At 29.0% G+C, this 118,727-nt stretch overlaps 1 protein-coding gene across 1 annotated transcript; it reads right to left on the bottom strand.

Annotated features, from left to right (window-relative positions):
* Nucleotides 1–39,332: 39,332 nt before the first annotated feature.
* LOC139096138 (homeobox protein homothorax-like) lies at nucleotides 39,333–116,421 on the bottom strand. Its single transcript, XM_070647788.1, has 7 exons — nucleotides 116,388–116,421; nucleotides 95,590–95,688; nucleotides 73,587–73,735; nucleotides 66,901–66,977; nucleotides 50,704–50,762; nucleotides 46,000–46,170; nucleotides 39,333–45,932 (listed from the first exon to the last, which is right to left on the bottom strand). Exons 1-6 carry the CDS (start codon nucleotides 116,404–116,406, stop codon nucleotides 46,019–46,021), a joined length of 555 nt encoding a protein of 184 aa, XP_070503889.1. The 5' UTR covers nucleotides 116,407–116,421; the 3' UTR covers nucleotides 39,333–45,932; nucleotides 46,000–46,018.
* Between the last annotated feature and the right edge of the window lie 2,306 nt (nucleotides 116,422–118,727).

Genomic DNA, 118,727 nt, shown 5'->3' with positions numbered 1-118,727 from the left:
GCAGTTTAAAGTAGTTTACAAAAGGCAGAAATAATAATAATATTTTTTTGAAATACACAACAGGAGATCGACATATTTATTAATATAAAAAAAAATTCTCTTAGTTCTGTTTTGATTTTGTTCCGTTCCTTTCTGTGACCATAAAAATTTCTTTGTGAATTAAGAAAAATTTCCTTATACATAAAAACAAAAAGAAAGAAGAAATTATCATATAAATCGAAATACAAACTAAAAGGTTATTAATTAAATTTCACAGTCATTATTACAGTCAGTCATTACACATGGCACGCAATTCATTCATCACTGGACTCTGAACTTGTACAAATTATTGCATCACACCATGAACAATGACGACGAATCGCTGCGATGAATTAATAAATGTCAATTTTCATCTCAGATGTTAGTAATATGTCACCTTGCTTCTTATTTTTACTGCCAATGTCCATCCGCGCTGACTGACTAACCAGTTTATCATTTTTTTTTCTTATTTTCTTAAATAGATTTATTTGATTTGCCCTTTATTGTGCGAAATCAAAATTGCATTTAAAAACATCGATGCTGTCTGTTTCTTGTTTTGTTAAGCAGAAGATGAGATGAAGGAAGCACAAAATGCAGAAAAAAGGTATATTTTTTTGCGTTCCTTAAATCACCAAAAATGAAATTTTCTTTTGTGATCTTGTGAACATGATAAGGAAAAATTGGTAAATTGTTTTTGGCCACCTGGATATGTGTATATGTCGTTCTCTGTCGTTCATTCTAAATAAAAAAAGTACACTAAATATGAGATGATGGAAGAAGAAGTCTTACTGCTGCTGCTATTGCTGATGATGATAAAAAATTAAAGGTAAAGATTCAATGAACGTTGAAACATTTGATTTTATGTTAAAGTCAAATTCGGGAATTGCATGAGACGGCTTTTTTAAAAAGGCCAAAAATCGCTTGTTTCTTTTTGTGGCCTTTTTTTCTCCTCCTTATGTGCTGCATATATCTCCTATATAATTCTCATTCAACATTCTTAAACATTTTTGATACTTTTCAGAATCTTCTTTAAATGATATTTTTAGCTGATTTTTCGTCGAATGCAATCAACATTATTTCAGCACTTTAGTTACAAAACACTACTTCAGTGGTGGGCAATCTGTGTGCCGCGGCATATAGTGTGCGGTTTTGGTCGTGTCTTACCACCATGTTGTGAATTGCCACAGAAATGGTTGCCTACCGATGTACCGGTGATTAGCTTTACTGAAATTTTAATCCAACATTGACAAAAACAATTCAGACCAATGGCATTTAAATTCAATATTTAATGCTCAAAAATGCACTTTAAATGAGCACAATCACAAAGTGATCATTATACTAGTTCCTTCTTTAAAATAAAAGAAAGAAGCAAAGAAAGAGAAAAAGAATTCAATTTTTTAAGACATTTTTGCAGACACAGGATATCATCATGATCATACCTTATCCATATGAGGCAATTTATTTTATGAGATTAATAATTATCAGAATTTGAATGAGAAAGAATTTTTTTTCGTCCTCGTGCATCTCTTTTTTGAGTTAATTTTTTTTTGTGTATTTATACTTATATTGAATGAAAATTAAGGAGCAAATAAAGATCAAATTTGTTTAAAAAATGCATTCGCAGTCATTTTAATTAACTTCCACGTGTATGCATGTTTCACCTAAATTGGAATCAGTGTGATTTATTGCATTAAGAAATGCCCAAAAATATCCACTAAAATGTTTCAACAAATTATAAAAATCTCTTTTCGATTTCATTCGAATTTTAATTTAAATTAAAAGATTGGGACTTGAAATTTCTGATAAATTGATTCCAATATTTCATCAGTTTGGAATAAGACATTTTTGTCTGCGGCATATAAGTTATAAATTTGGGGATTCCTCTTATACACAAGAATTTATTTGAAAAAGAAATGAATTTTGTTAAAAATTTACAAAATTTATGAAGAGTTTAAAAAACCTCGTATTCATTAACAAATGATGGTCAACATTACTGATCAAAGTAGTAAGTAGTTCTTTAGCTTGTTTAAAGATACATTAAACATTCATAAGTTTTATGTTCAATTGGAATTTTAAGTGAAAATTGAGATGTTGGCTTAAATGTGCAAATATTTCATTAATCACTTAAAATTCTACAATTCCTTTTGCAATTGTTGTCAATGTAGTTTAATTAAAACGATTTCCTCATGAATTTTTGATTAGGATTTATTTATCTGAATTCAAAAAGAGACTGAACATTTTATATGAAAAGGGGTTTCCAACTATGTTTAATCAATATTATTCAAATCTCAAATGAACGTTATAACAATTTTTTTAATTTACTATAATACTGTAAAATTGCATACAATAATTACCACTTATTGTGGGAATGTAAGTTAGATACATGTCTAAATAAGGCCCATTTAATAAGTAGATTATTTGAAAACTTCAGTCATGACTATTGGGCAGGCACTTCAGTTAAAACTTTTTACTCCATTTATTAAATGATTCTTGACTAATTTTGAACATCATAAATTAACACTTCAGAAACATTTGATGGGAAAATTTATTGCTTTCTAATTTTTGTTTACTCTTTTAGATTCGACATGTTTTCTAATTAGGTTTTCTTAAATATTTTTTAATTAATTACAAAAGATTGATAAAACAAAAGTGTTTAATGAAAAAAAGAAGAAGGCGATCATGATTTGACATTGTGAGAAAATTTTGGTTCAGTTTTACAATTCTACGAACGTTAATTGACTCTAATATGTGATATGCAATGTCTATTAAAATGTCTTACATTCAAACCGTTTAATCCTTAAGTCAATTAAAGTTTTTTTCGTAAAATTTCATCAAGTATCTCAAAAAAATACAATGGTACTCTCCTGCCTTAATATATGTCCCAAAACCATAAAAATATAATATGATAAACGAGTCAAATGCTGACTTAATTACATAATATAGCGGTGTGAATATGCTCATAAATCTTAAAATCCTTAAATTATTCATAACATTAAAATAAAATAAAAAATCGAGAGCATAAACTCATAACCATATATGTCCGCCCAAAAATTATTACCCGTAATTAACTCAAAAAGTTTGGGGTTTAATATCTTTTTAGAACTCGATCACGATGATTTTGCGCATTTATAAAGATTGGTTTTAAGTGATCATTATCGGATATATCAAAGTAATGAAATTATAAGTAATGAAAAATGTGTTTTTAAAAAAAATTCCCAAATATCACAATTTGCTTAATCGATCATAAATTCGACCCCAGACACACGTGGCTCTATCTTGTATCTTCTGTTCTGATTTGCCTGAGTCAACATGTATGGGTGCCAGATTTTAGATCGATTAATCGACATGTGATATTCGGGATTGTCTATAAAAATGTATTGAAATAGAAAATTGTTAAAATTTAGATTAGAATATGACCAAATCAAAAATCAAACTTAATTTTTTAATTTATAAAAATTCAAAATTGCAAAATGATATTTTGACAATTGAAATTAATTTTTCAGATAAATGTTTTAGTCATTTAGCCGTCAAGCTGGCTACCAAGCCAGAAATAAGATAGTATCATTAAGAATATTTAATAAATGTTATGTCACAATACCAATCTACTACTCATTATTATTAAAATTGAGAAATTATATTTAAACATCTACGTTTATTCCCTGAGCTTTCAAAAATCATTTCTCTCCAATTATACAGATTATTTCACACAAAACTTGATTGTACTACATAGCACGAAAATTTCAGACAATAGAAATAAAAACTTTTTAATTGTAGTTGTGAATGTGAAAATTATTGACATCTAATGTATTTTTGTATTGTATCATTGAATATTAAAATAGTGTGAATAATTAGAAATTTAATTCTTTAAGTGCCTAATTTAGATTCAATATCGGTGCTGCCACAATAACATTTAAAATTATTGATTCCATAAAGAAGCATAGAGACAACAATACAAGTGATTGAAAAATTAAATTATCGCATTTTGAGTGATTTTTATAAGAATTAGATGTGAAAGATATCCTTTATAATAAAGAAACTTTTTTACATAAAAAGAATAAAAGAAGCGATAAATCCATTAGTTTCAATTTGTTAGAAATATTTCAATAATAAGTGAAGGTATGAACGGCATGATGCAGTAGTTCAATATGAGAATTAGGCGCATACTAAGCTTAATACTAGAAATTCAAAATCATCTTGATTCTGATAATTTATGAAGACCTGGGAGGTATTTTTCATCAGATCTATTCAATCCATAACTATGTAAGAGTGGTTGGTAGCTGATAACAGTTGGACAAGTAATGACTTTTCAGATTACTGCTCTCAAACCTAAATCTTTAGTTTAGACTGCAATTTGAACCCATCACTATATGTAAAGAGAAACCTAAATGCTTTAAATGTGTTCGTTTAAAATTAGGTTCATATTCCCATCATGCTTGACAGGAACTAGACTAGTACATCATCAACTATTTCCTAATCAATTAATTGTTCCAAAGTGCACATAAAACTTCTTCATTTCGAATCAAAAATGCTCCAAAAATCTAAAGAGCAGAGAAGAAGTAAGTAGAAGAAGATGAATAGAATATAATTTAAATTTTAAATAATTTTCATGTCGATAAATCAATTATGAATGACAAGATTGTTTGATAGCTTAAATATGTTTTTAAAAAAAATTGTGAAAAGCTTCAAATTGATTCCTTTATTGCCCTTCAAAAAGCGACGTGTATACTCATTCGCTTCTCACTCACTTCTCAGTCGATATTTTTTCTTATAAAGTAAAGATCGCGTCATTATTATTTCATTTTATCTCGCTCAAGGAATCTTCAATCACATTTTGAAGGCGAATGAAATATAATAATAAGTTAAAATACCTTCAGATTACTTACGTATATGCATCTACTTTGTGCTGTTAGGTACAGTGAATAACATACGGTAAAGAATGAGAAGAATGAAAAGATAAAGGTTATAGCAGATAAATACTAAATCAAAGAACGACCTACAATTAATTACAGAAAAACGAATCTGAACCTTCATATTTTATGCACAAAATGAGCAGTTTGAAGAGAATCAGAACCTTTTCTGCTAAATTAAAATATTTAATTGACCATATTTTTAAAAGGTGGTCCGTTCCATTTCTCATTGTTAATTTCGAAGCGTGCTTAAAATGTTCTTCTTGAATAGGACATCAACTCTTCTTCAATGTGTAAATGGCAGTCGATAATAGCAAGTAATCAAGTGTCTTTCATATTTATAATTGAAACACGTTCTACTCGTGCTCTATACTTTATTCTCTTGTAATGCTCCTTCTATGTTTTATGGAAAGTGAATTGATGAAATGGAAATTTATGACAATTTTTTAATGCAAGGTAAATAGGAAAAGGAAAAAGGGACGAAATTTTTTTAAATTAAACTTTTCATAGAATTTGAAAAAAATTAGAAAAATTTAAAGGGAAAAAATATTGCAATTTGCTGAAAACCTTTTGAAAATTTGTTGGAAACAGACACTATTACCAACAATTATTAGGAACATTCAACTCAGGAACTTACGAATTCAGTTAATAACTAGACCTTTGGTCGACTAATGCTAAATTTTATTAAACGTTCTGAAAAAAATGTATTAAGTCGACCGGAGGTCTAGTTATTTACACGGGGTCATGTCAAGTTGTTCATTCGGGCTTGTTATCATAACTAAATTTTCTGTTGTTATCAAATGATGATTAAATATGATCTCAAAAGTAATAACAAGCTTTATAGTAAATAACCACATGACTTCACTATAAATTTCTTAAAGTATTTATTTGTAATATTTATTACACGTAGCTTTTCGCGAATTTAAGTCATACTGTATTCTTTGAATGTTCATTTCGTTTCTTACAACAATGCTCAATTATCATCAATCAAATTTTAAAGATTTGTAAGATTTTTTATGTGCAAACTCACTTTAAAATGTTATTAATCGTGTCTTGTGTTAGTTAAAGAAATATATTAAGTAAATACAGTCAGTACTCATCCAAATGGTCGTATTCATATTCAATGAGCATAAATAGAATTATGTTCCTTGTCTTTTCTAGAATGGTAATTATTAATGAAGAAAATGTTTAAAATTTGGTATTCTGCTTTTAAATGTGAATGTTAATTTTTTGATGATTGCACATTTAACATACTGAACTTTTTACATATTTGAACTTTAAGCTTTACAAAGTTTATGCCAAACCACATTTTTAAGTTGATCTTTGTAACTTAAATCAGCATGCCATTATTATTTCAAAGAAAAATTCCAAAAAATACTACTTATCCATAAAACATAATAATACAAGCATTCCTACAAGTTTATCGTATGTTATTTTCCACTAATTTGCTTTATCTAAATTACAAGCATCAACAACTTGTTTTCATTATCGCGAGATGTCTACATGACTTAAGTTTTCTAGAAATTTTGGAATGCGAATTGAGTGTAAACAGATTTTTGTGAAATTTAACAGGTTTTATTGACATGATGCCTATGCATGTCTAGTAAACAATTAAAAATGAAATGGTTGAAAAAAATACTAAACATAAAACGATTAATGATAACACCTGACCGCAACAATGTATATGCCAAAGGCTTTTGTTGCAACAATACTTCCATGCATCTAATCTTGTGTCTTTTAAACATGATTAACGCATGTTAAACTAATTTTGTTTTGAAATATTACTTGTGTAGTTTTATGTTAAGGTCATTCGAGCAAAATGTGAATTGATGCAGATATAGTTTTAAATATGAATGGGATAATCATTAGTGATTTTCGATTCATGTTTTGCTGAAATTCATAGACATTGGAAAACCAACTATTTAGCTATTTAGCTATAGATTTTTGAGATCCAGAAATGCCATGCCTCTGCACATTCAGTAAATCCACTGTTTATAGTTGGATCAGAATCATTCCTTCGATGACATTATTGTCTGTAAGCTACAAAAGAAGACTGTGAGCAACAATTCCACTGCATATATGATTTGAAAAAGAGTAGATGATCTCCTGATTGCAATAATTATGTACCAAAGATCGAAAGCATTTCGCCATCAAGTCACATCTACTCACAAAGACATTAAAATTATATAGTTATTTTAATTTTAATGAAAATTTAGGAAATGGTAATTTTGCCAACGCTTGATGATTTTCGAAAACAATTTTCAAGATACATCTGAATCCGATTGAATGACTTTTAGAAATGCCTCATTGGTTCACTTCAATAACGCAGACGAGTTAAATTATGTACATATCAAATAATTGAAAGAATTAGAAGACTAGAAATCCAGCAAAAATAGTACACAAGAAAAAAAGAGAATCCGCCATTTCATGTAAATGCTATTCACGTGTAGGAAACGGAAGACTGCATAATTTCAAATTCAATTCGAAAAAAAATAGAAGAAGAGAACGAAAAAATGTTAAGCAGCAAAAAAGTTTGATTTATGCATATTTCAATGTTGAAATTGCCTACTTATTCGCGCAAGTGTTTCTCCATTTTGTTTGTAATACTTCCACTACTGCTACTGCCTGCTTTTTATTATTCGACCGCGAAATCATTGATCCATCCATTATATTAAATGTCTGCAAACAAAAATTGCATATATATTTACTAAAAGTGTATGAAAGCAGGGCACACACATATACACACATTCAATTGAATTGGCCGAAGAAGTGAATGAGAAGGCGCAGTAAGAAGAAAAAAAAATTAAATAATTATTATGTTCATGCCATGTTTTGTGCTATTTGCGTTGATGTTTCACGTATAATTAAACCGAAAAAAACGAAAGAAAAAGACGAGAAGTTCTAAATTACTTGTGTGTGTTTCTGTTTTGTGTGCAGTTTTTGCACAAAATAAAATTTGAAATGAAGAAAAAAATAAGATAAATGAATGGCGGCAGAAAACTTTTTTGCATATTTTCAATAATTCTACCATATATTTTTGCCATGAAGTTGCAATTGTAACAGAAACATCATGTACGTACAACATGTATATGCTTTATTTTTTACGTATGTGCATATGTGAAGATTTCAGGAAGGCTAAAAATGGACGTACGGACATTGACTTCTGTTACTGTTGTTGATAGTACCTTACATAAAGTATTTGTAAGAGAGCTTGCGAGGAGCCCTCATGAATAACCAATAAAATTTCAACATCAACTTTTCGTCATTCACATCTTCTTCTCTTTATCATCATCATTATTATTATTATTCTTGATATTATTGTTGCTATTACAATGAATTGATACATGCGATGTTTTACAGTATGTACTTGAATTTAAAGAAAAAACGCAACAGCACGGTATAAGAAAAAAAAATGTTACAAATAACAACGAAAAATTTATTAAAAATTTATTTCTTTCCGTTTTCTCTTTTTTGTTCTTTATACAGCACAGTGCAGATCTGGATACGTTTCACTGAACTTGCTAAATTCCGACTAAAGAATAATTTCATTTCTTATAGCAATAACAACAAAAAAATATAATATAATAAGAATCATTCATTCATCCGCAACGATTAAGTCAGAGAATTGCATTTCAAATTCAAGACTTCATCATCAAAAAGAAAAAAAAATGTGTATACGGCAAAAGGCTCTACTTCTTACTTATTCTTAGCGGTTTTTACAAAGAATTTGATGATGTTTACATTGCATTTTGGATGACTGATTTATTGACTTTTTTATGCAAGGATTCGGAGCAAAACATCAAAAATTTATGGATTTACTTTTTTCAATTTTGAAGTATGTAGGAACTAATTTTTCAGTGTAAATCAACAATGCTTATTCATTAAAAATTTAATTCCTTACGGATTTAATTTAATAACAACGATGTTTATTCTTCAGAGATTAGAAACAGACTAAGATTTAATACGAAGGGAACTAACTATCATAAAAGGGTAAATCAACTAATTGCAGTTGATAATAGAATTTGAATATTAAATGACAGTTAACATATTCTCAACAGTCTTAATCAAGAAACTGCGTCAAATTATGCAACAAAACTTAAAAACTTTACTTGCTATTTATACTTAATAAAACTGAAGGGAGAGAGAGATGATGGGATACATGAAAGCGAGCAGCAGCAATAACAGCGGCATAAGAATTGAATTCTGTATAATTTGCAATACATAATTGAAGACTTGTTTATCGTATGGATGGATATAATCTCGAAAATAACAAAAATTGTACAGAATGAGTCTTTTGACCAGCCAAGAAGACATTAATGCATGAAAATGCATGGAAATGGTAGAGAAAATTGAACAGTCAGCATTTTCAGAAATGCTGGAATTTTAATCGATCATAATTTCCGTGGCTCATCAAGACATTATTATTAAAGCAGCTCCCTTCTGTCTTAAACTGTGCGCACTTTTTACGTGATTCCTGTGAACCTGCAACAACATTTTGTATACACAATGAATGCAATTTTCTGATGAAAAATTCAAAATTCTTCTTTTACTGATTGCGCAAGATATACTGAAGAATATTTGCTGCATATGTATATATTTAGTTGCAAAACAGTTTACGATTCTTTTAGTCTTTCAGAAGAAAACAGAAATTTAAGAAAAAGAACAAAAATATTTTCAGAAGAAATGAAACTTTTAATTATATTTCTTCAGCTGGTTAATAATAAGTTTGTGAGCTGAAATAGAATTTTAAGTAATAATATGTACAACATTCTTGTATATGAACGATTGGTTGATTCATTTTTATTTTCGCATACAAGGCGGGTTGATGGAAAATCTTATTCCTTTATTTTTATTGAGAGTTAAGATAGATGGATAGACTGATTGAAGATTATTGCTTAAGGGCTTAAAATACGATGCACCTGAAGTATAATTATTTAAATGTTTTCATCTTTTGATTCCATTTGAAAAAATATTTCTGTTTTTGTTTGATATCATACAGTAATAAATAATAGGGTTTAGTTTGAATGATGTTTCTGTTTTTTGGATGTGATTCAGTACATGGATGCATATGTTGGCAAAGATAATATGACTTAGGTATTCATACCATCAAGATTCTATGAGAACTGTTGAATTTCATCAAAATTTAAACTCATTCATATCATATCAAGTATTTCACAATAGAATACAACAAAATTTGGCAGTCCGTAACGTAAAAATTCATACAAAAAAATAGGTGACTTAGCAGAGATTAATTTAAGCGCATATAAAAATCATCTATTTGAATTTTTAATATTTATTAAATTCGAAACCATAAAATGCACATTTTAAATCTTTCAGGAAATTCAATCGCTTGATGGGGATTCGCATGCTTAACGTGCAAAAAATCTGACACAAAAGGAAGTACAATTATTGCTAATTCCATTGTTTTTCAATAACGTTTGTGAGTGTAATTTATTCGAAGGTATAAAAAATAATTATAGATAACTGTACTCAATGAGCAGGTTTGGCAATTCGCTTAGAAATCCCTCGACGTTAATTTTTTCCTTGAAAACTTAAAAAATCGGAATGGAAAATGAAATTATTGAATGATATCCATTTTGAAGGCTGAAAGAATATCAAAAACTTGTAATCATGAACAGCCTTAAACGAAAAATGTTTCGAGTAACTGACTATTGTGTGTAAAAGTGGTTCTAGAACTGTAGTCCGCTATGCAATATTGTACTGTGAAAACTTCAAAGATGTTCCGATTTTTGTATATTTTCTAAACAACTCAAGTGAAGAACTTGACGCAATTTCTAGTTAATAACTAGATCTACGGTCAACTAATGACATAATATAAGGAACATCCCTGTTATTACCAATATATTTTGTCAAGCTGTCCACTGGGGCTAGTGGTACCGCCAAATCTTCAAAATGGTGGTTAATGTGCCGAAAGTGGAAAAAAATTGAGAAACACTGTTGTATATCATCATTCCATCAGCGATTGTTGAGGCATGCATGCAAAAAAAAAGTAAATTACACGTTTAAAAAATGTTTGTCGAATCGAAAATTTGCTTTTGTGATTGGTCTGATATAAAGTAGTAATTAAAATAATGATCGTTTGCAGTTTCCATGATGGAAAAAAGCAGTAATAAGTGAGTGATATGCATACACAACGTCGCTATGTTGTTTTACTCCTTTTTTCGTGATAAATTCATATGCAAATAGCAATTTTAATTTAAAAAATTATTTTTTTAACCTGCTCTTTCTCTCTCTGCCATTCTCGGTTGTGCGGAATGCAATTTTCGTGATAATATTTTTTTGCATAATTCTGTAAAAATTACTTGTTAATTATATGCAAGTCTTTACAATAATAATAATGTTAATTTTAAAATACGCTTAATGAAGCTAGTGGAAAATTACTTAAAAAATTTACATGAGCTTTAAATGCAAATTAAAGACTGAAATTATAAATAACACATTTGGTTTGAAAAAACCTTAAAGCTTCAATTGGTCTCATTTACCTAAATAAATTAACAGGAACGTTGATTTCTTAAATTCTGATTTCTAATTATTTATATCTTATGCCTTTATACTCTTTTATAAAAGACTTCATAGGATATAAACTTCGAAAGTTAACGGTTGGATAAGACATACGCAATAACATTCCTTTGTTGGAACCTGCAAGGGAAAATATGCCCTGGATCTTCAAAAGCCAGCAGCAAATCAAATGGAAACCTTTATACGGAACCTGAAACGAATTAATCCCTAGAAATTAAATTTAATGAATTTTAATAAATAAAAAATACGGTCAATAAAAGTTTCCAGACAGTCAACAACTAGTTCTTTTCAAGTCAGTATAATTCTTTTCAATTTTAATGCATTCATTCTGGAAATCCATCAACTGAAATATCATAACAACAAGCAGTTGATGGTCATGCTAATGTAATAGTTACATAAAGGAATAAATAATGTTAAGGAAAAGAGATGGAAATATAAAGAGGCAAAGAATGCAATGGCATTTATGGATAATTTAATCTAAATAATTACCTTTTTGCTAATTTGACGTAATGAGCTTCGTGAGCCTATAATAGTTTCCTTGATATTATTATACAAAACCATAATATGCATGAGATAGATGAAAAGTCTGTCGTTTAAAAAAAAATAATGATGATAATTCGATAATTTGCCAGGTCTTGTCTTTTATGTCTATTGAAACTATGACTTTTATAATAACAACAAAAAAATGTTGACAGAATGCTTTTTCTCGAAAATTGTTCAATTTGCGGTTTTCCAGTTAGATGAAGCTATGAATTTCAATAATAATTTTATTTTAAATTACAATTGCATGTTGACACATATCAGAATTTTTAAAAAGAGCAAACTCATGCATGTTGAGTTATTGCGATGTTTATAAATATATGTATATACAGATAATAGCATTACCATGCTATGCCATGTTCAATTTTAAGATTGAGGGTAAGGGCAAAATAACAATAATAATATCTGGAATTTAAAAATATTCTTTCACTTTATATTTTGTCATGTAGTGCATGGATAGAACACCTGATTACCACAAAAAAAATTTAGGAACGGAAAAATTTTCGAATAATTTTTGAGAAATTTGTCGTCATGTAAACCTTAAACTTTTCTTTTTTCCTTTCTTTTTAACATAATTTATAATAGCCTTCTTAGCCTCCTTACTGTTATAGAATGCAAAACGTTTTATGCTGATTTATCTAAATATTTCTTTAAAAGTGTTTGGATTTGCGTTCAGATTGTCTTAGATTGTTTTGTAAGGGAGCTGTTATTGTGAACAATAGTTTTTTATTTGAAGCAAGGAACATGAAACGAATGAACTAAATAAGAGTTGAGTCAAAGCACTCTTGGAAAGAGGATGTTGACAGAGACAGTGTTATATTTGGTATAGCCAGCGATAGAGCCCATTTTAGACACAAACCGAAAATCAACTCCCTGGTCAATTTGACTCTGATCTGCGGCCGGATTTCATCGAATCAGACCTTCATCCTGGGTCACACTGGACTAAGACCAGATTTTTAGTTATTTTTACACTTTATACCGTCCTGATAAGAAAGTAAGTATTGAAAATTTTGAAAATACCATACCGAAACTGCGCTTTATCAGGATTTTTCTATACTTCATAATATAAAAAATTTTGCTCCTTCTGGTGAGTGAGGAGATTCACCAAGCATAGTAATAGCATAAGCACAACATAGCATAGAAGAATCACACATTCATACATGAGATGAAATAAGAAAAGGGATTTGCGTATTTTCTATGAAGCATCACAGAATTTTAATCCGATTTTTTTTTGTTTCCAAACACACAAAAAAGAATGAAGAGCATGGAGATAGAAAGCAAAGGAAAGTTATCATACAGCATTTTCTATGTACTACTGAAGCATTCTGAGCATGTGATATTATTCCATTATATTTTTGAATGCTCTATGTGCTTATTATTATATTTTTTCCTCCATATCTTTTTTTTTACGAAAGCAAAGCACACAAAAAAAGAACTAAGCAAAAAGAATCTGAATGGAATGTAGAAAAATATCCTCGCAGTAGCAGAAAGAGCTGATAGAAAATTCCTTTAGCAAAATGAAAATGTCAGTCAGAGAAGATATACGTTATGATTCGTTCTTTTTCCATTTTATTTCTCTCTTTTATATATTAATAATATAATTTTCAAGTTTTCTGTACGGTTGCATAGTATCCTTATTATGCCTCAATAGTACGCAGACTTTTTCAATATTCTGTAAGTTACCAAACTAAACTAGCAATAAATAATCTTCATATGCAGGTAAAACTAAGAGATCTGATGAGCAATCAATGAGTAGTCAATATATTTTAAAGATGACAAAAACTCTATGTCGTGTGCGATTTCGATCGAGGCTTACCACAAATTTTTATCACGAAAAAGTTGCCCACCACTAGTTTAGGGTTTATTAAAAACGATACCCATCATACATGATGAGATATTTCTCTAGTAATATATATATATTTTTTTGTTCGTGGGGATTAAAGCGCCTTTCATGATGATAACAATCCACGAATTGCATGAATGATATATGTGTGTATCAATGTCATGACATTTTTAATGTAAAAATTTTCTTTGTAGATCCTTTTTTTTCTATTTATCCGCGTATATTTTTTATAATATTCATGTTCCCTTAAGGTGCAATATTGAATTTGGGATTTAAAGAAGATTGAAAAATTTGCATTTCTTCATTTATCATATTTTCAATTTATCAGCTTTATTATTTACAGAAAAAGTCTATAAAAAGTGCTTGAGGCTTTTGAGAAAAGTTTGAAACTTTGAATTTTATGAAGTTTCTTAAAGACTGTTCTTGCAATTTTTTGTTTACTGATGTAACTTTTTTAAATTTAAGAAATAGCATTTAAACCTACAGCAGTGTTGTCTTAACTGTCCAAACTATCATGTGCGGTTTGGTCGAGGCATACCATTAAGGTGCGCTGTGACACAAAAAAGTTTGAACAACACTGTCCTAGAGTAACAAGCGTCAAATATGAAAATACTCAAGGCAATTATCTATACCCTGCAATAATTTCTAATTTCACGCAATAATTGTGTGAATATTTAAATGATCTCACCCATAGAAGATTCAAATTTAAATCAAACTTTTTTATCTTTTTTCTCTCGACTTCTTTTTATTCCTATTTTTATATTCTTGCTGTTATTTCGTACCTTTAAAAGTTATTTTTAATTTAATCAAAGTGATTTGTGATTGAATGACATGAATACTAATGAATGCTGTCTTTTTTACATTTTATAATTCTCTATTCAGTTATTTTCATTTTGGTTCGCTCCCTCAGTCTGTGTATTATTTCATTAAATTTTGTATTTTTTTTTTGTGAAGTCTTCTGTTTTGCGAAAAAAAGATAAACATAAACATTTCTTGCATAATGATGAGATCTAAAAACAAAATAAATGTGAGAATCCTCAGCGAGTCAAGTAGTTAGTTTTTCTCTCATGTATATTATGAGAATGTTGTTAAACATGTACATCTATCTAATGCTGCTACAATGAGCTTTTTTGAAGAAATATTTTAAAGTTAAATAAGCTTGTGTGCTGTTTCTTATTCGAACGTTTGTACAAGAATCTTAATTAGACATGTTGATTGTTTTTATACGCTTTTATTTAGGTTGCTCTGTTTAAGACTTTCAAATTTTCAAGTACCTACTTCGACCACTTCTCCTTAACTTCAAAGGCTGAAATTTGGCATAGTGGTGTATTATAGGCTAATATAGAACACATTAAAAAGATTTTTGAAAAAAATTTAAATTTTGCTCTAGTTAGGGCCAAAAAACTAGTTTTTTAAGGCCAAAATCTACGATTTCTTGATATATTTCTGCTTTCATGGAAGCTTGAGAGCTGAAATTTGGCATGAAAGTATATCTTAGATTACTCTGTATTATGGTAAAAAGAATTTTGCAAAATTTTAAAATTTTGTAGTAGTTTGGCCAAAAAAACTAGTTTTTTTACTCAAAATTAAAGGAATTTTCGACATATTGACCACATTTATTATCCGATTGATCTGAAATTTCAACAAAATCTTTCATTAACCATTCTTAATAAACATCAAAAAGAATTTTAGCAAAAAATTGAAAGTTGACGATTTTATAGTAACAACCCATAATTTTAAGCCTGTTTTAAAGTATTACTTTATCTTCATGGAACGTAAAATCGAAATTTTGTAAAATGTGTGTACTCTGTTCTAATTAGGGCCAAATTCATTACGAATTAAGATTGAAATTGTCATTTAAAAGCGATTTTTAGTCTTCAGTATTGATAGTTCGGATACTAACAATTTTTGATAAGAAAACTAAAAAGTAAAAAATAAAAATATATAAAAAAAAGTTTTTTAAAGATACGCTTTTATTTAGGTGCAATAAAAAGTAGAAAATAATATTTAGATTCCAATCTCAAATTTTAAAGCCACAAATTTTTAAAACTTGACAAAGAAAATTATAATAAAAGCGTGGGCTTTGAAAATGGCTTCTGTAGATTCGCCCATTAATCTACAGAAGCCATTTTCAAAGCCCACGCTTTTATTATAATTTTCTTTGTCAAGTTTTAAAAATTTGTGGCTTTAAAATTTGAGATTGGAATCTAAATATTATTTTCTACTTTTTATTGCACCTAAATAAAAGCGTATCTTTAAAAAACTTTTTTTTATATATTTTTATTTATGTTGAACTTCTCTTTTTTAATTAATTAATAAAATAATTTATGGCAAAGTTTCTGTACGAAAAAAAACAAAAAAATTCATCGTGAATAGGAATTTTATGAACAAAGAATTTGCATTATATTTTAGGAGAAATCATTTCAAGATCTTTAACTACTGATAGGACCTAGACTTTATAATTCTAATCAGATATTCAACGAATTTAACTTCGTGGTGTTATATTTCTGCTACTTTTTTTCTTATAATTTTTAAGCCATAAAAGTCAACATAAAAAATAAATTGTGAATGATTTGTATAATTCTCGACTCTTCATAGAAGCATGAGAAATATGTTATTGAAACTCGATGATTTTTGATCAAGCTTTAAATCGTATTAGAAGCTAATAAAATGCAATTAAGAAGATGAAAGTTTTATATTTCGAAACCTATAATTTTCTACAATTGATAAAAATTCTGATTTGAATTAAAAACTAAAATTCAACATTGGCCAAATTCCCATGGCCATATAACTTCCTTCTTACTTAATTGTGATCTATGATCTCCGAAAGATGTCCTTTAGCAGACAATTCGCATGCTCATGAGTATGTTCACAAAATTGTACAATTATCAAGCATATTGATTAAGTCTACTCATGAGCACGTTCATTTAGGGAAATATGCTCATTGTCTGTTAATGGTCGCCTAAAGCTAGCTCTATAGCTGGCTACAGCTTGTCGATTACCGATTCCAAGTGCAATATTGTCTCGATTTTCACATGAGTTCTTTGTACGTCCACGTGGTCTTTATCACAACCATTTAAAGTATTTAAAGATTAGTTGACAAGATAATTAAAACATAAAAGCTGAAAAATTCTTTGGAAACACATAGAAACAATTTGGTGGATTAAATATTTCATTATGTATATTAAAACTAATAATTCCTTAAATGTTTTGACTATTTTTGCATTTCAAAGAAAACTTGTAATTTAATTATACCTAAAATACATCCATAAAAACCCCGAAATACTGCGATTTAACACCCTATAAATTTGATGAGCCCAGTATAAAATTCAATTGAGGAAAAATGAACAATTTTAATTAAAAATTCTAATTTCCAAAATCCTAATTGAATGTAAAGCTTGTCTTAAAACAAGAAAAAGGTAAACACCCACTTATAAGATATCTATTAAGGGTTCCGTCATTACTCCATTTTTACGTTATTTTCCTCTATCGCGCTCGCTAACCCTTTCAACAGCCATAAATCTTTCCGGGAATTACTTCTGTATCAATTCGTTGCTGCTCTCTTTTCCTTTACTTTTATTTTCAATTAAACAATAAGAACGTGAAAGTTTTTAAGAATTAGGTATTTTTAAGTAAATGTATACAAACATGGGGAAAATGAAATAAAAAATTGTTAATTGAATATTAAAGCATTATGTGATGATAATCTTAAAAACATCATGTTTTTCCTTCAAAATGTCGTAAAATATTTTTTTGTTCATGAACATAAATTGTCCAGCAGTGTATTAAAATGTGTTTGGAGAGATTTTCTTCCTTGCGACACGCAACTGTAAATACATGTTAGTATCATGATGTATCTTTTCTCACAGAATCAAAGTTTTTATTACTTTTTTATTGTACGTTACCCAACCATAAAAATCTATATAATTTTTATTTTTTTTGCTATTAAATATTATGATGATACGAAAAATCTGTTATTTTATGTGTCTATTACTTTATTTATATATATATTTTTTATTTGATGTTTCCTTTTTACACAAAACAACATTTTTTGCGATGATGCCGTAAAAACGAAGCAACAAAGTCAATTTAATTTTTTTTACTAGTTATCTCCAACTGACAATTGAGTTATTATTCTAAAACTAACTTTTTGTCTGTTCATGTAGAAAAGCTGATTTTTAGCTCCATTACTGACTATTTGGCAGTGTCATGCTAGACATATTAGATTAAGAGTCCTCGATGTTTCTAGTAATTTGTGGCTACCATCATATGATATGATATGACGATTCATTCACAGAACAGCTTAAAAATTTATATTTCTAGAGATTATCGTTTGTTCCTTTGTTTTAGGTATTTTAGTCGCGGTGAGTTCAGTCCTGTTTGCATTCCATTGCTGACTTTGTACTTGCTAGGTTCATAGATGAAAAATGTTCAATCTAAACATTTATATTCTGATTGTTGATCCCCACCCTTTAAGCAGATTATGAATAAACTTTTAATATACCATATTAAGTACATATCCGATCGCTAGCAAAGTATTTACTGGTAATAGGATAATAAACGAGAAGGAATACACTTGAAATTTGATCAACTTCGGATTCAGATTTTGACTTTCCCAATTTACCAGAGTCAGATGGCAGTTTTTTGTATCCTGTTTTTGTAAGTTCCACATAGAATTACGGTAACAAAAGGTGGGTACTTAAAAAGTCAATTTTTTAAGAAACATTCTTATGATTTTATTTAAATAGGCATACATAATGCGCTTATGACATCCCAAATTCTCAGAGACTCGTAAATTTTTTATTTTATTTTTATTACATAAGTAAAAGACATTCTTATGCAAGTTTTTTATGTCTATGTTGAAGTATTTGAGAAGAGAATTACAAATCCACTCGCACTCTTTACAATGTTTTGTCGCATTTGACTTTTAGAAGGAAATTTAATCCAATTGAATGATTTTCATGATTTAATTTTCAAAAATAGATGGAGAAAAGGATGGAGATAAAGACATGGAATTAATGATTTAGAAATTATGAGTGGTAAAGCTATAAAGAATATTTCTTAGCAATTACTATTTCTATTCTTAATGTTGATTGGATTTTTTTACTACAGACACGAATGGTGATGAATAAAAAATTCTTTGTAGGGAAAATTTGATTATGAATCAAATGTAAATTTTCAGCAGTTAAAATTTTTTTATTGCTTAAAATCTTTAAATTTTTCAATCAAAATTCCTTAAATTTCCAGATTGAAGACATCGATAAAGAGAAGTCATTAATGAATTTTTATTAATTAAAGCGTGAAAATTATAATTCATGCAAATTAGATTAGTTCCGAAATCGTAAAAAGTTTTCACGTTAATTAATCGAAGCGAATTTAGTTTTTCTTTGAAGTAAGATACTGTGTTGAAAATAACTAAAGTAATGAAAAGTTTGAATTTATTGGTATTGAATTTATGATTTTGTCATGTGGTTAATATTAATATTAATATGGAACTATCATTGAATCGTCATATTTTTTATTTTTAAATTTTTATGAAAATAAAGAGCTTTTAACTATAAGAATTTTGTACGAACTGTTTAAAATGAAAAGTTTCCATTTGTATTTGTCATAAATTTTTTAGACTTATGAGATTCTTCAAACTTTAATAATTTTAGGTAGTCAAAAATAAATCTCAATTTCACAAAATTTTATAAACAAAAAGATTCAATAACATCAAAAACAATCCTGTATCATACAAACTTATTATATACAATACAAAAAGATTTAGTTACATGCAGGATCATCAAGTCTATAATTTAGCAACATACAGTACCATCATGTCCATTCAGATAAATTCAGCTCAATCTTAGAGAATATACTTTAAAACACAAACAAACGCAATTGTCGGAATGGAATGACAACTGTCGAAAATTACTAAATGAATATATACATTCGCATACATTCCCATACAGATAAATTGTGATCCATTGCTTCTTTCAAATGGCGAAATTGAAAGATGAATTCTTTTACAAACTCAGCTTTAAACACCCTATTCAACTTCTTCAGGTCTTTTAATAATATGTCCAGCCAATCCAGACTGGTTTACTTTGACTCGTCTAATAATATCAGTTTCTCTGCCTGTACAAGTTAATAGTAGACACAACAAAATCTTATTATCTTCAAAAGTAATTTTTCAATTTCACTAAATGAAATCTTGAAAATTTGATAGTTCTATGACCCCAATTATTATGTTTTTCTGATTATAAATATAGGAAGTTAGAAATTTAATTTTAAACCATGAACGTAACAATAATCTCAACAATATTTTAATGATAAACTTTTTGACATGACGTCCAATTGTCCGAACACTCGTATCATATCATGACACAACCCCTTTTAAAATTTGAAATATATAAAATTCTACCATTCAGTATTGCATGACCATTAAATGTATCAAATCAAGCATTATATCGTCTTTATCATCTATTATTTTGTTGCATCAGTATATAAATGTATGTATAGAACCAGAACAAACAACAACAGGAAAAAGTATCCTTCAATATTCCCCCAAAAATTTATAATCCATGATATAAATCAAATCAAAATGAATTTTTTTTTGCAGAAGTTAGAGAAAGGGAAATAATGGAATTTTAGAGTAAGAGTAAGGCCCAGAAAAAGGAGGAAAAAAATCACCCTGAAATTTATGCAAAAACATTCACATATCTTGCATATTATTCCATTCACACTCTCACTGGCATGACTTTCCCTTTTGAGGCATTTTTCAATACCAGATTTATAATTTTAATCTTCTTAACAGAGTGGTGATGCTGATGCCATTGTGACTGCTTATTGTTGTTGTTTTTTTTGTTCACTTGTTAGACAAAAAATGAAATTTTGAGGAAAATGAGCATGAATATATAAACCACATCAGTATTCTTTGTAGCATTCTTCCTACTATATCTATAATAAGTATCTTATGCTGCTAATATGAAATAAGCAACTTTATACCTATTTGTAGATTGCATTTTTAATATCATCAAGCAGGATGAAGAACAAAAAGATATGAAATACTGACTAATAGACACACACGCTCACTAAATGTAGATACACATTCTGTGACCCCTTCTTAGTTCTATCTTCATATATTGTTGTTTTTGTTTGCTTGCAGCTTTTTTCTAGACAATTTCATGCGACACTCATTAATCACTCGAGTGACAATTTTGGTTGACTAACTGCTGCTTTGCTTTCTTGTAGTGGTTGATTTTTTCTTTGATGCTGCTTACGTCTCTTCCTTTTTGCTCCGTATATATATATCTAAAAGACTATCAGAGCGTTTATTGAGGGTGTCGTTGAATTGGAAAGTAAAATTTGTTCTTATTCTTGAAATAATGCGAAATAAAAACCAATCTTATTAATGACTTCTTTTGCTTTAAGTTAGGTAATTACATTTAAGAACCATGAATTGCTTGCTAATAAATATTTTCAGTATATTACGCGAAATTGCAAAATTTCGTGGATCTTTGAAATGTTTATGAAAACTTTCGACAAGAAAATTTCATTAAATTAACGCATTTTAATTTCATTTCATTAATTAATACTCAAATGAATAAAGAATTAAGAAGAGAAAAGTCTATTTGATTTACTATAATCATTGCGATTGGGAGGGACATTTTCATTGTCCAATGAGGAAAATCTCCCTTTTCCAAATCTACTTTCTTATTTCTCTTTCATTTTGCTTTTTAAATGGAATTGATAACCTTTTTAACTTTTTCATTCTTTATCTTTTTCTTAGCTGTTAATTTAACAGTGTCAAATACCATCAGCATATTATCAACAAAAATAAGTAAGAAATTGTAGATTGTAGCTGTTTTGCAATTCTTTTGGGACAATGGTTGGAAATTTTTGTATTATTATTCAAAATGTAAATATAAGTATTCTCTAGATAGACACTTTTAATCTCAATGAATTGTATAAATTGATTAAATTACACTCTATTAACACTTTAAAAAATAAGAAAGCACAAGGAGGAGGAATACATGAGTAACAACAACAAACGGTTGTGGTAGTGCATTGGAATGGAGTGGAGTAACCCATATCGAATAAAAAATAAAATAGAAGAAGTTTTCCTTTTTCCATGCAATATATTAAAAAAAAAACAATTCATTTTAATGCTGTTGATGTTTCTGAATATTTTACATTTTTCTTAGAAATTTAATGTTCATTTTGTCTGATCGTAAAGCATATCTTAAGTAATCACAAAATGGTTAATACATAAATTGGTTGTATCCACTCCGTTTATACTGAAATGTTGTTGGCACCACAGCGATGAGGTGCCAGTATACTTAGAATCAATTGGCGACCACTAGGCGATAAGAATCAAAATTTGATTTAACATTTCAATCAGTTAAGTCCTTTGCATTTTTTGAAAGATTAGATACTTCGACTGCTTAATGTACGAGATCAAGTCATGATTGAGCCTTTGGGCAACTTTGATATTAGAAATGGATCAGGAATTTAAAATCTAGAGAAGAAAAAAAGTCCACAAGAATACCTCAAGATTGAAATATTTTCAGAACAGACCTGAAAGTATTAATTTACATGTAAAGCAAAGAAACCTAAATTTGAAAATTGTGTTAAATTTGCATGATCCTGCATGAACACTAATTCACGAATTATTATATAAAATGTGAATATGTCACTAAATGCGCCTTTAACAACTTTTTAACATTGACCTCCTAGAAAATTTTCTCATTTCGTCCTACGATCCCGTTCTATCTCTCTTACTTGCCTTCTTCCTCCTTATTTCTTCTTACAATCTTAATCTCAAATGCGAAAAATCCAGAGCATTCATAGCATTTACAGAATAAGAAGAAAAAAAAAAGAAATGAAAATACAGCTGAAAAAAAGAAAATTTTTATGGAAATTCGAGCGCAATATATCATTCTACTTTGACAGTGCAATTCTCTTATCAGTTATAAGAGAACAGTTGAGAAGAAAAAAAAACAGGAGGGTGAAAAATAAAATAAGAATGAAGAGATGTGGAGTGAGGAAGCGAAAAAGAAACAGAGAAAGAGCGAATGAAAATCTTATAATAGGATAGAATATAAAATATCCATTCGACAATAAAGAAAACTTTTCATGACTTTTTTTCTGCTTCTTCTTGTCTCGTTTTCATATTCATTCATTTTTTTTCTTATTCTACTTCTTTTTCTTTCTTAAGAATTATAATATTTAAATTGAATCATCATCATCATTTAAGTTATAGTTTGCTACATATACTTTTTTATATCATTCTTAATCCTTGACTCTTTTCCTAGTTTTTTAATGGAAAGTTAGTTCCAACAATTTAAAGATATTATTTAGAGAATAATCTTGAGAATACATTAGTTCTTCGCAAAATTCGAAGGAGACTCGGATTTGTATGTAATAGTCGACTCAAGTCAACTCGACTCCATGTATAATTTGAGTCGACTTCGAGTACTGATTTTAGGATTAATTAAGTAGTCCGTTGTCCAAAAAATGTTATAGAGCCCTGATCACTTAGTTGGTGATTCCAAAGACAAAATTACAGATTTTCAGTATCTGTTCAGATTACTTACTTTTCCGTTCATCCTTGGTCGACGTTATTGGTTCGATTGAGAGGTTAGACTAGCTATCTCTTTATTAACCAGAACCTCATAAGTGTAGTACGAGAATGAATATATTTCGCATCCACAAACCTTTTGGAAATATCATCCAATACCTTAAAATTTACAACAAAAAAAACTTTAATACAAAGCTTCTTTTAATATGAAAATTTTCACCTAACATTTCTGAATAGGTGCCAACTTTATTGAAATCCCATTCCATTCGGAATTTCTTTCTTACTGACTTACAAAAATATGAAAGAAAACTTAATTTAATTTTTTATTAAAAAAAATTCTGTTTTTTCTGCAGAAAATTTCTTCACTTCACATTCATAATGTGCACTTTGAGATTTTCGTTGCATTTGCTTTTATCAAAAAATAAAATGAAAAGTTGTTCATTCATTTCTCGTTGTTGTTGATTTGGATGGGAAATATTATTAAGAATGTAGGTCGCATGCTGATTATTGTGCAGAAAAATTAATTAATTATATTGAGTTAAGAATTGTTGTCCTGAGAAAATTGTCAAGTGACTTGAATATTTGTGTTTTCAAAATGCAAAATTACAATTTTTTCGAATGACTAGAATAATATTTTATACATGTATGCAACTCTAAAAATTCAAGTAGGTAATGTATCATCTTCTTAATCTAGATTATACTTATATGGCAAATTTCCCACTTAAATTTTCGCTGCTTCTAACGATCCCTGTTTTTGGTACTTTTAAACATTTCCTTAAAAGTAAATATGCATATAAAAATTTTAAGCAGTTGCTGCGGAACAAAATTTGTAATATTTTACAATGAATACTTAAATACATTAAAAATTATGAGAGCATATCGCGATAAAGTAATAATAAAAAGTAATCATGTGTGTGGTAAACATGGGGGTTATCGTAAGGAGATGAAGTGTGGAAAACAGGGTTGATGATTTTGTTCCAGACATTGACAATCATTGTATCTTTATTGTGGAATTAAAAGGTCCCAGGTTTGATTTGAATCCGAGAGCCCATCACATCTATAATTGTCAAAAACTCGTCTCAAGCTTCGTCTGTAATCGCTAAAAATTTGATCAACTGGAAAGACTTTATATAATTTTTACATCACGAGAGTTCAGTTAATTTGTTGCAATTTATTGTGCATTAATTATAAAATATTAATTCAACTGTAATAATTGTAATATATGGACATGACCATCGATAAAAAGTGCATCAACAAGGTGGTGTTTAAGAACATCGATAGACATTGTTGCAGCTGTAAATGCTATTTAGAATCGTGAATTTATCGTCTCATTATAAAATTAAATTTAAAGTACCAACTAATTAAAGTTTCACATATTTGCATTTTAATCACGCATCATAATTTATTTAATTAATGATAAAACTCACCTTGGCGCCAAAAAGTTTTGGTGTCGAAAGCGTAAGTGAGAAGAAAAGACATTCGCAAATCACGTTATCAACCCTGAACAGAGATAAGAATGAAATTTGAATTTTATTTTACATTTTTTTCTTTCTTTTACTTGCTAAAAGATGCTCATCCATGTTTCTCACACGTATATGTGGAAGCTCCATGACTAGAGAGGAAAAAATATAAATTTCGTTTAGGAATATCTTCCATCTTCCTTCAGTTTTTCTTCTTTATTTCATTCTTTCATCATGTACAATATGTGTCTATATATGCATGCAAAAGTATGTCTTTTATGAGACATGCGGAGTCTTTTCAACTGTGTGTGTATGTAATATAATTTGTTTTGCAAATTGTGAAAGGTGAAATGTGCAAAGAGTAAAATAACAAATTTTCTTGTATTAAAAATTCATGCCCCATCGTAAGTGGGAAAAACAACAAATTTTTGATGGTGTGACATTTGATATTTTCTCATTCTTCCTTCTCTGTTTTATTATTTTCTCTCTGTTGTGCTTTACTCATTTTCCTTTTCAGTTACTTTCTGTTTGCAATTTTTATCAACCGAATTTCTTTTTTCTGCAATTTAAATTTAAATGAAAAACAAGAAATTTTTTTATTATGTGCTGAGATGATAAATTGTTAGTAATTCTGCAAATACAGAGATCTTAAGGAAAACCTGATATTTTGCAAGTGTATACAATAATTCTTCAGACCACATGTCTCATATATCGTTGCATAACGGGTTTGAAGGGTCTCTCGAAAGTACGTGAATGCACAACATATGTAGCCTTGTACTGTAGTTAGCCTAGCATAATCATGTACCAACCTCTCCTTCTCGTGGTGAGAGACTGTCAGAGACAAATAGGGTACTGCTGAGGCATTACAAGTGCAAGGAAGTATTCGGCATTGAGAGTCCAAGGATCACAGATGATCTGTACGGCCAGCAAAAAAGTAAAATAAATGAATCATGCGCTACAAGCACAATTGACACAAAATATATCAAACTTTTCCCAAAGCAATTTGCAATTTTCAAGATTTTTTATATTTCCATTCCTCCTCATAACAATAGCAAGTGATAATGAAACTGATATGATTTTATGATCACAAATATCCATATCCATGTAAATATGCATTCATACGCACATCCCTTAAATATCTGTTCATCAATCTGTTATGCTTCCTCATCTTTTTCTTCCTTTTCGTCGTATTCTTCCTATTGAATATTATTTTGATATTGTTGTTCTCTCCATAAAATTTAGATTTGTGAAATTGTTATGTTCTAATTTACATGAAAGAAGTCTTTTCATTCCGATGAAGATGGAAAAAACCATAAAAGAAACAGCTCTACAGCTTTTATTCTGCAATTTGATGGCGAGGAAAGAAAGAGAGAAGAATTTTCCACTTCAACTTTTATTTTATTACACATCAAATGAAAGAGAAAGAAACGAAGCAGCAGAATGTGAAGAGCATGAAACATTCAATAACAATAAAGATTTGCATAACATTGATACGCTGACAATGAGGAGTCAAAATGATTTTGAAGGAATTTTATTTTCTCACTTGACATTTTGCGGAACTAATTCAATTGCCTATTTTTTATTATATCCCATTTTTTGTGTATACCATTGTTGTTATTTGTTTTGTCTATTGACTGTGAATTGCATTACAAATTGAAATTGAGAATATTTTAAATACTAATTAAATTTTTCCATTACAGGATATAATATATGTGCTATTGTCATCACTGGAACTGTGACTTGATATTGAGATAGGTTTTTAATGAGATTTTTCGATTTGAATGAAAACCAAAGTAATGGATTTTGTTTTTGAGAAATGCGTAAAAAAGTTAAGGGGGTAAAGGCACTGCAGAATATAGAATTTCTATTTTTTCCGATTGCAAAATAAAAGAATTTGAAAATGTTTCCTCCGGGTATAATTTTAACTATTAAAATAACAGCAAAAAGGATTTTTTCTCTTTTATTCGTATTGATTTCGTTACCCGTAATGTTAACATTTTTTTTCACTTCAATTCTCGATAAAAATATATATGGGAGAAATGCAAAATTCATGAAATTGACAAAACATATTGAATTTTTATACATTGACACAGAGATATTTATATATTTTCAATGTGAAAAAGGATTTTTATTGTCGATATAAAATTATCATTTTTATGTTATTTCTCAACCACAATCATATTTATTGAAGCATGAGCGGTTTTATTTACAAAAGGGTGAGTTTCCTTTCGTGGTACTGTATTTCAAAGAATTCGATATAGTGATAAAACTCCTGTATAGAACAACCTGAGTCTGATAAATGTATTTGGTTGCATAATTAGTGTGTCGCTGAGCATCGTTTGAATAAAATTTATCTAAAGTGTGCTGCCTGTTTAATTTTCAGTTCATCCTCTTGGACAATGATTTTTTGCTTGAAATTCAGCGTAAGTGGATAAATTCAACAATCTAATTTTGATTCAATAGTTTCATTTTATACACTTTTCTTAAAATAATTTTAATTTGCATTATTTAGATCAGTGATTGTAAACTTGTGTGCTTCGAAGTCTCAGGTATGCAGCAAAAATTTTTTTTTTAAAAAACCCAAAAATACACGATTTATTCTAAGCTCTAGATTAATTTCAGATTAAGTTATAAAAAGTTCAATTTATTAGCCAATATGTCAAGTCTAGAGTTACCCTTTTTGTCAGGTTTTGAGTATGCTTTCCCAAAATATCGGTCCCGAAACTTTCCCGGGGATCGGGACGGGACAGTCCTGGAATTTCCCTGTCCCGGTCCCGGTATCGAGAAAGCATAGTTTTGAGGTTTATGCTCAATCAACATTGTGTTGAACAGATTTACTACATTGGTGTGCCGCATGAAAATTTTAGTAAGGTATGGTGTGCCGCGATTTTTTTAAGTTGATATGTGCCGTTACACAAAAATGGTTGCATACCACTGATTTAGATGATGAATTTTTCCTTATAATATAACTCAATAATTCTATAATATACCGTTGTTTTTCAATTTTCTTAATGCCTTTTCTTAACACGTAGAATAGACCATGAATATTAAGTAAAATTTCTTCATCCAAACTTCTCACTTTCTTCTTTTTTATTTTCATAATAATATTCACATTACGTTATGTACAATTTTCTAAATTATAAAAGCCAGCAATAACCACCTTATAAATCCCATTTTATTTCATTATTTAAAAACAAGTAACATTTTCCCTTAGAACTAAGGGGGGTTCTTCATGTAAATGCAATATTTTTGATATTTCTTTCTCTTCCTACTTTGGTGCTGCTTCAGTTTTATCGCCGAAAATCTTAATTTTGCTGGTGGAAATGATGGAAGGAAAAGAGAAGTAAGGGAAAAATACCCCTAGCTGTGAGATAACGTCATCCGTAACGCTTTATTATACAATTCTTATCAATTTTCATTTAAAGCAATGGATTACTATTATTATTTTTATTATTCCAAGGCCTTTCTTAGTTACAAATCCTGCCCTTTGTATTTTTCAAAAGTTTATAATAAGGCGGAGAAATTTTTAAACTTAAATTACATTTTATTCTCGCTTTCAGTATTTTGAAGACTTTTTGGGGAATACTTGTGTGTTTAAATACATTTGCGGCATAAAATCATTTGACATCTCTTCTTCTTTTTCATTCCTACAAAAAAAGAAAGAAAGCAAACAAAAAATATTTTGGCTTCATTCTTTTATATTTTTTGGTTAAGCTGTGATTTAATATTAATTTAGAAAATTTTCAATCGCACACATGAGACCACAGAGGCAAAGGCACCAGCAACAACAACAACAATAAAGCAGCAATTGGCTTTGTGTAGATTTACATTATAATTTTGAATATAATGAAAAAAAAAAAACGAATGAAACGAGAGGGTGCTAGCTCACATACTCGTATCTGCTTGCGGCAGCACAAGCAAGTTGGGATTTTTTTTTTCAAACTGCCGCTGTTGTTGTTTAGAAACTTCATTCCATCTCTCGCTTTTTATATATTTTAATTTTCACAATAAAAAGTTCTCGTTATTTCTAAAAAAAATATATAAATTCTCGGGTATTCTTTTGAGTTTATTAAAACACATGGTACCAGCTATTATGCGAAAGTGTATGCTTAGGGTTTTTCTCATTTTCCTTTTCTTTTCAACTGCTGATGCTGGTTTTTGGTAGGTTCACATGAAAATTGGCTTTTCTCTGTACATTTTATGCATGATTTTATGATAATATTTTTCTCTCCCTCATTGTACTCATTACAAGGAGAATTAAAGAAGTGAGCATATGTTAAAGTGAGATTTTAATTAAAATAAATTAAAGCAAAAAATGTCACTTTAAATGCTGGACATGCTCCTTTTGATTTTTTTAAAAGAATTTTAAAAAATTCATTGAGCATGTTAAATCAGCTTTAATAAATTCTAATTTGAATGAGAAAGTTTTAAATTAAAAATGAAATTTCAAGATTAGCTCAAGATTGTGTCTCAAAAATGAAATTTCATTTGATTTGCTAGATTGGCTTATTATGTGGAATATAATAAAATGATAGAATTCTTAGTAGAATTCCCCTAAAGCAGGATATACTTATAATATGAATTAATCCATCAATTTTCACATTCTACACTCTCTAATAATCATTACTGAAAATTCAAATTTTAATTGAATACATATTTTAATAATATTCCAAAAGACTGTCAATTTTCGCAACATAGTCTGCATTATAATGATTGCATCTAATATCTCATTCGCATTTGTTCATTTATCTTCATCTCTATTTTCTAAAATATAAATTTATTTAAATTTATATCTCATCTACTTCATTTAATATTATTATACATTAGAGTAGAGATTGTGCATGTATAATAGAGAAGATCAATTAGGTAAGTAGATATTGAATCATGTTGGATAAGTTGAACATTTAATTACTTATTAAGAGCTTCTTCCAATATCATTCCTTTTCCCAATTTCTGTAGAGATTTCATTCAATAATGGACGAAAATCAAACCTATAATATTGATTGAACATTAGCGAAAATTGAAGGTCAGCAAAATTTAATGCTGTACAGCAAAAGTTTTTCATTCAATTTCATTTTCTCTCTCCTAGATAGTTGTGTTCTCTATGTGATAGATATAATAATATTAAGTCTGAAACAGCATACGAAAGCATAAAAAGGAAGAAAAAATCATTTTATATGTGATTTACGTTAAAGGATTATCTCATTTTGCTTCTTCCAATAAAATGTCTATAGTTTGATTGAAGTAGAGGTTCTTAGCTTGTAGAGGGATTTCTTAAGATTAGATTATGCTGAAGATTTTCTAGAATTTTACAGTCTTCTTCAAGCATTTCTTTGATGTTGGACCAAGCTTGATCTTTAAGTAGTTTTATTTGGGGATTTGCCACATATGTAGCTAACTAACTCTTTAATTTCTCGATTTCGAAATAAGCCCCTACTGGAATCTCTCAACAGTCTCATGAAAATTTGCTTTGACATCAAAAAATTCATTTTGAAGAACGTCATCGGAAGTTTATTCGGTTAAACAGAATGATAAGTTTTTATCTCTTACTCCACAGTCTCGGTTATTGAAAACTAAATCAAAAAGGAAATATCTCTTTGTGTTTAACAAATACACATACATAAAAGTCACCGTCACAAGTCTCAACTGTCTCAAAAGAAAACATATAAATAAACCTCAGTCGCATTTAAACATTTTCGAATTTTGATTTAGTTTCACCTGCTGTTGTCAGTCAAATGAAATAAAAAAAATGGCTATATTTGTGAATCGACCTGTGAGTGTCTCTCAGTCATAAAAATTTTTCATGTGAAATAGGCGATATAAATAAAAAGAAGTGAAAGAAAAAAAAAATTCGTTGATCCATAAAAATTCAAAATATTTATTCTATTTTTAATAATATAAATTCCTTTATGAAAATTTTATTGCAGAAAAAATAAAAATTGACTCTTTGATGTGCTTTGATAATGGTTTCAGGGTGTGATGAAATAATAAAACAGAAAAATATATAAAAATTAAAGTAAAGTAAAAAAGATCAACCGCAAGTTAGCATTTGCCAATATTTAAACATTTTTCCAGATCTTCTTCTTTCAAATATTATAAAGTATATGTCTAGCTATTATACTGACAAGTTTGTTAAGCCTTTAGCATTACCTTAGTGGAAATTCTTTAATTCAAATTCTATATATTTAGGGATCGTCAAAAATTGCAAGCCTGAAGAAAATAAACGCAGGTCTGCAGCCTTGGACAAACTATAAGGTACAGTCTAAACCGGCAGTTCTTGGCCGAATCCTATGCATATATTATTGAAATTTCAAACTCACTGGAAGATATGATAAATAGCACGATATATGTACGTCACTCGTTCTGAACTGTTTCTCAATTTTCCTATCCTTTAAACATGAAATGTCTCGGCTATTGTTTTCTAATGATGTTTCAAAGAATATACTTCAATTATTCAAAAATGTGACGAAGATGTGTGAGGAGAGATAAAATAACTTTTACATTTTGCATGACCATTGTTACTTCGCGTGCTTATAAAAATTTAGAATAAAATTTTAATTTTTTGACTGACTGATTTATCTCAATTTGAAGTAAGACAGAGAAAATAAATTGGTTAATGGAACTGAAAGGTGCAAACTTTACATTCTCATTGTCTTTATTTTGCATAAGCACATGCAAATTAGATTGTGCAGTCATGTTTAAATATAAAGGAAGATTCGAGGATAACTATTTTTATTAAGATTACCACCCCAACGCACGATATTTTTTTTTATTGAAATTGGATAATAAAATTTGATGATTTTAAATTGGATTAAGGAATATTTTTATGTGTTTGGGAATAATTTTAAACCTTAATATTATGAGACATTGATTGGTTTTATAGTTTTGAAAATAGAAATTTTTTGATGTTCTCGAGCGACACAAATGAAGAAGGATCTGCCTTGAAGCTGAAAATTACTTAAAAATGCCTTTCAATGGTGATTTCCATTTAGTGTTAATAAAAGAGGTTTAGCGAAGCCTTAAAAGTTCCGTGGCGATGACTTTTTCATTTGTGGCGCTCGGGTTTTAACAGTTTATTTTATGTATTTTTTACAATATTTACTTAATTAAATTTAATAGATTTTCTACACGCAGTAAGCTTGATCATATTGCATCTGTACTGCAACATTGTAAGAGCCATAAAAAAAAATTTTAACGCATTACAAGACTTACAAAGTGTTTTGTCGTCAAGATTAATTTTAAATCGAACACTATAAGGAAAGGCAAATTTTTTGCAAGATTTTTTACGTACATAAAAATATTTTTATTGAGCTCAGGCTTAATAAATTTTTTTATTGCATTTCTGAGCTAATTTGCTTAATCTCCTAAGATTAACTTTACAGTTTAAACAAAAAATGCGAGTCTGCTTCCTATATAAAAAATATATTTTGGGTTTCTGATGATGAGAAAAAATGAGTTGACCGAATTTCGTCGCAAATAACTGTTCAGAATGCAACCTTGATCTATATACTATTTTTGATAGAATTCGAACTTTAAAGCGTAAATTGTGGTTCAATTTTATTGACTTTTGTGAAGCTTATCAGAAAGAATAACTTTAAATTACTTGAAAGCTAATAAATTGTAAATTTACAATTTTAAATAAGTACCGTGAAATCTTAAGAAAAGAATGCACAGTACAGTGTCAACGACTTTTTACTAGTACAACATAAATTATATTATATCGTATTGGTCAGCGTTGAAAATTATTCGAATACAAAATGAATCATTGAGCTGCAGAAAGTGAACATTTGTTATATATTATTGTACAAATTGAAAGTTATTGCATGTCCCATGTCATCAAGCTGAAGCTGCAAAAATAATGAAACGAATTGAAAAATTTACTTCCATACGTATTTGGTAAAATCTTCTCATGTTGCATTATATAAATAATTTTTTTTATACTTTTAACTTCATTAACTTCAAAAACAGAAAAAAATTCAAAAACATGATTTCATATTTGACAAATTTGTTCCATTCGGATTTTTATATTTCGTACATATTTTCATACTGAAATGGGAAAGAAAGCACAAAAAGATGCAAAAATTAAATGCAAATCAAAAAATTCTCCTTGTGCATTTTTTTTTCTTTCGCTTTCATGAAACAATTTGAAGATTTATGGGATTGAAAGGAAAAATGAGAGAGAATGAGAAGAAGAAAATAAGGGAAAAAGAGACGGGAAAAAATTTGCAATGAAAAATTTATTTATAACTAAAGAATTCCTCTTAAATCGTAGTTATAAATAACTAAATGTCATTTTGTGGTGCGAGCTATTAAAGATGTCACATCAACAAATTTTCATACAACAACCTCATTCTGATTTTCCCATCTCTCTCGCTCACTTCTCATGTCTATGTAGCTGTATAATAAAAAAAAAGTCTTATTTATTTTAAAAAATATTAAAAAGATATATTTTTCTGATGTTTTGAATGAATTTTTTCGTATTTGTTTTTATACTTTTGTGTCTCTTTATAATTGCGCTTAATTTTCTTTATCCTAATTAGCTATAAATAATACTTTGCTTTGTGATGTTTTTTTTTTTTTTTTTTAAATAAACTTTTTATTCATTAAATTTTTAACTTAATTATGTACAAAGTTTGGATACATTTTATTTGTATTTAAATTTTTAAGGATTCTGGCTTATCGCATTCATCACTTAGTTTTTGATTTTATTTTGAAATTGTTTTGCTTTAATTTATGTTGTGGTTTATTCGGTGTTTCGCGACGCAAGACGAGTGCTGAAATTCGTTTGCAACTTTCCGACGTAGTCCTCAATAGAGGGTATTTTTGCTTCAGTATGTAGATCTGATATCCTTTCATATCTTGTTTTGTTGAGAACAATTCTCAAGAATTTGTTTTGTAGTACTTGTAGTTTTTGTAGATGTGTTTTTGCCATCCGTTCAAATGCTGGACAGCCGTATGTGAAGATGGGTCTCACGGCTAGCTTGTAGATGAGAAGTTTGTTTCGAACGTCGAGATGTGAGTTCCTGCTGATGAGGGGATAAAGTAGTCTTAGTGCAGTGTGAGCTCTGTTGGTCACATATTCTACATGCTGCTTTAATGTCACTCTCTTGTCGATTATCATTCCCAGATATTTAGCTTCGGTTTCCCATTTGATGTTTTCGTTAAGGAATTTGATGTTGTCTCTAGGAAGTTGCCTGGAGTACCTACTTGTGATGAATAAGGCTTGAGTCTTCTGTTTGTTGAGATTTATTTTCCATTTGTTCATGTATTGTTGTACTTTTCTTCCAGTGTGTTGTAGATGTGTTACAATATCGGCTGAGTTTTCTGCAGAATGATACAATGCAGTATCATCTGCGAAGAGTGCGATATTGTTGGTTGTTTCTCTTACAATATCATATGTGTAGATGTTGTAGAGAGTTGGTGAAAGCACTGCTCCTTGTGGTACTCCGAATTTGATTTCATTGGTTTCTGAGAACTGACCTTTAATAAAAACTGAGAAAGTTCTTTCACTTAGGAAAGATCTTACAGTTTTTATAAGTGGTAGTGGAAACCCTAATTTGATCATTTTAAACAAGAGTCCGTTATGCCAGACTCTGTCAAATGCTTTCTCCACATCTAGGAAGATCATTCCTGTTGATTTCTTCCTGCTTATGTTTTCCTTTGCTGTTTTGATTACTTTGATGAGTTGGTGAGATGTTGATCGTCCTGTGCGAAAGCCACACTGTTGAGTCGGAATGATGTTGTTATCCTCCAGATGCTCGTTTATTCTATTCAGCAATACTCTCTCCAATATTTTGCTTAGGGAACTAAGCAAGCTTATTGGCCTATAGCTGCTCACTTCGTTTGCTGGTTTGCCAGGTTTTGGGATCGGGATTACTTTAGCTTTTTTCCAAACTTTCGGAAAATAGTTAAGTTTGAGACACGTGTTGGTGATGAACTTCAAATATTCGAAGCCTTTTGGTGGAAGATTTTTGAGGAGTATGTTGTTGACATCGTCTAATCCTGGTGCTTTAGGATTTTTCAGATTTCTTACAATGTATGAGATTTCCTCTACATTTGTAAGTTCTGTGCAGTCACTATTTTCTCCTTCCAATGCTTCCTTCACTGCGTTGTCTACTTCCTGGGTATGTACTGGGTTGTTGTCCTCAAGTGGATTTTCGTGAGCTTTACGAAAATAGTCACTGAGAACGCTGGCTTTTTCCTTATTAGTGATGAATGTTCTATCTGCATCAATCAACGGTGGCATCGATTTTGAACCTTTCTTGCAATGCTTTGCAATCCTCCAGACTGTTTGGTTTGATGGTTGGATTTCTGAAAGCCGCTTATTCCAGTTTGTATTTTTGAGTTCCTTAATTTTGTCTTTGATGACTTTCTGTAGAATGTTTAATTCAGTTTTGATTTGATTATCTCTGCTACGTTGCCATCTTCGTCGAAGACTTCTTTTCGTCCTGATTAAGTCTTTGATTTCTGGTGTGAGCTTTGTCGATTCAAAGTTGATCTTTTTCTTCTTCACAGTTTTGTTTCTGGAATCCATGATGAGTTCTGAGAATACTTTGATATGATGTTCTATCTCCTCTACTGTGTTGCATGGGTTTTCCAGAGTGCTGTCTTCGATGCGACGAGTTATATACGATTTGAATTTTTTCCAGTTGGCATTTCTGTAGTCATATCTGTAAACTGTGTTGTCTGTTCTGTCAACTTTGGATGTCCTGATTTGAAAATACACAGCGCAATGGTCACTCATTGCCTCTGTGCATTTTAGTTCTGTAGTGTTCAGACTGGAATTTGAGAGCATTAGGTCGATTGTTGATACAGATTTCGTCGGATCTTCTGGATAATACGTTGGTGAATCGGGGTAGTAGATCATGAACTCCCCGGACATATCCTGTAGTATTGTCCCGGCTTTGTTTGCTACGTTGCAATTCCACTCTCGATGTTTTGCATTGAAGTCTCCGCAGATGTAGTAGTTTCCTCTGATGTTTGTTATTTTGTTGATGTCATCTCTTAGATGATCGTCTATTTCCTTCCTTTGCTTCCTCCTGGAAGATAGACGGAGAGGATGTGGCAGCTTATTGATTCGTTGATGAAGACTTTTATTCCGATGCATTCTATTAGCTTTGTGTTGTAACTTGGTTGAAGCTGATGTTTTAGATTTCTTTTGACAATGATCGCAACACCACCTTTTGGTCTATCAATGCGATCAAATCGATGAATTACGTAGTCAGGATGCGAGTCTACTTTGGAGTTTGGTTTTAGGAATGTTTCCGATATGCACGCAACATCAACGTTTTGCATGCTGAGGTAGTCGAGAAATGCTAACATCTTATCTGCAAGGCTGTTAGCATTCCAGTAAATTACGTTGATTCTTTGGTGACTACAATCCATGTTGACTCATGTAGATTTTGGCAACTTTTTGGCCGATGGCTTGTTGTATCTGTTCCTCTTTTAGGTACTCTGGCTTTTTGGTGATGATTTCGATGAATGAGTTGATGAAGAACATGCATTCATCGATTGTGCCTTGGGCTGGTGAAATTTGTTCCTTTGTATTACCACTGGATGAAGGTTCAGGATCGACCTTGTTTGTTTCCAAGGTTAGTGAATTGAAGTCTAGGTCCATAATTTCTACAACCTGTGTTGAGTTCTGTTGATGATTGTTATTGGTCTTTGGCTTTGACCTGTTGTTATTTCCATTCCTTCCCCTTCTCCTATTTCTTCGGTTTTTGTTTTGATTTCCCTGATTTGAGGGTTTCTGCTGTGGATGATTATTTTGTGATTTTATGGTGACTGGTGCGGAGGTTTCAGAAGCTGGTTTTCTAGATGTTGTTGGTACCGGTTCTGGGATACTCCTAGCTGGTCTTTGTGATGTGAATTGATCAGATCCGCCTGATCGTTCACCTGCTTTTGATGTTGGTGGAGCATTCCTTTGTTGTCCAGCAGGATTTCGTGAATTCCTTTGTTGTCCAGCGGGATTTCGTGAATTCCTTTGTTGTTCACCTGATGGTCTGTTTTGATTTCGGTTGTTGTCGTTCATTGATTTAGCTTTCCACTTCTCGATTATTTGTTTCCTGATGTTGCATTCTTGAGAGATTGCTGTATGTTTCTCGCCGCAGAAGTGACACTTTAGTTTTTCGATTGGGACCTTGTTGGTTTCAATCGAAATGTAAGGACAGGTTTTTGAATCATGCTGTTCAGAGCATCTGAAACAGATTAGTGGTTTGTTACAACCACGTTGTCCATGACCAAACTGCAAACATTTCGAACAGAAAGAAGGTCCGTTACGCTTGTTGTTGTATTTAGCCCATTTTACTTTGAAGCCGTAGACACAGTTAACCTTTCGAAGGTTTTCCAAAATGTTACCTTCCTGTACTTTATTAAAATACAGAAGGTAGTTCTGGTCGTCGTCGTTTTCGTGTCTCCTTTGTTTCATTGTCATTTTGACAATTTTAACTGGTGATATGTTTTCCGTTTTCAACTCCTTTTCCAAGTCTACGATCTCCATCATTGGAAGTCCGTAGAGCACGAATTTCATCTGTGGTTCCTGGTTTGCATAGGTGTGAAAGTGGTGTTGTTTTTCTCTGAGGAGTTTGATGAATCTGTCGTAGTCGTCCCAACTCTCCGTTGATACAACTTTTGTTTTGAGTTTATCCTTTTTGACGTTGATCATAAAACTCCTGGGTTGGTTGTTGATCTGGTTCATCAACCTTCTGATCTCCTGTCCTCCACCACTAGTTATATGGATCGGTGGTGGTTTTGGTTTCTGCTGTGATGTTAGGTTGTTGTCTTTCGATGATGATGATATTTCACTTTGTTTTGGTTGTTCTGGTGCATTGCTGTTATCTCCGCTGAAGTTGAAAAATCTGTCATCGTACAGATTCATCCTGGCATTTGAGAAGTCAAATTGTTTTTTGTTGTCATCTTTCTTTTTGCTAGCACTAGATATCTTTTTGGCTGGCGCACTGAAGATTTCAAGTTGGCTGCGACGTTTTTCTGCCCTTAATGGTTGGACGAATTGATCCATTGTTGTCTGTTTTGTTTTGAGATTTTCCATCTCAATGTCATGTTGCTTTTCGTTGTTTATATCCTCGGTGATGAGAGTTGTCACGGGTGCTGAATCTTGTTGTTGAGGTTGAGATTCAGGTTGTTTTTCCGAAAGTTTTTGGTTACTTTCCTCGTTGTTGAGATTTGTTGTTGTTTCTACCATTTTGCCGAACAAGTCAAAACACGTCTGAACAAGTTGAACTGAGATTCGAAACTTTAATCTCTGTTGTTGTTATCTGGAGCTTTTGAGAATTTTGAATTAATTGCGGAGCGAATCAAAAACACGTCTGTTCCCTTTGATGGACCGATGTGAACTGTCTTTGTGATGTATATACGCGGAATTTGCAATTTGTCTGTTTCATTGACCTTAAAATTAATCTTAAAATCTTAATTTTATTTTTAAATAAGATCAAATCAGGTCAGTAGATGTAGAAACTACAACATGTTACATTGTGCTTTTGTTCTCATTTCAAGTAATGAGATTTTAAGTCTGATTATGATATCATGGTAGATGTGTCATGATAAGATCTTTAGTAATCCATCATTTTTTAAAAATTTTAATTTATTTTCGCCATGAGCAGGGATTGATACTCGATCTACTTTCTAGTACTTGAGTATAAGGAAATTATATGATGCCAATATATTATTGGTTTCTCGGGAATTGAGAATTGTGCTAATTTTATAAGAACTATTGAGTAACTCAAGTATTGAGTAGTGAGTATGATTAAAATATCAATCCCTGCTCCAACTGAGAAGGGCCGTGCATGTTGCATCTTATTGCGATCTTCATATATTGAAATGTTGCCACCACGACGACGAGGCAATATGCATCAACCTCACTTTCTAGCGGTGGAGACCGGCAATTCAAGCCACATAGTCTGGCGGAGGCGAACAAGGCTCTTTTTAATATAGGGTGCGTCGGCCTAGCTAATCGTCATCCTTAACTACAAGCTGAGAAACAATGGGAAGTCATGAGAAGTCACAACTGATCGATACAACCAGTTGAGTAAGGAAGTAGATATCTAAAATTTAAAAATGTAAAAGCTGTAATAGAACTCTGAAACTATAAATTAGAATTAAAAAAGACTAAATTTTTTTTCATATTTTTGTTTTATTTTTCATTACTTCTTCTTTTCACTTATTCGTTTCATTATCATGTTCATCATCATTGATATATTAAACCTAGATCTATTAAAAAACGATAATAATTACAATTGGTATCTTACTCACAAATTTTTATAATTTTTATTTATTTATTTATTCTTCTTATATTCACTTCAAGTAACATTAAGAGATATGTTAAATAAATTTTTTTAGTTTTTTTATTTATTTACTTAAATTTTTTACTTTTTTCATTCTTTTTCGTTTAATTTTACAGAATAATATGTAAATGAATTTTTATATATTTTTTTCATGTAGCTTTTTATATTTTCATTTATATTTTTTTCTTTCTTTTTTTTTACGAAAAAATCAAACTGAATACAAGTAAGCCTGAGAGAATAAAATACATTTTATATTTTATTTGTAGCTCTAGACTTGGTAACCAAACGGTGTTTCATTACTTTTTTACCATAAAGGTACCTTATAATATCTTCTTATTAAGTATCAGAAGATTTCTTCCTTAAATATTTTGCATCATTTCAAATTTTTACACATTTGCTACTAGCTCCGTTTTGATCTTAAGATTCTACTATATACCATTAAATACAACCATATTTGTTCAAAAATGTCACAAAATTTGTGACAATCTAACGCTACACCGCCTAGTTACCAAGTCTCAAATCTTATTTTTTTTTTGTTTCTCAATTTTTTGTGTTTTTTTCTGTGTGCAAAAAAGTTGAAGCAGCAAGAGCAGCAGCATAAAAAGTATAAAAGAAATAAGAAAGAAATGAAATTAAATAACATGTGTAGCTGTAGAAGAATGATAAAGTAAAATATATCTGTATGTATAGCTAGAATTTCATTCTTGTTTTTGTTTTTTTGTTTAGATTTCATTTCATTAATTCATTTTTTTATTTTTTTTTCTTTATAATATTCTTTTTCTCGTATACATTTTAAGGCGAATCGATTTCAGAGGTTTTTTTTCTTTAAATGTGAAAATGACAAGGCTTTTTCACTTTCGAAGTGAAAAAAGAGTTCTTTTGTGGATTTTTTAGAATGATGATGTTTGATTTGTTTTAAAAGATTAAATTGAAATTTACATTGGTTAACCCTTGGTTAAATTGCAATATCCAATGTACAAGGATGGCCAATTACATCATGTTTTATACATTCTTGATAACAATGAGCATCCAATTTACCCAAATAGTACAAATCGGGTAATTAATCCAAAATCTAACCCTTGGCTGGCGTGACTCTTACTTAGAGCAGGATTCGGTTTTAGTCCAGCACCACGCGATTTTGAACTGGACTTTATGTTTCATCCAAGACTGCATGCCTACAATTTTAGACGAACTCTACTTTTGTATATGAAATTTAAAGATTGACTAAAGCTCTAAGAATCAAAATCTTATGCTCAAAAAGTTTAAGTTTATTGGAACTTCCAAAGTGAAGAAGCCTTGACATTTCTTTCTTTTTGTCTTTATGTGGAAAGATAGATAAGAAAGAATAATAATAAATTTGTCGATGAAATTTCTTTTCTTTTCTTTCTTTCTTTCGATTTCAAAAATTGAGGAAGTGAGGTGAGGCATCGAAACAAGTTTTTGTCTTCTCATCCCTCGATTGATAAAATATTTTGTTTTTTTTTTCTCTCGCCAAAAATTCTTCTCGTATGAAATTTTTATTAATTTTTTTTTCTTCTTAAATTTTTAATCCAAAATCGTATACATCGAATGATTAGTAACATCAGTTAGTATTTAGCCAGTTTATGTATAAAACTGGTGATTGTTTACACACGTATATATAGTTTTTAAGTTGAGGCAACACTAAAATAATTTTTTTTTGGTATACCAACAGACCCTGTTTGTTACTTCTACATTTTTTTCCTCATTTATAAAAAATCTCACGATCAATATCAATCGAGTTTGAGAGAAGAAAAAGTTTTGTTTTATTCCTTCCACCTTCGTAATTTTTTTTTGTTCTTCCTCTTTTTTTAATCAAAATTTTGCATCAAAATTTCTGTTGTAAATTTTTTTTGTTACTTTCCTTCCATTGCGAGAAGAGTTTTGAAGTCATAATAATAAGAATAATAATAATATAACATATATTACCATGTTATGTTTGCAAAAATTACGTATATCGAGTTTCATTGACGCGAGATTTCGTTGTTGTCACGCTGTCTGCAAAGTTTTTACTTTTTTTTCTTTATTTCTCTTGTTTGTTTCTTTATATTTTTTGTGTTATCAATTTCGTTTAAACATCAAATAAGACAAAGAATTCTCTCTCTGACTTAACGAGGGTTTTGAAATGAATGAAGAGGAAAAAAAGATGGAAAATTGATGAACGGATTGAAAAAAAGATTTTCATGACAATAAATTTTCATTTTCTGCGAATTTTCTTGTGTTTATATGCAAAGAAAAAGTTGTGAACTTTACGTGAGTTTTATGAGACGTAAACAAAATTTTGCACAACCTTAATGAAGTTTTACTTTTATCGTGTTTTTGCTATGCTGTTGAATTTGGATTTTTTAATTCAATAAAAATATTAAAAAGTTGACATTAATTAACGTCATTATAAGAATTTTCTTCAAATATTGAAGCCATGTGCTTCAGGATTACTTTGAATCAATGCCATGCAAATAAAGAATCTAAAAATTTTAATTGACATCTATATAAAAAGTATTTGCATTCAAAAATAACATGCATTTATCAAAACTTATTTTAGTGCGTATAATTTTGTCGTATACTTAATTTACTGTTTCATTTTCAAAAATTAGACATAACTTTCGTAAGAATTTAACATTAATTTTAATTCACAAAATTTGTATACAAAAATGTTTCTGGAAATTAAAGTTTTTCTTTAGTTTCTAACTCAAACGTGTACCTTTGTAATTAAATTCCTTGTTAAATTTATGAGCTCGTAATGTGCGCATTGTTTAATTTAAGATATTTTCTTTCACGTGGCAATGGGTTGTGGACTGAAGTTGCATCTTTTTTAGCAGTTTACATCAACACTAATTTTAAAAATAATAAAAAATATAACAATTTTGTCTTTGAGTTATTTGATGTGTTTTCCTTAGTAGTTCAGTGACCATCATTGAGCATACCAAACAGCACTTGACTGCTATTACTTTGATGTACAGTTTGGGTATGTCTGTTCCAGTTTAAAGTTACTTTTGAATTGTGACTAGATTAGACAAAAATCCTACAAATAAATGCATGGCACAATTCAAAATTATCCTGCTAGCCAAAATAAAATCTTTAAAAATGATAACAAAGCAATAATAAAACAAAATAAAACAATAAGTTTTCTATTTTTTAATGCAAAAAAAGAAAAAAACTTTTATTCAACAGAAGCTTTTTTCGGAAGAAAAATAATAATAATAATAAAATAGTGAGAGAAATTATAATTTTCATTTTTGCATTTTTTTTATCAACTTAAAAATTAAAAAATTCCTTTTTTTGCTTTTTTTCTTTCAATTAAAATTTTGACAACATTATCTAAACTAAAAAAATCGCGAAAAATTAAACAATTATTTAAAAATATTTTTTCATTTTTTTGTTACTTTTTTTTTCTCATAATTCTTTCATCTATGCTAGAATCACACGAAATTGTTGCTCCTTTTCTTTTCTTATATATTTCTTTCTTTATGTTAAAAATTTGTTGTAAAATTGATACATCGTTTAATTCTTTTTTCTTTTTCTCTTAAGAAATTTGAAAGTTTTTCAAATTTATTTTTTCTAGAAGAAAAAAGAAAAGTTTGCGATTGAAAATTTCTGTGTGAAAATTTAACGGAAAAACCATTTTTAAATTTTTATGGACTCTCATAATAGTCACTGTGATAAATAGATCAACTTTAAATTGATGCTACAAAATTTAAATTTGTTGTTTTAAAGGAATCATTTAAGAAACACTTAATGTCATCAAATCTAATGATTTTCCCAAACATACTGCTTCTTAGCAACCAATTTGTGAAATTTAGTGGAGGTTAGAATTCTAGCATTAATGTTAAATTAAGCTTTAATTGGTTACTTCCATGTTAATAAACAATTATCAATTTAAATGATTATTTCCGCTAAGATTTTCACAAAAAATTTAATTTGTAAATTCGTAGGTAAAATATTTAAAATTCTCTTTATCGAAATATTTTCAATGATTTTTGAGGTTACATATTTTGGATTTATGATGGTTCTGCTTCATACTTAGGAATAAATTTTAAACTTTTCAATCAGAAGGTTACAAAATTTATTCACATGTATGCAGCTTTTATCTATGTCTTTAGGATGTGGTAACTGGTGGTGTATTGATAATTTACAAAGGAGTATCTTCAAATTCTATTCGTTTTACAAGATCATATTACTACAAAGTGCATTAAATGTGTAAAACTAACAGCATTTTTACTCCATAATACCACTCAAGTTCCATTACTAAGACATCTCTAGTCGATCAAAGAGAATAAATTATTATTATACATTTTCGGTTTTCCTTCATTTTTACTATTTTTTTCATTAAAATTAAAATGAAAATTATTAACATATTACATTACTAAAAATATACAAATTACAATAAATTTTTTAATAATAATTAAAATAACTAAATTTTTTAATCATCATTTTTTTTAAAAAAAATCTTAAGTCTGTATTAGTTAAGTTTCCTCTTTGCTGATGATGATAATGATGCATATTCGCGTTTTTCTTCAAATTTGCTGATTAATTAAACACATCGAGACTTTAATTTTCGAAAAAAATTTGTTTGCGATTTTTTTCTGGTTTTCATATCTCCATCAAAAAAATTAATAAATTAATGCTTCATTTCAATATAGTTAATTAATTATTTTCAAATTTTTTTTCTTTCATATTATTTCTTACTCTTTGCGGTGAAAAAATTAAGTTACATCTAATTTTCTTCTATTCAGTCGGTTATTGCCACTGTTCTTTTTTATATTTTTACTTTATTTTTTCTTTATACATAAATTAAATTTATCTAATATGAATCTTTCACATTTTTCTTCATTAAATTAACTTTTTTTTTTCTTACAATCGCTTTAATTTTTTTTTATATTTTTTTATCATCGTGTTTCAAATTTCATTCATTCTTCGGGAAGGATTTTCATTTTTACAGAGTTTTGTTTTGCATTTCTTTCTAGCAGCTTTGATAACAATATTTTACAAGTAATTTTTCATTCTCATTCTTTGTATGTTTTGTGTGTATGTGGTAAGAAGTGATTTCATTCTATTAACTTAGTTTCTCAATAACCAATGCGATTCTTAAAGTTTAGTTTACTTTTTGCAGCATACCTTGTATACTCCGGCATTTTAAATGTACCTTAGTAATTTTGTTCATCTCATTTTAGGTGGAAATTATTTTAAACTTATTTATGAACAAAAATGTTGAAAAAAATTGAGTTGACTTCTCTAAAATGGTCATTATTGAGATCTCATTTTCTTAATTTATTATGTCCTACCTAACTATAGGATAGACAATTATTTTGTTGAACAGCGGCAATTTCATGGCCAATACTTGTTCGTAATGGCATTTTGTAGACCAGATATGCTTAAATTGAATTCTATGGATCTTGTTCTAAAGATTGATTCTGATTAGTCTAGATTGGTCTTGAATTTTAAGTCCACATTAGAAAAATCAACTCAGGAAAATGTTTAAATTCTTGAAAATACCGAAGCTTGGTGAACATTATTAAATTTTGAATGATAATCACATAAATCCTCATTTATTACAAACTTAATGATCAAAGATGTCTTGTTTGGAGAATTCAGAACAATTTGTGTTTCTGAGATAGTCATTGGACTTATGCAATATCAATTCAATTCTGCAATTTATAAATACAACAAAAAAGCATTCCTTTAAATATTCATCACGTATTAATCTCCTTCATTCCCTCTTTCTTCTCTTCCATATCTCTTTAGATTTTTAATTAATATCAATTTTGCTCTTTTTACATTTACTTAAGTTTTGTTCCTTCTTCTTCTTTCTTTTTTCCTCTGCTCATCAGTAACACTATGTGAATGTATAATATTAAAAATATTCGAATTATTGTTGTTAGCACACAAGAGGAATAAAATCATGTATTATAATGTCGAATGAGTGAGAGAGGAAGATAGAGACATTAGGAGGGAGTGAAAGAGATAAAAAAGTGTATAATTAAACTGATTTTGTGTTCTATCACGCTGGTTATTATTTGCAGAGCTCAGTTATCTCGATTTGTTCAAGTTCACTCACATATTTTTAACCAATTATTTTCTTCGCTCTTGGTTTTGCTTGCGCTTTTCGATGTTTTTAGTTTATTTTTTACTTTTTTTTTGTTTTCATAATCATTTTCCATTTGAATCAATTGGTTTTGTATCGTGCTGCGTGCGTTTATGTTCTTATGAATCGTTGTTGTTGTTGTAGTTGTTGCTGTTGTAAAATGTTCTCTTTTTATAAATTGTAAATTGTAATTTGCTAATTATAAATACATATATAAGCTCTGGTGTCTGACTGCCATGCCATCAGCTGCCTGTCCGACCATTGGTTTTTCCTTAGCACAACATTTTTTACTCCTCTTATTTCTCTTTTTTTAACAAGTTTTTTTTTGTGCAAAAATTCCTTTTTAAATAACTAATTTAAAACTTAACACAAGCTTTGCCAGAAAAGTTATCAAGTATATGGTTTAATGATTTCTTTTTCTTTTTTTTCGTATCCAAATCTTCTTTTTACAATGATTCTTCTTTAAAAGATATAACACAACTAAAATGCTAAATAAATTCCTTATGAGATGAATGGCAATCACTGGGTAGTTGGTGAGATGTATAAGTTACAAAATGTTTTCTTTTCACATTTTTCTTCGTTCCTTTTTTGATCGATTTAATCAAAAAACGAAATTTTTCTTTCATGTGATGATCATGATGATGATTAAAATTAAGATACTGTAAAGTTTATAGAAGGGTAAGAATTAGTAAGGTTTAACCATAACAAAAATATCATTCAACTTACCATAATTTTTTGCGTTTAATTACAAGTGATGAGGATAATATTCGGCAGGTGGATAGTGATAACCTTGATGGAAAGCGGGGTCACCTGGTGGTCTGTGCATCATTTGATTGCCATCCATCATATAACTCATTGGATCTGGATAGCCGCCTGATGGTCCGGGGTGTGTGTATACTGGAAAGCAAGGAACTTTTTAATAAAACAACAAGAAAGAGTTGTCATGAGCATTTTGGTCATGAGATATTGAACATAGGATCTGTCGTTAACTAGCTGTAATCATAGTTTTTTGGGTAGCATAATGGATATTGACTAAAATTTAACATAAAATGCAAGTAATAATGGTGCGAAGATTATGAACATAAAAGTCTAAATGACATAAAACTTGAAAAATATTGAAAATTTTTGCAGCTTACTGTGTGCACTTAAGATAAATAGCATCAATAACGACCTTAGAAATTTTTTTCTTCAATTTCTCGTCCACATCCTTCTTTCCTATTCTCATCCTATTTCGGATGTTTTTCATATTACAAAACACAATTTTCAACTTATACATATAGAAAATCCATTTTCAATAAATTTTGCAATTTTTTTTTTGGCTAAACACATTTTATGTATGTGTCGATATGTGAACGAAAATGGGTATAAGAAAAGAAGGCAGTGGCAAGAAAACCCTAACTCTAATAAACAACAGAATAAATTCTTCTTTTCCAGTGAAGCGTTGTCATCACAAAATGCTCGTTTCTAGCCCGGAAAGATTTTGGGGAGGTGAAATCAAGTGGAGAAAAATATTTTTATGCTGTAAAGAATATTGCCCCAATACTTATGGTTCTTGCAGAGAATGAGAAAGAGTCAAGATGTTCCGGATCGCATTTCCTGTTTCCGTTAAAGTCTAATTCTAAATAATACATTTTCCATGTTATATCTTTAATGTTGATACTCTCTATTCTTATGCACATATATAAATATTTTTGTGGGATATTGAAGAACTCTGTTATATTCTTGTCCTTTGCTTTGCCAAGCCTTCAATTCATTCATTCATACATTTACTGCTCCTGCCATTTGCCATTTGCAATGTTTACATTTTCAATATATCCCAGATTTATTCGGAATATTAAAAAATGTGTATAATATCCATCAATAGATATAAATCTTCTTATTTGTTGAACATAAATCTTCATAGACATCAGAGCCATAAAAACATAAGATTTTCATCCAAGTGATCTCATCTCTCTCATATTTATGTGCTATATGGATGTAAGCAACATCTCTTTTTCTTATACAATTTTTTCCCATTTCATTTCATTCCATTTCTCGACTTTCGACCCTTTATGATGATGCTACTGCTGATGCTATTGCTCGTGCTTAATACTTCATATGAAATGTATATACATGTACATATATACAGATTGAAAAGGGAAAAATGAATCCGGTGCGGATGGAAAAATGATATATTTGTTGATATGAAGGATAAATGCGGCAAAAGACGGATTTATGAAATTTCATATATGGATTTTTATATGACTGCTGATGATGATGATGGCATTACTATGAAATCTTTTATATTTTGAATGTGAAAATTATTTTCCTTTCCTTTTATTTTGTCACATATTAGTTTTGATTTTTGTAGCAAGGTTTATTGGATTTTTGAGTTCCTCTATAGAACATTTTATGAACAAAAGATTGAGACTTATTCGTGCAAAAATGTTTTTTGCTTGAAATTTCTTGCTAATAAAGTGTTTACTGTAATTACATTAATTTACATGGCTATTCATTCGATAACAAAACAAAATCTCTTGTAATATTCGTAAGCAGCTCTCTAGGTGTAGATATAAGGCAATAAAGCAATTAAATTTGACGGTATAAAGCACATAAAGTCATTTTATGTGTACATAAACATATTATCATAATACAGACATATTCAAATATAATAATAGTATCAACAATGTCAGTCAGTCAGTCCCTAACAACCAATTAAAGTATCATGTCTGCTTGAATAAAATTAATGTTGGTATCTATTCTTTCTTCTTACTCTTATTGTTATTACTTTTTTCATTCTTCTTATTCTTTCTCGCCTGCTTTGCTACTCCTCATAATGTCAATTACCCTCTATGGTATTTAAATGTTAACCAGAGAAAAGGCATTGTAATATGTTTAAAAGTAACTGAATATAGATATATAAATACTCATTTTTGGTAATTTTTTACACCAACAACATAAAATTCATTGCAATTTCTAACATCCAGAGATGGCAAAAAAGGTCTACTTTTGTGGTCTTTAAGTGTCAATTCATACTCCATCCATCGACTCTTTTACAAAAACTAACGTAAATTTGTCTCGGCATTGACTTTCCAAAAAATTAAATAGTCAAGGAGAATTTTAAGAAGAAAAACCTTTTGGTTAGATTCAAAAAGGCATTTGCCTGGTATAGATTCCAAAAATTAAACATTAAAAAGATGTCCGAATGGTTTATTTTGGTTTTTTTCTCCTCTCAAATGTGTATGTGTATTATTTACACAATGATAAATGATTTTGGGGACGTTAATTACTCCCAAAACTGTCGTAATTTTTATGTTCATTGTCCTTCTCACTCATTTATGCTTTTGAGAATGTAGAATGGAGAGAGAGTTAAAGAACTGTCCAACAAAAACATATTCGACATGTTACATTAATATTATTATTTAGAAAATGCTTTCATGATTTTCCATGTATAAATATTTCAACTAAGAAGTATCAATATACACCTTCTCATTCTCTACATGTGTCCCTTAAGAATTAAAACACACAACAACAGCTCCTCATACGCACATGATAGTCATTTGCCTGTGCACACGATATAATTTCTAACTCACTAACTATCCTTTTCCAATTAATTTCAAATGAGATAAATGCGTTTCATATTACCGTCATGTACATTCTGCCATGTTATTATGTTTGTGGAAGATATGTGAATTAACTCACTATAATTTGTAATTTACACGTAAAGGAAAAAATTGCTGTTTTTACTCTTGATTATTTATAAACATATTGGACATGATATGAGAATGTTGAACTTGAACGAAGGACAAATTATCACTAATGTGAATAATTAAGAGTGATATCTTTTTAAAGGAATATTCGTGGTCAACGATACATGAAAGTATTTCTCCCTAACAGGTAAAGAGCAGGCTTTCATGGTACAGAAAGACTACTACGGTACCTAAAAGCAGTTTTTTTGCCTGTTAAGGTCTAATGCGGAAGCTATTTAATTATACTTTAAGAGTCATGCCATAAGTGTGAATTATTTTTCTAAATTTTTGCAAAACATTCAAAGATTTTTAATTAATCATTCACCTTAATTTGTACGATTTTAAGCACGTGTAACCTTATTGCCATATTTCATCGTTCGGTAATTGAACGCAATGTTTTCTTTATTTTTTTTAATGCGAGCAAATTTTTAGATCTTATTATAAGATAATATGGTATATAATTGTATATTTCAGAAGACTTGAAAATTCTAGAATAAAATCATACCCAAAATTTATTCCACCTTTGTTCGGTATTGTGAAAAATCTCATTATAAGTCTGCAAAATTTCAGTTAATTCCATATATTCGCTTCTGTTTGAAAGAAGTAAAGAAGTGAAAAATAAAAAAATTTTCCTGCCTTTTTAACCATAGAAATGTGGTATAATTAAAAACAGATAAAAATCTACTCATGGAATTAAGAAATGAAAGCAACTTTTTAGAGTCATGCTGAATGAATGAATAAATAAATTGAGTAAAAAAAAGTTCAGCATTAAATTATTCATTGAACTCAAACACACATACATAAAAAAATCTAAATAAACACGAGAAAGATTTTGGTTTCAAAAATTCCAAAAGAGATTTATTACATTTGCGCTTTGCAAATCACACAGTGGATAGTCAAAAATTTGAAAATGGAGTCATGTCGCCCATTATGTTTTATTATAATTAGCCATGCCAATGAATTGTGTTTATATGTACTCTACATAATGCAAAGAGGGAAAATTGGGAGAATTTCACGCACTCCAAACTAATTTTCCACCTCACCTTATCCCACCCATCAACCGCACCGTGTTTTTACATAGAAAATGAACATAATAAACCATTATGGATTCACATGTAGAATAGAGTAGAATTTTGAAGTGAGAAATAGCATCATTTTAACTAATTTTAATTAATGTTCAAATGCAATTTGTATTTGTTATTCATAACCTTTTTTCTCACATGCTTTATGATATGTTTTATCGTTATATGATACGACCAAAAACACAGAATTTTTGAATAGTTTGAGTTGAGTGGCATAGAACATTTTTCTATCTAAAATTTTTTTTTCCGGAGAAAATTGGCTAATGGACTGTGGAAATTTTTAATTTATTAAAATGCATTACGCTTTATTTGTTTTTCTCTGTTGCAAATCCACAAACAAAAAAAAAATAATTCTAAAATGGAATTTCAGAAAATTCATAATAGTCGTGGTAATCAACCCTGATTTGTGCGGTGTAAATTAAAAATTGATTTACCCTCTCAATTAATACATGTAAATTTTGTGCACAAAATGTTCAAATTGATTTTAGAAATAATGAAACAGAAAAAAGTCAATTTTTAGACAGAGGTTGGGATGGCGAGAAAATACTTTGATTACAGCTAATTGCTTATTTATAGGAGGCATTATTCAATTATCTATGCTATTTAGCTAATTTAATTACCTGCTCTATTTGATTGGTCAATCATTGGTTGTACGATTCTCCGTCTGGCATTAATAAACCTGTAATGATAAAATAAAATAGGATTATAATATTTTTATATATAGACTACTGAAATGTATAATGTTGATGGAGTTAAAGTATTTAAGGAAGCATAAACTTATTATTTCAATATATAAATCGACAAGAAATCTCTGTGCATTATAAAAATTTGATTTTCCTTAATCCTTCAAGGAAAGTCCGAAAATTACAAAACATCACCGATATCAAAAATCAAGGAACATCCCTTCTTTTCCTTTTTCATTTCATCCGTATTGATGATAATATAGTAAGATGATTGGCAGAAAAACCACATCTATAATGCACTCACACACACACAAACTGATCATGAATTTTTTATGAGATAAAATTGAAAAAAAATTCCTTTTTCAACATTACTTCTGCCTGTGTGTATATTTTGTATATTGGAAAACAAATTTTGATATATGAATAATTTATAAAATGTCTATACGATACATATTTATTGGGGATTTTCTTCTTATTCAATTGAAATCGATCTTGTACCTTTTTTTTCTTTGGGTATTTTCAATTTTTTGTGGAAAATTAAGAAATAAAAAATTCCTTAAGGATTAGATGAAAATTGTGGTAAATAAAATTGAGAATCTCGTGAGGATTCAAAGACACATTTAACTATGTTAAATGGAATGAAAAGAAGTTAAACTTGATGTCAAAAGAAGAAAAAAATTTCACATTACAACAGAAATGATGAAAAACTTTTTAAAAGCAAACATAAATGCTCCAGAATGGAAAAGTCGAAACTACTTTAACTATTGAAGTAAAATATTCACAAACTTTTCAAAAAGGAAACTTAATCGGGCGTGGATCGACAAACATTGACAGTTTAACTGGAAAGTTTATGTTCAGAGCATTGTCATGCTAGAAAATTTTCAAAATTTATTGAAAAAATTTAGAGTTTATAAAGGAAATTTATAAAGGACCTGACAGCATGAAAAATTTTCAATATTACTTCAAGTTGCAATTTCAAGTATAGCTTATCAATAATTTAAACACAAACATTACACTGAGTGCAACAGCTTGTAGATATCACTAACTAAGCACACAAGTCCTTAATAAGTTCATAATAAAATTAACAAGTTCAATGACTTTGTGTAAAGTAATAATTTTCAAGCGTTAGCAAATGAAATGATTTGACATCTTGCTCGTTTGTTTTAATGAAGAAATAAAGTTACTGGATGTATTGCAAGTTTAATTTACAAATGTAATACATTCATTATGATAATTAATTTATGATTGAAACTAAAAACTTTAAATTCAAATTTCAGCTCCATACATATACTTCAGTGTCAGACGCAACAAGACTGTTTTGATGTAAATGACATGGCAATTATTTTACAGATCTCATTTGCTATTAAATATGAAATTAAGTCGGTTTAATGTGCCAAAATTTATCCCTTTCTCGATTTAAGTTTTCTATCCATTAAAGTTGAAAAGTCAATTTTCCGTATCCTTAGTGCTTCTCTCTTTCTCAATTCCATCTTTAACTTCATTTTTTAAAATTTTTTCATTTCATTTCTCATTCATTTTATTTTATGCTCTGAGTATTGTGTATAAAACTCTTGTACTGTTTTTCTCGATCCAAATGATACATTCATTAATCACACAATGTGACAACTTATGCTTGACTGCTTTAAAAGATTTTTTTTTTTTTCAAAAAAACGAATGAAATTTTCTTCAATTTGAAGACTGACTGCAATAAGAAAAAGAAAATTTTGTGGATAGTCAAGGGAATTTCTTCATTCTTCAAGAAAAAATTCATTTCCACCCCTTTTGATATCTTGTTTTTATTTTTGTTATAATGTGCTTAACACAAGACATTCATTGCCAAACATAAACTATTTTTATAGAGAGTTCGATTTTGAGAATGTGATATAACGAACTGAGGCAACTGATGTGAGTCCTCCTTGTTCTTGTTCTTCCCACTTTTCAAATCAATACAGAATATTCTGAGACTATTTTTGAGAGAATTTGAAATATAAAATTTTTACCAATTTATAATGTTGACAATGCAAATAGTTGATTTATTCTTGACAAATTTATATAAATTTTTGGGTAATCCATTGAATAATCCCTTTACTCTTGGCTCATCTTAGTTCCTTCAAAGTATCTCAAGCAGACAAGGAATATTTTCAATTATATTGAGCGTGGTGCTCATTTACGTGAGTATGCTCACTGTCTCTTAGGTAATACCGCAAAAACTCTCAAAACAGCGCCTTTAATCGTAAAGAATCTTAATTACTTTGCATCATTAACTTGCCTCTTCCCTTTATTTTCGTATAATTTTATTTTTAATGTCATTTACTTGAACTGTTTATCTCTTATAGATTACATTTCTCACTGCTTGCCGCTTGAATATTTTTATGCCTGCTGTTTATTTTGCAAGCATTCACAACACCAACAACAAAAAACATGATGGAAGTAAGGAGAAGTGGAAAAATTGTAAAAGTAACGGAGAATTTTCAAGTCGTTTAATTATTTTAATCAAATTTTATATCATTTCGATGTAGGAACATTAATCATGTTGCCTGTGTGTATTATGTGAATGAATAACACACAAAAAAAAACTGTAAAGGAAGAAGGAGAAAATTCTTCATGGGTGAATGAAATGAGATGAGTACATTTTTAATACTTAAAGCGTAGTAAGAGAGGGTGTAATGGTTTCTATCGCTTCTTCCTTTTTTTTCTTATTCTGTAAATTGTTATTATTGTTACTGTTGCTTGTCTAGTTAAAAAGGAAGAGAGCAAGACTCGAAATATGTAAATTACAAGGAAGAAAAATATTTTAACAGTAAGCAGCAGTAACATCAAGTCAACATAGCTGAAAAGAAATTCTTTCATTTTCTTCACATAGGAAATGAGATAAAACAGACACACACTCGGCACTGTGACAACAACAAGCGAGAAAGAGCGAAAATGAATGAATAAATGAATGAACGAGACACACAAATGAGTGTAATGGCATAGGCAATGTGATGTTATTAATAAATAAGTAAATTTATGTTAATGCACGAAATAAAATAAAGGAAAAAAATTATAAACAATTTTAAATAAAGCGCGCATCTCATCTCAATGTTTGCACATTTCTTCTTGTTTATATTTGCACTTATAAATATGTGCCGGCGTGATGTGAAGGAATTGTATCAAATGGAAATAAAACTCGTTTAGCGTGAGAATAGATAATTACACTTTTTTTTCGTACACATATCCATATATTAATTTGAAAGTTTTTTTCTACGCGTAATTAGGCATTTATGAAGCAGCTTACTTCCAACTTGCTGCTTGCTCTCTTTGCGCCATATTAATTCTTAATTCACAAAATTGCCATAAATCATGCACACCACATGATACGTCATTTCGACATAAAATTTATGTTAATACAAATTTTCGGCGATCGGTAACATAAATTGCTACAAACACGGGACTATAAATAATATCATAATCATAACTCTTCAACAGATGGTACATGGTACTTGCTACCATTTTCATTCCTTCTCTCTCACTCTTCCCTTCTTGTCTTTCTCATTTACTTTTTTTTGTTGGCTTTTAGCACAAAAACAAGTAAAAAGAACTTTTTTTTTGGAAATTATTTTAACACACCAAAATAAATGGAAAATTATTTGTATAGTAAGTGGAGCAAAAAGAAGTGCTGGAAAATTTCTCTGTTGTCTGTTAAACTTCTTGAACTTTTTAATTTTCATTCCTATTTTTCAAAAAGTTCTTAACTGTAGAAAAAAACTTTGCAATCAACCAAAACTCCATCCCCAGCCATCGAATCTACATCATCATCATCATCATCATCACCAACTTCTTTTTCTTGTACTTCTATCTTCAGCTCTTCTCTAATGATAAATGGTTTCATTTTTGAATTTATGTATATTAAAATGCAATGTATATTTTTTTAAAATATTCTTTTTTTGTTCCTTATGCTGTGTCGAAAATTACATTTTCATTTTGATGTTGCAACACATTTTCGATACCAAACAGTAGCAGCAGTGGGACAAAAAAATATGAAAATTGTTTTGTTGAAAATGTGAAAATATGTTGCCATCATAGAGAAACACATTATAAAATAGGTATAGAGAGATAGACGAGAGAACAAGTTAAAGGGAAACATTAAGTGTAGGAAGGGAACAAAAGAGCAAGTGGGTTCAAATCGATCATTTTGGTGTTTTCTGTTACTTTTCTTTTCCTCTCCAACCCACTTTTTAGGTTCATGTTTTTATAGTCCCGTCTTAATAGAGTTATATTGTACGTTTCATGTTTTTCTTATTCCACAAACGCAGTCAGTCATTTTCTGTGGAAACATTTGTTGCAAATAGCATTGAAATGTGTAAGTAAGAAGGGCTTTTAACTCAGTTTATATTAAAAAGAGATATTTTTGAAGAAAATTTGATAAGGAGGTGAAAAATATTTAATTTAATTCCAGAATTATTAAAGAACCTCAAATGAGGGTTTCAGCAAATGACTTATTTTGACGACACTATATAGTTATACCTTAAAAAGTCATAATTTTTTTTACTATAGACGATAAAGAACAAGTCAATTTGAGATGTTAAAGGTGAGCAGGTTTAATAAAAATTTATCTTTTTCGTCATGATGCAATATGTTTTTCCGAATATTCCAAAATATGATTTTTCTAGCTCAAAAACAATATGTATATTATATCTACATAAACATTGAAAGGAGGCAAAGAGATGTTTTTCTGCAAGTGATGATGACGTCTACAAGTCAACAACAATGGTTATTATTCGCAGTGCGACAACATGTTGCGATAACTACCCATAGATTCAAAATGATATGAAAATAAATTTGTTTAAACTGTCATTTTGTGATTCTTCCTTTCCTTGCCGGAATAATCTATGACTCTAAGCAGCAGTAGCAGGAGCATATTTATAAATATTTTTATGTGTTTCTATAGATCTCTCATTCACTCTCTTTTTGCTACTTGCAATACGTATACTTTTTGCATGAGTTACCATTTTCAAATAATCATGATGTCTAAACGCAAATAAATCAAAATGAAAATATGTTGTGCCTGCTTTGGCATGAAAAAGAGAGATGAGAATGAAAAAAAAAAAACTTTTCCTTATAAAAACAATTTTTCTCGACTTTAACAAGTGTGTTGTGCTGTATGTACACACAAAATCATAAGAATCCATGCGCCGCTATAAATCTTTCATAAAAATATTTTAATTAATTTTTTTCGTTCCCTCTTGATCCAAAGATTACATTTGTGATGTAGAAAATATAAAGCCGAGATTTGGAATGTGTCGTAAAAAACAAAAGCGAGATGGAAAAAAAAGAATGGGAAAAATAGAAGAATGAGAATTGCTAATTTTAATGTAACGCAATTTTCTTGGACTATAATTTCAGTACGTGATGTAAAACATCTGTTGACAGACTTTTAATTTTTTCAGCTCATTCTTTTCTTGCTTTGTCGTCATGATGATGACGATGATCATCAATGTCGTTGATTGTTGTTCCTTTTATTGTTTAACAGAATTGTCCAAATGAAACAAATAATAATAATAATATAAAAAATTATATTTATATAGAAACATAAAGTAGTACCGGATTTAAGAGACCGAAAAATTCCAATTATTGCTGCTTTTCCTTGCGATATACACAAAAAAGTATATATCGTAATTTTACTTGACCCTCTACTATACTTGGTGGACCAATTTTTCTCTCCTTATTTCAAAAATATATGAACAAAGTTAAGAAGAATGGAAAAGGAGAGATGGAACATTTTTTTTGTATTACAAATATGGAAGCGAAATCGCATCAACATTCAACAAACATTATTTAATAAACAATAAATTTTTTTTCCTCTTTCCTATTTCTGAGCATAAGAAAAAATTGGAAGCACACAAGAAGTAGCAGAATAAATACGAAATGAAGTCATGTAAAAAAGAAATTTAAGGTTCACATTAAATGCTATTTAAATGTATAGGATATAAAGACCTTTATAATACCAATAATGGGAGCAGAAAATTCTCCTTCTTAAATGCGTATGAAAATGAAATTCAAAATACTCAATTTCATATACAGGACATTTTCTCTTTACCAATCATAAAGGGGCAATTGCTATAGCTTCTTATAAGGATGATAATAATCAAAAACTCAAGTTTCTATTTATATTCTTGATATCATGTAAATAGACATATATGTTCATGTAATTTCAAATATAAATTTATGGATTGACCTTCATTAGTTACAAATGTTTAAGGATCAACAAAATAGAAATTCATGGTAAGTATGCAATGATTAAAGGTCGATCTGTTGGTTAGATGACTTGCGAAACCTATTTTTATGCTTACATACTTTTACTAAGTTTCAGTAATCTTGAAGTGATAAGCGAAGCTATATTGAACTTTTAAAGGTAGTTCATGTCAATCAAAAAAGTTTTTTACTGGAAAAACTATTTTGGAGATTCTATTTGTGTTACTTTCATTAAGAAATAAATTCAGTGCATAGAATTTCAATGACTTAATCTGGAAATCAGATCCGTCAAGCTAAAAATGCTTAAAACAAATATACTATTCCTATACAAATGATTTCACTTACAAAAAAAAAAACAACAGAAGCCGAATTTCCTTTCCGAAAATTCAAGAAAGAGAATTCATCATCCGATTTTGGTATTAGTGCACCTCCAGCAGACTTAAACTTCATTATTATTTCAAAATACAAGATTATTTTCGTCGTTTATGAAATTTACACATTTTTGTCATCAATCATATCAGCCTTTTAGTTACGGTACCGAGTGAAAATTTACACATTGTTGACCCCTGTGTTGCCTGTGCTTGTTAAATTTATTTGTTTCTTTCCTACTCACTCAAAAAATAAAAGAAATCGTCTCAATTACGTTCATTATTTTTTGTGTGCTTCTTCATATTTAAAAATCTTTCAATAGTACAAAAAATGCTGATCATTATAAAATGAAAAAAGCGCTTGCGCTTGCATTTCCAGACACAAATCGGAAGGAAAAGAAAAAGGAAAAAAGTCCATTTTTGATTTATTCAATCCCAAATAATAAACAGTAAGGAAAATCATACAAAATATGAAAGATTATTGCATTATATTGTCCAATAATCTTTCAGCTAGTGCTTATTATCACAATATTCTCTCGTATTGATGAGACTTAGAACTTTTTTTCACCCTTCAATTCCCAAAGTACCCAATTAAAAAAGAAAATTTCTTTTTCGTCTGTTCTGATGAGCATGTGAATTGTTAAAATAGGAAATATTATACAGTTTTTGATGCTCCTTTTTGTGGTTCTTTCAGATCAAGTCAATTCAGCATTTTAGAGACTCGTATGCGGCTAACGATGAGATATCCCAAGAAAATATATATATTTTAATAGGCAAGATACAATATCAAAACTTATTATTTTTATTTCTATTTGATATTCAAACACCCACTCACGCTCATTTCTCGCCCTTATTCGTTCAGATATATAAATTTTCTTCTAACAAACACCATAATGACAGGCAGAATGAATGAAAAAAATAGAAAGAAAAGTATTTTTTTGAAAGAAAAAAAACGAGGAAAAAGCAGCAAAAATCGAAGTGAAATATATTAATAAATAAATTGAATTTTACTCGAACGCAGCATATAGAAAAGCAGTGAAACTAGGGCGGGGGTGGAAAGAATTATAGCAAATAAATATTCCATAGAGGTATCGAGAGTTTTATTATCATTTTCTGCCGTTTGCTATTTTTTTCACTCAATAGTATCTTCATCAATGTATCTAGGTAGGCACAGCTTGGGAATTTTCACTTGCATGAAAATAAAATTAGTTTTTCCTCTCTCCCTTTCTCATGCCTCTTCCACACCATCAACTGCCATGTGATGAAATTTTTTTTAAATGAAGCAATTATAATTTCTTCTCTTCGTGCATAAACATGAGGTGAATATAAACATCCTGATTATAGGTTGATGGCAAATTGCTTACATCTCATCAATAAATTAATTTTATATTACATTTTTTTCTGAGTGTCATTGTCGCACCGCCTTTTATTACACATCGTTCATTATCACAGCCAATATAACATTGTGAAATGCATGCATTATTATTCAATGTGATTTCACAATTACACCAAAGAGCTATGTTATAAAATAAAGCGATTGTACATTTTTTAAATTAAATGTAAGGTCAATATCGAAAATTAAAGAGGCTGATTGTATGCAGCGCTTTTAAATAGCATTTGCTTTTATTTCATGCGGATAATGAGTGTCGAGAAACACAATTAAACTGAATAAACTTAATGAAGCGACTAGACAAATCTTCACATGCAAATTTTCAATAAAACAATTCTCAAAAAAATCAAGCTGCAAAAATGAATAAATAAAAAATTGAATGAACGACGACGACGACGAGCGAAGAGGAATTTAACAACAATAGCTAAATGAAATTCATTATCACCAGACTGTGAAGAGCGTAAAAAGGGCTTGTTCATTAATTGAGCCTCAATCATACAATGCATAAGCATTAAAATGTTCGTTTCATTAAGATTTCCTCAATTTTATTAATTGTTTAACATGAGAGAATTCGTTTTGTGTGTTTTTATTTTTGTGCCTTTATTTTTATTTTTATAAACTTAAATTTATTTTGTCATCTAAATTTAGAATATAAAATAAAGCAAAAAGTGCGAAAGTAAAAGAGAAGGAAGAGAAATACTTAATAATTCTGCATTAATTAAAATCAATTGACTGTAATGAAATAAAATCCTTCTATTGTTGCTGTAAAAAAAAGAATAATAGAATTTCAAGACACTTTGAGACAATCATGATCGTGACAAAACAGACAACACACTCTCCCGCACATACAAGTAGATGGAGAGTCATTGCCAGAAATGGATCAAAAACTCAGCACTTTTATTCAATTACAATCAATAAAAAAATTTATTTATATTTTTGTGAAGAGAAATGAATGAGAAGATACTCGACGAGAAAGAACCCCGAACGAAAGAGATAAAATGAAATGAAATTAAGTGTCTTTATTCCTCAGTACTATATGCATCGCATCGTTCAGAAGCAAAACAATGAAAAGTAACAAATTCAATTTATAACAATAAATAAAGTGAAAATAATGTATCATGTATCATTATTTAATAATGAGACAACATCAGTAAAATTGGGATGCTTTTTATACAACCGGAATCCTTCAATTTATTCAATGCTTGTTGTACATGTTTGTGCATTTATATATATTATCGACACTTTTAATTTAGAGTTGATTAAAGTTAAATCAAGAAGTGTTATGGAAAATTTAGTAAAATTCATTGAATTGAAATCGAATTGTAATGGCTAAAAATGAATAGAATAAAATACATTTAAATCAACGTATTTTGAAATTAACTGATTTATTCTGTAGAATCTTATTCACAAGGCAATAAATCTTTTTTCCTGAAGTTTTCCATTACCCCAATCCCTCTACTTAGCATTGTCAATTTACAATGAAATAAAAAATGAATGTGGAACATTAAAGATGATGAAAATTAAACTAAAAGAATGACGTGAAGAAGGAGCTTGTTATTTAAAACATCTAGGAAGAATATAGACGAAGACTAATCAGTATGATTTTCAATACGAAACCTACTTATCTAAATCCAGCAAATATTCAATTGTAATTTTAGATTTAATTTATTTTCCGTCTTTTTGAATCGAATATAGAATTAAATGTAAGTCTATATTCAAATATAGATTAGAGATGTTATAGCTTAAGAATGAAAAACAAATGAGTTGGGATATTTTTTCCCCTCTTGTACCAATTTCGTCTCTGTGAAATTTCATGAAATTGTTTTCGTTTTTTCTCAAATACTGAATAGAGAGTATATTGACAAATTGATTGAAATTAGTGATAATAAAATGTGATTGTGTAATTTTCATTCACCTGAAATTGAGCTCTTATTTGATTATATCGCTGCATAGCATGAACGAGTCAAGAGAAATAACAAAAAAAAGCAAATTTACATAGAATAATTTTTTAAATATAATTTTTTTACAAACGTGCCTTTTTGTATTCCATTTTGTAAAGAAACACACGAATTAAGTGAAAAAGTGAGATGGAAATATCTCCTCTCTATATATTTATATTCTCTGGCACTCCAGCCATTGAAGCAAAAAATGATTATTTTTTATCATTATACTGCATAATAATGTGCAATTTGAAGAATATCTATCCCATTCACTTTCTCATTGCCATATAATATTAACAAAATTACAAGCAAAACAGCACACAATAATTGCACACGAAAGCAAAGTTTTTAATTTGGTTTTCGTGCAAACCGTGAAACGCTTCTCTGACTCCACCTTTTATGGCGCGCTATTAATTTGTAAATTGGAAAAAAAATGTATAATTTTTTTACACCATTTTCAAAATTGCTTGAAAGTGCATTTTTTTTTATTCCTTCTGCTCTCGCGGTACTGTTTTGTACTTGCTGCGCTATTTTAATGATGCCATTATTGTTATGTTAACTAATCATTGATGAGAGATTTTTTTTTTCAATTTAATTTAACATTCAACCACAATTCTCATTCATTCTATGGCGCGAATGGAATCATGTTATATTGTGTGCTCAACATTACAGCGTATGATATGTGTCTAATGCAAAAAATACAACGAGAATATTAAAAAACAATTCTTTTATGGCACGTGCTATGCATTTTTGGTCTATTGAAATATGGAATAAAGACGAAAAATTTTCGATGTTGATGATGATGGTTTTGAGCAGTTCTTTAGAATTGAAAATTAAAATAAGCTGATTTTCTTTCATTTTTCCAACCAAATAAAAAAAATATTTTTCATTATAATTGTTATGTTATGCTGTGTTTTGATGTAAACACCATAAATGAGAGAGCAAATAAGAGTTGTTGTTGCCGTCAATTGTTTGTTGAATAATAACAAAGAGGAGAAAGAAAAAAAAAAATATAATCATACAGGAAAGGCAGGCATGGTAGAGAAGAGGAGATTTTTTTGAAGTGATTGTTGTTCAATGATTGAACAGTTGAGTGTGTGAAAAACATATTGCTTTGAGGTTTATTTCCATTCAAATATTCTGCTTTGTTGCTTCCCTTCACTGCATTACAACAAAAATAAAAATCCTTTGCTAAATTATAAGACTAGAATGGAATCGGATTAGAAGGAAAACTTTTGGCATGATGCTATCGAGATGTTTCCTGATTGTTCATTTCCTTTGAGATTAGAAGAAAACTTTCTTCCTAATTTCCTTTTTATGTACATTAGTTGAAGGGATCCATTAAGATTTGCATGATTATTTTTTGTATCAAATGGATCATTGATTTGTTTCCCAAAAGTACAGTAATTTACTGAACGGTATAAAAGATTTTTACTCTAATATTCTCAAAATTCCATTTTCTCGCTCATCAAACTAGTGTATTAAAAATTTTATATGCTCTTTACTTCTTAAGTTAAGCATGTAAAGTGAAAAAGAATAAAAATTTAAACTCATATTTTTCATTTGATTTAAACCAAAACTTTAAATGAAACCATAAATCACATCCATATAGACCAGTATTTCAACAAAAGTATGTTATTACAAATACAAAAAAAAATCCATAGATTTACAGACTTCTGCCCTCAAGCTATTTGTACTGATTATTTTTGCTGTTAAATATCTATTCAACTTTAATCCATTTGCTCTGCAGAAAAGCGAATTTTTCTTTATTTATTTTTAGATTAATTTTTTTTCTAAACATCAGCAAAAAGATTCATCAATATTGTATGTATGGGCATGAAGACGAAGGAGATTGAAGAGAATAAAAAAAGGAAAGAGAAATAATTGACCGTTAAAATACAATATTCCGCAATGTCTGTCTTTTGCAGGAATGTATGGCAACAGCAGCAATATATTTTCGCAAAAAGAAGTCATTCAACCAATGATCATTTTCTGATTGTATGTTATGTTTGAAATTATATATAAAAAAGCAATAATAAAAGATTCATTCACCTGAATAAACAGCGGAAAATGGCAAAATAAAAACTAAATGAAATTTTCACTCTCACTGCCGCTGTGAATGCTTACTGCTCCTTTTTTTCTCGAATTGTTGCTTTCTCTCTCAGTACACGCCATAAATAAAATTATGGCATTAAAAACCCATTAAGATTCATGCATCAGAAAATCGCTTTTTTCTCATTTTTCCAAATCATAAAAAAATTAAAAGGATTCCTTTAAATAGTACATTTTCATATGTTTTGCTCGGTTCCAAGGGATAATTTTCCCATCTTATTTTTTTCCGCTACTTAATTTTTTTTCTACATGAGATGCTGCTACATGTTATGTACGCATTCTCATGTTATGTTTTTTGGCGCGAAAAGTATTATGTATAATATTTAGAGTAGGATTATTGATGTTGAGCTTCTAATAATTTTTAAATTAACATCTTACTAATAGTAAATTTTATGCTACATATTGTTATCGTGATCAAAAAAGTATTTTAAGCTTTCAAAAATTTATATGTATGTAGGTATGAATATTAAATGGGAATATGAAAATCCTCGATGAAAAGTATGTACACATATTCAAAATTGAATATATCAAAAATGCCATTACTGCTTAGTATAATGTGTAACGGGAAAATTTGAATTCTTATGACATTTCACAGTGTAATAGGAATATGAAAATAAAGAAAAAGTAAAGTTTATTTATGCAAAAAATACAGCAGCAAAAAATAAATTTGTTTCTCTTCTCATCATAAGTATAGATCTTTCCACCCATTATCTCACCCTATTCGCAATGTATGTATAGAAAAGAAAATTTTCTTTCTTTACAATATGATGTGATACAACTTGCTATAAATGGCACTTTTTCTATGAATATTTTATACATTTATGATGCAGAAAAAATTATTCTGAATGTGTATACGCCTTAAGAGAAATAGTCTCACATATAAAGTGCCATCAAAAATATTAAGATTAGGAGAGCACAAGCAGCATAAGCAGTTGAGCAAAAGCATACATATGAGTATTATAAATAATAAATGATGCACAATTTATATATTGAATACACGTTTTTTTCTAACATGTATAAACATATAAACGTTCAAGCATCTTACTTCATTTTTCCCAAAAAATAAGAACGAGGCTAAGAAATGAGAACAGGCGAAAAAAGTAACAAAATAAAGGAATCAGATATGATTGCTTTTTATTTTCTCCAATTTTCTCACAAAAACGAATAAAAGAATTTTTTTTTGAGGAAATTATCGTAAAAGAAAATTGCGAATCTATGACAATTTAGCACATTATTCTAGAGCAAATAATACTTGCTTAGTTAAAGTCTTTAAATCTAGCTTGACTTGAATTTACAGCATGTGATTCATTGAATTTCTGATTGCATTTACATTCAAAATTTGAATTTCAAATGATAGTTAAAAAAGTTTATTAAAAATCATAGATAAAAATTTTTGATAATTTTATGACTTGCGGCAAAAATGCTCTTTGATCATTTGTCATACGGTGATATTTTACTAGTCTTCCTCTGATTACTGACGCGCGAGTTCTTCAATTTCATCTCATTGAAGATGAGAAGGAAAAGATGTTTCTCACTCTCGGTTTACATGAGGCAACAAGCAATAACAGCGAAAGAAAATGAGAATGATGATGAGAAGTGTTGTAGAAGGTATATAAAAAATTATGCAAACGATTATGATCAGGCAATAAAAAAGGCATCACAATGTCGCAAAATATTTATGAGTCTACACACAATATTTGATTCATCTATACAAATATGTTGTTGCTCATGATGCTGATAAAAAGTCATTTTACTTTATTATAGTTTCTCAAATCGAATAAAAATAATAAAATTAAAATTATTTCAATAATAAAAAGTTTCGAATTATCATTATCATTTCCTTTATTTTTTATTACCATACCTCAAATTTCTATCAATCGATCGATCTTTCTACCTCGCTAATCTAATCTTTAATATGATATTTTTTATGTATTTCTTTCGATTTTTTATTGTGTCGTCATACTTTGTGGGATGTCGCATGACATGATAAAAATGAAAATAATTTTTTTTATTCATAATTAAGTAACGCTTTATTTTATGTTTATTACTGTCATAAAAGTTATTTCTTCTTTCATTCTTTTCAACTTTTCTTTCGATAATAAGAAATATGCAATAAAAAATAAATTATTTTGTGAAAAATGAAGAGAGGAAGTTGGCAATATTTTATAACAAACTGTATAAGATTTTGATGACACTGAAATGTTCCTAATTTTTAATGATTTTGAGGTGAATGGACATTCGTTAAATCTTGAAAAACTAGGATATTCTTGATAATATTGATTTTCTTTGAACCACTTAACTGAGTTAAATATTCTTTCCCATTTCTTTTATTTCCCTTCATTTTCATCTAATTTTTCTCATTTCATCTAATCGCTGCAAGTCGATAAAGCAAATTACTTTAATTAATCAATCAAATTTCCATTAGAATTCTTAGCTCATTTTCATTCTATTCCTAAATGTGTTAAAGTTTGCATTTCCAAGGGTCAAATTCCTGTGAGATTGCTTACAGGAATAACAGAAACAACAAGAAATCTTTATTAACAAAATAATGAATGGAAGGGAAAAAAAAGTACAATAATTCATAAATGAAATTCAATTACATGTGCAGCATCGTGGGTGGAAACGTGATGCAGGAAAACTCATTTCGTCCCTCATTCGGTAAACAAAGAACTATGAAATTGAAGAACTTGAGCACATCAAGCATGTTTCGTGTCAAGAGACGACGACAATATAATTATTAAGAAATTATCAATTTAACTTCGCTTAAGTGCAAAAATCATCAATTAGATTTATACAAACATGCAACACAACTCTAATCTCATTTGGGAATTCCGTTTCATGTGAATGTACATTTGAATGGTGGGAATGATAAAAGGGTTAAATATGAACATAGAAAAGACATTAGAGGGAAAAAAGATGAGCAATTTCTCTGATGCTAAATAATTTAAATAAATAAATCAAAAAATGTTTGTCTTTTGTGGATGATAAAAATTGTTTTTAATGCTTGAGAGTGCATAAATTAGGGGTTTGAAAGTTTCAAGAGTCAAAAAGGTTTGCGTTTTAGATGAAATGTAAAATATGCTTGAATATTTAACTCTTTCAAAATATATAAATTATTCATATCAAACGCTTAACATTTGATGGAACTAAAGTATAAGCCTCATTTTACATTGGATGTCATTTAATGTCAGAAATAGGAATATGTTAAATAGAGGTAATCAAAATTATTTCCGTGACATTTGGAATCAAAGATGAATTTTCCAAGAAGTTTGCTCCATAAACGATTTGTTTCCATTTACGTATTCAAATCCCTCAAATCCTTAAAACTTAATAAAGTTCAAATCAATCACAATTTTCTTAGAAGGCGAAGGTATTCAAAAGGATAATTTTCAGTGGAATTAAACTTGAGCCATAGAAGGAAGTGAGCCTTTATAAATGTAGGAGTAATGCAGACATATATCAGCCATACAGAGAAGCTAATATCGTAAATATAATGGAACTGAACAGAGTTCGATAGGCAGGACTATTAAAAGAAGTGATATTTGGAATTGACAAGCGGTAGCCAGTGATAGGGCCAGTTTCAAGCGACATCTCACATCTCACAGAAGCCATAGATCACAATTGATCTCTACAGTCAGAAAAGTAAGTAAGTAAAGAGTTAATTGTGATGATTTTACTATAAAGTTATTCCAAATAGAAACTAAGGATTAGTCAATGATTCAGCAATTTATGAGCTTAAATTTTCTTTTTTTATATTTAATCTTCTTGTTCAATGATTCATCATTATCTAATCGTTTGTAATGGTCTAGGAGATTGAACTCTCAATAGATTTAATATTTGATATAAGTGAGTGGGTGAAAGACTTTCCCGCATTGAAGTCTCTCTATATTTGAAGAAGAAAAACAGTCCTTATTTAAGATTGGCTCAAATACTGTTTAAAAACAGAACTTTTCTTCCTTTTTTCGTGGTGAATATTTAAAGTTAAGCAAAGTCTTTGGGGTTTCATTTGCAGTTTAAAATATTCATAAGTCAGAAACTTAAAGCTAATTTGAGTCAAAGTTAAGTAAATAAGAATTCAAGAGGTACTCACCAATTATTTACTTGTAATATCGTTAAACCAGTATCTTGTGCTAATTGTTTTTTCTGGTCTTCTGAAGGATAGGGATGCTGAAAAAATAAATAAACATAAAAGTTAAATAAACTCATTAACAGTGGGTGAATAAGAAGAAAATGAAAATAATAAACAAATTTTTTGATTGAAATGTGCAAATTGTTAGCTTCCTTAATTCCCTTGATTTTCTCCAGTCACGTGCATCAGCTCAATGGCTATGTAATTTTAAAGAAAAACACAACCAAACGCACACGTATCATCTGACATTCATTGCAAAATAACAATAATAATAATTTTTTAAATATATTTTGGGAATATAGAATGTAGAATGAATGAATAAGTGACTGAGTGAATTTGTATAAAAAAAATTTTGATTGACGTCATAACACGAGTCAGACTTTTTATATTGTTGTTATTACTCATTGTTATTATAATATAATGTGAATTTCTGTGAATGTTTATTTTTATTTTATTGTGCAATTTGTTATTTACAGTTCTTTTCTTTTATTCAAAATTGATTTCCAGTTTGGTTAACCCATCCAAGACTCATCATAAATGTACGTGTATCATACAGTTTTTCAGAAGATGAGAATGAGACTTGTAATGTGAATGAATACAGAATATATCAAGCAGTTCTCTTAAAATTCATCTTTCAAAATCCTTTTTTGGATGTAACACACATAATAATACACAGCGACTTCAATTGAAATTTCATGGATGCAAAAAAGGGGAATATAATAAGAAGAAGAAGCAGAGGAATCATCAACGACAACAAAACGCCTACATCTGGCGGAAATGTATTAATTTTTTCTCTTTCCTTACTTTAAATGCGACAAGAATATTTTTTTTTTGTTTTTTGATGAAGAAATATTATACATGAACATCGACTTTATTTCTTCTATTTTTTTGTGAGTAAGATAGAGATGAACTAATCCGTGAGAGAGTAGAAAGATTGTAGAAGCAAGCAATCCCATAGGAAAAAAAGTACTTTTATTGAAAAAACATTCTTCGGTTGGTTTACCATCGAGAAAAAAACAATTATCTTATTGTCTATTTTTTTTTCTTTCTTCATCCTTGGCATACAGAGAGATGTACACAAATTTATCCACAAGAGGGTTGAATAATACAAAGGAAAAAAAATAATATAAAAAGTGGTAAACTGTATTTTCATGAAAAGAAAAGAAAAGAAGGCAACAGAATCAGCAAAAGTGGTGGAACTTTTTCATAAAATATTCATTGAGATGTTTCGTTCAGACTTGAATCGAATTCGTGTGTTTTTTCACTCAAAATAAAAATAAGAGAGAAAGAAAAAGGAACAAAATATTCCGGACGTTTGTATTCAATGAATATAATAAAAGGAAAGGAATCAATTGGTTTATTTGGTCTAGTAATCCTTTCATACTAAATTAAGTAATTGTACATGTAAATACATTTGTAGGACTTTTTATTCTCATTCCCATTCCTTTCAATAACATATATATTTTCTTCATCTTATTTCTCAATACAGCAACACTCGACAGAGCATGAAATTTGATCTTATTACAAATTCTAGTTATATTATAAAGCCACACAGCACTTCTTTTCGTCTTTATTTGATTGAAGAGATGGAGTAAAAAAGGACAATGGAATTATTATTTCATTTGATTGGATAAGTGCATTTGAATTTTCTTTTGTGTCCTTTTAGTTTTGGTAGACGAAGAATCGTTTAGAAAGGATATAATAAGGAGGAAATTCAAGTTCTTTGAAATGTTTTAATTCAAAGGAATCGACATTGAATTCGTAAAGGGTTTCCTATCAGCAGCCGTTTCTTCGAATTTTTTAATAAAATGATTTATTAATCTTGAATTTTGTCATGCCATAATTGAATTATTTTCCGAGCCGAATCACATATTGCACCTATCCACTAACCCCAAAACCGCTCTCTCTAGCCATGCCGATGACCACTCAATGAGATGGAGAGAAAAATTTTCCCTTTTGTAGTTTTTGAACTTTAATTAAAATTTTCTTCCTTACATGTACATACGTATGCAGCATCAATGTACATTTTTGTCTTTCTTATACATTGTACATGATTTTCTGCATTGTCATGCGATGCATGTAACGAAAAATTAGTTTAATTAAGGAAGCAATGCTAATTGAATTTCGTATATGTAAAGAATGGAATAGAATCATTGATACTCCTGCTTATTCTGAAACTCAGACTATAATATTAGACAGAAGACACAACAAAAAATTCATGTTGCTTTTTCTGTCTCTAATGTTTTTATTTCATCATCATCATCACATTTTCCCCAACTCATTCTTATTGTGAGCTGCTGCTACTACAATATTACCTATACTTGAGAGAAGGTGTAACTTGACTCGATGCCAAATTTATATAAAAATCATTGTGTGACACGATGTGAACCTGCAGAAAATTGTTATGTGTACTTTATTATTAGAAATCATGTCGCCTGTCATGTGACAAACGACCTCAAAAATAATACACGTGCAATTTTCCGTATCAGAAAAGCAAAAGAATTATTTTTGTTCCTGTTACTCTCAAAAATAGTAAGTTTGCGTTTCTAGATGATAACGAAAATTTCTGTTGTTAAAGAGGAAGTTTAAATCACGCCCAAACACGCACCTATAATCAATGCTTTTCTGACTTTTCGACTCAATGACATTCGACTATTTATTCTTGAAATTCTCTCCGTCTATAATGAGGTCTTCCCTATTTATGTATTTTGTTGTATGTGCAATAAATTTACAACATGAGCCAAATATAAAAACGAACGAATGAAGAAAAAAAAATTGTTGCTGATGATGTTGCCGTTAAGTTGCTATCTAATGATTAGGTAAGGTATCTAACAATTCTCTAATTCTCTAGCATGTATGAAAAAAAAATTCTCATCTCATGTTGATTGTCGATTAGACTATTACATTTGGGGTGATACTTAAGCGAGCATCATGTTCATGTAACGCCCACTAAAAACGAAAACAATTTAATGCTCTAAACGTATATCCCTTGAAGCTATACGAAAATGAAGTATAGAAATTGTAGGTTTAGGTATATAATTTCCTTAAAAGTTATAATTGAAGCTTATGCCATAGCATGAATAGAATGAGAGAAGGAAAAATTGACAAAATTACATTATTTGATGATCTAAGGGAAAAAAGTCAATGACGAGAGGCAAAAAAATTCCCATCGCACAATTACACTTTCAACGCCTGCTTTTTTCTTGAGAAATTAACTTTTAGTCCATTTATTTTATGGAATCATTTAAGGAAATAGTAAAAAAATATGTGAATAGATAGTTGGAAACTTTTTCATGTAAATTTTTTCACTCAAAACATATAAAATTGACATTTTCACAAGTCATTTCAAATGGGGTTATGATTTCATCATTATTTTTATTTTTATGTTCCATTCTACTATTGTGTTCTGTATTTAAACTAGCAAAAAAGAAATGTCGGAAATATTCAACTGAATATCAATATCATACATGAGTCTACATGTACCTATATAAATATTATTGTTTAAACTTTTTTTATGTGTTAAATGTAAAAAGTAATGGTAATACATCATATTTTTATCAGTTATAAAGCAGACGTCAACAATTTGTGTAGTGGCTGTATGTGTATATTGTACAGAGAATGAGAAAATCGCATAGATATGCGTTTGCATAATAATCACATTTTTTTCGCTGTCTCTCTTTCTCTTTCCTGTTCTTGGCAATTGTTGGTAGAATTTTATTATTGTTATGCTCCTACTTGTAAAGTAAACACGAATGCGATGACGTCCTTATGAAAAATTATAAAATAAAATTTGTGTGCATAATGATTACTGATTACAGGAGTTAATTTATGTGAATTCATTAAAAAATCAACTTGGTAGTAATTGTGTAATTTTGCCTCAAATTGGTCAACTGCCCAGAGGATTAAAATTAACATTTGCACAAAAATAAATGACAACTTAAGATAATTGTGTACAAAATTTGTCATTTTCAAGAAACTTCATAAAAAGCAATCTTCTCTTTAAGACTTGAAAATTCCAAATTTTATGCCAAATTTCAGTCACTGTTATTATAATTCCTTCTTGTACCTGTTGTATATCTGAATATTTTTACAAATACATAACACAAAACCTAATTATTTAGCATTTAAAATGGCGCTGCCATTTATATATCGTCGTTGTTGTAGAAAATGCCTTTCACAATTAAAATATATACGGTTAAATACATTTTCATGAAAAGTGTTTGTTGCGAGTATAAAGAAAAAGAAAGGAGGAAAAAATGTTAAATGAGCGAATATATTCATGATATTCATATGGTGTGTATATGTACATACGACACAATGGTAAAGAATACGTTTTCATTTTCATACAATAAGGAATTTAAAGAATGTAATCTGCCTAATATTATAACTTAAGTAACGTAACATTCATATACATATGAATGGCTTTTTCTCCTTCACTTCAATATTACAGAATGAATTCTTTTGCTCTCACATCTGAACAATTTCTCTGTTATTATTCTTCTTTTCATTCAAGTTTCTTTTCGGTAATTATTTTATCGCATACCGTAACCGCAAAATATTCATTTTTCATACGCAAGAATGAAAATAAAATTAAGGAAAAATAAAGAGAAATAATGAAAAGAAAGTTTTCAAGACGTTGAATTTGAATGAGAAAAATATTTCTTAAAGTTTACAGTTTGATAAGAATTTTTAATTGCATGTACTTTAATTAGATGATACGCTCATAGGACTACATGAGAAATCGTCAAAAATAATAATTCGTTGTAAGCTTATCAAATTAATACTGATAGTTCAAACTACTAACTTTCATCAGCATTCTTTGAAATATGTAGTAATGTATTTATATCAACATGCAATATACAGCATGTACATAAATTTAATTAAATTCTAATGAAAGAGCTGAGAAAAGCCTCAAGTGAAAATTATTTTTAATCAAAAGAAAATCATTTCTGTTGCGGAGAGGAAGATAGAGAGACGAAGCCAAAAATAATATTCACTTAGTCAGTCAGTCAGTCCATCAATCCATCTTTATATAATAATTTTGTTTATACGCCGTATGATATTGTAGTTCTCATATGTTTCACAAGTTTTTATTAAATTCTAACACCTTCTATAAATCACTCAAAATGCGTGTTCCACATACAGATTTAGAGGAAATTTTCATGTATGTATGGTACACAACAGAAATATGGTAAAAGAGAGAGAGAGAGAGAGTAAAGAAAAGCAAGAAAGGGTGAATGGTGTGTATATGCTTTTTCGCATTTTCCTCCTTTACCATCTGATGAGTACATGTATATTGCTACTATTGCTGTACATTATGCAATTTATGAACGAAAGCGAGGGTGGAAAATTTATACATACTGATGTAAGTAAAAAGAGAAATGGAAATAGCATGACAATTTTATTATTTTCATTTCATTCTCATCAGATTTTTTTTTTGTTTTTGTATTACTAAATACATGAAGCACTAAAACTCATAACCAGAACCGATGAAAGTTACTGTATTGCAAGAGAAAGAGTATACATGAGACAAAAAGAAAAGCAATTAGAAACGTAAGTTACATATCCAAACTATGGCATACAATTTTCATTAATAATTGAATGAGATGTGTTGTGCAACATATGTGCATAAAATTTGAATTTTCTATTTCTCTACTCTTAGTCTGTAAACACACTAGTTGGACGTGCATGATGATGTCTATTCTATTCAATGATATGCTATTTGCTAAAAATTGCTAACGACATAGAATAAAAAAAGATCAAGCTAGAGCGACTGCACAATGACAATAGTTAGAACCGAGTTCACATAACAGAATATAGGCGAAATTCTCACAATTAGTACAATGGGATGTTCACAATTCGATGAGACACAATTTGCTATTAAAAAATGTGTTTTTTTTTCAAATATTCAGACAGTCATAGTGAAGAAAATGAGACCACCTGCGATACACATCATTTACACCATGTTTCAAATGCTTAATTAGATTTTCGCGACTCTGTTCTATGTGCGCTTTTTCTCCTTTTTTCTCCTGTGTGTAATTTTTTTGATTCGTGCTCGATCTTTAAATTCTGTATGAGTTTTAAAATAATAGTTTAAAATATTCAATAGGCCTTAGGAATTTGCTCTTTCGTGTATACACAAAAAAAAAAAAACAAAATTAAATGAAACTTAAATTGTTTTAGATCGATTTACTTTACAGAAATAAATATATACATGTACATGCATTGAGCAATTTGCTCGGCATGATACCGAAATTGAAAAAAAAAAATCATGAAAATAAAACGAAAAAGAGGAATCAGTGCGAAGATTAGTTTGTTGCATGAAATCTTTTTTTTTACTTTTTCATTAAAGCACATGCTCCACATGATATCAAATCAATCAAATATTAATGTTATTTCATGTGTATATTGGTATATACTGTAAATTTGTTGGAAGGCATTTCAAAGGCTCAAAGATAAATTAAATCATTTGGAGAATTTAAATTCCATGAAACTTGAGTGATGGCGATTGAAAATTAAAAAGAATAAGGTATGGGATCAAAGGGAAGATTTTGTAATAAAAAATTGCTTAAAAAATTTTTTGTAAATATTGCACACATCAATTAAGTATAGAAGATACTTAATTAGTTAATTAATTAACTACATACCGTTAGATGTTGAAAGAGCCACGCTCTAAGGATATTTGTTGCCACTTTTGGAAATATGCCACGTTTCTTTTGATTCTTTTTTCCATTTGTATCGTCATCCTCCTCACCCGTTCCTTCACCTGACCCCACACTTGCATTGCTGGCATCACCTGGAAAAAAATAAAAAAATATAAATTTAATTAAATTTTAAAAAAAGTAAATTTTTAATAAAATCAAGAATAAGGATCAATGTGTAAGAAGTTTCTGTCTCATTTAATTTAGTTTCACTACTGCTGTTGTTGCTGAAACTCACAACAATTTATGCAAAATATCGATTAAAAGCACACAACTGAGAATTTTTTATTATTTCATATAATGAAAATGAATTTAAAATATATAATTGCGTGTTTATTTCATTTCACAAGCGAAAATTCGAAACATGGAAAAAATGAAATTAAAAATCACCATCACAGTCAATTTCCCCCACGATTATAAATATTTAACATTTTTTCCTCATTTTTATTTTTTCATTCTCCTCCTCTTTCTTCTCCTTCATTTTATTATTGCCCATTATCATCAGGGTGTACTGCTGATTATTTTAAAACACACAATTTAAAACGATTAAAGATTAAAAAAGTATTTAAATATTTTTACAGCCTATCAAATTGAAACGCAATGGATATTATTCCAATTTCTGCGTCAGTGCCTCAATACCCAACAATAATATCAACTTTTTTTTCTCTGTTCTGTGTATAAATATATTTTAAATTGCTCGTTCTATGAAAAGGTTTAATAGAACATATAACGACATACAAGCTTGTCCCTTACCGCCATTCAGCAGTTTGTGTACACACAACATTTTGAGTATGAGAATGAGAATTAAGCATTCACAGAGCCAAAGAGGAAAAAAGAGTAGAAAAGAAGAGTGAAAACATTATGCAAAAAGGAGACCGCAAAATGGCAACATTTATACGTGATTATAATCACTTTTTATCGTGTATATAGCCGACCATACATACATATAGGATATTATACAACACCCTTGGTTGTCATAGTTGACTCTCTCTCACTCGTTCAATATTACAAACATTTCCTAAAATTGTTTTATGTTCAACTCATATGCTTTATACATACCTATCTATATGAAACTAAAAAAAAGCATAGAACATTGCATGCATGCACTGATGGAAAATGGAAAATTTTTAAGCCACACACATAATGTGTACAGCATATTATATTCCTGTCATGTATGCGGTGATTTCAGATAAATTTGCTTCAAAAATAAAGATATGCCTTCTACCAGAACTGTTTTAAAAAAAATGTCTTCGAGGCATGGATAAATTTAAATGAGATTTTTTTTTTCATTTTAAATTTTAAATGTTCAATTTATATTTGAATTATTTTAAGAGATTCAATGAGAGATTGAGTGGTTGCGATTGTAAAACATATTATTGGATGTATCCAAAAAAAATTCTTTCGGAAAAGTGTTTGCCCTTAGAAATTTTTAGTCAGAATGTTTACAGGACTTATACATATTTGTGAATTGCATTCATGTTTAAGTATTTTGAACAATATTGCCCTACTAGAAGTAATTTACTGAATGATTCTTAAAAGAGTCATAAATCAATTTTCCATGGTTAACATATGCAGAGTGTCTGGTTCCAATTGTTTCATTTTATGAAGCTTAATTAAATATTATTAAAATCACTCTAATAAATTTTCAAAATTCGAAATGCCAACCACTCATTTGACCCTTATATCTTTTCAATCTTCATTTTATGAAGCATTTCTCCACCTACTTTCTCATAATTTTTCGTATAATACCTCACAGAAATTCAAGATCTTTAACTTAACTCTAGCCAAACGAAACTCATCGAAAAAGTCTTCATTTAACAATAATAATATAATAGTAGTAATAAAATAATTCCTTCTAATTGTGTGAAAAAGTCAAAAACTTTAGTTTGAATCTTGATATGAGAGACACAATTAAGAAAAGGGAAATAAATTTCAGAATTTTTTTACAGCTCTTATCAAATCAAAATGATCTTTTTCTTTGTCATTTAATTTTCTAAGACATACATTCATTCACATGATGTAACACAGAGACAAGAACAGATTGTATGAAAATCCGAGGCGATGGCTCAAAAGTGTGTAATCTTATATCGCACTTGAGAACAAAAAAGAGTTTCATCTACACTTTGCGATGCCTTTTGTTGAAGAGTAAAGATTTTTTTTTCATTTATTTATTTTAGTTTTGAAGAAAAACAACTTTTCAAGATCCAACTCCATGAATGAGATCTTTCATTCAAGTACAAAAGTTGAAAGATATCAAATCTAATTCATCAGACTAATTATCTCAAGTGAAAGAGAGTATAAGATTATGAGTGTATCTAGTGTAAGATAAAGAGCTTTGATGAAAGACTTATTCAATAAATGTTGGATGTTATTCATATCCATGGCTAGATATTAATATCAAAAGCAATTTATATAATTTTTTATTCATTTATATCTCCTCGTGTGCTCACTCTGCTCTGTCTATTTGTGCTTGCTTTGTTTTGTTAAATGATTAATAGTATTAAATCAGTACCCATCTGCACTTTCATACATTACAGTTTGCTTTTTTGAGACATTAAATGGAAAATTGAATTAATTTTTTTCGTTACACTCTGTGTATTTTTTTTTCAATGTCTGTATGAGACCTAAGCTGTCTCCATAGACATACAACATCATCAAACAGCAGCAGTATAACAGCATAAGAGGCAGCAATGGAAATGTAAATCTCATGTTTGTAAATATTAGAGCCATTTCCTACTTCATCTCCACTCAAATTTCTCTTTCCTTTTTTATCATTTTTCTTTATTGTCTGTGCTCATTCTTTCCATCTTTGTTGCTGTTTTTCTGGCTATCAAAACATACAGAAAAACTATCATCTAATGGCTTTATGTGATATTATTACTATTTACTTGTGGTTCCCCTTTTAAAAACAACATAGCATATATCTCTTTCAGATTACATTTTTGTGTGTATAAACGCATGACATGAATGAAGATATCGATGACAAGAGCAGATCAATTGCATGATTATTCCAACAAACAATTTTTCAAAATAAATGTCATCTGCTTTAAGTCTCATGTACATTAAATGTATTAAAAGGAATGAAAATCAATCGGACAAACATAATACACAAAAATTGAGGACTAATGAAATTATTGACCCCTTTTCTTCCTTTTACTGTTTACTTGTGCGAAAATGAGATGATAAAATATATTTATTTGTATAGTATAGTTGATGACTTTTCAATAAAATTACTGCTGATCATCAAAATAGTTAAACAGTAAGTATGAGATTATGATTCTAATTGTGGCACTTCTATTAGCCATTTAATTTTATTTATTTAAGCGGATTTAAGCGTGTCGTGTTTAGTTGGTTGCTCAGGGGCATAACATATAAAGTCGAGTGGATTCAAATCAACTTTCTTAAAAACATTTCGAGTCAACTTCGTAGTCTGCGTACTCTGGAAAAGTCTAATTAGACTAAAATCTAAGCAGCAGTACATTGCGCTATGAAATTATTTTCAATTTATTTTACCATTCATTTGGTACCCTTTTTTTATTTCCCTTTGCACAACAACAATCACTATACATATAGAGATGGATCACTCATGCTGATATTTATGCTCATGAAACGAATGAAAAAATTAACAATTAAATCCAAGAGGAGAGAAAAGACAAAAAAAAAAATTTAAAGCACTTCTGCTGTATATTCCTACTCTATGCTATGTGTGTATTTACTGCAGAGACATGAAATGAAAATTAGAACCCATTGAAGCATCAAATGATTAATGATGTCCTCTAGAATTCTTCTTCTATACATTCTATGTTGTTTGGATAACAAACATACACAGATATATACAGCAAATACTGTTTATGCTGTGCAGTCAAAAAAATAAAATAAAATAATGAAGAAAATTAGAATTAAAGTATTTTCAACAAAAACAGGCACTTGCATCTGGTTATTTTAAATAAACATTAATTTAAATAGAGGAATATTATTTGGATAAGAATTAAATTCTTATTTAGTTTGATTCGCATAAGGGTTTGCGTCATTTAATAATATTTTATTGTTATACTTATTGCTGTTCTATTTCAACTTAAATACTTCAAAATTTTTATTATTTCTGCTTACTTTAATAATACAATTTTTTTTTCGGAAAAAAAGGATCAGAAAGAGAATGAGAGAAAAATTATTTTCATCGTGGAAAAGAAACATTTGAATTGTAAAAGGAAATATTATTCATGAAATTCGTTCTTGACTCCAGCTGGTACTACGCATTGATATACATATACATTATATATGTACGAAATTGAAGGAATAAAATGAGGACGAAAAAAAGAAAAAAATATGTTTGAAGTTTTATTTTAATTTAAAAAAACCCCAAGCTAAGAGTTCTCTTGTTTGTTCCACAGTGCCTTACCCTACACACGAACACAAAAAATTCAATCATTTCAATACCTTCATTTCCATCCATCCCAGACCTTTATACATACATATTTAATAAAATAATATTTTTAGCGTGCTTTTGCAAATGATTTGTGATGTTGTGCTCACTTTTGGCTGTTGACTGGAATTTATAAATAATATTTTTGAGCTATGAATCTTTATGATAGGCAAGAGGTTGTCCACCAGTGGTTTATGTGATTATTGCTATATCCCGATAATTTTTTGTAATTAATTGAAAAGCGCCTTATTCATTGACCTATCCAATAATTTTCAAGTATGACTTTTTTGATGGTTGGAAATTTTATTTCATATTTTTTACTTTATTATTATTATTATTTTTTGATTTGATTTCATGCTGGTGAAAAATAATCATTTAACACCATTTCAATCTTACGCGCACCGTAAAATCTCATTTTAATTTTTCTTTCTTGTTACTTTGCCAACAGATTTTTTTTTGGTATATTCACTATATGTTGAATACTTGAACTTATATGATAAATACAGAACTTCAACATCATCGGCAGCAGTAATAACAACAAAAGGGCAAATAGCTTGCATGCAGTCAAAAAAGAAGAAAAGAACAAGGAAAAGGAACTGAGTGTATTGAATGTGTAGGGAGAGAGAAAGACAGTAATTTCCTTATATATAGCATGGAACATAAAGTAGCTTTTTATGAGCCACAAAAGTGATAATATTATTTTCCATTGAGTGTCACGCTCTTTGTGCCAAAAAGAATCTTTTGATGTGATAATTCTTATTGCTTGTTTAAATGGACACATTCTTTTTCCATGTTGTCATAAAAAGAAACAAAAAACACACCAACAGCAATAAGAGAAGGAATAAAAATAAAAATGAATGGATGATGAAATGGGAAACAGAGTGAGAGAAAAGCATAAAACATCAATGCATGCTCTGACTTCATCATCTTTTATTTCATTTAATTCAAGTTTAATGACGACAGTAATATCCTTAACGGATGTAATCAAACTTTTTTTTTTGGCGGAATCCATAAAATGAAAACAACTGAATAAGAGACTTATTGGAGAGCTGTTGTTTGGTGCTACAAATAAATTTCATTTTTATGAAGACGACCAAAGCCATTTTTATGGCACTAAATGCTTTATAGTTATGACGACTTAGGCATTCAATGCATTTTCAATATAAATTATTTATATTCACTCTTATTGTTGTTACTGCTTCCATGGTTTTGTGGCTTTTTTCTCTCCATTTTTCTTGTGCGTTCATTTTTTTCGAGTCAACGATTTTTAATTACTATTATCAACAATCTCGGTCTTTTGTGTAAGCAAAATAATTTATGGACATCACATTCTTTTTTTATCTATCTAAGCTACTTGCTGAATGTGATTATTTTCCACATATTTTATATATTTTAAAATTAAAAAAAAAATATTCACACAGCAATAATTTATCTAAATTTCAAGGTATGCTTCCTACTATAAAGTATTTTGATAATTTTTGAAGTAAAATTTTATGTCAAAATTTTGAAAAGTTATGTGTTAATAAATTAATTAAGTGTGCGATCATGTGAGTAAGTTAAATAGACAAGAAATGAACCCTATCAAAAATCTTGAGTCCGATTATAAAAACGTGACTGTATCTTAAGTTTCTTCTAAACATTTCAACTTGTTCAGACACACATCACAGTCATAAAACTCAATGATGATAATTAAATTGTCACTAGTGACGATCAAAAATTTCAACAAATCCCAAACTGACCGTAAAAGCTAACGAATTAATTATGATAAAAAGAATATAAAATATCCCAATTAACCATCCCTTGAAGCATTTTCATTACAACAATTATTCTGTTTGTGTGCATGTCTATAATTTTTCAGTTTTCAGTCACAATATAATTAAATGATTAGGTGTAGATTGCTCTATGTGTTTTATTTTTTTCACCAATGAATCTTTCTAGTCATGTAGAATACAAACAAATAAAAGCGCAGCACTTATAACAGCAGCAGCAGCAGCCAAGCTTTTAAATTAAATTTAATGGTCGTAATTCCGTGGTTGAATTAATTGCTCATAGCTATGGAAAATGTAACTAAACGGAGCAATAGTTTTTTAGAGAGATAGATAGACAGCCGCTGCTGTCTATGGTCGGAGGGCTTTTTTTAAAAGTTTTATGGACTGTGATGTTTAATTGTTTTTTTTTCTGCTACAGTTTTATTTACTTTACACTGCGCATTGTTTTCAATTTTATTTATAAATTCAGTTTTTAAATTCTATTTCATTCTGCGGAATTGTGATGAGTCTCTCAATAAAATATTAAATAAATTTATATGATTATGTTAGCCATTATGTATGTTAACAAACTAGTCTTTTCATTAGGAGATTCTCCATATTGGGCACTATGTATAATTTTTTTTCCGACTCATAGTAGCAATTGAATGAATTTGTTCCATTATACATGTACATAAAAAAGTGAATATATACATTATTAGCACCAACAAGAAACATTAATTTTTATATTTATTGCATTGAGGCAGTCGGGCGGGGAAATGAAATATTTGTCTAAGAGATTTCTTCTCATTTTTTATGTTTTAGTTTTATGAATGAAATGAATTAAAAGCCTTTAAATTTTTTAACTACCATACAACTCGATGTACTTGCTGCACTATTTATTACTATATTACTCGTTTTATGACTCACTATGTGACTTTTTATTTAACAATAAAAGTAGAGAGCCAACTGACGAGATTTGTAATGTGAGATAATTATCTTCCTGTGTTTGTTTGTTTGTTCCTGTGACAATGTCAAATATATGATAAGAATGAGAACTTCTTAACTGTTTTGTAGGTGATAAGCATGTGAATGAGTTCTTTCTGATGGTAGAACAGCATTGTGATGTTGAGTTTTATATAAAACGAGAATTGTCTACAGCTCAGTACAAAGTAATTAATTGCTTGAGACCATAAAATACTTTGTATTTAGTGTACAGGAGTTAGAAATGATTTGAATTTTTAGATCGACTAAATAAACTTTAAAATCGATATAATGCCGTGTACGATTTCATATAAAAAATTATTACGATTTTTTACGACCTTGAGCAAATAATATTCAATAAAGAAATACCCTGAGAAATACAATAAAATTTAGTTTTGATGATTCATCCGATCACAATAATAAAAGTCTGCAAAATCATAGACAGTGAGAAATCAATTTGACAAATAAAGGGAGTGGAATTTAAAATTTCGTAAGTCGAACATTTTTATGATCATCGTTAATTTTGTTAAATATTTCGTAATGTTCATTATCATAAGTACCTTATTACAACAACATTGTAAATAAGTATTACACCAATTTGTAAAGGTTTTGAAATGAAATTAATTAAAGCTAATTGGAAATCACCTCTTGCATATAAATGTTGAAGTTCAATTAAAATAAAAATCGTTCCTTGTTAAAACTGAATGTAGTTTACAAAAAATGGTTAATTTAAAGTAAAAATTTGTGAAGTACATTAAGACCTTTCACGAATTCCGTCATCAGACATAAATTTGTTAAAATCATGACTTTTGCACATTGTCATATATTCACAGAAGAGGTTTTCAATTAATTGGAAATGATCCGTTTTTGCAAGTGAAATAAGAGTTGAATCCAAAAAAGAAGTATGCATCAAAAATGTGATCATTTGACTAATTTCAACTTCAGTTGTGATTCTGAATATTTTTTAATTAAATTAGGTTTCATAAAATTCCTTCCTTGCTTGATGTCAAGAGATATATCTTGTGGGAGTCTTGAGAATTTTATTTAAAATGAAATCTTTTTATTTCCTTCATTTTCTTCCACATTTCTTCCATTGACATTTTTATGAACGTGGTGATCTATTTATAACGTTTAAGAGAGGAAAAAAAATCTCGTAAATGATTATTTGAATAAAAGCAAAAGGCTCTTATAAAACCGCATTGAATGCTCGTAATAATATCAAGATGCTATCACTTCATTCACTTCTACTTCTATATACACATATATTTTTATTTCTTCAAGTAATTTAAGTTAAAATGTTAAATGGGCTCTTTAAAAATAAAAGTTTAGTGGGTGATTGTTTTAATATATTGAACAGCGCGTAACAATTTGTGTATCATTTTTATTATTGTTATTACTTCAAGCTCAATATCAGTCATACACAATTTCATTAAAAGCGATTATTAGTCAATTAATTATCTAGCTGTTTGTTTCATAAGACTTTAATGGCCTTTAAGAGAAGACGAGTAAGAGGAATAGATGAAATTAAAAGTGGAGAGCATTGCGAAGATATTTAGACCCAATAATATTCCAATTCAACGAAAATGATATAATTTATGGTATTATTTTTGAATCAAATTCCAAGAGAGAGCGAACAAATAAAAAAATCTAACAGACTATAAAATTAGAACCCATTCAAGAAAAATTAAAAATTATTATATTTATATATGCCTTGATGTGAGGCAATGCGTTCGCATCTCAAGTGGATTTTTTCTTACAATATTGTTCTTGAAATGAGGAGTGGAAAAATTAATGCAATAAAATCAAATTTTTATTTCGTCATCAAATTAAAATTTTCTTCATATAAAAGCTTCTCTCCTCACTCTATTTCTTCTTTTTTCTTTTTTTAAAGAAGCATTTTTAATTTTTTTCTGATGATGATCTTAACAAGATATAATTCATTTATCATTTTAAATGAGATGGAAGATTATGCTGTTTATTGTTGATTTTAAGAGTTGATGCTTTACATTTTAAGTAAAAATGAAGTTTTTATAATAATTTTGAGCGCAAAATTTTCAAGTGGATTTTAATTTTAATTACAGAATTTTTTCGAAGACAGAAATTTTCAAAATTTAGTTCGTGTGAGAGTTTTTTATGAAACTTAACGACTTAATACAGTAATATGATTTTAATTTAATTGAATTTCACTATGGGTCTTTAAATTCAATTTTTGTCTGAGAAGAAAAGTCAAATTAGTAAAGATGCGGAAATAAGATTTTGTCCAGAAAAAGATTTTTGCATTAATCAACCAAATTATTATCATGCGTAATCTATGACATTTGGCGCAGCAAGCAAATTATTCAGAAAATCTTAGTCAAACAACATGAATAAATTTTATTATAAAATCATTAAAAATTTTAATTCATGAGTTACGGCATCAAAATTTGCATTTTATCAGGATAATAATTACCCAGACAGAAATTATCTTTTAATGAATTTTTCTTCCTCTTCAAAAAATACCTTTCGAATTTTCTTATGAATTATAAATTCCTCCCAAGATTACAAAAAACTTTAAACCTAAAAACCCACCGAGAGGAGAAAAACAATTAAAAAGAAAAGCACAGAAATTAATATTCATAAAATTATCCTCAATTAACTTCGAAGAAATACAAAATAAACTTCATTAAAGTTACAGCAATAAATCATTATCATCACAACACACAACCACCCAAGTAAGTTTTGCTTCATTTCCAACGCCATCGCAGTACTTATAATCATAATAATAATAAAGCAGGCAAAAAACCAAAGTACAACATCTCCATAACATTCGTTTTAGCAGCACTAAAAAAAGAGAGCGACTAAAGTAAAACAAGATTTATTTAAGTTCATGGAAAATACTTTTTTTACTCTCTCTATCTTGTATGTATGTCTTCTTTCTACTTCTTTTATGTTAACTTTAAAGAAATTTATGAAAATGCAACAAGTGATATTTGTTTATTAAAAAAAAATCTTCTCCTCATTTAACCCTTTCTTCCGCTTTTTACGTCTATTTTCCTAGCCCATCAAAATCACCAGAAGAAGGCACAAAAAACAATATTTTTATTGTGAATGTGTGTGCTTACACAATTTTATTTGTGCCGACATTGGCGAGAGAAAAACATCGGTTAAAACTCTCCACGCCAAAATGAATTATTACTATCAAAGAAAAACAAGCAGTGGAAAAATGTATATATAGCCGTAGTAAATTAATGGGAGCCTTTTTTGGGTAACTGTGTTAGTAGTCATTGTACTTCTGCTCCTCTCCTTTCCACGTTACTTTTTTTCATGCTGTACGTTGTTATATGTATATAAATTTTTGCCATTAATTATTTTGCTATAAAAATTTATACATTATATGAGATATTACAACAATAATAATACTAGCAATGTTGTATGTAATAAGAGAGGAAAAAGGAAGAATATAAAGAGTCTGGCTGGAAAATTGATATCAATTTTAGTGTCTCGAGAGTAATAATTTAGTATGTCGACGGGTCAACAGACTTTCATGCACTTTTACTTGCTATTCTACACTCAGAATCATTTTTTTCTTGCTGTTGCCTTCTCACTCCTTTTTGGTATTTTCACTAGACTGTACAATAATACAATTAATAACAACTTCAACGGAATTAAAGCATTTATATTATTTACTTCTTTATTTACGTTTTGTTTACTCCAAAAAAATCTTATTTTCAACTTGAATTCATTTAAATTTTTTTCTCTACCAGAACCACCCTCAACATGTCAGCAACAGAAATCTTCATAAAAATGACTGTTTGTGACATACACGAAATTGATTTTTCCGGCACCCTCCGATATGTATAGATAGATATAGATAGACGCTTTTCATGGGAAGTAGGCAAGCAAACAGCAGCAGCCGCAGTAGTCGATGAAAGAATTGAAAGACTCATTAATGAGTGAAATGAATGAAAATATGAAAATCGAGCATTTCTTTATGTAATAGCATCAATTTAAAGAAATATTAAATGTTGAAAAAGGAAGAGAAAATCGATATTTTCAATTAGGTAATTGATGAATTGAAGTTTTGTGAGTTTTTCGTGATATTAAATTATGATATTTTTCTAGCCGCTTTTTTATTTTGTTCGAAGGTTGACTATAAAATTTTGTTTACGTGTTTATACCCTTCTGTACACGATTTATATTGATTGAAAATTTAAATATATTTTTGATTGTAAAATCCTCAAAAAGCAAGTTTATTTATTGTTAGGTTTTAAACCAGCAATTTTCAATTTTAAAAGTTAATTTTTTCAATCACAATTCTGTTGTTTTAAAAGTTTTAAACCACATTATTGAGTGCAGAAATGAAGCAATTTAAGATGTTCGTAATCTCTAAATATTTTATCCCGAAACAACGTGCAAATTTTATGCAGAAATCTCCAGCCTCGCGTTATTTTAATTACTGTTGAATTTTCCTAACAAACTAATTCCAGACGTTAATAAAACTGAAAATTGGAAATGTAAATTGAATGAATTTTAAATTTTTTCGTGTGGATTTTTTCCAACGATATTCTAAACGAGACGAAAGAAATAAAACCAAACATATCATTTGATGATTAGAAATTGCTCTATAAACATTTTAAATACTACATTTGTTTTATATTTCAAGTTTCAACAAGCGAGCTAGAAAAAAAAACTTTAATTTGTTCCTTTTGGACCTCAATATTAACAGAATTCATGCCATTATTGCCAATAAAATGAAATCATAAAAAAATATTAATCACCATAAAATCTATTTTACAGCTTCTTATTTTTGCATAAATCTTTTTTTAAAAAAATTTCTTATCTCATTTAATAAATATCAAAAAATGTTATATCTAGTCTCTACTTTAATGAGCTTTGCGCGTTTTTCGCTATTTTTTGTAATTCAAATATTTGTCAATTTCAACCATATTTAATTTTTTTATACTATCGTGAAAACGGCTTGCTACCTTATAAGGAAAATTATTATTTGCCATATATTGCAGAGTTATTCATAATTTTTTTTACTAATTTGCTAACACTTGACCTCCCATTCCTATAAAGCAATCATGGAGAATATTTATAGTTATTCAGTATGGTTCCCAAAGAGATATTCATCTAAGAATCGCCATTGAAAGTTTTAAATGCTTCTGTATGCTAAAATTTTAATAATTCTAATCATCAAAATTTCTATACCTAATAAATATTAAATCTTTCTATGAATAGTTTAAAATTGGAAATAAGAACTATAAAACAGAAGATTGAGAATCTTGTGTTATATCGAAAAGATAGATAGAGAGAAAATAATAATTATAATAATAATCTGATCTAATGATCATGAACATGAGTTTTATATCACCACGTCGCGCACATCTCTACGAGCAATATAGTGACTATAAAAATATTTACATTAAATAAATCCTAAAAGTCATAAAAAATTGAATTTTAATGTTTATTTCTTTTTTGAAGCATTAAAAATATATTTATAATCTACATAATATGTATGAGTCAGTTATGCTCCTCAACAAAATTTTATAGTTTTTTGATATCCAATATGTCATTTCATTCTAATATTTTATATCACGCTGTGAATTTTCTGCTTATCCACAAAACGATTATAATTATTACTGTTATGGCTCTCTTTCTCATCTTCTTCTTTTTGATCACTAATTTCGAATTCACTTCTGGCTAAAGAACTTTATTTGGATTACAAAGAAGCTGCTCGTGTCCATTTCTATCAATATATATATACATACTATCAACAGGACTGTAAAAAAGCGCAACAATAAGCTTAATAATCTTGCGTTGAATTAAATAAAACATTTCTCTAGTTAAGGTATCGCGCTAAGCCCTTAAGTCGTTTGTAACACAACAAAATCAATATAATTTGAAGAATTTACCAGATGATAATTTCTTATGAAACCTCTATTATTATAATTAAATATTTTACGCTTTTTATAACTTGATCTTGCGTAGAATAAATTCAAATTATAGGTCTTGTATCCAATTATGTTTTTATACATTCTTTTCTTCATTTCGTTGTTATTTTTGTTTTTCATCTTTACTTTTCTTTTGTTCCAAACGAATGAGAGTGAGTATCGCAATATAAAATGAAAGTGTAAAGGGAAAATGAAGATCAAAAAAATACACACTAAAGGTAAAGAAATTACATATATAAAGGTTAACTTAAGTTTAGAACTTTTTTTTTCGTTCCTTTCTATCCATTTCATTACTGATAATCTCTTTCAGATTGCTTTTCATTTCATTTAAGTTATTTTCTTCTTCGTTGTATATTCATGTAAGTAGAGAAATTATCTGTAAATTATATGCTGTATTCAACAACGGAATATTTTATTATTTAATATACAAACGAGCTTAAATCTATCAAATACTGAATGCGCATTGCTTAGCTCTCACTTCGAAGACTGTGAGTGAATTGTACTTATTCAATAATAGATTGAATGGAGGATTACAATTTTTTTACTGACGAGGATTTGGTTAAAGGTTACCTAAATGATTTTAAACTGTTGATTGTTTTTTGCATGGAAATTTATTTGAAACTTTATGTTTCGCAAAGAGATGTTTATTAATATTTTTTGTTTCGTAAAAGATACAATTTCTAATAAGATATATCTATAGAAAATTGTAATAAAGTCATGGTTGAATGTATTTGATGTGATTTTTGAGCATCAAGATAATTATTTTAATCAATTCAATAAATGTTATTTCAAGTCTTTTAGAAGAATGTATCCACACCTAGTCTGGGAATTCCCAAAAATTCCAAATCTTTAGACAAAAAAAGACTGAAAAAATTCCGTCTCAAAATTAGAAACTTTAAAAATTCTCATATATTCAAATATAATGAGTCGATTTTTGAAGATACATGTATGCATGTAAGTTTGCTGATATTAAATCTCTATTTATTTGAATTTTTTCATATTATTCTCTTAACTTTCAAGCGTGTGTGATCGACTAGAAGGTAAAGTTCTTTTATTTCATTTCACTCGATTCTTTTTAACATGAAATGAAAAAATTTGAACAAAAAAAGCTGAACAAAACAAAAAAATCTTGGAATTTCTCTTCTTCTTTGAACCTCAAAAGTTCAACAGTCCATTATCTTTTGTTCATAAAAATGCTTTATAATAATTCACGATTAAATGATGGATGGGCAATCAAAGCATTTCATTTCAATGCTGGATATATGTATATATATATATATGCGCTGTACATATACCATCCATATCTTCGAAATAATATTGTACTCAAGCGACTACAAAGAAAATATTTCTCTTCATCGTATCGTCGAAGTTGTTCTTTTATTTTTTTTCTCAAAGTATAACCTCGAGGTCAAGGCTAATAAAGACTTTGAACATTTTTCCATTCTTATTTTGAATCTCCATCATTTTTTTGTATATAAAAATAAAAGAAAACAATTTTCAGTATGAATGCAAAATTACTATTAATTTTTTTTTCGTTCAGAATGAAGGAAAATTACCACAAAATGATTGATTTTTTTTTCAAGAAAAACGAATGTTTTTATGGATCATTTTCTATTCTACCCATTTTACGTTCAATATAGTTCCTCTTCTATCTATCTACATTTATTAAATCCACTTTAAAATTCGATGGTTACACAACAATAATACGGATAATTTTCAATTTTTATTGCTTTTCATCTAAAGGCGTTTATCGAATTAGGTCTTGATATAACCACAAAGTACTTATTTAATTTCAAAGTATATCTTTATGTATAATTCTTTTAATAGTTCTATCTGATGTATATCGATATGCGCGCATCAATTATTTAATGAAGATTGACAGATTTTTTATCATCATTTGTATTCAACAGCATGAAATAATTAATCGATGTGACGAAGTGGGACAGCAAGAGAGCAAAAATATTATAAAATACTAAATCAAAACATTAAATGATCATGATCGTCACAATATGTACATATCTCAATATATGTATGTGAAAAATTGATGATAATTGAACTATAATAGTATTATGTCAAGATTCATTGCCGACCGACGGTATATGCTTGTTAGCAAAACACATTTTTTTTTTTGGGTTTGTGAAGAAGAAAATATTCTTTGTACTTGGAGAGTACGAGAAAAAAAAAATAAATAAAAAATAAATTTCTTAAAGTATTTTTAACTCCATATTTTTGCTGTAGTGCTACTATAATTTTGAAGAAGATATTTGCTTCTTTTCTCTTTCTTTTTTTCTCTGTAAACATATATTTCGTTCATGTAGATAATGTAAATTTTGAACAATAAATCAAAGTATCACCTCATTTATTATTTCAGTAGATCATGTTTAAAGTCAGAAAAAAAAAACATTCAAAGATATTTGAACCTCTTAAAAAAATTTATTCCTTTTATTTGTTAGAAATTTTTTGTGTGGTTTTTCATAAAAATTAAACATTTTTTTATTTCTAAATATTATTTTTTTTTTTGGAACTAGATCTTCATTCGAAAAGAATTGAAATATTTCTGAAAGGCCAATAGTGCATGCAATATCCAAGAGAACATAGCATGGTGAACACAAAATAAAAGGAAGGAAAATTTTTCTATGTTTTTTTTTTTCATTCGTTCTTGCTCATTCATCAGAATGTTTCAATGTTTTAATGTTTCAATGCTCGAAGGGGGTGTAGATGTTTTGTTCATTCTCATACGCTCGCTCTCTGTCTCTCATGTTTCACGCATTCACAAGGCAAAAGAAGCACAAATTGTGAATGTATGGAACGGAGAGTTGTGGCAAACATCAACACTAGAATAAATTTTTTCTCGTTGCCATAGTGATAGACAATTTACAAACAACACATGAAAACTGATATATTTCATCTCATTCGTGCACCTTACTTTCAACAATCTCCACTCCACTCAAAGATGCTTGTCTCGCTTTCGACTAATTCGCGTGCGTAAAAAAACTTTACATCGCGCCATCTCTTTCGTCGCCGTCAGCTAAATGGTTTGTTTTCATTATTATTCTTTTCGTTTTATGACATTCTCGAGTTTTTATGACTAAAACAGCTGGTTTTCAATATAATTTTCAAGCATCGTAATAATGTATATATACATATTTTTTTCTCTATGCTTTTCATCATCGTCATTTTCATCAAAAATATTTATTTTTATTCTTCATTCGTTGATGATTTTTATCCTTTCCTACATATACTTTAAAACTACTTCGCATTCTTGTAATTGCAATTATTGAAGTAAAATAGATGCAGAATATATCTTTGACTCTATCTACCTTCTCATGTACTATTCTTTGAATGGATATTATTGCTTTTTTTTGTAATATAGAAGTAATAAGAAGATATATATCATGTGTGTTTAGTTATACGGCAGCATTTGATATTGAAAATAATATTCTTTATACTCTGGTGATGTCGTGGTAACAAGAAAAGCTTTAAATCCTTCAAGTTTTCTATCTTTAAATATAAAATTTTTTCCACTACTTTTCGTCGATCAATACACACCCCTTTTACCATAGAATGACATGAAGAAAATATTTCTCCTTTCTTTGCTGCTTTTTTTTCCTCATTCTTGCAACGTCATGATGAATTGAGGAAAGCTTTTAATGGACATTTTACAATAGATATAGCATATATACACTTTCAAAAAAAATGTATAAATTCTATTTAAAGGAGAATTTGAGAGTGAAAATGAAAATATTGAACTTGGTCAGTGAGAAAGAATATAAAGTGCCATAAATTTAATTGAAAAATTTATATTTTATTTTTGTCATTTTCATAGAAATGAATTTTTTGAAAAGACATGACAATGACGATGATAAAGCTTAAATTTATTAACTTTAATAGCGTATAGATTTTATTGACCCCATATTTTTTTTGGTGAATTTTAAAGCTTTTGTGGCATGATGGAAAAAAAATATTTAACCGGCGGATCTGAGTTCGAGGATTACGATGCTTTTTTCAAGTTATGATAAAAAAAATGTTATTTTTAAAAAACATGAAAATTTTCCATTAACTCTTTTTCTTTGAAGAAAAAAAAATCGTTCCTTACAGTTTACACGTTTTTATAAAATATTATTACTATCACGTAAAAATATTAGTTATTTACTGTGGTTTTCATCACCATAATATAGTTATCTCAAAGTTAACGATTCAAAGTCAATTAGTTATACAATTAAAACCATATTGATTTCAACGCTAATAAAAATAACGCTATGCGGATCCTATCAATCAATCAGACCATTTACTTTTCGATAGTATCAATAATAAATTTCACACAAATGAAAATATTCCTGAACTTGAATGTGTTATGTGGCTGGGGTTTTTTGGTGTTGGCTGAGAGTATAGTGGATGTTAAAATTGAAATTTTGAGTTTCTGAGTTCTAAGAATTGCAAAATTGAAGAATCATTATTCAAATTTTGTTAATGGATTCACAAAAAACGATTAGAAATGGTATATACTGATTTTTTGTTATAATTTGCAACCCGTATTCTAATATTTTGTTCTGAAAAATTGCATTTTCAGGAATCTTCTTAGAAGATTTGGATATTGTTCTTCCTTAAGATGAGAACTAGAACAAAACGAATAAACAAATAGGATGCAAATTCTTTGAATCACTTTCATTTTTGCCTGAAGGTGAATATCATGAGTCTAATGTAAATCTATAGAATGTTTTATTTAAATTTAATGAAATCGAAAAGCTGAATTAATTTAATTTAAGTACTATAATAGTATAAAATTCTCACTTTTGACAGAATCTGATGGAATTCTATTCATTTATAGAAGAACGTAGTGACTGGGTCATTATTCACAACAAGATCTAATGAATTAATGAATATGGAGTCTTTTACTGTAAAGGGCATCGATGAGCTGGATTTGCTCATGGAAACTCATGGACGACAAAAGAACTATTTGACGGAAGTTGTCGATAAAGTTAGTACTGCACTTGACATTGTAAATTGGTGCCATGGATCACAATCGATCTGTGTAGCCAGCGAAGGAAGTATGTAAGTTAGCATAACAGCTACAAAAATTACTTGTCTAATTTTTGGAAGGGAAGTGTTTTTTAAAAAATAATACAAGACATATACAATTTAATAAGAGCATCTCATCGTTACGTATAAATAAATAAATATCCAAAAAGATATTGTTTTTTTTTCAATTTCTTATATTCTATATGTTTGTCAAATTGGTTAATATCTACTGACTTTTCATTTTTCAAACAATAAAAAAATAACAAAGCGAAGCAAGTCAGTAGAAGATAGATAGATAGATAGATAGATAGATAGATATAGAAAAGAAAAGCAAGCAAACATGAAAACGTAGATGTATAAATGTATATACGTATATACACGATTTATAAGGGCAGAAACAGCAAAATAAGAAATTCCATTAAAATAATGGAAAATATTGGATGGAAAATTCGTTCCATGTTTATCGTAATGCAGAAGAAGCATTTTTTCATCATTTTCTGAGTCTTCTTCATTCTTCATTTTTTCCTCTCCTCTTCTCTTAAATTGCTTTTCATTATAATTTCTCCATATTCGCTTTTCTCTTCCTCAAAATATTAAATATATATACGAACAATATATTTTTTGCTACCCAGCAAGTAAGCAAACGAGCCAGCCAGAGGATGGCAAAATGGGTTTTAATTTCTCTCTCATACTATCGAACTACCACCAAGTACAATTTATTTGAACGATAACGAAAAGCTATTGTAAGTCTCCATCTCATTCTCATCATAATATAATTGTGAATTTTTATCGCATTTAGTCAAACAAATAGCATTTTTTTATTGATGTTCGGTCACTTGACTTGGTGTCCATGTTTTAAAGGTCTAATGAGAAATTGTCCAGTTTATCAACATTTAAATGACTATTATAAATTGCTTAGTTATCAAAAAACTAGATTATTGCCACAAAAATTTAAGAATCTACCAAAAATATCAGAAATGCGTTATAATCATCCATCAAATTATGACCCACTAGCTTCATTTTATTCTTTAAAAAAAAGTCAAAATGACGTTTGGATTCATTTAATTTTTCTTTTCTTTTATTTTTTCTCAAGATAATTTCTTTCCTTTCGACTCTCTTCATTCATTCTTTTAGATGAGATGGAAAATAAATAAAATGTAGTTCATAGGATGTAAAATACATTTGGATTTAATTGCATTTCGAAAAGAAGAGATTAATTTTTCTTTCAAGACTCTTGTGTTTTTTTCCATTGTTGTTGTTGCTGTTCATTTTCTGGCTTGTTTGTTGGAACATTTCAAAATGGAAGTTTTCTTCTTTTTTGTTATCTTGTTGTCTTGTTATTATCATAATTTCTTATTTATTTTCTTAAAGCTGATTTTATTATCATTATTTTACGAAGAAGAAGTCTCTTTGCTGCGTCTTTAAAGTGAGGCATGTAAGAGTGGAGAAAAAAATTAAGCAGCAGACAGTATTTTTTTGTGTTTTATAAATTATCTAAAGGATCTGCAATTCATATTAACTTTAAATTCTCATATCAACAGCATGTGAAATTAATGAATATTTAGTATGATTATTGTTTTTTTTTTTCTTTACTAATGATAATTAGTTAGCTTTAGTCATATATGGATAAATAATTAATTAATTTATTAATTGTAGAAAATTAATAAACAATTTTTGTATATTCTCGCATCTTTGATTGAAAAATTTATCATATTTTGTGTAGATGGGCTTTATCATTTTCAGGATGATGTGCATGAAATTTTTGATAATTTAGGTTTCGAATAAATCATGGCATAATCTTTTGGTTGGCAATACTTTCATTTTTGGGTAGGTCAATCGATAAGTATTAATTTGCAGCTGAATAGATTGCAGAAATAGAAACTAGGTCACAAATTCAACTGAAATTCAGCGATTCATATGATTCTCCAAATGGACTCCAATCGGAGGCGACTTCCATTTGGTTTTAATAAAAGAATTTCATTGGAGCCTTAAAAGCTCCGTGGCGGAACTTTTTTCATTTTTGCCATTCGAGTTCGGATTTTTGAAAAGAAGATTTGAACATAAAGTTGAATAAACCAATGAAGTATTATCGATCTCGAATAATCAAAGTAATCCTTCACAAATTTTATCGTCTATCAGAATCTTGAAGTAAATTATATCTGAATTTTCTGGAAAAGATTCAATATCCTCATGAGCGAATTCAAATATTAGTTTTCGACATTTTAATTAAGTAACTTTTTTCACAAGAGGTAGAAATTAAAGATTTACTCAGATAACAATCGAAAAATTGGCAACTGAATAACGAAGCATACAATTAATTCGGAGAGGTAAAAATGTGCCAAAACTGTACACAAATTAAATATAGATAACAATTTAAATGCTGTTTATCAAGAATTTTTTTTTTTTGTTAATTTCATTTATAATGAAAATTATATTTGCACTTTTTTATTTATTTTGCTGAATTTTATTTACGACAAAATGTTCAACCTCATCATTTTGGCAAAAAAATATTACTAAAAGTTTTTTTTTTCAACTTTTCAACTTCAATTATGTTTTAAATTCCATTTTCATATTAAGTAAATTACAGAAAATAATTGTAAATATCATCAATATAATTTCGAACCATAAAATATATTGTGAGAGAGAATATTGAATTTATGTAATGAGCATTTCAATTAATTATTATTATAGTATATTTTTGTGTTATTGCAAACCTTCCACTTAATCGACGTATCTCAATCATTGTTTATGTGCGTTAATGCAAAATGAGTGTCGAGTTGATTCGAAATTATTTTCTAAGAATTTTCTTCATTATGAAATATGAAACTTTAATATCAATAGTTATTTAAATGATTGTAAGAAGGATATGGCAAAATTTGCACTTTAAAAAACATTGCTGCAAACTCGCAATTAAAAATATTTCAATTTCAGTATATTTATATGAAAAGATATCTCATGCTATGTAATGTAATTTTGAAAAACTGAGAATAAAATTAATATCCTATTTAATGTTGTTAACCAAAGCGCATTTAAGACATTGAGAATATTATTAATCAGTCAACAATCAAGTCCGTATAAATTTGCACAAGTTATTTAATTATTCAGACAACTAACCAGCAAATTCATTAATCAAAGAGTCATAAAAATCGATTTGATGTCTAGTCAGATAACTGAGTCATATAAGTAGCCAGCCAGCTACCAAATAGTCAATCATCAGCGACTAAGTATCGTAAAAAAGTGCGCTAAAAAGTTATTTCTCTAATCTTAATACGATCTGCAATAATTATAATTCTATTGCACTTTATTTCATACCATATTACATACTTATTATATATTGAAGACATAAGAAGAACTTATTAGCAAAGAGATTGTTATGAAGTCAAAGAAGCTCTTTTTCTTGCTGTTGCTTTTACTGCCTATAATCTAACATTCGATCATTTTTCATTTCAGTTTTTCTTTCTCTCTATACTCTACATGTATAAATATGTCTATATATCTATATAATAAAAAGTATGGCATACTATACTCTACTATACAACATCCTAAACGCAAAAAACGAGTTGTTGAAAGAGGTCAGTAACGCTTATTGTATATGCGCGAGCATTCGTAATTTGTTTTTATGAAAGTAATTGAAGTCATAGTTGTGTACCATCGATTCAATCTACGCCTATATAATATAGACAAACACTTTAACAGGTTGCAGTGAATTCAAGCAACCGAGAACTGACAGAATAGCAGCAACAAAAATGACGATGACGATTATAATAATAATCATTGATGATATAGAGACAGCGAGGGAAGGAACAAATATTTATAATCGATATTAAACGAGATTTCACACTTACCAGGACTACCTAGGAAGACTGAAGAATATAAAACGCGCCTTGACGGGTCATTGGCACGTGAATCTGGAGGGGATGACCATTCTCTTCGACACCATCGTCCTATAAAAATAAAGAAAAAAATTTGATTAAATTATTATCTACTGACATTCGTGATTATGAAATATAAATTTAATCTAGATGAGTTTCCCGTAACCAAAACAAAATTCAAATTCTCTCTTCTGCTTTTTAGCTTTTATGATGCAATGTAATTCCATCCTAAATATGCTATTTGCAATAAAAATTCATAAAATAATAATTTTTTCTGGTGTAATATCTTCAATTATCTTTTGCCCATACTAAAAAAATTTCATCTTCACTCTGCGTCGCATTTTTATAGATTTTTTTTCTTCTTTCATTCACATTTAACGTTTGTAATATCACTCATTGTGGAATATTATCATCATCCCCTGCGATGTCGTTAGTTGTTGTCTCATTTCTTTTTGTGTTATTTTTATGATATTATTTGGATATTATTATTGTTATGTTATATTTTAGTGCTGTAAGGGAGACTTTTTGTTTTTCACATTATTTTTTTAATAGTAAAAAAAGGAATTTCATGAAAAAATGAGGAATTTTTTTTAACAAGTAATCAAAAATGAAATAATGAATTAGGTGGAAAAATCAAAAATAAAATTAACTTTTTAAAATGAGAAAATTTAATGAAAAAATATGATAAAAATTTACTGAGACAATATTTTGATGTGAAAATCTTTTACTAAATAGTTGATGAAATATTTTGAGGTTATATTTCATTCAACCCCATAAATTTTGATTCCAATTTGGAAAATTTTAAACAATTTTTATTGACATTTAATCCGATCGGAAACACCACACCGTCAACCTTCAACCACACCTGGTTCATATGAAATTCCAATAAATAACATATCTTTGTACGATAAAATCACCAATTTGTGTCTATTTTTTGAGGCTTAACTCCAATTATCTCGAAGGAAAACTCTTAACTTCGTTTAATCAAGAAATATTTCAACAGTAATTTGTTCGAACTTTAATATGCTTTCTCTGCGTATTGTTGTGGCCTACTCATAATATTTTGCCACTTTCCATTAAACAATTTGTAGCCTTTCAAAAAAATTACACAGCACAGTAAAAAAAGAAGAGAAAAAAAAATCGAAAAAATTGAAATGAACTCAATTGACTTTTTTCCTCTTTAGAATTGACATCGACAAGAAATATAACATAAAGCACCAATAATGATCATCATCATCAACTTACAGGAAATTATTTTCTTCTAACAAAATTATTTGTTGCTCGAAGTTACTTTTTTTATTTAGAAATGTCACTCAATGAGAATTATGTGTGTTCGATACGAAAAAAAAAAGAATTCTTGCTACGGGTATATCAACTTTCAGAGGAGCACAAATGAGAAAAATTGACCGGCGGCGACGGAGGAGTATTTAACCTATTTTCAAATTGGAAATATTATATCTTTATTCAATACAACCGACAAAAACACAATTTTTTGAAACATGGGGACATATTTTAAATTGTTTTGGTTTGCTCTCACTCACTCTCGTGCGTCTACAGCGAACACAGAAAAAAAATCGATAATTTTAAATAACATTGTGAAAAATGTCATATCTCAGATATTTGAGTCTACATGAGAGACAAATTTTTTTACACCATGGCACATTGCTTTGGTTGGCTGTATTTTTATATTTTTTTGTCATCTCTGCCTGACAGAGCTGAGAAAATAAACCAAAGAATATACTGTGAAATATTTATAAATTTAAAATATATCGCATTGAAGTATTTTATGTTTAACTCAAATGCATATTTCAGCAATGAAATTTATTGAATATGGCATTGTTTGTGTACACAAATTTTTTGTCAGCTCTTCCTGAGGCTCGATTTCATCCTTCCATAGAGATATAGAAACACACACAGAGAGAATAGTTGATATACACGATAAACATAACGTGTAACGTAAATGAATTGAAATAAATACTGAATAAATTTTTATTTTTGTGCATGAAATGATAAATGAGCCACGTGACTGATGCTACTGATAGACAGTGAGAGGAGAAAATTTAAAGCATGTAATAGCGATTCTTCTGTTATCAATCTATGAAGATTTGTAATGACTTTTTACTAGTGGGTGTATTGAACTCTGTGGCTGTTGCTAATGGACATGTTGTTTGAATATTATAGTGAAGAATCCTTGATTCTTAATTAGACTACTTTTCCCTATTAAATTTATTTCCCCAATAAATACTTTCCGCATTTGTTATTATGTTTAAAAATGAAAATGAAAATTCTTGGAAACTCTATCCCTTCTCATTGAATTCTCTACTTTTGCATTTTCTCGTCTTTTTATTCACTTTTTTGTATATAAGCAAAGAACAAAATAAATTGCTAGTCATTTATCAATATGTTTCAGAAACTCTAAAGTATCTTATGCCTCACTCACTCCAGTCTTTGCATTTTTGTGGAAAAGGCACCCAAAAATTTTCTTTTTTTCTGTTCATTCAAAAACACAGCTGAAAGAAAGTATGTATATATAAAATAATAATAAAATGAAATGAATGTATGCTATCGATTTTCACCAACAAGGCTTTCTGTGCTCTCATAAATACGCATATTTTTTTGCAGCTCCTGGTGCTTGCTCTTCAAATGTAGATTTTTAGTCATATCATGCAAATATACAAGAGAGAGTATATTTTCTGGTGTGAATAGAACTTTTCATTTTAGACTTCAGAATAGAAATTAAATACATTCATTTATTTATTTCTATGGTGCATTCCCGCTTGGAGATTTGTGAGATGAGATTTTTTTTATTTTTGATTTTTCGTCGGCTATTTGAATCAATATATGCATGACCAGTTTTTCTGGATGAAATTTTCACTTTTCAACATTTGAATTTTGATTTTTGAATAAGTAGAAAATTGTTGAAAATTTTTCTTAGTTTATGTGACATTTTCAAAATTAATCTGACATAAATTTTAGTTCTCATTTCAAAAACCTCTTCCAGGCAAAATAATCCGTCGCTCCATAAGTAACGGACTCATCCGTATACACAAAATACATCGAAATATCATTTGAGATATGAAATGAAATTTTATTCGGTAGATTTTCTATTATCTCTCATGCACAGATCTTTTTCCTTTCTTATATGTGCATCACATATATGCATACATCGCATATACCATAAAATGTCATGAAAATGTTCACAAAAAAGAGCATATCGAATTGATATGACAGTTTATTCTTTTTTTTTCTGATTAAATATATACAAAAATAATAAATAAAGTTGGTTAAATATAAAAAGGCATAGAATTTAATTCTTTTATATGATGTCGACAATGGGATACAACACTTTGCTTTTCAAAAAATAAAATAAAATAATAACATAGATGCACATTAGAAGGAAACAAAAAAGTGCATCAGGAGAAATGTGGAGACAAAAAGATTTTTCATTTCATGGTAAAAAGGGGAAAGAAAATAACAAAAAAATGCTTGGTAATAGTCAGAATTTTTTTTTATTATTTAGAATTGTTACCAAGGAGACACATCAATACGGGTGTATCCGCGCATGTCTTATGTTGAATGACTAGAATACATCATATATAAAGAGGAAATAACAGCAAAAATCTATTGACTGCAGACATATAGATAAATTGCTGCTACTACTGCCTTGCTCTTTAAATCTATGTATATAAGCTTGTAGATATGTATACATATTTATGTATGCGCTCTGTGCTTTATGACAGAAGACATTTGAAAAATTTAACTAAACCTTTCATGCATTGTGCAAAAATGTTCATCCTGTCTTTCTCTCATTTTAATTTTAATTCTTTTTTTCTGATTTCCTGCAGGATATTTCTTTTTAGAAAGCATCAAAAGAGAGGACCAAACGTAGAAAGAAATTGATTCTATTAAAAAAATATTCATATACACATCCATAAAAGGTTTTTGCTTCTTATAATAGCCCCATTTTTGAATCAGACAGAAAATTTCAATTTCCTATCTTTCACTATCTTTTTCCTGTTTCTTCAATTTTCTTCCTTTATGCCTTGCTCAAAATGAGAAAAACTTTCAATTCTATAAAGGATGGTTATGGAATGAAAATATGAATATGACTATAATGTAGTAGATAGATAGTTAGTTATTATTATATTAAATTTTGCATTGGAAAAGTCTTTCCTATATCTTTCTCTCTTCGTCCGTTTCCCGCTTCCTTGTCCATGAATAAATATTCAGTTTTTTTTGCCAATCATACATGACGTCAATTATATGAAACACACTTAATATGTATACATACATACATATACATAAATCATGATGCATAACAAAATGGTAATGAAAAGCAAGGAACAGTGAAAAATCAATGGAGATAAATTTAATGTAATTAAGCATCAAGCAGCAGCAGCAGGAAAATTGCTTTAAAAATTAAGAATAAAAAATTAGAGCAATTTTCCCCTCAACAGTCGAGAGAGAGAGAGAAAAAAATCCCAAAAGGAAAACTAAAAAATCAATTTTGCCTCTTTAAATCCTAAAAACTGCTGCAACCTCACAGCAAGAATATTTTTTTCTTCATTCTCTCCCCAGGCTAGAGCTTCACTGATGTCATAAACACACGCAGACGATGGGAAAACTTCTGGTATTTTATAGCACAAAATGTGTATATAGAAATATTTTTAAAGTGAATATATTAATAATAATCGATGTTTAAGGGAATAACACACAAAAAATTGTATTCATGGTAAATAGCAACAAATTTTAGTGGGATAGTGAGAAGAGCAAGTATATAAAAATAAAAATTATGACTTAACTTTATCTCATCTTATCTGTCGCTATTGCTTCTGTCTATCTATCTCACTCTCATCATCGCCTTGTGCCATTCAATTTTCATTCATTCTTTTGGAATTTTCCCACTCTTGTCAGTTGTTCCGCATTCAACCCCAATTTATCACGGAGTAAAATTATTGACAATAATCATAAAATAGAATGTGCAATTTTATGTCGTTCTGAGTCGTCGTTAACCTTGACAATCGGCCATTTTAGAAAGTCGTAAAACAAATAATAAAACAACAGTAAAAGCGACGAAAACTAAGGCAAACGGGAGGGCGAAAAGGGAATGCTGAGAAGTGAAAATTTTTTGCTTTTCATCTTCACACATACATTTAAAAGTTAGTACTCATTTGATTGTGTATCTACATATACATTTTATGGTGAGTACTACTGCTCTCTGCTAGAAGGGGGTTAATGTGAGCACCATAAAATCATCAGCTATACAATTTTCCTTTCGGCTTTTCACGTTTTCATATTATTTTATTTCAGCAATGAATGAGACACACATTCTCCATTCTCGTACTACTGTTTGCTATTGTTTTGCTAAAGAGGAATTCTTTTTTTTTTCGGTGGAGGAAAAGAGAAAGAACGCGTGGGCCATTAAAATTGTAAAATATCACTAAATTTTTGGCTCTACGCCTGTTGCGCTTTTTAAAAAATTATCATTTTCAAATAAATTACTCGAGCTTTTTTTTGTGCTTTGCTTTTTCACCCCTGCATAGAATGAACATATACATGGATTGTGTTATGTATGTAGACATATGATACGTATAGTAGCGATGTAGACATGCTAAATGGGAAGTAGTTTTTTGGATGATGGAGAAGAAAACTTGAAAAATTATTTTTATGATGACTAATTCCATTAAGCTCGCATACATATACGAGTGTGTGTATTTTAATCTATTAGAATGTAATTGCTTTCCAAAGTTTGCAGACATTGTGTCTCTTGTGTCACTCTCTCTTTCCCCTCTTAGATGACATTTTTAATTAATGGCATTAAATTTGGGATTCTTAAATTATCACCACTAAAATTTTCAAGGAATTTTTGTGAAAAATATTATTTTTCTAGTATTGTGGCTTGTTAAGCATGACATTGTGGTTTTATTGCTGGTGTTTCGCCAGAATGTAGGATATAATTAATTGGAAGTGCGCAACGAAGGTTTAAAATTATATTATTAAGAAATTTATGGCATAGACATGTCAATAATGTCGTGCAAAAATCTCTCAAACAGATAACAGATGTGGATATTTTTTAAATATTTTAATTACCATTTCAAATCTTCTCTTCCTTATCGTAAGAAATCAATCTTTTGATTTGAGTTTTCAGTTTATTATATTTCAAATATTTATAACCCAGACCCACTCGAAATCCCATTACATTTATGTTGTTTTGACTGGCAAAAAAGCGTAAATTAATAAAACTTTTCTTTTCTCTTGTCGTTTTCTTTAAGATCATGAAGACTGAGTGAGTGAAGAAGAAAGAAAAATGAAAAATGAGAGATGAAAATAGTCTTTATTGTTTTTTGACATCATTTTCATGAATCCACAAGATAAAATGAATGAAGAGAGACACAATATTACGGCGAGACGAGTTTTACAAGCGTCAAGGCATAAAGCTTTAGAATTTATTGTCTTTCATTGATTTTCATAAGCAGATTTTCAATGTTACTCGCAATTTATATTATCCAATCTTATATATTTTACTTCTTTACTTTATCCCCGCACTCATACATATTTACAAGAGCATCTAAATGCAAAATATAGTAAACTATAGAACACCACATGTTTTCAACAAGCTTTTACTTTAAATAACATTTTTGGAAGAAATAAAAAAGCTTGAGTTGAATGGGATAAATAGAAAGCTCAGCTTAGCATTTTATATAGAAAAGACACAAGAGCACATACCGAAAAATACTGAGGAAGAAGGAGATGAAAATGAAAAATTGGTTACATGAAAAATCCATCTAGAGAGAGAGAAATCATTTATGGCTAAAGCATATTTAGAATGAGAAAAATGCTTTCAACGTTTTTCTTTTCTCGGTCATTAAAAGCATAAAAAAATGGTAAAATGTGTATTTTTTGTCGAAAATTTCTTTAAAGAAGGAAAATTCACTTTACGATTTATAATCAAAAATGAAATGAAATAAGAAAAAATTACAGAAGTCCTCGTGTTATTGATCGAGGGACTTAAGCGCATTTTTGTCCTAGCGATCAGTAATTGATTAATAAGTCACTTCCAGACCCACAAAAATGAGATCCAGGAAGATCGTGGTCACGTCCTAAAAACCTAGATCCAGGTTACTTCCAGACCTAAAACACAAGATCCAGTAAGATCCAGGTCACTTCCAGACCTAAAACACAAGATCTAGTAAGATCCAGGTCACTTCCAAACCTAAAACACAAGATCTAGTAAGATCCAGTTCACTTAAAGACCTAAAACCAAGATCCAGTAAGATCCAGTTCACTTCCAGATCTAAAAACCAAGATCCAGTAAGATCCAGTTCACTTCCAGACCTAAAACACAAGATCTAGTAAGATCCAGGTCACTTCCAGACCTAAAACACAAGATCCAGTAAGATCCAGTTCACTTCCAGACCAAAAACACAAGATCCATATAAAACTTCCACAAATTTAAGAACTTAATCATTTAACGGATTTTCATAATTCAAACCTCATAACGGTAAAAAAATTCAAACATTGTTCAGTAAACACTGTAAAAACATCGACAAACATTGAAAAACACTGTAAAACAATGAAAAAACGTGTTGTTGTTTTTGTTGTTGTTGTATATGAAAATGAAAAATTGTTAATTATAGTATTTATGCTTTGATTTGAAACTTTTAAATGCCCGGGGCGCCAATAACTTTATGGAACTGATCTTTTAAAACCATTCCGAGCTCTCTGCGATGTCTAGATAAAAAGTTTTTAATGACAGCCGAACGAACGAACGACCGAACGAACGACCGAACGAACGAACGACCGAACATTGTGTCTTATTAAGCTACCTTTTTGAAAAAAATTTCAAAAATGCGCTAAAAATATAGTAAGAGCAAGTAAGTGTATGTTGAAAAGTAAGAAAAGAAAAGAATATTTCACCATTTTATTGCGGGGTAAAGTAGTTTTATATGATTGGTTTCTACATAGCGCAAACTCTCAGCTTCATCGAATCCAGAATTCTTTTTCTTTCATCATCATCAGCAATGTATATATATATATACATACAGGGAGAGAAAAGAAAAAAAAGGAAAGAAAAAAAAGCGACGCGAGAAGTAACACATTAAAGATTTCTTTTTTGCCTAACATGAAATAACAAAAATGAAATTAATTTCATAATATAAAAATGAAAAGAAAGAAGTCATGTAAATTTATGTACACATGGATTTATATAGATCTCCATCTCTCCATCTTCCCTTTTCTTTAATTGACAGCACACTTTATGGCTTTTAAATTTTTCATGTTTCATATTATTATAATTGTGGACAGTTTCCATTTAAATTTATATCTTTCTCAACACAAACATATAAAGTGAAATGAACCCTGGCAGTGAAATTTTTCTGATTGATGGTTTTGTGGTAGGTTCGAGAAAATGTGAAGCAATGTGAAGAACATAATCTGCAAGTACGCGTGATTCAGCTAAAAATTTATCAATATTCTTGCTCCGATTATTAAATAATTTGCGTAAAAATGCCATAAAATGGATTAAAAATCAAGTAAAATTTTCTCAAGGGTATTGAACGTCTCCTTTTCTTTTTTCAACACCAAATGGCAGTAAATACTCTCTAAAAAGTGTCATTATTATTTAAAAATTACTTTTTCTTGCATTTCCTTTTTAATATCCTTTCCGTCTCTCCTTTTTCCGAATATTATTATAAAAGGGGTTTCCATTTTCCATTTTCATCCATGGGTTTGAATATTGTTGTTATGTAAAGCAGAAAGGAAGGGAAAATTTCTACAATAAAGACGATTTTAAACGCTTTTTTCTAATTTTATGATAACAATCTTCATTCCGTATACTTTTTCCAAAGGATATTTTTTTTCTTCCTTTCCTACATACCTTCGTCCACCCTCTACTACTACTCACTTACATTCTATCTTATTATAAAGCAATGTATGAGAGAGAATATTACTAAGGGTATTGCTTTAGATTCTATTTAAATAACTATTTAAGTATAACGTTTTTTTTAGTAGAAAACAGCAGTGAATCCAATGGAAGGAAAAACCTTAATTTTTGTGTAATGTTCGGTAGAGAGTGGTTGTATGTGTATATATCTAAAGCAAATATCTAAGTTGAACATTAAGCTATAATTTTAGTATCAAATAATTTTTATATTTGCCTTTATTGCCAATAGAATGGATCTTTTCTCCGTTTTAAGTCTGCTCACTGTTCTTTTCTCCCTTAATATCATGGAAATGCTCCCAACCGAAAATGGAAATGGTTGTTCTGGCTGTTATCAGTTCCAACAAAACAAAAAATAAAACCCATCAATGTAATGTTTTTTTTCGTTCTTTTCCTTTTTTTTCTTTCTTTTGGGGGTTGAAGATTCACATTTATTCACATAGAAAAAAAATTCTGCCATGTCATTGCGCTTTAGTCATGATACTGAAGGGTGAGAGTGAGAGAGAAGGAGTGTGGAGATATCTGAATGTATATCTACATTTAAACATAACATTAAAGAAAATTAAAGTGAAATACAATTTCAATTTTTTCTTCGTTTTTTATCCTTATCCTTAGTGTGGAAATGCACTTTTCTTGCCTCAAATGGCATTATTATGTGAATGATAATGGCTTTTATATTCTTTTAAATTTTTTGATCCCTCATTTTTTAACCTCCCTCAATTTTTTCAATAAGATCCTTTCTGATTATAAACCTCAAAAGGGTTAATGACGTCACTAGTGGAAATTAAACCATCTCCTGATGTCTTTGTACATTTATATGGAATCAACAATGAGAATTTTGAATACTACGAGTGTGGTAGGCATCCATGAGCAAATCTGATAACATTTATTGCAGTTTTATTCAAATTTTATAGAGTACTTTTCCATTTTTGCGCTCTTTTGAGGTTTTCTGACTACTGCCGCTTTGCCTTCCCTTTTCTATTTCTCATTTACATGCCTTTGCCTTTAGGTGATAATATTCAGACAATTTTTAAACGTTCACTGCCTATATTCATATTGTAAATGAAAATTTTCACTGACTTTCCACATTGGCATAATTTTCAATTTTCCTCTAGCATAAAAATTAATTTTCAATGTCTCCGTTAAACACGTCACGTCATAAAGTGGTATGGATAACTACATTAATGATATTTTTCTACTTAGATGGGAATATTTCTTAGTTAATTTATTCTATGTTTTAAAATGAATCTTTTTCTCATCTTTGTGTTCCTTCAGAATACATTATAGAATGTTTTGAATTAAAAATTAGAATTAAATTATGAGGAATCGATGGAAATTAATTATTTTAAACGTTTTTTTAATCTTTAAAATATCAGTTTATAATTAAGAATGTTTTCAACTTGATTTTTTAACGTGATTTTTTTCATTGATGGAATTTCGATATGACCATTAAAATATATAAAAAAGATAAACATGTAAATTTAATTGCTGCAATGATGCAATACTAAATTATAAACTAAAATCATAATTTTACTTGAATACGCATTTGAAACAGACAATAAATTAAGATTAATCGATTTATAAAAAAGAAATCGTATGCAAATTATTTTTAGTAGCCTATTCACTCATCAAATCAACATATTAATGTATATTTTGATAAATCTGTATAAACTTTGTGTTATATAGCCATAACTAAAATAATTCAAATGTCATTCAGATTTTCAAAAGACCCTAATCAATATTATCGAGTTAAAAATCTTGCAATTTCTAGCTCTTAATGGCGAGTCTGTATTTTGAAAGAAATGTAGACACTGCAATCTTTCTTCTTAATTAAAATATTCTGAATCACCAGCGACGAGTTCAAAAATCTCAATTTCACATACATTCATTAGTTTTATTTTTCTTCATCATACGATATTTCCTTCGCTAAAAAGATATAATAGTAAATCTTTTGGACTTTTTTGTGTGTTCGAAATGATCAATTTAAAAACATTATCAACATCAGCTCCTAAATATCTTCAACATGATCTTCTAATCTATTCTCTTTAATTTCATTTTCTATTCAATACTTTTCTTAATGTTTGCTGTCTCTTAATTTACCACTGTGTATAGTTGATAGATAGGAAGATTAGATGGGAATCAATAGAAAAAGATAGAAGAAGAAAAGAGATTTCTTTGACGCTAAGTGGAAAAACTCACTAAAATAACATTTAATGATTTTTTCATCGATTCACGATATGTATCTTGTAGCACATATAAATATACTTATATTTTTTGTCTTCATTCCTTCTCTTTCTCATCTCGAACTTGTCGATTTATACTCCCTTCTTTTGAGTTAATCGGAACAGGTTTTAGATTGTTTAAAAAAATTTATAATTTTTTTTTTTATTTTGTTATTTCGTTATGCTCTCCTTCTCGTCTCTTTCATTTCATTTTTATTAAAAATATATATATATATATATTCTTGGGTCGTCCATGCATATTCTCAATCTTGATGATCTTATTCAAATTTAAATAATTATTCTACAGCAGATGAATCGATCGTTTTCGATGGAAATATTTCAAGAATCCCAAAACGTCGCTTCTTTGAACATGAGATTTGTTAAAGAATCTTTTTTTTTGCCTTTTGCTTGTTTGTCTGCTGTTGTCTGCATGCCTTACTGTGGTTTCTTCTTCTCAATTTCATGTTATTGAATATGTAAAAGATTTTTTTCTTCATTTTCAGAAGAGAGAAATAATTAAAAATCCTAATCAATTATTTGTATAAATTGCGCCTCTAAATGACTGTCCAAATGACCAGAAATTGGCAAAATATGAGAAAATTTTAAATATCGTTGCTACAAATAATTGACATACTCTGAGGCGAGTGAAAAGTGTCTTTGCATTATGATCAGCAATGAATATAGATAAATAAATAAAGTTGTGAATTATACTGAGTGTATATGCATTCATCTCAATATTTGCTTTATAATAATTTGCATTTTATCTCCTATTCAATATTTTAGTATCAAGTTGAAATAAAGACAGCACACAAAATATATGGAAAAAAATATTTTCCAGATTCAATTGACATTCACAGAGTGTATAGAAATATTTTGAGATAGTATGCATGTTGTGCCTTTTCTCATTTCGTATATCAATTTAATAAAACTTTTCATTAAAATCTAGCTAATCCGTTGATAGATAGATAGAACGACAATCAAATGAAATATCATTGAAAGGCTTGCAAGTCGTACACGAAAAACATGAAAAATCGATTTTCAATTATATTTATATGCACAAATATATATAAATATGTATATTTTCATAATTCAAAATCAATAATATTAAACATGCGTTTTCTCTCTTTCTCTATTTTGTATAAAATATCCCCTCATAGAATGAGCCATTGTTGTGTACGAGACCTAAACTAAATTCTATGGTGGCAATGGAAGAGAAAACAACATTTTTTCACAGACTAAAAGCCATCCATCTCCATTCAGAGTTAAAGCTTTTGGCAAATAAATATTGTGTAGATTGTGTATATATATATAAATACATAAACACACAGAGCAATGGCAGCAAGCAGCAGTAAAAATAAATAATGAGTAAAGTGAGTTGAACTTATCGATTTTCTTTCATGGGTCACAATCTGTCAAAATCATATGTTTTTAATTGAATGGAAATAAAAATGGAAGTGAGGAAATGATATAAAGTTCTCGATTAGGTTATGACGAGGCCAAAAATGAACTTGAAAATAAATTCATAAGAATTCCATTCACTAAACAAACAAAATGTTTTCCAATAATAAAAGTGAAATTACTAGACTGTTATTATTGTATTTCATTGTCATGTTGATGATTATAATTGATGATCTCATTGTCTATCTCTTTCACTCACTCATTTTACTTATAAGATTCTTTAATATGCCGTCTGATTATTCATCATCATCGTCTTTTCTTCATTTTAATATTTTTTTTTTCCTCCTCGTTCCCGCATCAAGTCTATGAGAAATATATTTTAAAAAAAATATTCGACTTGTAAACGGTTTTCTTAATAATTGCCATTAACCACATTAATTTCGATTATATTTCAATCAATTATCGAACACAATACAAGCTTTAAAGTTTTTCTTTTCTTTGCTTCTTCTGACTTCTTTTTCCTCATCTCTGCTGCTTTTTTTTGTTCTCTGAAGACAGGATACACATGTTAATGCTGCTCAAAAAAGTGCTTTTTGTGCTGTGTTGTGTGTTACTCTTTAAATGCTCGTTTAACTCAATCATGACTATATACTATAATAATTGATATGTATTCAACTAAAATTCATTCATTCAATCATTGCTATTTTATTTATTTGTCTGCTTTATGCCTCTGTGGATTTGATAAATCTCTAAAAATTATTGCATCATTCATCAAAAAATAAAGAAGAAGACAAGAAAGAAAATAACTTTCGGAAGTTGTACTACATTATATTTAGGAGGAATAAAAGAAGAAAGTCTATGGAGATAGAATGAAATGCTTGTAAAAATGGACGACAAATAAGAGAGATATAAAAGAGATTTTCTTAAAGCTGTTCTGAATATATAAAGAGAAGGAAAAATTGTTTGTGTATGATGTGAAATAATAATCATATTCATTCTGTCCTTCAATTTCTTTTTGAAGGGAGGATGTCTTTTTTCAATGAAAAAGTTTGGATTTCCCAACGATGAGAATCGAATTTTTAATTTTCAATTAAAGAAATTTTGGCGAGAACGCTCTGAATATATTTAAAATGCATTTGGATGTCTATAGATTTTTCAAAAGTACAAGTAACATTTAGAATTAAGTATTCAAAAAACAAATCTTGTATAGATCCAGAAATGTAAATCGATTTGAATTTCAAAGTTCAATCTCAATAAATTTAAATAAAATTCACAAAGCCAGACAAACAACAAAAAAAAAATTCAGAAATAATTAGAATTATTTCATCGACTTCATAAAAAATTCAAAGCCTTCACGTTTTAGATTCCATCATGACGATTAAAAGCTTCGATTACTATTAATCAAATGTATTTTATAAATCATATTGTGTCACTTCGGTTACATCATCACGCTAATGGATTTCATTTATTCTCACTCGAAATCAGCGAATATCGAATAGTTAGTTAGTTAATGTTCAATGCCATTTCATACTTTATTTAAATGAAGTTCTAAAAATAAAATTTTAATTTTCTGGATGATTATTGTTTTAAAAATGGCTTTTATCATGGATGATTAAAGTTTTTAATTATGAAGTTTTTTGTTTAAAGAATTAAAGTTAATTATGCTAGTCACGACAGTATTTTGCATATGCATTAGCACTTGACATTTAGTCAAAACCATTTTTTTGCTATTGAAACTTTAGGAAGATTTATCTGTGCTAATTAAGTTTTTTGGATGTCAAATTAAGAATTCATTTCTGGCTTCTTTACTGAAAATATTTGAATCTAAAATTTCCGTTTAGGTGTCTGTTTCTGGCATACTACTTATTTCCAGTAATCCCGATCGGCACAAATTGAAATGTTGCCACCACGGCGACGACTCGGTCGTATACTTAAAGCCAAGTGGCTGCCACTTGGCAAATTCGGTTGTTTTCGCCAAGTGGCAGCCACTTGGCTTTAAGTATACGACCGAGTCGTCGCCGTGGTGGCAACATTTCAATTTGTGCCGATCGGGAATAGACATCAGGAATCAAAATTTATTCAAATTGTATCACTTTAGTTGAGAAATACATGATTAGCATTTAAATCAAAAAACAAGAGTGATTTAAGTAGATTATTAAATGGAATTCTTATACTTCCATCCGCACATTTGTCAGATGGATCGAATCAAGCCAGATAAAAAGATTTTAGAATTTTAATTTATTCATTTCAATATTTTTTCTAGTCTTCCTGTCAAAATTAATTCGGCATTATCATAATTATGGCAATCATTTCGTTGTTATATCCGAGCGACACAAATGAAGAAGTCTCTGCTATGGAACTATAAAGATTCCGCTGAACCTCTTTTACATGTTAACATCAAATAGAAGCCGTCTAAATTTTGCAACCACAAGGAAGTTTAGTGGAGGCTTTAAAGTTCCGTGGCGGAGCCTTCTTTATTTGTGTCTCTCGGTATAGTATTTCTCATGACTTTCAATCTTCCTAAAACAGAGCCTCAAATGAAAACTTTTTGTCATCAACTCATTTCCTTGGAATTGCATTAAATATTGCACAAAGAGAAAACTTTATTCCGCCCGTAATTGAAGAAATTTATTGGGGTTGTTAAGAATGTTATGATGATTAATTTATAAATGAAACATTTTTTTTGGTTTGAGTTAAAGTCTCATTCATAACTTAATTTTACTTTAAAGCCATCAAAACATAAATTAATCAAGTCTCATCAAGTGTTGTGCAAATAGCATAGTTATAAAGTAGTAGTAATTTCTTTTTATAAAACATATACATGGTTTTATTTTTCTTACGACTGACTTCTCTTATATGTGAGCACATAAACACATTTTTTTCTGGCCGTTTGATAATGATGAATTATGGGAAGAAGTTAAATAATGATTTATAACGACAAGAGGTGAAATAAACGTCTTTTAAGTGACGATTTAATTGTTTAATAATAAGTTGATTAATTTACACACGGTAAATAATTTATTAATCTTTCAACTTAAATAAAGCGCTTCTTCGTCCTGCTCCGCTTTTAAATTGAGTGAGTGAATGAAAATAAATAAATTTTAATTTTGTATAAAAGCTTAATAAAGATTTTCTTATGATAAGAGATTAATGTTGTGTGCATCTCTGTTTTAATATTTTTTGTTTCATCACCGTCGTGCCTTCATCATTTGTTCTCGTTTTTTTTCTATGGTATTTCATCTCAAACTTAATTTTTGGACATAAAAAGCAATCAATTTTTATTTCGGATCGGCCGTCATGACGGAATTGCATCTCAATCATATTATTGAAACTACCCAAAAATAAAAATAAAGAAGCGATCGCATGTTTTGTGATGAGACAAGGTGCAGATATGAATAATATAGCTTGATGATGGAATAAGAAATTGATTTTATTAGAGAAGGCGGTAACGGTCACGTATTATTTTGTTCCAGTAGCTGATGAATGTATCGGCACATGTAGATGATAACAGATGATATCGAAAATAAATATTAATTATAAATGCTGTTGCATCATCACCGTCATCCGAAATTTACAAAATTTTTACACGACATAAATGCACGGTACAGTAGCCGATGAAAGAATTTTCAATTTATTTCTCATATACATACGTGTAACTCCTCATCATATATATAATTTTTTATGATAAATGTCAGAGAGTTGAAGAGAATAAGAATAATGGGACGCTCATCATTTTTGCTCCAATTGCAATTACTTAAGCACTTACCATCTGTAAATAAACAAGAAAGAAGAAAAATTATAAGCATTAAGTTTTTAATATTAATTGAGATCGTCAATAAATTGCATAGTTCACATTATTCTTCATGTAATACATTTTCATTTTCATTAAAGCCATGATGCAATGTGTCGAAAAATCAATTTATTTAAATGCATCAAGAACTTAAAAAAAAGAAAATGTATGAATAGGAATGAATGAGTGGCAATAATAACGTTATGCAATTTTATTTTTATAATTATGCAAGAAATTAATGCGATCACTAAGAGATTTTAGGAACACTTTTTTTGTGCTGTTATGTTCTGCTTTAATGACTGTCTTGCGATTATATTCTTAAAGTAATTGCTTGAAAATTAGAACGTACAAAATGCACGATTTTGTGGCAGGATGTTTGCACGATGCACGAGGGAAAAACAATTTTTTTATGTCGTAGACAATTGCTTATAACTGGTTGGGATTTAAATCAGTAAAAATGCGCTATAAACTTACAATCCACAATTATTCAAAGCAATTAAAAAATCGCACATAAAAAATTCTTTAAGATTGTTCTTTAAAATTAAAATAAACGAGAACGATTGTTGTTGTATGTGAGGATATAAAAATGTTAATTTTATGCAATATTTAATATGAAAATCATAAAAAAAAGTCTTACATGTACAACGACAATGATGATGTTGATGAATATGCAAGAATTATGAGTATAATCATCTGTTTTTGTTAGCAAATCAAGATTTCTCGACTCTTAATTTTATTAATCTTGTAGTTTATTTTTGGATTAAATTCGTAAATACATTTCATATAATTTTTTTCGGTTGCTTCATGTGCTATGACCATAACATGAAGAGGTTATCAATTTTATTATTATATCATTAAAAAATTAATATTATGGTATTTTAAATACTCATTAAAGTCATATTAAAATACGCCGTAAACTTTGAATTTTTCAATTTAATCTTTCGATGCTGATAAGAACGAACAAAAAAATGTATTTTAATAAGAAAGTGAAAAAGGAAGGAAGAAAAAAATCTTGTTTATTGAAACTTCTTCTTCAAAATCATTTGAACTGATTAAGTAATGTAGAAAAAAATAAATAATTGACGTGATTGCTCTTTCAAACAAGCCATATGAATAATAACATTTCTAATTGCGTGTATTTATGACATAAGAAATAAATTAATAATTCATGTAGATTTCATGACGTTAGACATGAAGACTCCATTTATACTTAATACATTTGAAGTGGCAAGGCCGACGATTGAAGATGATAGAAATATTAAAATTCTTTAGAATTGAGAGGAAAAAGATAATGTTCAATACGCACATTAGTGAGAATAGGAATTACAAGATCTTTATAAGGTAAGTATTCATAACGTTTGAATTATAGAAGATTGGATGAATTGTATTTAATGGAATTATTGTTTGAAAGGTTTACTTGTACATGGATATGCAATTTTAGACAATCAGGTCTGGAAAAAACTACTGAATAACTCGTCCTAATGTTTAAGCATTTAAAATCATTCATTTGAAACCTACTTGACCGAAATTCGATTAAAATTCCCTTCCAACAACTTAATTGTCCAAGAACGATAATAAAAGGACAATGAGAATTGCTTAATAAAATTAAAATGCTTATTAACACAAGTGGATGAGAGCAAAAACATTTTCACAAATAGCACAAAGAATCAATGTCGTGTTTCTATCTAATACTTCCCTTAATTTTCTTAATTATATACAATTTTCTCATCTCCGCTCTTCGACACGCGGCACATTATCATAAAAATGAGATTAAATTAACACAAAAAAGTATAAGAAAAATTATATTCCATGGCAATAATGAAATGCAATTGTACAATTGATATAGTCATGTCATGCTCCTCTCTCTATAATAATAAAACAATGAGTGAGTAAGGAAGATGGAGAGAAATGAAAATTATTTTCTAATTATTGCCCACTTTGAAGATTTAACGAAGCGAAAATAAATATAGAATTAAAATAAAATAAAGTCGACAAGAAAGAACAATGGATATTAGGCTAGAATTGCTCACTTAATAAGTGCTCATCCCTCATGAAGTTCTTTTTTTTTGTTTCTTGCTAATTTAGATTGAAAATTTAAATAGCCATAAAACGATAATATGAAAATTGTTTTTATTATCTCCTCACTCACTTTCCGTATTTGTTGTGTTCTTCCTCACTCTCATATTCTGTTGCGTTCGGAGCCTCCCAAAAAATTATATGCTATAAAAAGTTTTTAACATTCATTACTTGATTGTCCAACACACAACACAGCACAGAAAAATGTTATTCGTCTAAAATGTATTATTATCCCATTAATGCTTAATGACAAGACCCGATCCCAACCCAATTCATTTCACTAATCGCACCATCACCAAAATATTATACACACAACAATTTTAGAGTGTTTCTTCTTATTTATTAATACTTCTTTATTTTCTTTCTCAATATGAGAATTTTTTTTGTGAAATTTCTATCGCTTTTTTTTTCAATTTCACTAATTAATAATTAAAAGCGGCTAAATGATTTGGAAAAAATTTACTCATTAATTGCTTCGCACATAAAAAATGTTGTTGGATTTTGTAACTATCCATTTACGTGAGCATTAAACGCGCACATTCCAGTACATTTTAGTAAAACAAACACGATAAATATGTATGTTCAACGAGTACCAAGATTGGTTTTTATGCAAAAAGTAGTCAAGGGATATACACTAGAAAACAATGTAGATCAAACAATTACACGATTGCATTGAGCTTAACCCGATCGACACAATTTTTTCTTGGCTGCCACATTATGATAGTTAATATTAACATCGACACTCGGATAACAAATGGCAGCCATTGGACTACAATGAATAATTTCTACCGATCGGGTAATTTTTGCTTTAATTACTATCTAAATAGGAAATACTTGCTCCATTTTGAGCATAATCGAGAGTTAACTTCCCTTTTTTGAAGAAACTATTTGTAGAGAAAAATTAGTTTGTCAATTTATGATGAGGAAAAATCGAAATAAGCAGTGCCATAAATGGTGTTCATTTTATTCTCGTTTATTTTTATTGGTTTCTAAACGCCTCTACTTCGAAAAACGTTAATATACGTGCGAGAGATGTTAAAAAAATACTACAATAATAAAAATTACTATCAGCTGCCCAAGTTCACAGACAGTGCCATACAGTGTAACCAATTAGAGACAAAAATAAAAAAAATAAATAAATTTGAGATCAGGCTGGTTTTTTTTCGGAGATTTCCAATATTTTCAAAGTGTCAAATTATTCATGTCGATTAAAAAATTTATATCTTGTATGTGGACTGTATATGCATGTGATTAAATCATTTCTTTAATTCTCATACCCAAAAATATATTTCGATATTATATTATTTTTTTGTATCTAGACAAAAAGGAATGAAAAGAAGAAAAAAAAGGCAATCATCAAATTTATGGAGAAATAAGAAAAATTTATTTCCACCGCGGCGATGCAGGTATGATGCGACCATTAAAAAGAAACCGAGAAAAGATTTAATCCAATCCAGAAAGATCATATATGTACATGAGCATGTAGAGAAAGATATGAAAAAATGGCAATGAGAATTGAGTGGTCGGGGGAAGCAGCAGTAGAGAAAAAACAATAAATTTGTTTATTTTTTATTTTACGACCTTGATTTTGTGGTGGCAAATGCCAAATGTTCTGCTTGTCTCTTTCTTTCTTTCTCTTTCCCTCCTCATTTCCAAAAACATTATAGCGATAATTATATAATGATTCTTTCCATTCTTTACCATTTGACGATCCGTCGCATATAAAAGGAGTAAATTGATTATGTGCTCCCTCAAAATTCAATGGATATAATAATAACAAACACACAGTGCAGAGAGAATCAAAAGAAATAAAAAGAAACCCAAAAGTCATAAACATTTTTACGACTTCTCTTTCTCTTCATCATTTCAGAATCGTTTGTTTGATATGCTCGTGAAATATAAATACAGACAGAATCATCATCATCATCATCTCATCGACATCTCCTCAAGAATATATATTAGGGTGAGCTTTTTTACGATCTACTTGTATCTTTAAGACACCCAGAGTGTTTTGTTGTTGCTACAGCTCATATCGACAAATCATAAAAATCTTTATTATCCACTGATATCATAGACAAATTCCTAATTCCTCCTACTCTACTTTCATGTTTAAAATATGTATTTTTTTCAGCTAAATATTTGACTGTGAGAATTTTTTTTATCCATTTATAATTGCTGATCGTAAAAATTGTCTCTGATAAAGACATGCCTGCGTTATCACATTGGAAAAAAGTTCACACGGAGATATTTTTATTATAGTTTAATCATATTAACTGAGGTATTTATCTAATAGATAAATTCCGATACTTAAAGAATATAAATTGATGTACACGTACAAAGGATTTACCGATTAATTCAATTATCATGTTGAAATTGATAACGAGCACGATTTATAATTTTTCATCGGTGTTGATGTTGGTCTGTCTTGTGTCGGATGGTCGGTTTGTCGGTGTCTCATGCACCGAACAGAATGATCATTTTGCTATTTCTTGTGAAAACCGCAGAAGGTATATGTGCTTTTACACAAGAAATGCTCTGAAGGTTGTTAACCCTTCAATGGCTTGAAAAGAATTCTCTTTTCCTGCTTCTCCACAACTTCTTCTTCTTCCTACATTTTCAATGTGAATATATCCACTTAATTATAGTAAACTAATTATTTAAAAAAAAAATTTCAATAAAATAGAGGTGCGAAGTTTAATGGAAAATAAATCGCATAACTATATGAGATATATTCCACTTATGAATGTTAAGTATTTATTCAGCAATTTTCCAGCTATTCTATAGCCGTTATAGCTCGCGAGTGTTAACACATATTGTGTAAAATAAAGTTTATATACCTTCTTTTTATTTCAACGCAAAAAAATTACTAATTTTTTTAATTACTTTTTTTTTCATTCTGTTTCTATCGCTATACAGCACAACTATTAGATAGTGTGTCTATTAAAAATTTCTTCACCATAAAGCTGACTGAATTGTTAGGCGAAAAGAAAAAGAAAACACAAACCTCAGAACATAAATAATTAAAGCAATAATGAGGCACATATATATGAAAATTTAATTTGAATTCTTTTTTAACACTTTTGGCATTGGATTAGGTATAAAGAAAATAGTTGGCAATAACAATAAACCGCGTGTGGAAAAAAATAATAGTTAAGCATGTATGATTATCATAAGATTATTTATAATGCGAAATTTTTCATAATGGAAATTTCAATGGCACTGATAGTTTCGCTAACAATGTTGCCATTTAGTATTTTGTAATTTTTTTGTGCCTTTTTTCAGAAATGAAACATAAGAAATAATTTTTTATGGACGTTATTAGGAATATCTTTTTTTTTCACCATTTGCTCTCTGCCATTTAGCTTTTTCATACATCATACAAATGACCAAAGACATTTTCTGATAAAAAAATTTGCTAATGTATTTTTCATAAAGTCTTGTTGTGTTGTTCAATGAGGAATTTAATGCTTGTGGCTTGTGTATCAATGGCATTCATTGTGGAAGTTATAAATTTGATAATGAAAGAATTTTTTTTCATTAGTGTCTTTGTTTATTGATTTTTTTTTTCTTGGGAATTAACGGGATTCATACACATGGCAAGGAATTTCTCAAATTAATTTAAATCTTCCTAATTGAATGGAGAGACCCGCACTTAAAATGATTATTAATCGCTTGGACGTGGCAGGTCAGTGGGATTCTTAAAAAAACAGTGGATTTACAAATGTTTTGTCAAACTGTATGAACCTTACAACACGCGAAATCAAGGTTGATGAAATCATGTTAATTAACTGCAAGAAATGTTATTGCCAACTTTATTGCCATGAAAGGCTATGATGGGGATAAGGTTTTAATGTCACAAGATTCATAAAACTATTTTATACAAGGAACATATGATTATATCTTGATTTTACAGAACATGAACATGAATACAGAAGAAGACAACAAAAAAACATCCAGTAAACCAGCAAAAAAAGAATGAGATATCACAACATTCAACCAATAAATCAGTTTTTGGGTAAATTTCATTGTCATCCTTATCATAAATTAATGTGCCAAATGAAATGAACAAAAAAATGGAGGAAAATATCTTCATTGCTTGTAAATTTATTGATTTTATTCAATCATACATATTAGAGGAACAAGATGATGAGAAATAAAAGTAATGTGTGAGGCATATAAATAAAACTTTTAAGCTTCGTATATGTTGTATGTTATGTGTTATGTTGAAGGAAAAGAAAAATAATTTATTATTAATTCAGATCTTTTTGTTGTTACAATTTTCATCTTGTTATTGTTTGTATTTCATATAAAACTGTAATCTAAGGCATCATCCTTGTTTTTTTTTGCGTTTCTTATTACATTTCCAATGTACGTTACTGTTGAGTGAAGGCAGTGAGAGAGGGATTAGAAGGAAAGAAAATACTGAAAATTGTACAAGAAACAAATTAAGGGTGACAGGCATTTATTAATTTATTTTTGCGCTTGCCATACACATAAGATATTGTGTACAGTATAAGCCTGAGTGAGATGGAAAAATATGGGAAGCAAGAATGGAAAAACTGTATCAATATATGAAATATAAATGTTGTGTGCCGTGTTTGCCTTTTATTTTTGCCGGTATGTATATTCAATATATATACTACACAGAGAACATATCTTTGATATGAAGCATAAGAAAAATACAGAG

The sequence above is a fragment of the Chironomus tepperi genome, unplaced genomic scaffold (assembly GCF_022539635.2).
Source record: "Chironomus tepperi strain 1889 unplaced genomic scaffold, CSIRO-AGI_Ctep_v1 contig_376, whole genome shotgun sequence".
Lineage (NCBI taxonomy): Eukaryota > Metazoa > Arthropoda > Insecta > Diptera > Chironomidae > Chironomus > Chironomus tepperi.
The sequence above is the reverse complement of the archived record's forward strand: the minus strand, read 5'-3'. Positions and strand labels throughout refer to the sequence as shown.

Bases quoted from the DNA above. Each gene is read 5' to 3' on its own strand.
- LOC139096138 (XM_070647788.1), bottom strand. The intron at 66,978-73,586 runs GTATGTAGTTAA...TTATTTTTTCAG, and splicing joins GGCTCTTTCAACATCTAACG to CATCCCTATCCTTCAGAAGA. The intron at 50,763-66,900 runs GTGAGTACCTCT...TTATCATTACAG, and splicing joins ATATTACAAGTAAATAATTG to GTTTATTAATGCCAGACGGA.